The sequence below is a fragment of the Herpailurus yagouaroundi genome, unplaced genomic scaffold, assembly GCF_014898765.1.
Source record: "Herpailurus yagouaroundi ecotype Mexico unplaced genomic scaffold, PumYag 77, whole genome shotgun sequence".
In the NCBI taxonomy this organism is placed as follows: Eukaryota; Metazoa; Chordata; class Mammalia; order Carnivora; family Felidae; genus Herpailurus; species Herpailurus yagouaroundi.
Window position 1 is genome coordinate 89,116,918 of NW_024412388.1, and position 134,745 is coordinate 89,251,662.

At 35.7% G+C, this 134,745-nt stretch overlaps 1 protein-coding gene and 1 long non-coding RNA gene across 8 annotated transcripts; one reads left to right on the forward strand and one right to left on the reverse strand.

The window, feature by feature from the left end:
- Positions 1-18,058: 18,058 nt before the first annotated feature.
- Positions 18,059-82,269, reverse strand: LOC121027583 (uncharacterized). Of its 2 annotated transcripts, none has more exons than XR_005788807.1 (3): positions 82,159-82,269; positions 75,099-75,226; positions 18,059-18,121 (listed from the first exon to the last, which is right to left on the reverse strand). It is a non-coding gene; the product is annotated as an uncharacterized LOC121027583 (long non-coding RNA). The 2 variants fall into 2 exon arrangements; XR_005788808.1 differs by lacking the exon at positions 18,059-18,121 and adding an exon at positions 67,602-67,944.
- Positions 82,210-116,511, forward strand: RNPC3 (RNA binding region (RNP1, RRM) containing 3). Of its 6 annotated transcripts, none has more exons than XM_040471137.1 (17): positions 82,210-82,295; positions 82,408-82,616; positions 84,281-84,328; positions 88,076-88,194; positions 89,414-89,497; positions 90,151-90,262; positions 91,575-91,643; positions 93,324-93,466; positions 96,892-97,014; positions 98,041-98,192; positions 101,614-101,775; positions 103,072-103,166; positions 103,254-103,312; positions 105,447-105,579; positions 106,496-106,567; positions 107,593-108,385; positions 109,165-109,239. In XM_040471137.1, the coding sequence occupies exons 2-15, from the start codon at positions 82,422-82,424 to the stop codon at positions 106,553-106,555; spliced, it is 1,554 nt and encodes a 517-aa protein (XP_040327071.1). In that variant the 5' UTR covers positions 82,210-82,295; positions 82,408-82,421; the 3' UTR covers positions 106,556-106,567; positions 107,593-108,385; positions 109,165-109,239. The 6 variants fall into 6 exon arrangements, with proteins under 6 accessions (XP_040327071.1, XP_040327076.1, XP_040327072.1 ...); XM_040471138.1 differs by lacking the exon at positions 82,210-82,295 and having other exon boundaries at positions 82,336-82,616; positions 107,593-107,651; positions 108,307-108,385; XM_040471136.1 differs by lacking the exon at positions 82,210-82,295 and having other exon boundaries at positions 82,336-82,616; positions 107,593-107,636; positions 108,307-108,385.
- The last annotated feature ends 18,234 nt before the right edge of the window (positions 116,512-134,745 follow it).

Here is a 134,745-nt window from a genome sequence, read left to right on the forward strand (position 1 = left end):
TTTTAGTGTTTACTTTTTTTTTTTTTTTGAGGGAGAGAGAGAGAGCTCATAAGCAGAGGAAGGGGCAGAGATGGAGAGGGAGACAAAGAATCCCAAGCAGGCTCCAGGCTCCAAGCTGTCAGCACAGAGCCTGATTCAGGGCTTGAACTCACTAACTGTGAGATCATGACCTGTGCGGAAATCTGACGCTCAACCAACTGAACAACCCAGGCACCCCAGGAAAATTATTTCCTGTGCTTATGAATACATATCTTATATTCCATGCAATCTGGGTAATCAAGAGTAAGGTTCACTTCCATCGTTAGCTCTTGAACCTAATCCTAAGTATTAGTGTTTGAAACTCCCTGGGTAAAATCACCTGAGTCCAATTCAAAAAATAAGGATATTTTGTCTCCACCCACAGATATATGTCTCTTCCCAGAGACTGCTTTCTATACTTCTTGACCTCCTCTAAAACTACATTTCTTCTCTAACTTCACTGTGGCCTTGGCTAATGCTGCTGTGCATTTATCACTTCTTTCTACAATTCACAGCCTACCACCCTCACCTCCAAAGGTGACTCAAGAATCTAGTACTTCTCTGAGTGATAGATTTCTGCATCATGGGCATCCTAACATTATTAAATACATGAAACACATGGTGGGTTGTAAAAGTCCTGATGGTTGGACAACTCTGTAAATATACTAAAAACCACTGACTTATACCCATTAAACGGATGGATTTTGCAGCAAAATAAATAAATAAATAAATAAAATTAAAAATTAAAAAAAAAAACCTTAATGTGTGCAAATGAAAAAAATGATAGAGAGAATCTAGGGATCCCAGAATGGAAAGCAGAATGTTACAAAAGAATCTAAATATATTATAAATGTATGAGGCAACCATACTGAAGGAGGAGAGAAAAAAGCATTAATCTAAGATTTTTGAGAGTGAAGACTTAAAGGATAAAGGACTGTACATAAGCATTGTGTTCTACATTACATAGTTGTTGCTGATAAGGGTAAAAATTAACAATTCTGAAACCACACATGTATACTGCCATTGAACAACTAAGCAAATAAATGGCATATAATGGGAGCCAAATTTCTCACTATTGAAGTAGGAGATTATATAGATAGTCAAAGAAAGGAAACTACAGTGACCCATGTAATAATGGATTAAAATTGGAGACATCAATATAAACTTAATATACAGACATACAGTTATATATAGATTTATAGACATGTGACTATACAAACATATTCCTCACTCTGTCAGTTGAGAAGGTATAGAAGCATTGACACGCCAATAACAACAACCCCTCCTAGTGCCTAGATCCAGGGTTCCAATACCATTCTCCAATAAAAGTAACCTGAGATCCTTAAAGAAATGGCTACCTGGGACAGGAAATATATAAGATGGTCCTGGAGCATCTTGTAGTGACACTATACTGTAGTACAGAAAGTGTTTAAAAATCAAAACCTTACAGTGACAAGTGGTATGACAAAGAGATATAGAAGCCAACTAAAGATCTCCCAAAGGCCAAATCCTTGAAAAATTTGAGCATTAAAATTAAATAGTATTGGATTATAATCCAAAGTAAAAATAGAATGCATGAGTCCATGCTAATACAAATAAATAATTAAAGAAATTTAAAAAATGAAGAGAAACACTCTCCCATCGGGAATACTGTATACATATATTATGTAGTTTTTATATATAGTGATTATATATTACATATAAATATAAAAATACATAGTAACATATTTTATACTATATTATTACATGTTTATTTAAAAAACTTTTTGATATTCCACACTCAAAGAGGAGGTATACAACTCCCATTTTTAGGAATGGACTGTGCATAGTGACTGCTTCCAAAGAGTACAACAAAAACAATTCTAACTAAAGAAATTCCACAAAATACCAATATTTCTTAAAACTGTTAGGGTCATCAAAAATAAAGTCTGAGGGGAGCCTGGATGGCTCAGTCGGTTAAGCGTCCGACTTCACTTTGACTCAGGTCATGATCGCGCTGTTTGTAAGTTTGAGCCCTGCATCAGGCTCTGTGCTGACAGCTCAGAGCCTGGAGCCTGCTTCAGATTCTGTGTCTCCCTCTATCTCTCTGCCCCTCCCCAGCTTGTGCTCTGTCTCTCTCTGTCTCTCAAAAATGAATAAATGTAAAAAAAAATTTTTTTTAAGTGCATAAAAAATAAAAATTTAAAGAAAAAAAGTCTGAGAGGGGTGCCTGGGTGGCTCAGTCGGTTGAGCTTCCCACTTTGGCTCAGGTCCTGATCTCACAGTTCATGAGTTTGAGCCCATGTCAGGCTCTGTGCTGACAGCTCAGATCCTGGAGGCTGCTTCAAATTCTGTTTCCCTCTCTCTCTGCCCCTCTCCTGCTTGCACTCTGTCTCTCTTTCTCTCTCAAAAATAAACAAACATTAAATAAATAAATAAATAAATAAATAAATAAATAAATAAAGCTTGAGAAGCTATCATAGCCAAGAGGAGCCTATGGAGACATGGCAATTAAATGTAATGTAGTATCCCAGACAGGACTCTGGATCAGAAAAAGAACATTAGGGGAAAAGTGAGGAAATCTGAATAAAGTATGAAATTTGGATAATAATAATGTATCATTATTGATTAATTAATTATGATAAATGTACCATAGTAATATAAAATCTGAAATAGGGAAAAATGCGTTTAGGGTTGTATGGGAATTCTCTGTACTATCTTTGCAATAATTCTGTAAATCTAAAACTGTTCTAAAGTAAAAGCTTCTTGTACCTGGCTCACTCAGTTGGTAAACCATGAGACTCTTGATCCCAAGATCAAGAGAGGAGAGTTTGAGCCCCACATTTGGTGTAAATATTACTTAAAAGTAAAATCTTAAAAAAGCAAATAAAATGTATTAAATATGCATTTATATTATTACATCTTAAAATAATATTTTAAGGGGGTTAACTTATATGTAAGCATGTTGTGGTTGACATTTATTGTCACTTTAGCCCATCTATCATCATTGTTTCCTAGAATAAGACAAAAGAATATTTATAATACTTTAAATGAAAACAAACTATCCCCACAATAGCACTATAATATAAGTAGCATTATTATACTCCTTTTATAGAGACTAACATAGATAGTAAGTGGTATATATGAGTAAGACCCAAATCCAGGTACCTCTGACTCTAAATTGTGTATTTTAAACTATCCTATCATACCTCTTCCCCAAACCATACACATGTGGTTAAAAGAATGGAAGAAGAAAGAAAGAAAGAAAGAAAGAAAGAAAGAAAGAAAGAAAGAAAGAAAAGAAAAAAAGAAAAGAGAAGAAAAGAAAAGAAAAACTATCAAAGACATGTATTCAAAGAGAGTAATTTCTTCCTTGATGAATATATGCATAATATTTTACATGCCAAAAATTGATAGTATCTATTACGTTGTGTCACATTTGAGCATAATATTTATGAAGTTCAATAGCCTTTACTTACTCTTTTCAAGATTAAGAAATAAGTTTGCACTTCTTTTTTACAAAGAAATAATTTGTTTATTATATTCGAATGAAATTGTTCACTGTTTTTTGTATATACTTTATAATGCATAGATTGGTAGAAATAATTTTTTAAATTAAACATTTTTTAAAAATATGTATTATATAGAAGCTCAAGAATAATCTGTAATATTATTTTACTGATTTTACTGATATAAAGAGCTATTTAGCTTTTAGCTAATATTTGGAGTAGATAGGCTAGATATTTAATATTTTTTCCCTGAACTGTATAGAATACAGTGTACCTTGTATTTTATGTTTTCTAAATTTCTGTACTTATTTAAATAAAACGCTACCAAGCCAAGTAAAACATTAGTTTGGTAAAGTTGAGTTCCAGCAAATGAACAAGAACCAGTTCTACAAATGAAAGGGGTCTGGTAAGATTCTAAGCCTTATTTTTCTCTTTATACAACTACTAATTAGGGGCAGAGGCTGTAAAACAAAACCTAAAACTGTTCAGTAGAGAAATTTAATTAAGATTTCAACTTTATTCTTCTAAGAATAAATATGCTCAAAATACCTTATTTGATTCTTAATAAGCATGAAAAATCTGACTGACCCATTAACCCAGACTGACCCACTTTACAAATACAGTTGCAAATTTCAAATTTCTCCTGCTCACTTTATTATACTATGTTAAAATAAATGTTAAAATAAAATAAAATAAAATGTAATCTCTCTTTTTAGATTATAATCCATGTGAAGACACATCTATTAAACTTGCTGGAACTCAAAATCTGCACTAATGTAATAACCAGAAACGACAATGAAAATCCGTTCCTGAACTGTGGTGGTCATTCTCTAAATGGCCCCAGTTGTGTTCAAAATAACCTAATCAAATAACTGGGGACCAACTACTTCCTCTTTCTTTCAGAAAACAATTTGACCCAAGGTTAAATGAGGTTTTAATATGCTGTCATCCACAGAGAGAGGCTAAGATAATTTCTCTTTCAGTTATCAACAGTTCTAATCTCTCTATATTTCTCTAGAGTCATTGCCATGCCCCTAAAAAATAAGAAAAATAATTTGTAAATGGATCAAACTTTCAAAACTATTTCACAATTACCTATCAGGACCAATGGGATAGTAGGAAAAATCAGTACAAATAACAAGCACCGATGATCCACAGGGTCTCAGGGTCTTTCTAAGGCACATATAAGTACAAATTCCATGTGGCTATTTTTATCTGAGCTGTTACCTTCAAATATTTTTAACAAGGTCCAAACCTATTTTAGTGTCCCTATTAATTGTTTGTATAATGTTGAAAAGAAATATTTATTGTCATTTGTCAAATGAAGGCATTGAAACAACGTAAATCCAACTTTGTGTTTAAAGTTACATAGATCTACATCTTTCCTTATTCTTCGCCAAAACAGAATTTGTCATAATGGCAGAGAAGCAATATGATATTGCATGGTACATCGAATAACAAGGGTTGGTCTGGGTAATGACAGAATTTGACTCCAGCCATGGCTTTTTTACCTGTGCTTGCTAATTACTTAATCTCTGTGTTCCTCAGTATACTTATATTTAAAATAAAGGTACTGTGCTAAATGACTTCTAAAATGTCCAATAGGGTCACCTTGGTGGTTCAGGTCACGATCTCACAGTTTGTTAGTTCAAACCCTGCATTCTGGCTCACTGCTGTTAGTGCTGAGCCTGCTTGGGATCCTCTGTTGCCCTCTATGACCCTCCCCCGCGTGTGCATTCATTCTCTCTCTCTCTCTCTCTCTCTCTCTCTCTCTGTCTCTCAAAAATGAATAAACAAACGGGGTGCCTGTTTGTTAAGCTCAGTCGGTTAACCTTCTGACTTTGGACCAGGTCATGATCTTTTTGTGAGTTCAAGCCCCGTGGTCTCCATGCTGACAGCGCAGAGCCTGGAGCCGGCCCCCTCTTTCTGCCCCTCCCCTGCTCACACTCTGTCTCTTTCTCCCTCAAAAATAAATAAACATTATTTTTTAAATGAATAAACATTAAAACTTTCTATACCAGTGGGGTTTTTAAAAAAAAAATAAAAATAAAAGTAAATGTCCAATAGTTCTGGAGTTTTCAATGGAGTAGAAAGATCATAGTAAATGTAACTCCTAAGTAGGCTAAAAGAATTCCTAAAAAAAAGTCATCAAAGGCAAGATAAGAAAAAATGCTGTACTTCTTTTGTAAATATTATAAGGAAAAAAATCAATAAATAGAAAAGAATAAATCAGCAAATTTCAAAAACTTGAAATTTTTACTAATAAGGCAGTTTTTCTAGGATAGTGTATATTTAGTTAAGAAAATTCTTGTTTACAGGTGCCTGGATGCCTCACTCAGTTGTGTCCAACTTGGCTCAGGTCATGCTCTCATGGTTCATGAGTTCGAGCCCCATATGGGGCTCTGTGCTGACAGCTCAGAGCCTGGAACCTGCTTCAGATTCTGTGTCTCCCTCTCTCTCGCTGGCCCTCCTCCCTCTCTCTCTGGACCTCAAGCTTGGTCTCTCTCTCTCTCTCTCTCTCTCTCTCTCTCTCAATAAATAAAAACATTAAAATTTTTTTTAAAGAAAATTCTTGTTTCTCTAGTCTAAACTATAAGTTCCTAGAGGACAGGTACATTTTCTCTTCTTTTCATTTTTATCATTCAAGTCAACTTCATGGTATAAGGTTGTCCTCAGTCTGTTTCTCACCATTTACTCTGAAATATTGGCACAAGCACAAAGCCACCATGTCATTCTCCCCTGAAACCTAAAAAAGTGTAACAAGTTCCCTGCTTGATAACTCCTGTTGAATGTCTAATAGGCATTTTGAATCTAATATGCCCCAATTGGAAACCTTGCTTGCCAACTTCATTAGTTTTTTGTTGCTGTATAACAAATCACAATAAACTTAGTTACTTAAAACAACACCCATTTGGGGCTCCTGAGTTGCTCAGTTGGTTAAGCATCTGATTCTTGATTCTGGCTCAAGTCATGATTCCAGGGTTGTGAGATGGAGCCCAGGGCAGGGCTCCATGCTGAGTGTGAAGCCTGTTTGAAATTCAATCTCTCTCTCCCCCCCTGCCCGCCCTTCTTCCCTACCTGCATGACTCTCTCTCTAAAGTAAATAAAAAAATAAAATTAAAATAAAATAAAAAAACAATACCCATTTACCATCTCACAGTTTCTATAGGCTAGAAGCTTAAACTTCTCAGGAGTAGCTGAATTCTCTGTTCAGGATCATGTAGGGCCAAAATCAAGGTGTTGGCTGGAGCTATGGTCTCACATAAATCTTGGGGTACCCATCCAAGCTCATTTATATTGTTGACAGATTCAGTTCCTTGTAGATGTATTATTACTGAGGTCCCTATTTTCTTGGTGACTATCATCCAGGAACAACTATCAGCTAGTTGTTCAGCCTAGAGGCTCCCTCAGGTCTTTGCTATGAGATCTTTTCCTCTCTCAGTTATCTCAGTTTGCTGCTTCTTTGAGGTCAGCAGAAAAGCATCTCTCTGACATTCACTTTCCTTTAAAGGGCTCACCTGGTTAAGTTAGGCCCACATGCAATAATATCCCTTTTTATTAGTGGAATATGAACTGATTTGTAACTTAGTTATGGGAGGGATATTCTATCATATTTATGATCCCTGCTCACTCTCAAGGAAAAGAGTTTACACAAGACATGTATACAAGAAAGCAGGGATCTTGGGAGCCATCTTAGTATTCTGCTCACCATACCAACTTACATCCAAACTTCTCTTATGCAGGTCTTCTTCCAATGACTAAACTGTTCTAGCCAAAAGTCTAATAGTCTTATTTAATCCTTCTTTCCCTAACACCTATAATCAAGATATCATGAAATTCTGTGAGCTCTACCTCCAAAGCATATGTTTGACTCCTTCTCTCTATTAATTTCCTCTATAATCTTTTCTCCATGAAAAGTGGAATGACTTTTAAATTTTACTTTTTAAATTTTTAAAATGTTATTTATTTTTAAACATTTTTTAAACTTTAAATATTTTTTAAACTTTATTTTTTATTTTTTTTTTTAATGTTTACTTATTTTTGATAGAGAGAGACAGACAGATCAAGCGGATGAGGGGCAGAGAAAGAGGGAGACACAGAATCCAAGGCAGGCTCCAGGCTCTAAGATGTTCGCATAGAGCCTGATGTGGGGCTTGAACTCACGAACTGTGAGATCATGACCTGAGCCGAAGTTGGACACCTAACTGACTGAGCCACTCAGGAGCCCCTATTTTTTTTTTTCAACGTTTATTTATTTTTGGGACAGAGAGAGACAGAGCATGAACGGGGGAGGAGCAGAGAGAGAGGAAGACACAGAATCGGAAACAGGCTCCAGGCTCTGAGCCATCAGCCCAGAGCCTGACGCGGGCTCGAACTCACGGACCGCGAGATCGTGACCTGGCTGAAGTCGGACGCTTAACCGACTGCGCCACCCAGGCGCCCCCCTATTTTTTAAATTAAATGTTTATTTAGTTTTGAGAGAGAGGGACAGAGTATGAGTGGGGGAGAGACAGACAGAGACAGAAACACAGAATCTGAAGCAGGTTCCAGGCTCCCAGCTGTCAGCACGGAGCCTGACACCGGGGCTCATTGTCATGAAGCCTGAGACCATGACCTGAGCTGAAGTCAGTCACTCAACCAACTGGGCCATCCAGGAGCCCTGGAGTGACTTTTATTAAAAAATACTCCTCCTCTCTCTGTGCTGATGTTGCCTTCAAGCCCTCTCCCAGCCTGATCCTTCTCCAGAAGAGTGTATCTTAACTCTCCTATTGTGTCCTCCTAACCTTTAACCCCCTCCTCCATTTTGTGGGCTAAATTACCTATATTTTATAGAGAAAACTCTAAATTTATAGAGATGAAAGGCCCAGGATGGGTCTGTGTCTGTGTATAAATTGTGCAGACTGTGAAAGAAAAAGAATTAATCACACCATGTTATCCTTCTTTGACTTCATTTCCCATTTTGACTAAAAGTCAGAATCCTAAACAAGGCCTACTAGGCCCTATGTGAAGGCTTGTTTGAGGGGATTCTATTTAACATTTAAATGACTGACTAATGGAGAGAGCCTTGTGATCATCACAGGAAAGAATATGTCTGGCAGAGAAGGTGGTTAATCCAGAAATCCTGAGGCAGAGATAAACTTGACATGTTTGAGGAACTGAAAGAAGGGTAGTAGGACAGACCACTTGCAGTGGGAAGGAAGTAAGGTAACCATAGTTTCTGACTCTTCTGGGAAAAATAAGTGTCAGGAAAGATAATATGTAACTTGTACCAATGTAATTTAGCATTGGTTTCCTCTGTCCGTGTTTAAACTGCTGGTTACACGGGGGTGCTTTGTGGGTTCTTTGGAAATCTTTGATCACTGCGGTCTTACACCAATATCTCCCTTGATGAGAGTAAATACATTCCCATTGGGTGGTTGATTTTGATACCTCTCCTTATTATCTTTTTCTCTTACAGTAGTTCCCTTTTAGCCAGGACTCTTATAGTGAGTCTAAGGCAGCTCCAAGGCTCTTTATAAATGTCCCACATCTGGAGCAGAGGAAACATGCAATCCTAATACACTCTTGGTAGGAATGGAGTTACTTCCTACCTGCATCCTTTAATATGTTGCCTCAAGCTGCTTAAACCAGATTTTGTTGTTTAAATTTCTTGTGTCTCTGTCCCAAGTTGCAAAGGGCATTTATGCAGTTCTACTTGTATTCTATTCTTCTTAATGCCCCTCTCACTTGACTTGAGGTAAGTGAGAAGCAATCCACTACCATTCATGAGAGACTAACACTCTTACAATTATTTTCAATTTCCTACTTTCCGCTTAATTACTGATCTTCACTTATATAAACACTGACCTTTCCAAAGCTGATTTTTAATGATGTGCTTTGTAATTCTAACATGGGTTGTTCTGTAGTTCTCTTTAGATGCTGGCAATAGGAATATACTTAACAGAACATACACTGGTACTATTATGCTGGGGTGTAGCTCCTGGCTTTATTATTCACCATAAATGTGACCCTGGTTAAGTTATTTAAACTTTCTGTGCCTTAGTTCCTTCATCTGAAAAATACAGAAAATAATAGCATAAATCTCACAGGGTTATTAAGAAAATTAAAGTAACTATATACACAGGCTTATATACAGTCATATATATATCCAGCTATGTAAACACATTTACACACAAATATACACACAGCTGAGCATGTATATGCTTGTGTGTGTATATATATATGTATATATACACACACACATATATACATATATATTTATATACACATAGATACATATATATACATATATATACACATAGATACATATATATACATATATATATACACATAGATACATATATATATGTTTGTATATATTATTTATCAGCATATACTTGTATATATTTTATACCAGTATTTATGTACAAGTATATATATGTATTTATATTCACTAATAAATATTAGACGTGCTTGTCACCTATTATTTTATTGTCAATCTTTGTAAGCCTTAAAATTGAGACAAAAAATCTCATTTTGAGATTCTTTCAAAAAACAGGAAGAAATAAAATGATAAATTTTCATGATAAATCACAAGTAAAGGATGTGTGTCTACTACACACATTGTTTCAAAGTGTTTCACAGTGTTGCAAAAATGTCTGAAATGCATATGAACATAAACATTCAAATTTATTTATTTTTTTATTTTTATTTTTTTTTTACATTTATTTTTGAGAAACAGAGTGAGACAAAGTGTGAGTGGGGGAGGGGCAGAGAGAGAAGGAGACACAGAATCTGAAGCAGGCTCCAGGCTCTGAGCAAGCGGCAGCACAGAGCCTGATGCGGGGCTCGAGCCCACAAACTGTGAGATCATGACCTGAGCCGAAGTCAGATGCTCAACCGACTGAGCCACCCAGGTGCTCCAAACATTCAAATAAAAAAAAAAAAAAAAACTAAAAAACCAAAAAATCTTTCCTTTAACAAAATAGTTTGAGTTCATAAAATGCCCTAAGAGAGTGGCCATTATTATTTTTAACAATATAATACTATATATGTATTGCACTTAAGTGTTCAAAATGTATTGATTACATTATCACATTTGATTTATATTAGCTCATTTGAAGCAAAAGCCATTTTACGTAGCATTATTACATTTTTATTTATTCTTACATGAAAAAAACTGAAATTAAGAAACATTGTGATGTAAGGTGACCCAGTAAATAAAGGTAATAGAGCTAAATATAAAACAACGCTCCAGCAAGTCCTTGTTTATACTGCCGGACAATGCTCCCTATCCAAGTACAGGAGTAATTTACCCACTATTTCTGATTGCACAGTATTTTGTGCATTATTTGTAAGATATATAATTAGTTTACTGAAGATAAGACTTATAGAATAAATTAAAGTAACAATTCTGTTTTATCTTCAATACTTCCTTAAAATTTATTCAATGTGGGAAATCTTCCCCGCCCTTGGATGTAAAATTGGCTAGGTCTCATTACTTTCCAGCTTACTCTTAGGTAGTAAGCAGTCCTATGATCCCTTAAGACCCAAAACATTGTCTCACTTCAAAAATCATAATATATACAATCCAGATTATTAATCAATGTTTCAATAGCTATTCAAACTGAGACTTCTTCTCCTTCCCAAGGCCAAGGTCTATAGTTGGCTGCCTCAAAATAATTAGAATGCTTGATTGCCCTTTGCTCTTTTTCCTCATATGCCTTCCTCCTTCCTCACTAGCTAGCAGCTTTTTCAGATTCTTCCAGGGTCAAATAAAGCAGGAAATATAGAAGAACAAATGTTTTTTCCTTGGCTAATTGTGCCATATTCTCTGTGCTTGATATGTAGTTAAAGCCCTAATTTCTGATGGGATGATTGCATGGATACTTTGGAGGTTTCCATAGCTGTGGTGTTTCATTCTCCTGGCTGAATACTCTTTATCCAGTCTCTAATTTCCCTGGAGACTCCCTCCCACAATCTCACACTATTGGAGACCTTTCAACAATCCAGGCTGGTCCTCTTCAGCAGCCCTTAAATGGCTTCGACCCAGCTCTCTTTCCTAAGGGCCCATGTCTGGTCCATTCACATATCCTTTGTCATAGCAGGTTCTAGGAGAATATGCTAGTCTCAAAGCAATAGCAATAATCTCCTGCCTCTACACCAAGCAGCTAGTCAGCCTTTTTTCATCCTCTAGATAGATGAGGTGAGCATCTGCCTCCAGGCTTGGGGCACCACTAGATAGCTGGACGTTCTAATGTGAGTTCAAATAAGGTTGTAGGACAATAAGGATAAATGAAGCAATGAAAAATAAAAGCAGTGAACTTAGATGTCCTTCTTTGAATTTTGTTCTTTATAATAAGTACAAAGGGTCTGACTTCTAATCCTTAAAATTCAAGTGTGCAAAAGTACTAACTTTATTTTTCTATACATAAACAATTTCTATTCTGTGCCCCCCTCCCCCCTGTTTTGCTGGGTGGTAAAAATAATCTTGGTCAATTTAGAGTAATCTCAATCATTTTAGTTACTTGCCTTTGTACCTACAAACCCTTCACTGAGGTTATATCTAAGTTGCAAAGCTCTTAGTATCACATAATTAGAAAGTTTTATATGGTTCTTAATGGTCACTTCACACTAATTTCCATCATGGGGTACTTTTTTCCTCTTCTATATTTTCTGTCATTTGCCCTTGTGTATGACAGCTGCATCTTCCTCTTCCTCAAAATAACCCCTCCTACCATCTGTTGGTTCCTTGCTCCCTCCCTGTGCTGCTCTCAACTTAATGGAAAAACATACTTTTGCTCTCTAGGCTATATTAAAGGAGCAAGAGATTCTAAGAGGCTATCTTAGAGCTGTGTCTTGAATACCCCATCCATCTGTACTCTTTTGTTCCTATCCATGCAAGGGGGAGAGTGTATAGATGAGGGTAGAGGAAGAGTAGGGTAGATACAAAGTATACAGCTTGACACGTCTCTAAACTCCACTTGAGAAATATCAGGTCTCTTAGAATCCCAAATTTTTGAGATTGATCTATTGTTAATTCCCATTAACCCAATAGTTGGGGAAACAAGGTACATAGACTCTCTTATCAAGTGATCCACCAATATCAAAATGCTCTTTATCCTCTGCTTCTTGTCCTCTTCTCCAACAAAAAATTTTTCTTGGTGGGTTGGGAAAACTAGTTTTGATTGGTATAGTTAGTTTATTTTTGCACCTTGGCTTTTTTCTCCTATTATTTGCTTTGTGTGTGTGTTTTAAAAATTCCTTTTTATTTTTGCATTTGAAAGTCAAACACCAATACTTTCATTTTATTGTTGTTATTCTATTGTTTCATCCCTTTTCTAGGATATAAGCTCAGAACACCCTGGTTGCTGCTAGAATTGGGGCCAGGGTTGAGAGGGGAGCGTAGGGTGGGGGAGAATACACCATATAATAACCAAAATATCAGGAAAAATGTTTCAAAATATTATATTGTTACATAATGACCAGGTTAATTGGGTTTATTAGAAAAGAACTATATAATTTAGAGTGACAATTTCATAAAATGTTCTATTATTTATTCTTAAGTAAAAATCAATTATTTTCTGAGTCTTAAGTAATTTATGTCTAAAATAAGTCTTCTGTTAAATACTGGGTGCATTATCAATCTTGAGGCAGTTATTAAGGATTATTAAAACAAATACAAATGGAAAAATTCAGTTTCTTGCATAAAGGAGTGCCTAATAAAATGTATTTTATTAATGATAAATATCACAATCTGAACTTTTATTATTTTCTCACCCATGTAACTGAATACTAAAACCCTCAGTTTGGGGCGCCTGGGTGGCTCAGTCAGTTAAGCGTTGGACTTCAGCTCAGGTCATGATCCCATGGTTCATGGGTTCCAGCCCCATGTTGTGCTCTGTGCTGACAGCTCAGAGCCTGGAGCCTGCTTCTGATGGTGTCTCCTTCTCTCTCTGCCCCTTGCACACTTGCACTCGCTCTCTCTCTCACAAATAAATAAACATTAAAAAAAGATTTTTTTTAACCCTCAGTTTATCTCACGCAATCACTGAAAGGTCTAGTCAAATAAGTTTCCATAAAACCTATGAAATACATCTGATATTAATTGTACTTGTTAAGTGTGGTGATCAATATGCCCAAATTCTTTCAAATTGGATGTTGTATATACTTTCATATGGGATTCCAAAATTATCTGAACATTTCTGAATTTTTAAATTATTCAATTATAATATAATTAGGCCTAATTGAAAACCATTTTGGAAAGGATACAAGGTAAAATTATTACATATATACGTAATTATATATATTTCTGTAACTCTATGTAATATTTTTACCCTGCATGTTTTCCAAAATCACACAGACGCCCCAGCAATTTAATCTTTTTTTTTAAATAAATTCTAATGTTAGTTCCTAATTAAGGAAAAACTTGAATACTGCTCTTCCTTAACACATGCTACAAAATAAAACCCCATTTCAGTGATTCTGTAGTCTGCTCTTAAGAAAATCTAGAAAAAGAGTTGCAATGTGAGTCAAAGACAGAACACTGAAATTGATTCATATTTCACAGAGATCTGCAAAACTGTGGATCTAGATTGCAGCTCTTAGCCACTAGCCAGCTTTGCCTGCATTTCCATGATAGGCTCTGTCTTCACTTTTTAAAATACTAACAGGCTTCTTGTGGGTGGGATCAAATGACTGCCCCTCTCCCTTCACCTGTGAAATTTCAGAGCCTATTTGAAAAGGGCCATTGTTTCCCAGGAATGCCAGGCCTAGTCCAGGAAAGAAAGTCTTCATTTCAACAGGAATTTGGAGCCTGCCTGAGAAGGCCAGCCAGTTTACTTGGTGAAAACCAGCAACTCATTCAAGTTCTGAACAGTTACTATCCTGGCCTTACTCTCTTACTCTTAACTCCTAAGCTTTATGACAAATGTGGGTTTTTCCCCCTAAATTATAGGTGCGTGCGTGTGTGTGTGTGTGTGTGTGTGTGTGTGTGTGTGACAGCAGAAAGAAATAAGTGTGTACGCAGTGTAGCATGCGCATAGGCAGTGAGCTGATGAAGGAAACCTCTCTCATCAGTGAGCTGCAGCCATGAGTATGAGACATAGGTTCCTCTGTTCCAATTTCTGCCCCTACAGTTACAGCACTTGACTACATTAATGTGACTAAGCTCATATGTTTAACAAGCATTTTGAAATAGGTTCCCAATAAAATATATTTGCACAAGAATACAAAACAAAGATATAATACTTGCATTCAAGACCTGGACAGAAAGCTCCTGTCTGAAGCATATCAAAAATAATTTCTAAAGTAAAATTAGGACCAGAAGCCAAAATAATACATTGTTTTAAAACAAACAAACAAACAACAACAAAAACAAAACATCTCGTACAGAGATACAGAGTCACATCTTTCTTATTACAGTCTACAGGGGCTGACTATGAATTTACTACCTAAAATTCCTACTGTTTAGAGTTCTCTGACATTTTCTACAAAATGACTTGGACATTTTCCAAGATTTGTTCATTCTACTAATCAGATATTTAAGTTCACAGAATCCTTATTAATAAAATCTACTGCTGCCCCTCAATAATTTCAAAACATCACCCAAGCATTCAAATAGACTAAAATGTAAAAAAAAAAATTAAAAACAATAATAATGTCAATGAACTTGAAAGCAAAACACTCACCCTTATGTGTGTTTATTAGCAGAGAAGGAAGTAGTGATGCCAATACAGCCTCAGGATAGGATTTTGGAAATATTTTTTCAACGCGAGGGCAAGCAGTGTTAAATATGAACTTACATTAATTTCTTCATTCACAACCTTCATTATGGAAAGCTTTTTATTTTATTTTTATTTTATGATTCTTGACACAACCCAGGTTTAATCTCTCATTTAACAATAAAGTACCATTAGTTTGTGATAAATTACCATGTAATTATTTCCAAAAAGAATGTTCTAATATTAGAAAACAGAGTTAAACAAAGGCTAATCAAGTCAAACAATGACATTTTTTTCTTTGCTTCTCCTTCGTCAGATGTTTCCTGTGATCTTGTGAAAAACCTGATGTTGTAACATTATTAGTCATTGGACTTTAGGAAAGATGGGGCACAAAAGGAAGCTTGTCCTTTTGAGACCTGGTTTTGAATCGGTTACAGACGACAGAAAAATACTCTTTTGTGGCTGCTAAAGTTCAGGAATGAATTCTGGCAGTCTTACCCAATTCCCTAAAGCAGAGTCCACATTACCAACATCTAATTGGCAGGCTTCGCTTGTAACTCCCACTAGGGGCCAGGGTAATGAATGGATTTAGCGAAGGTGTCCTGAGTCATCTGTAGAGTGGCTGGTCTGGACACTGAGGCTCTTCCTTATAAACTCCCCAGACATGTCACTCAAGGAAAAGAGAGAGGCCTAGGAGTTTGTATAACAGTGACAGACTCGGCAGTTTTATTGAATTGTATTCCTAAAATGCTTATTTTCTTTATTTGATCTAGAAAAGCAAAGGAAATCTTAGGAAAGAAAACATTCTTGTTGGATCACTTCATTCCTATATTTCCATTCCAAAATCTTTTATATTTGACTTGAATATGACTATAGTTGAATGTGACTTCCCCTAGGCCTATGACAGGTTATTTTTTAGGTAGTCAGGGAAGAAATTTGGCCCATTTTTGCCTAGAAAGCAAAAGATTAAGGGTGACCCAAAAGTCAGATTCCTACTCTGACAAGGTGAGGTTCTAAGAATAACATTATGTAATTTCTTTTTTAGTCCTTAGGCTTGCTCTATGAGGATTTACTTTCATGCATTAAGTAACTTTTATTACTATATTATTTGTTTACTCCCTCTAGTTCTATATATATCAATAGCATTAAATATTTAATATTAATTCATTTTTATCTTGTTAAGTCTTTAAATCATTTATGCCAAATTCTATCTGAAATATTTTTATATCTGCCTCTTTAGCAAAGTTGCAACAGTCTCCCAAATCTGGCAATCAAGACTAAATACTGACTACACTTCAGTGGTAATACTACTGTCTAGTTGAAATTAGAGAAGTAGGGAGAGTTGAGAACAAAAACAAAATGGCAGTCATGCCAAAAATAATGACTGAATGTTGAAGAAAGCACTCTCACTTTCTATCAACAGACTTATGAAGAAGTAATATTATTTATTTTCTTAGCAAACATTTTCAACATTGATTCCTCTTGAACTAATTCATAAGGCATTGTAATCTAATAGTTGCACAGAATTATGTCATGAGATCATTTTCATCCTTTGTTATGTTAAGTCCCTTCTCTTTCTTGAAATAACCAATGAACATATACACTACATATACCACATTTTTTTAAATGAATAAAAATATAAAGAGAAGTTTCAATAACAAAATCCACATTGCAAAGTTAGGTGCTTTGAACTTTCTCATCACCTTACCAGGGTTTCCGCATGGGCAGCCTAAAAGACAACTCAGCAACTGAATGGAACTGCAAACAATGGCTCCTTCACAAGTGGGTCTTTAATTGATTACGGCTGTGTTTATGGAAGCAGAAGAGAATTTACACAAGATGACAGATTCCCTTCATTTTAAGGGGGTTTTACTGGCATTCGCGTGGTAAGGGTGGTTTCTCTATTGACTAGTCCTGCTCTTTCCCCACATATACCCACCTGATAACTACCCATATGAATGAACATTAAAAATGATTACTTTATACCACTTTTTATTAGAAATACCTCCTCAGGTTTTTGTTTTTAATAAAGTAAAATTTACACTTTATAAGATATAGCTTGTGTTTAGAGAATCCAAACAAGGTCCTGCTTTCATCTATCTTTTTGCTGTATATTCTTATAAATATTATACAAAATATTAGACAAAATAAACAACAGAAAATTCTTAAAACTAAATTTAAGGGGTCTTTCTTCTTTCAATTTGTTTAAGAAACTGCAGAGATGGGAAATTTTAAATCATATGATGTGACTCTCTCACCCAAGTAGTAATATTTACTTTCATCATTTAATTATCTAAAAATTTCTGATTTAAATTTTGGTTACATTTTTATAATGTCTTTATGCAAGGGAGTACTATGGTCTTTCTAGTAATTTGGGGCACACACAATTTCAGATTTAGCTATATTAACCTGTAATTCCAGTATGCTTTTCATTTGTCTGTTAATAGTGACCTCTACAGGTCTACTATAACAACAACATAGTATCTGTAGGTAGCTGCTCTGAGTCAAAGGTTTATCCAATGAAGAACAGTGGTATAATTGTAATATTAAGTTTAAAATATTAGACGCACTGTGCCAGTTTATATTTTAAATCTTTAAACCCCACACAAATCAATGGGTTCCATAAATATCTGTGTATTCCAATTTAAAAACAAAGTGATATCTGACAAGGTCTTAGCTGATTTATTCAAAAACATTAATAAATTTTGATAACTCCAAAGAAGATAAACCTAAAATGTATGTTAATGGCAATATTTTTGTTATGTAAAATTAAGGAAAAAAACATTATATTATGGGTATGACTTCTTTTTCTAAAAAACGTGTGAACATGAGTTGATATAAAAGAATAAATCTGTCTTATCTTAGAGCATTAACAGCATATTCTTCCTCATTCACCATGGACTTCTTTCCAAGCTAAAAGCACAAATGAGTACTTGTAAAACTTTCTTATTTTTAATAGATTGTATACATTTATTTTATTAATACAGTATTAATCCATTGATTTTAAATGACAATATACTTTGATAAATCCATAAAAGATAAAATTTCATTGTTTGCAGTATTAAATTTTGTAATTATATACAAGTAAACTGGGAAATATTTCAATATTGATTAAGTTACAGTTACCATTATGGATATTCAAGGTAAAACTTTCTGACTCAAGTCAGCCAAAAAAATTAATCAATCCAATGACTAGTTTTCAATCCAACTTCTTAGTTTTAGTTATTTTCCTCTATTTAAACTAGACATTCTAATGAACACTTGAAAAGTATAAATTAATATATTGTAATTTTCTGACTCCAACCTCTTATCTTTCCATTTATTCACTTATCTTTTACTTCACTGAGTGCTCAAGATTATTGATATATCTTTATTTTCCCCTTGCTATGGCCTAATACTTCAAACACTTTCTTGTCAACATCTTACACTCCTTGGCACTTTTCCATTACATGCCAGTAGGCTAACATAATCCTAACTTCAATGACACCTTTCTGTCTGATTTACGTAGGCCTATTCTCAGAGGAGCTTGGCAATTATAGAATATGTTTGAGCTATAATGTCCCCAGTAACAAACCTGCAGGTGGCAGTAGTGCAGGGAGACCCTCCCCCAGGGGATCAGTGAAGGACCAAACCCTTGGATCCCTAAAATTTGGAGTTATGGAGCCTAGCCACAGACTTGACATAAAGCACAGGAGTGCTGTGCTGCCTGGCAGGCGGGCAGTTCAGACGCAGGCAGGGTGAAGGCAGGGTGAGGCCAGGGACACACGGAAAAGTGAAAGTCTGCTCTTACGTGAAGGCTTCCTGAAGGGTGGTGGGCATGAGCTCCCCAATCAGGGGTCAAGCAAGCAGGGCAACGCCATTTTCACCCTGTCCATAGCACTGATCAAAGTCAGGGACAAAACAATGCCGCCTACTGGAGGCAGGAGCTACCTACACCAATCCCACTGCACCCTGCAGGCGTGTCTACACTGGGGCAAGTCCCTCTGAGAATCAGTGCAACAGGCTCTTCCCCGGAAGACCAACACAAACCCTCTGTATGCACCAAGTCTTCGGATCATAGAGTACTGCAAAAGCTTTAGCTCTAGGGGAAATAGTATACAGCTTCCTTTTTATTTTTATTTTACTATTATCATTTTTTAAAATTTTATTCTCAAACTATTCCAAAAAACAGAAAAGGAAGAAAAACTTCCAAATTTATTCTTTGAGGCCAGGAATACCCTGACACCAAAATGAGATACAGAATCCACTAAAAAAGAGAACCACAATATCACTGAACAAGGATGCAAAAATTCTCAATAAAATATTAGCAAATTGAATCTAATATTAAAAAACTCATTCACATGAGCACCATGATCAAGTGGGATATATTCCTGGGTTTTAAGAATGGTTCAATAATTCAAATCAATCAATGTACACACCACATTAATAAAGGAAAAGAACCATATGATCCTTCCAATAGATGCAGAAAAAGCATTTAACAAAGTTCATAATCCATTCATGATAAAAACTCTCAAAAAAGTAGGTTTAGCTAGAATATACCTCAACATAATAAAGACAATATACAAAAACCCACAGCTAACATCGTCCCCAATAGGGAAAAGCAGAGCTTTTTCTCTACCATCATAAAATTGATAAAGACAACTTATCAATTTATCAAGAAATCATAAAATTGATAAGACATGGATGTCCACTCTCATCTCAGGGATGTCTTATTTTACATAGTACCAGAAGTCCTAGCCACAGCAATCAGGCAACAAAAAGAAACAAAAGGTAGCCAAATGAGCAAGAAGAAGTCGAACTTCCAGTATTTGCAGATAACATGATACTCTATATAGAAAACCTGAAAAACTCCACAAAAAAACTGCTAGAACTGATAACACAAATTCAGTAAGTCGAGGGATACAAAATCAATGTAGAGAAATCTTGCATTTCTATAACCAATAATGAAGCAGCAGAAAGAGAACTCAAGGCACCAAATTGTGCCAAAAACTAAAAGAGATCTAGGAATAAACCTAACCGAAGAGGTAAAAGATCTGTACTCTGAAAAATATAAAACACTGATGAAAGAAAATGAAGATCACACAAAGAAATGGAAAGACATTCCATGCTCATGGATTGGAATAATAAACATTGTTAAAATGTCTATACTACCCAAAGCAATATACACATTTAATGTAATCTCTGTCAAAATACCACAAACATTTTTCAAAGAGGTAGAACAAACAACCCTACAATTTCTATGGAACCACAAAAGACCTCAAATAGCCAAAGTAACCTTGAAAAAGACAAGCAAAGCTGGAGGCATCATGATTCCAGACTTCAAGCTATATTACAAAGCTGTAGTCATCAAGAGAGTATGGTACTGGCACAAACACAGACACACAGATCAATGGAGCAGAACGGAAAACCCAGAAATGGGCCCACAACTATATGGTCAACTCATCTTTGGTAAAGCAGAAAAGGATATCCAATGGAAAAAAGACCATCTCTTCAACAAATGGTGTTGGGAAAACTGGACAAGTCATGCAAGAGAATAAAACTGGATCACTTTCTTACCTCATACACAAAGAAATAAATTCAAAATGGATGAAAAACCTAAATGTGAGATAGGTAACTGTTAAAATCCTAGAAGAGAACATAGGTAGTAAACTCTCTGACATCGGCCATAGCAGCTTCTTTCTAGATATGTTTCCTGAGGCAAGGGAAACAAAAGCAAAAATAAACTATTGGGATTTCAATAAAATAAAAAGCTTGTTCACAAAAAAAGGAATCAATCAGCAAAACTAAAAGGCAACTGACAGAATGGGAGAAGATCTTCACAGATGACATATCTGATAAAGGTTTAGTATTTAAAATATATAAAGAACTTATAAAACTCAACACTCAAAAAATGGATAATTCAATTTAAAAATGGGCAGAAGACATGAATATAGATTTTCCCAGAGAAGACATACAGATGGCCAACAGACACATGAAAAGATGCTCAACATCACTCATCATCAGTTAAATACCCATCAAAACTACAATGAGATATTACCTCACGCCTGTCATAATGTCTAAAATCAACAACACAGTTGTGCCTGGGTGGCTCAGTCAGTTAAGCATCCAACTCTTGATTTTGGCTCAGGTCATGATCTCACAGTTGGTAAGATCAAGCCCCACATCAGGCTCTGTGCTGAAAGTGTAGAGCCTGTTTGGGATTCTCTCCCTACACCTCTCTCTGCTCCTCCCCTGCTCACACATGCACATGCATGTACATGTATTCTCTCTCTCGAAATAAATAAATAAACTTAATAAAAAAACACACACAAGAAACAACAGATGTAGGCAAGGATGTGGGGAAAGGGGAATGCTCTTGCTCTGTTGCTGGGAATGCAAACTGGTACAGCCACTCTGGAAAACAGTATGGAGATTCCTCAAAAAGTTAAAAATAGAACTACCCTATGATCCAGCAATTGCACTACTAGGTAATTTCCCAAAGAATACAAAAATACTAATTCAAAGGGATACAAGCATCCTGATGTTTATAGCAGCATAATCAACAATGGCCAAATTATGAAATAGCCCAAGTTTTCACCAACTGATAAATGAATAAGAAGTGACATATATATTATAATATATATATAATGGAATATTACTTAACCACAAAGAAGACACACATTTGAGCTCATTTTAGAACTCTGTGTGTGTGTGCATGTGTGTGATAATCACCAGGTGTAGTACTGAAGGGATGAATAACTATATTGTACACGTGAAACTAATATTACACTGTTAACTAACTGGAATTTAAATAATAAAAACAAATAAAATGAACCATGTGACTAAAAAAAGATAAAATATTATAGTTCAATAATTATCATGTACTTTTCATATCAAGTTTGGGTCATATTAAAATTTTTGTGAAAGTTCAAAAACAAAGTGTCTTGTAGTCACTATTAAAAAAATAAAAATAAAAAAATGAAAAAACAAAATAAAAAAGGGATTCTGTCACAAAAAGAAAGGAAATAATAAGATTAAAAACAAAAACATGATGTTCAATAAAAAAAAAGTTGGTCTTGCAAAAATTTATAAAATCAAGAAAAGTCATAAAATTGATCAAGTAAAAAGAGGGAAGGCCCAAATAAAGAGGATTGGAAATGAAATGGGGACATAACTAATTGCACTTGCTGCTGGCATTAAAATTATAATAAAAGATATAACAATTATTTTTACAACAACTTTGAAAATAGGTGGACTAGAAAAATTCCTAGAAACATCCTACTGAATCCGAATCAAAAAAGTGAATGAAAATAGAAAAGTGCTACGTTTATTTTAAAAATTGGATCACAATTAAATCTTTCAATAAAGAAAACTTTAAGCACAAATAATTAGGCCAGCAAGTTCTATCAAACATTTAAGAAACAAATAATTATAGGGGCGCCTGGATGGCTCAATCAGTTAAGCATCTGACTTTGGCTCAAGTCATGATCTCACGGTCCGTGAATCTGGGCTCCGCATGGGGCTCTGCACTGACAGCTCAGAGCCTGGAGCCTGCTTCCCATTCTGTGTCTCTCTTTTTCTCTGCCCCTCCCCAGCTTGTGTTCTCTCTCTCTCTCTCTTTCTCAAAAATAAATAAATGTTTAAAAAAAGAATAAATAGGGGTGCCTGGGTGGCTCAGCCAGTTAAGCATCCGACTTCAGCTCAGGTCATGATTTCACAGTCTGTGGGTTTGAGCCCTGCATCAGGCATTGTGCTGACAGCTCAGAGCCTGGAGCCTGCTTCAGATTCTGTGTCTCCCTCTCCCTGCCCCTCCCCTGCTCATGCTCTGTCTCTCTCTGTCTCAAAATAAATAAAAAGCATTTAAATTTTTTTTTAAAAAATAATAAATAATTATAGTCTTTCACAAATATAATTTTAGGTATATAGAAAAGAAGCACACCCATTTTCCTTTATGAAGCTAATAAAAACTTGATAACAAACATTACAAAGACAGTTCTAGGAAGTAAACTGTGGCTTATTGAACTCACAAACATGCATTCCAAAATTATAAATAAAATATATCCAAACTGACTCCTACAATGAATTTTAAAAATAAAATATTGTAGGGTGCTTGGGTGGCTCAGTCAGTTGAATGTCTGATTTTGATTTTGGTTCAGTTCATGATCCCAGGGTAGTGGGATTGAGCCCCACAATAGACTCTGCACTGAGCGTGGAGCATGCTTGAGATTCTCCCTCTCCTCTCTCTGACCCTCTGCATCTTTTCCCTGATCATGTTCTCTCTATATAAAAAACAATTTAAATTAAATTATATTAAGTTAAATTAAAATAATTGTGATCGGTTAAGTTTATTCTAGAAGCACAGGGTAGTTTTAAAATTAGGACTAAAAGTTTCAGAAAGATCGTCACACTCAAGTTTTTAAGCTGGAAAACAATTTTCTGAAAATATAATGGTACTAGCAACAAATGTTTATCACGATAATAAAGATTATTACTGGCTAGGTCGGAAGATGGCAGCGTAGGAGGACACTGGGCTCACCCTGTCTTGCGGATCACTTAGATTCCACCCACACCTGCCTGAATAACCCAGAAAACCACCAGAAGACTAGCAGAACCGATTCTCCGGAGCTGGCGGGAGAGAGCCGGGGTGGAGGGGCAGCCCACCGGCAAAGCAGAGCCCCCATCTGGATTGCAAAAGCGGAGGGGCCAGACAGAGTGTGTTCTGAGAGCAAACAGGACTTAACATCTGGAAGGTTATTGGTTAACAGCTCTGCTTGGAGAGCAGGAGGGCTGGAGGACAACGGGAGGGAGAGTTGTTGAGCCCGGGACGACAGAGCTCAGCTTGGCAGGGAACAAAGGCGCTCACCAGCACCATCTCCCTCACTCATCCCCCAGCCAAATCCCGAAGGGAACAGTTCGTGTCGGAATTTGCTTGCACTGCGCAAACAGCCAACACCGTGCTTCTTCGGATCTATCCCTCCAGCGGCAGGTCTCACTCCCTCCCAGTGCCGCAGGGCCCTTCCTGAAGCAGATCACCAACGGAAAAGCGAGCAGAGCCTGCCGCTCCCGCCCCCTTGCACCTTGCTGATCCACCTCAGCTAATACGCCAGATCCCAAGCACCACAACTCTGGCAGTGTGCAAGTAGCCCAGATGGGCCACACCACCCCACAGTGAATCCTGTCCCTAGGAGACAGGAAGAGAAGGTACCCACCAGTCTGACTGTTGCCCCAGCAGTGGGCTGGGGGCAGACATCAGGTCTGACTGTGGCCCCACCCACCAATGCAAGCTATTCAAGACAGCACAGGTGAAGTGCCCTGCAGTTCCGCACCACTCCAGGGACTATCCAAAATGACGAAACGGAAGAATTCCCCTCAAAAAAACCTCCAGGAGGGGCGCCTGGGTGGCTCAGTCGGTTGAGCGGCCGACTTCGGCTCAGGTTATGATCTCGCGGTCCGTGAGTTCGAGCCCCGCGTTGGGCTCTGTGCTGACAGCTCAGAGACTGGAGCCCATTTCAGATTCTGTGTCTCCCTCTCTCTGACCCTCCCCCATTCATGCTCTGTCTCTCTCTGTCTCAAAAATAAACAAACATTAAAAAAAAAAAAACCCTCCAGGAAATAACGACAGCTAACGAACTGATCAAAAAGGATTTAAACAATATAGCAGAAAGTGAATTTAGAATAATAGTCATAAAATTACTCACTGGGGTTGAAAACAGTATAGAGGACAGCAGAGAATCTATTGCCAGAGATCAAGGGACTAAGGAACAGCCAGGAGGAGCTAAAAAATGCTATCAATGAGCTGCAAAATAAAATGGAGACGACCATGGCTCGGATTGAAGGGGCAGAGGAGAGAATAGGTGAACTAGAAGATAAAATTATGGAAAAAGAAGAAGCTGAGAAAAAGAGAGATAAAAAAATCCAGGAGTATGAGGGGAAAATTAGAGAACTAAGTGATGCACTAAAGAGAAATAATCTATGCATAATTGGTATTACAGAGGAGGAAGAGAGAGGGAAAGGTGCTGAAGTTGTACTTGAAGAAATAATAGCTGAGACCTTCCCCAATCTGGGGAAGGAAAAAGGCATTGAAAACCAAGAGGCACAGAGAACTCCCTTCAGACGTAACTTGAATTGATCTTCTGCACGACATATCATAGTGAAACTGGCAAAATACAAGGATAAAGAGAAAATTCTGAAAGCAGCTAGGGATAAACGTGCTCTAACATATAAAGGGAGACCTATAAGACTCGTGACCGATCTCTCTACTGAAACTTGGCAGGCCAGAAAGGAATGGTAGGAAATCTTCAATGTGATGAACAGAAAAAATATGCAGCCAAGAATCCTCTATCCAGCAAATCTGTCATTTAGAATAGAAGGAGAGATAAAGGTCTTCCCAAACAAACAAAACTAAAGGAATTCATCACCACTGAACCAGCCCTACAAGAGATCCTAAGGGGGAATCCTGGGAGACCAAGTACCAGAGACATCGCTACAAACACGAAACCTACAGACATCACAATTACTCTAAACCCATATCTTTCTATAATAACACTGAATGTAAATGGACTAAATGCACCAACCAAAAGACATAGGGTATCAGAATGGATAAAAAAACAAGACCCATCTATTTGCTGTCTACAAGAGACTCATTTTAGACCTGAGGACACTTTCAGATTGAAAGTGAGGGGATGGAGAACTACTTATCATGCTACTGGAAGTCACAAGAAAGCTGGGGTAGCCATACTTATATCAGACAAACTAGACTTTAAATTAAAAGCTGTAACAAGAGATGAAGAAGGGCATTATATAATAATCACAGGGTCTATCCATCAAGAAGAACTAACAATTCCAAATGTCTATGTGCTGAATACAGGAGCCCCCAAATATATAAAACAATTACTCACAAACATAAGCAACCTTATTGACAAGAATGTGGTAATTGCAGGGGACTTTAATACCCCACTTACAACAATGCATAGATCATCTAGACACACGGTCAATAAAGAAACAAGGGCCCTGAATGATACATTGGATCAGATGGACTTGACAGATATATTTAGAACTCTGCATCCCAAAGCAACAGAATATACTTTCTTCTCAAGTGCACATGGAACATTCTCCAAGATAGATCACATACTGGGTCACAAAACAGCCCTTCATAAGTAGAGAAGAATTGAGATCCTACCATGCATACTTTCAGACCACAACGCTATGAAGCTTGAAATCAACCACAGAAAAAAGTCTGGAAAACCTCCAAAAGCATGGACGTTAAAGAACACCCTATTAAAGAATGAATGGGTTAACCAGGCAATTAGAGAAGAAATTTAAAAATATAGGCAAACAAACGAAAATGAAAATACAACAATCCAAACACTTTGGGATGCAGCGAAGGCAGTCCTGAGAGGAAAATACATTGCAATCCAAGGCCTATCTCAAGAAACAAGAAAAACCCCAAATACAAAATCTAACAGCACACCTAAAGGAAATAGAAGCAGAGCAGCAAAGACACCCCAACCCAGCAGAAGAAGAGAAATAATAAAGATCAGAGCAGAAATAAACAATATACAATCTAAAAAAAAACTGTAGAGCAGATCAATGAAGCCAAGAGTTGGTTTTTTGAAAAAATAAACAAAATTGATAAACCTCTAGCCAGGCTTCTCAAAAAGAAAAGGGAGATGACACAAATAGATAAAATCATGAATGAAAATGGAATGATTACAACCAATCCCTCAGAGATACAAGCAATTATCAGGGAATACTATGAAAAATTATATACCAACAAACTGGACAACCTGGAAGAAATGGACAAATTCCTAAACACCCACACACCTCCAAAACTCAAACTGGAGGAAATAGAAAGCTTGAACAGACCCATAACCAGGGGAGAAATTGATCAGTTATCAAAAATCTCCCAACAAATGAGTCCAGGACCAGATGGCTTCCCAGGGGAATTCTACCAGACATTTAAAGCAGAGATAATACCTATCCTTCTCAAGCTATCCCAAAAAATAGAAAGGGAAAGAAAACTTCCAGACTCATTCTATGAAGACAGTATTACTTTGATTCCTAAACCAGACAGAGACCCAGTAAAAAAAGAGAACTACAGGCCAATATCCCTGATGAATATGGATGCAAAAATTCTCAATAAGATACTAGCAAATAGAATTCAACAGCTTATAAAAAGAATTATTCACCATGATCAAGTGGGATTCATTCCTGGGATGCAGGGCTGGTTCAACATTCCTAAATCATTCAACGTGATACATCACATTAATAAAAGAAAAGACAAGAACCATATGATCCTGTCGATCAATGCAGAAAAAGCATTTGACAAAATTCAACATCCTTTCTTAATAAAAACCCTCGAGAAAGTCAGGATAGAAGGAACATACTTAAACATCATAAAAGCCATTTTTGAAAAGCCCACAGCTATCATCATCCTCAAGGGGGGAAAAAATGAGAGCTTTTTCCCTGAGATCAGGAACACGACAAGGATGTCCACTCTCACCGCTGTTGTTTAACATAGTGTTGGAAATTCTAGTAGCATCAGCAATCAGACAACAAAAGGAAATCAAAGGCATCAAAATTGGCAAAGATGAAGTCAAGCTTTCGCTTTTTGCAGATGACATGATATTATACATGGAAAATCCGATAGACTCCACCAAAAGTCTGCTAGAACTGATACATGAATTCAGCAAAGTTGCTGAACACAAAATCCATGTACAGAAATCAGTTGCATTCTTATACACTAATAATGAAGCAACAGAAAGACAAATAAAGAAACTGATCCCATTCACAATTGCACCAAGAAGCATAAAATACCTAGGAATAAATCTAACCAAAGATGTAAAAGATTTGTATGCTGAAAACTATAGAAAGCTTATGAAGGAAATTGAAGAAAATATAAAGAAATGGAAAAACATTCCATGCTCATGGGTTGGAAGAATAAATATTGTTAAAATGTCAATACTACCCAAAGCTATCTACACATTCAATGCAATCCCAATCAAAATTGCACCAGCATTCTTCTCGAAACTAGAACAAGCAATCCTAAAATTCATATGGAACCACAAAAGGCCCCGAATAGCCAAAGTAATTTTGAAGAAGATGACCAAAGCAGGAGGCATCACAATCCCAGACTTTAGCCTCTACTACAAAGCTGTCATCATCAAGACAGCATGATATTGGCACAAAAACAGACACATAGACCAATGGAATAGAATAGAAACCCCAGAACTAGACCCACAAAAGTATGGCCAACTCATGTTTGACAAAGCAGGAAAGAATATCCAATGGAAAAAAGACAGTCTCTTTAACAAATGGTGCTGGGAGAACTGGACAGCAACATGCAGAAGATTGAAACTAGACCACTTTCTTACACCATTCAAAAAAATAAACTCAAAATGGATAAAGGACCTGAATGTGAGATAGGAAACCATCAAAACCCTAGAGGAGAAAACAGGAAAAGACCTCTCTGAGCTCAGCCGTAGCAATTTATTACTTGACACATCCCCAAAGGCAAGCGAATTAAAAGCAAAAATGAACTATTGGGACCTCATGAAGATAAAATGTTTCTGCATAGCAAAGGAAACAATAAACAAAACTAAAAGGCAACCAACGGAATGGGAAAAGATGTTTGCAAATGACATATCTGACAAAGGGCTAGTATCCAAAATCTATAAAGAGCTCACCAAACTCCACACCCAAAAAACAAATAACCCAGTGAAGAAATGGGCAAAAAACATGAATAGACACTTCTCTAAAGAAGACATCCGGATGGCCAACAGGCACATGAAAAGATGCTCAACGTCGCTCATCAGGGAAATACAAATCAAAACCACACTCAGATATCACCTCATGCCAGTCAGAGTGGCCAAAATGAACAAATCAGGAGACTATAGATGCTGGCGAGGATGTGAAGAAACGGGAACCCTCTTGCACTGTTTGTGGGAATGCAAATTGGTGCAGCTGCTCTGGAAAACAGTGTGGAAGTTCCTCAAAATATTAAAAATAGACCTACCCTATGACCCAGCAATAGCACTGCTAGGAATTTACCCAAGGGATACAGGAGTACTGATGCATAGGGGCACTTGTACCCCAATGTTTATAGCAGCACTCTCAACAATAGCCAAATTGTGGAAAAAGCCTAAATGTCCATCAACTGATGAATGGATAAAGAAATTGTGGTTTATATACACAATGGAGTACTACGTGGCAATGAGAAATAATGAAATATGGCCCTTTGTAACAACGTGGATGGGACTGGAGAGTGTGATGCTAAGTGAAATAAGCCATACAGAGAAAGACAGATACCATATGGTTTCACTCTTACGTGGATCCTGAGAAACTTAACAGAAAACCATGGGGGAGGGGAAGGAAAAAAAAAAAAAAGAGGTTAGAGTGGGAGAGAGCCAAAGCATAAGAGACTCTTAAAAACTGAGAGCAAACTGAGGGTTGATGGGGAGTGGGAGGGAGGGGAGGGTAGGTGATGGGTATTGAAGAGGGCATCTTTTGGGATGAACACTGGGTGCTGTATGGAAACCAATTTGACAATAAATTTCATATATTGAAAAAAAAGATTACTATTACTAAGATCATTTCACTTTTTGTGAGGTGACAAAATATTAACTTGAAATATGCTGTGATAAATTAAAGATGCATATTGTAATCTGTAGGGTGAGCACTTAAGAAAAACAAACAGGTACAAAGAGGAATATCTAAAAGCTATGGGAGGAATTAAAACAAAAGTCTGAAAAGTAGCTAACATGGTTAGTTACTGAGGGTTTAAAGGTGGGGATCATGAAACAGAATTGGAAGAACTATAGTGTATACTCAACTTAATTAGAGGTGAGTAATCAGCAAATGCATTGGATACTATATTGTCACTCTTCAATATATTGTATTATGTTTATTTTTAAAATCTTTGATTCTTTCAGTTCTCATTTAGAATTTATTGTAGTGACATGATGAATGAGATAAGGCTTGATATGTAATATTTACATTTGTCTAACATCAGAGACGCTATCCTTGGTGACAAGATGTTTGTCGAGAGCCAAGAATATATCTGTTAACAATTGTGTGCTGTAGGTCATAAAATGCTAAAAATATATTAGAAAGAAAAAAAAGATCAGTTGATAAAACCCTTAGGAAAAACACCTTTGAATATAGGGCAAAGCTTCCATTTGTAGGCCCACTCTTTCAAGTCTTCTGAGTACACTGATACTATTATGATTAATGGGGGAAGGCTAAAATTGGATGGGATCTGGGAAACATGCTAGATATAGACAGGATTTTAAATTTTTAAGAAAATTGACTTGTAACTTGGCATAAGATATCCTTTAATGACTAATTTGATTATGTCTTAGGGAATGGCTTATGTCAATAAGTTTACAGAAGATTCAGAAGTCAGACTAAGTAGTGATCCCTGCTATACAACTCAAGGATCTCAGAGAGACTAAAAGTCTTGTGAAGAATCAGTCCCATACATGGGATAGTAGGGCCATTGTTTGAGTCCCCACAACTGAAGCACTCCATAATTTAGAGTATCTTATTTGTCAAGGCCATTTGGGCAGGGCCTCTCAAGCCCAGCCCAGCACCCACAAAGAAGTTGATCCCTACTTTTCCCCTTTGGAGAACTCTCCAACTCTCTATCCTTGTTTTTGTTTTGTTTTGTTTTAAGTTTATTTATTTACTGAGAGAGAGAAAGAGAGGAGGAGGAGGAGGAGGAGGAGGAGGAGGAGGAGGAGGAGGAGAGATAGAGAGAGAAGAGATAGAATCTTAAGCAGGCTCTGTAGTGTCAGCACAGAGCCTGACATAGGGCTTGAACCCATGAACTGTGAGATCATGACCTGAACCTAAATCAAGAGTTGTACACTCAACTGGCTGAACCACCCAGGCACCCCTCCAACTCTCTACCCTAAGTGTGGTCTTGACTAGATGGCATGAGTAGTTTTGGGTTTATACTTATAGGAACCATAGTTGGTCTCTGTTTCCTGGAAGGTGGCTTAGCAAACCAATCATTTCTACTGGCTGGGGTAGTATTTCTTTAATGTAAGATTGGCCTCCAGAATCCTATTGATATAATTTTTGAGGGGATTTCAAATACAGGCCAAGTTCAAGGCTATGAGATATATTAGTCTTTCACAGAACATTGGTCTTGAGCTTTATGTATGGCCTTGTGCATGGATATCAATTGTATATAGTTTAACTGCTGTGCCAACTTTGGTCAACAACATCCAAGGGAGGTGGGACTGGCAGCAGACATTTTTTACTCTGAATATCCTGCCCCCGACATCCTGGGTGTTTACTCTCTTTGCCGACTCCACCCACGTGTTAAGCCATCTTATCCTCCAGGGGTGGCTATGCATATCTTCTTTGAGGGCTTTCAACACTATTGTTCTGTAATACCAATAGGTTCTTTCTTCTTCTTCTTCTTTTTTTTTTTTTTAATGTTTATTTATTTTTGAGAGAGAGACAGAGAGAGATAGCACAGAAGCTGAGGAGGGGTAGAGAGAGGGAGACACAGAATCTAAAACAGGCTCCAGGCTCTCAGCTGTCAGCACAGAGCCTGACGCAGGGCTCACACTCAAACTGGGAGATCATGATCTGAGCTGAAGGCGGATGATTAACTGACTGACTCACCGAGGCGCCCCCAATGGGTTCTTTCAATCAACGTCCTCTCTTGCCTTTAATTGATGTGATTTCATGCTCTTCCAGATAAGTTTTAAGCCTTTCTAGGTGAAGAACAGACAATCAATCATTGTACAACTAGGACCACTTTTCTTGCACTGCTCCTAATGTTCCTCATCCTTCCTCTCATCACTGCCAGTATATGTAGGTACAGGTGCAGTCTACATTAAATGAGATCACATTTTTAGGACTGCAATTATTGTGTCCTAGAGTTTAAGAGAAGACATTGTTATAAATGGGTTGCTCTATATTTATGCTATAAAATTCCACATGGTAAGCTTAACAAAACCAAAAAATAAATTATCATTATATTTCCTGCATGCTCTGAATAAGACTTGCATGAATGTCATCAAATAAAACACAGTTTGAGAGAAGAATTGGAAGTCACTATATAGAGCAACATTATGGATGAGAGAGCAACATCATTAAGTAGTGACAAATAAATGGCATTGGAAATAGAAAGGCAAAAAGACCTGGATTGTTTCAATAAAAATATGTTCCAAAGACCATAGCATTGTAAAAAATAAGTTGCTATCTTTGTCTTGTAGTGGAAATATGACACTGGACAGGAATCACACCTTTGACAATAAAGAATGAAAAGAAATAGCTCCTGAATTAAAAAGGAATGCATAATGCTTGAGCACCATAAAGAATTTTTATTCATACTATTGACAACAAACAAATATGATTGTGTATTTTTTCTATACACTGTTTTCAATCTTCATCAAAAAATCATAATACCTCCTATGGGCCCAGAAATTTTCTAGTTCTTAAAATCAGATTACTTATTTCTATAGTAAGTTATACCAAAAATATTTTCTTGGTGTCTCATTTATCCTAGGAGTGATCCTATTTTTTGAAAAAGGCTGGGGCAGAGGATGGGTGTAAAGGAGTAGGAGAATAGTAGAGTCAACTAATTTTAGTCTTTGTATTAGATGTTTTACATTAATTAGACATTTAATCTTCACAATTGGCCTATAAAATAGATATTTATGAAGTGCTTTCTAAAAGTTTACTTATTTTGAGAGAGAGAGAGGGCACAAGCAGAGAGAGGTGTAGCAAGAGAGTCCCAAGCAGGCTCCATGCTATTAGCATGAAGGTCGAGATCTCAGGCTGGATCTCACAAACTTTGAGATCATGACCTGAACCAAAACCAAGAGTCAGATGTAACTGACTGAACCACACAGCTGCCCCTATATTGGGTAATTTTTTTTTAAGAATACATCTCTTTTTTTTTTTAAGTTTATTTATTTATTTATTTATTTATTTATTTATTTTGAGAGAGAGAGAGCGCGCAAGCACAAACACGCACAAGGGAGGAGCAGAGAGAGACAGAGAGAGAGAATCCCAAGCAGGCTCAGTGCTGTCAGCACAGACCCCAATGCAGGGCTAAATCTCACAAACGGTTAAGATCATGACCTGAGCCAAAATCAAGAGTTGGATGCTCAACTGACTGAGCCACCCAGGTGCCCCTATATTGGGTAATTTTTAGAACCAAAACAAATAACTTAGTTCTATTAACAAGAGTTTATTTCATTGTGATATTTCTTCGAAAAATAATACAACATAAATACATTTTAACAATCTATATGACTACATTAAATCTGTCCTTGTGATTTTTCAGGTGTCCTTTAAAATTTTTTTTATATTTTATTTATTTTTTATAGACACAGAGAGACAGAGCACAAGTGGGGGAGGGGCAGAGAGAGAAGGAGACACAGAATCCGAAGCAGGCTCCAGGCTCCAAGCTGTCAGCACAGAGCCCGACGTGGGGCTCCGAATCACAAATTGAGAGATCATGACCTGAGCCCAAGTCGAACGCTCAACCAACTGAGCCACCTAGGCACCCCTCAGGTGTCCTTTTAAATGTTCTTTGAATTTTCATCTTTAGGGAAAACAAGTCTTTAACAACATGAAGCGAACTTTAGAGTATCCATTTCTAGTCCTGTAATAAGGGAATATAACAATGACTTTAAATTTGAATTTGCTATCATCAACAAGAAATTCAAAAGATCCACCAAACACCCAATTTAAAGAGAAGAGTTAATGTGGCTGTAGGAAAACTCATTAAAGATAATGCTGATCTTTAATCATAATTGTTCAATTAAATAGAACAATTGGAAAGGAGCCATCATACTTTGTTTTCTGGTAAAAAATAAATGTATGCAGCAGAGAAATAAAAAAATGCCTGATGGAATTTTCTGTGATCACCAGGTTGTTTCTTTCAGGGCAGATAATCCTCTTTCTGGTCAGTCATAATACAAAGGAGATGGTATAACAAAAGTCTAACATTTATATAATGTTAATCATACACTTGACACTATTCTAATGTTCTACATATATTAACTCATTTAATCCTTATAATGTCCTAATGGAGAAGATACTATCTCTATTATTCCTATCACCATTTTGCAGAGGGGACCATTGAGACAGAGAAATTAAATCACTTCTCTAGGTCCACACAACTGGTTAATGGCAGAGTGGAATTTGAACCCAACTGATCAGGCTTCTGTGTCTATGTTTTAATCACTATGCAGCATAGCTTTTCTATAGAGTACAGTGGTGGAGCATAAATGCTGCGGCCAGATTGCCTAAAATAAAATTACAGCTCCATTACATACTGAATATGTGACTCTCAGCATAATTTCTCTCAGCCTCAGTTTCCTCATTTGCACACTGGAATACCTGATGTAAATCTTTGTCAGGATTGTATGAGGTAGTCCACAAATAGCACTCGGTCTAGTGCTCAATAATTGGAGGCATTCAATCTTTATGAGCCAATTATGATAATGAAGCCATTCTTCCTTTTCCTATTATATAAGTAGAGTGATGTAGATTCATTGAGGAATAGCCTCAAACTTTGGCCTGATGGGCAAAAGGGATCAACCAATATATGGGTAGTTTAACATATAAATATTACATATCCTTAACTTTGTGCTTATATTTTTAATATGCTTGAAAATAATATTAGGTCATGGAACATATAATAAATTATGATATTTTATTTAATCTAAGATGCTATTGATTATGTCCCACAATCTTTTATGACACAATATTAGCAAAATGCTCCCAGTTACATGGAGATAAATTGTTTTTCACCTATAATTTTATTGAACATATTTTATATTTATTCAAACATAGATTTTTAAATATTTTTAAATTTTATTTTAAAGAGAGAGAAAGAGAGTGCAAGCAGGGGAGAGGGGCAAAGAGAAAGAGAGAATTCCAAGTAGGTTCCATGCTAGCATGAAACTTGACACAGGGCTCAATCCCATGACCCTATGATCATGACCTGAGCCAAAATCAAAAATCAGACACTCAACTGACTGAGCCACCCAGGCACCCCTAAACATATATTTTTAACATATATCACAGGAAGAAAAATGCTGGAAAAAGAAATTTGTTTGTTCCTAGAAACTTCATCATAAAACCTGACTCTACTATATCTGTTTTTAACTTGGAGTCATTTCTTTCCTTATTTTTTCAACACAGTATTGTTCTCTGTGCCATCAAAATTGCTGGTGATGCAGCATTTCTTAAAAGATTCTTGTCTACATGATTTTTCTTTTAAGTTGCTGATATACACTCTGAAAGTTGTGATGCTAGTGCTATTCTATCTGAATAAGCTCATAGTTTTACTTTTTTCCTCATTCAAATTACATTTTTCTGAAACTTAGGCACCTTTTGTTCAAACAGAAAGCTTTTAAACAAACATGTGTTTCAACACTCTAACAATAATCTTGCATGATTTGTGAAGTTGGTCATTCCATCCTCTGTAAGATTTGTTTTATCTATTTCAAGACTTCGTAATCTCTACAGTTACACTATGTAGTGTGTAGTAACAATACATGTAGTTCCAACAACACACATAACTCAAGGAGGTGAGTAAAATATGAATAGCTATGCCAAATTTGCATATGTGCAGGCATTAACTAGTACATCATGATCGACACTTAGTTGATAGCAGTTGTAAAATGCATCCCAATTTTAAATATGTTAGTTATTTGGAAAAAAATATACGTCTTCAATTTGGTGAAATGCCATGATTTACTACATTGTTCATCTGATTACATAAATGTATCTGTCATGCCTCCAGTGTCACGAATTCCACTATGCATAGCTTTTTCATCCTCTCTTTCTTTGCATATCCAAACAGGAAAATTTTTAACTTCTCCCAAACTTCAGTTTAGAATAGCGATAACAAGCCCTCTGGCACAGGGCTACCAGGAGAAATATTGTCTACTAACTAGTCTATGAAAACCAAGATAAAAGCTTGTAAGTTGTAGTTAATCAAAAGTCAACCTATTCTTCCAAATGTTTGTGTTCACACTTCCTCCCTACAACTTACACCCATTGTAAGACTTAATTACCTTACGTTTTGAAGGAATAGAATGTACTACAAGAATGTGCTCAGCTCTTTTTAGACCTGTAAGGCCCAGTTAGACTCATTGCAGAGGTTCAAGAGTATATTACAAATCTACAGAGCTGTGATAATTTTTTCACCAATTATTTGCTCTTTTCTGTCCAAAGCTTCTGAAAAAACTTACACAAAGTTTAGAATTAGAATGTAAACAAACCTTTGCATCTCCAGTGTAAAAGGCATTAACCCTATTCTTCTGGAGAGTGACCATTAAGATCTTGACATTTATCCTTTTTAAATATATACCTTTATATTTTTTCTGCTCCAAGTTTTAAAGTTCTACTTTAATACTATTTGTTCTCTGAAATAACCAAAAGGAAATATAATTTTTTAAGCAGAGAAACAACTTACAGATAATAGAGGCTAGAGATTAAAGAACAAACCATTCTGATTAAAACTTAAATCTCAAATTGAAATTTAACAATCTTTCATAACAACCTAAGTAATTCACTATTCTTAAATAAATTAGAAGAGAAAAATCTCTTAGGATTTGATATATAATTATATTTATAAATATAATTTTTTTAGTGAAGCTTTGTTTTCTCAGACATAAGACTCTTCCAAGTTTTTTATAAATCAGAGGAAATGTATGCAGCAAATTCCAGTTTATTTATTGACATATCCAAACATATTTCTGTGCAGAGCATTCTGCTATAGAATATGAGATTGAAAATATACATAATTCTAAAAATATGCAACAAGAAAAGACGAAAAAATGGAAAGTTGAATCATATGGGTACAAAATGTGATTAGGTGTCATTTTAGGAACACTGTATTCCTTTAAGAACTAAAAGACCTTATACATCTATTGAGTTATAACTATTCATAACTAGTTATAATTAGGTTTGACTTATATAAGAGAGATTTAATTTCAGTGATCCAAGACAGAAATGTTCTATTTTTAACATGCATCTGCTGAGGACATCGTAGGAAAACGTCTTTATTCCTATTAACAGAAAAAAACAAAAAGAACATGGAGGATCACCCGTGGGAATTTTGTGGGTCAGCCCTGGAAGGACTACAGATCACTTTTGTATTCCACTGGTTAGAACTCAACCACATGACCACTTCTAACTACAAAAGAAACTGGGAAAGAACTCCCAGCTGAAAAAGAAGAGGAGGCTATGGTTTGGGTGAGCACTTAGAAGTTGTGTCACTTCTCCTCAGAGGCTTTTTTTTTGGTATGTGTGTGACCATTAAATGAATTAATACATATGGATTACTTTAACAATTCCTAATTCGTGGTAAGTGCTCAATAAATGTCCACTTATTATTTTCAATTCTTTTCCCACAAATTTTTGTCCTTTAACTCAGAATAACTAAGTCTTACCAAAAGCATCTTTAAAAAAAAAAGAATATTTATTCTATTTCTTTATGTTTCTGCCAAATAGAGTCTAGTACTGTTGACCTATAGTGGTTAATTTAAAAGATTTAGTTGACCTAAATATAAATTTAATTTTGTATGAAACTTCCACACTTTCATTGAACATATTATTGTCCATATAAACTACTACTTATTTTAAACATAAAATAGATTGCCTCATATTGATGTTACATATAAATTTTACAACAAAGTAGGAGATAAACATAAACTGATCTTTGGTAGATTAAACAGTGCATTTGTAACAAGTGTGATAGGAGTAACACTTTTTCTTCTGCTCCCCGACATTCAATATAAGAATTTAGAAAAAAATTCCCTATACTAGTTTAATTAGTGTAGGTAAAATGGTGAAAAAGGAATTAATGAGAAACTTTTCCCTAGTAAATTAAATTTATAACTGATAAAGAGCACTAGAAGACTCCATTTACTTAAATGTGTATCCTGTTAAATATTAATTGTGATTAAACAATTATTCCAGGCAGTGGTTCAATATGGAAATTAGTGTAACTAACTACATCTTACTTTATCCTACTAAAAAGTACAGCATTATAAAGTTTTCACATTGTACTCTGAAATCACAAGTCATTAACTGTCTCAGCATGCTACTAAATGGTGCATTCCAATTCAGAATGTGGTTCTAATGAGCTTCTTAATTAGCTTATCTTAAATAAAGTAAATAGTATCTAACAGTATTTGTTTGAAAAACACATTATTTGAGAGATATTATTAAATAAAAAAAAGAACATGTGTAGCAATCATTAAGTGAAGAAACAGACTGAATTTAAAAACTTTTTTGTATTAAAATATAACTGACATTTAACATTAGTTTCAGGTGCACAACATAATGATTTATGTATGTAGTGTGAAAAAGTCACACAAGTCTAATTAACACACATTGCTACACATAGTTATTTTTCTTGTAATGAGAAATTTTAAAATCTATTCTCTTAGCAACTTTGAAATATACAATACAGTGTTTTAACTATAGTCACCATGTTATACATTACAATCCAGAACTTATTTATTTTATAACTTTTTACCAGTTTATTCCTTTTCACTTATGCCCACTCCCTCCTCTGGCAACCATCAATCTGCAGAACTGATTTTTGAAGGTATACAACTATATATAACTATATAAAATTTAGAAGATTTTAATATTAAAAGCCCATCTGTGACAATTTAAAAGTAACCTCAATATTCAACAAAATGGGTAACTGATGTTGAGTAAAAGTAAAGAATTTCTGGGTAGGTTAACAACTTTATATTCTGTCAATGCCTTCCAGTTAAAGACCACCAGGAACATACCTAGAATTAAATTAAGTTTATTACTTGCTACCATTAAGAGAAAATGCATACTAAGAAGAACTGTGGGACTTTTCAGGTAGGAGCAGTTAGAAAAGACTTATTGTAGGATTTGGGTTATGATTGATTTGGGTGAGGGTACGACAAATAATGCCCTGAATTGAGTTCTTTCAGAAAGCAGGACAATTTTATAATTGGGTTTCTCAATAAATCTCATTTATATAGGAAAGGTATACTAGAGTGAGGCTAAAGCAATAATTGGTTAAGAAGCAACAGCCGTTCATATTAACTAGGAAAGGGAGGTGTTTGCTTTCTTGTGGCTTCCATAATTATTCATGTTTTGTGTTCAGACAGGATTATAAGGTAAGCTTGTGTTTGTCTTGTTCTCTTATGGTCTCTCATGACCTTTGCCATCTACAAAATTATTCCATGCTCAAGAACACCAACACTTAGCTGTAAAAGGCTGGCTGACAGGACCACCAAAGTCTGATTGATAGTATCAGGCCACCCACAAATTTTTCCTTTCTCTTTCTTAGTATCAATTGATTGATTGATTGATTTTATTTTTAGGTTATCCCTACACCCAATGTGGGGCTCGAACTTAAACATCAAAATCAAGAGTCACGTGCTCTACTGACTGAGCCAGAGAGGAACCTCCTTAGCACTCTTTTATATAAACAAGTAATTGCTTTGAACTCAATAAATATGTGGCTTTGTTTTTACTAAATTCTGCTGCACTATACCATCATGTGTATTGACATAGATGTGCTGCTGAATAAGTGATATGGCTGGAGTGAATTCAGCATTAATTTTCCTAAGTTTAATTTTTTATTATAACTATGATGTGATCTTCAAAAAATATAAGTTTTAATAATATTTGATGGGCTTCCAATTTACATTATGGGTCACATAGAGAAAATTTTTCCATCAAAACTAATAATCCAGTAGGATTTGAAAAAATATATATGGAGAAGCCAGTTCTGTGGCATGTAGTGGAGTATATATAGAGAAAATAAAGCTGAAATAGGAACTGGGTTTTTAATTTATTTTAGAGAATCAAATTTAGATAAAGTAAAAATAATAAAGTAAATAGAGTACAAATAGCTAATGGTTAACATTTATTAACTTATTAAATCGATAATATTAACTGACATTTTGAGTGTTTACTATGGACTAAGTAACTGACATGCATTAACTCATTTACTCCTTGCAACAATGACATGAAACAAATTCTAGCATTATCCCTATTTCACAGATGAGGAAAATGTATTATACAACTTGCCTAACTTAGGCTAATATGTAATAGACATATATATGAAATCATGTCTGTCTGAATTTAGAGCCATGTCCTCAATTTTTATGCTATTACTTTACCTTCTAAGGAGGTTCTTCTAGGAAAATCATTAGTTATAGGGGTTAAGATTATGAGACATCAGAGTGCCCATTCAGTATGACAGGATAATATGATGCCAATTATTGACGATGAAATTAGTTTAGCCACATAATACAACAAAATATTAGTATAAAGTATGGGAAAGCTCATAAATAGTTTTCTACTGTGAAAAACACAAGAACATATCAATAGAGTCACGAATTTGAAATGATTTATCACATTATGTTCAGGCTATGTTGAGGCAATGAAATGAAGATAATTGTTCAAAACAAATGTAATTTCTAATGAATTTTTTTTTTTTTGGAATTTACTTTTTAAGCAATCTCTACACCCAACATGGGGCTTGAAATCACAACTTCGAGTTCATGCTCCACCGACTGAGTCAGCCAGGTGCCCTGAAACAAATGTAATTTTTAAATTATGGCTTTAACCCCAAAATAGATAATCCAGTAAAGAAATGGGCAAAAGAAATGAACAGACACTTTTCCAAAGAAGACATCCAGATGGCTAGCAGACATATGAAAAGATGCTCAATATCACTCATCATAAGGGAAATACCAATCAAAACCACAATGAGATATCACTACACATCTGTCAGAATGGCTAAAATTAACAACTCAGGAAATAACAGATGTTGGTGAGGATGCAGAGAAAGTGGAACACTTTTGAACTGCTGGTGGGAATGCAACATGATGCAGTCACTCTGGAAAATAGCATGGAGGTTCCTCAAAAAGTTAAAAACAGAGCTACCCTATGACCCAGTAATTGCACTTCTAGGTATTTGTCCAAAGGATACAGAAATGCTGATTTGAAGAGGCACATGCACCCCAATGTTTAGAGCAGCACTATCAACAATAGCCAAAGTATAGAAAGAGACCAAAATGTCCATCAACTGATGAATGGATAAAGAAGATTAACACAGGAGCATACCTGTGTTAATATATAGCATATATATTACTATTATGCTAAGCAATATATATATATATACATATATATATATTATGCTAAGCAAAATAAGTCAGAAAAGATAAATATCATATGATTTCACTCATATGTGGATTTAAAGAAACAAAACAGATGAACATAGGGGAAGGGAAGCAAAAATAAGATAAAAACAAGGAGGGAGGCAAACCATAAGAGACTCTTAAAGAGAGAACAAACTGAGGGTTTCTGGAGGGGTGTTGGGTGGGTGGATGGGATACATGGGTGATGGGCATTAAGGAGGGCACTTGTTGGAATGAGCACTGGGTGTTATATGTAAGTGCTGAATCACTAAATTCTACACCTGAAACCATTATTACACTACATGTTAACTAACTTGGATTTCAATAAAATAAAAAAAATAAAAATAAAAATATGGCTTCAATTAATAGATCTTTCAGAATAAAAGGGGGGTGAGTACTTTTCATAATGTGCCTCTATTTTGCTAAATAAAACTTTTTAGTTACAATGAAAGCACAAATCTAGATTTCTCTCTTTACATTTGGAATTAAATTTTAATTTAAGACTCATATTCTCAGGACTGCTATCTTCCCCTAGATCATCAATAGATGATAAGTAAAAAGGATTAACAAAAGCAATGTTGTAAAATGATATGATCCTTCCAGAAATTTGCCAATAACTTGGCAATTGAAAAATCTTAAAATTTTCATACCCTGCTTCCTTATTACTCACCAGAAATCTACCTCCAAAATGCAGACAAAAATTTACGAACAAAGAATTTAATCAACCTAAGTTTTATAATGTTGGAAACAAGCCAAATTTGCAATATTAGGGGAATAGCTAAGTGAGTTATACACTCAAATAATTTAACGTGAGGTGGCCATTTATAACTTGTCTTTTAGCATTTTTAATGATGTAAGGAAACTATGCTGTATCAAGAAATAACAAGAAAGCAAAATAAAAGTATATAAATGCATACATGATCATAACTATAAAAATGCATATTAAAAGACTGAAGAGAAATATAGTGTACTTTTAATATTGAATATTTAAGAGCAGTAATGATATATTATTTAAATATTCCTTAAAACTTGACTTTTAAAATTTTTAACAAGTATAGTAGACATGCCTGTCATTTCCTCTCCTAGACACTCATTTTCTAGAATCTACTATAACCACAGACCCTAGAGAGACAGATTTTTATGACCCTTTCACCCATCTCCTCATGTTCAATCATGAATAATCATCTAGCCCAAAGCCCGTCAAGATACTGGCAGTCCAATGATAAATCTGAGTCTTTCAAGAATTGAAATGAGACAGAGAGATAGTAATCAATTACTAATAAGAACAGATACCAAGTATTCATAATTTATAGCTGTTACTGGTGATTCTAATTGGCATCATACTAAATAGGTTACAAGGTGGTAACAGAGAAAGACACAGAATAGTTCAGCATCAAAGAGAAAGCTAGAAAAGCAGGATTTAGAGTCCATAGGGCTCCTGAGAATGTAACAAAGACTGGTCTCTGTTCCTGACATCCCAAATCCAGATCCCATGAGGTCCAACATTATTCATTTCCATTCTTTAAAATTATGAGACATCCATGGCTTTATAATAAACAACTTTTTACTTGACCCAGTTTAAGTTGGTTCCCATCCCTGAAAACAAAAGAATTTTACAGAATAAATGAAAGGAAATATGCCAGAACAACTTAATATACTCCCATTCTTATGAAAAAAAAATGGAATAGGAATCTGAGCTAGAAAAGCACAAGTTTCAATTGTGTCCCTACAATTTTTTTCATTTTGAGTTCTGAAGTTAACATGTTTTCTTTTATGTGACTAGTCGAAGTTTTACTTAAAAGCAGAAGAATGAGTCAGAGAGATTGGCAAAAGGAGAAGTCTGACAGAATCCAAGCATAAAAAGCACTCAACACACTGACACTGGCTCTGAGATGAAGAAGAAAGATTTCTTTCGAAGCCAGGGGCAATCCCTAGCTGAGAGCCAACAAGGAAGGAGGACCTCTGCCCTACAACCATAAGGAACTAGACTCTGCCAACAACCCAAATAAGCATGGAAGTGGATTCTTCCTAGAGCCTTCTCATAAGTGCTCAATTAGCCAACACTTTGATATTGGCCTTGTGAAATCTGGATCATAGAAACCAGCTAAACCAATACAGCCTTCTGACTTATGGAGTTATGAGATAATAAATTTGCACTGTTTTAAGCCACTAAGTCTGTGGTAATTTATTATGGCAGCAACAGGAAACTAATACACCACTTTAGACCATCAACCCCTTGTTGAGTGTTGAGATGACTACAGTCACATATGATACCAGCTGAGTCTAGACCAAATGCTGATCCAGAGAGCTGTTTGATGTCTTAAGCCACCAAATTTTGGGGTGATTTGTTAGGCAGTAATAAATAACCAATACAGAAATATGTACTGAGAACTAGAGTCTGCTGTATTCAAATTTGAAAGCCAACAGGTCAAAGGTAGAGCCTTGTAAAGTAGAGAGGAAATGATTAGTGAGGCAGAAAAAAAATGGTGATGAAATTGCCATAGGAAGCTAACCTAGAAACCATGTGCCTAGATATTATATTCCAGTAAGATATGTATAGTGAGAAGAGCACAGTCAAATCCTTGGGAAGCAGAAACATGTTAGGGGTCCAGAAAGAAAGAAGCTATCAGTAAAGGAGATTGACAAGCAGTGTTTGAGAAGATAGGCTGAGTCAGGAAAGAGCAATTCAAGTAAATCAACAATCAAGGTTGGCAGGGGTGTTCAGAAAGGTGTGTGTGAGAAATTTTACCATCTGTCTTCTGGACTTTAAAAATATGTGTATATTTTGATTTAGAGTTATGCTTTTGGCCAATTATCCTAAAGAAAATCACAGCATTATTTTAATAGCTAAGGAAAAATTCAAAAACAACTGAAACATCTGACAATAAATTATTGGTTAAATAAATGATATGGCCATTTTGTGCAACCATTAAACCATTAAAAATTATTTTGTTAGAAAGTGTTTATTGACATATAAGATAGTAACCTTTCACTGACCAGTGAAAAAAAGATTACAAAATTTCATAGACTTTGCATTTAAAAAATATGTATGAATATCTATGAATATTCATAAATATGAAAGTATGTGAATCAGAGTTATTCTGAAAGTATATACAGTGAAATAGTAATGTTAATCACCTCTGAATGGTAGGATTACTCTTGATTTTTTTCTTTATTAGTGTTTTCCAATTTTCTTATTACAAACATGTGTAAGTCAGGATTTTTTTCACTAACATTAAAGAAGACATCTTTCTCTAAAAAGAGTGCTCAGAAATACTAAATGCCACAAATAATTAAAAAGGAAAAAAATGCTAACTTAATCTGACATTCAATAGATTATTCACAATTTGAGAAAAGACATTTCATTTGAATTTGGAAGCTCCATGGAGGTTGAGGAATGAATGGGGGCATCCACTTCACAGAGATGTCATGAGAACAAACCAACAGGATGTGGCTTAAGATCTTAACCAATGCCTGATACATATTAACAGAGTAGGCAATCATTCAGTGAACAGCAGTTAATTTTAGGGAGGATGAAAATATCTATATTCTAGTGTACAGACTTTGGGTTTAGATTATGTTCAGCAAGTGCTTTAACCTGTCTCAACCTCAGTTTCCTCATCAGTAAATAGGGAGTAGGAGATATCTACATATATTTTGTCAGACAGTTAAGAATTAAATTTGACAGTCTGTGTAACACTCGAGCTTTACATGCTGGCTTAGAAATGTCTCTAATTACTAAATAAAGGAGTGGAAAGAGGAATCTTTTAAAAAGCCTTTGCAAGAAGCTTGGCTGTGAAATAAAGGAATAAGTGTGACTGGAGTACACAGGAGTAAGGGAGAGTATTTTGAGGACAAGAGAAATCAATTATACACATGTATTTTCTGGAGAAAAGGAAATAGTTAAAGAGAGATAAAAATGAAGCTTTGAAGAAGGAAATGGATTAATCTGTGAAAAAATATCCTTGAAGAAATGCAGGTAGGTGGGGTCTACAGCATAGGAGAGGCATTTATTTTAGTCATCTTTCCTGTGAGCCAGAAGGTAAGAACAGGTATCAATATCTTTAGGAAATCTTTAGGAAATTATTTTCTTGGTATGTCCCACCTTGAGTGGGCTTCTCCCTGAAGCTTGGGGAATATTCTTTTTTTTTTTTAAACGTTTATTTATTTTTGAGACAGAGAGACAGAGCATGAATGGGGGAGGGTCAGAGAGAGGGAGACACAGAATCTGAAACAGGCTCCAGGCTCTGAGCTGTCAGCACAGAGCCCGACGCGGGGCTCAAACTCACGGACCGCGAGATCATGACCTGAGCCGAAGTCGGCCGCTTAACCGACTGAGCCACCCAGGGGCCCCTGATTTTTGACCCACAAGTTTGAAAGCAGCTATTATTATTATTACTATTATTATCATAATTTTTTGTCTTCCTTCATGTATTAAAAAAGCATCCCTTCCCTCACAAAAAAAAAAAAAGGAGGGGGAGAAACTTTGAAAGGTATTTTACTGAATTAAGATAAAAAACACTGAGAGAAAGACACTTACTTACTTGAGTAGTGCCTTATCCAAACACCTTACCCAAAAATTATTGCTAGTCCCTAGATATCTTTATACAATTAAGCCTCAGTAATGTGAATTCCCACTCCATATAAACACTGGTTAACACAAGGTATGCGTTTGTTCCCTTAGTACTTTGAATTAACATTTTGAACACTTTTCACTTTTTGGGCTCTGGAAAAGGAACATTTTTAAGGTATTTTTGGCAGGTGCTTTGGCTAGCTTCACTGAATCTATTCATTAGTACAAGAGAGCATTTTCCACTGGTTGCAGACCAAACCTAAGGTAAAACTTACTGGGTAAACATTCCTGTTTACCTGTCATGGTAAATTATTTGATTTATGGTTGAATTAGTTCACTATACACAATAGTTTTGTTTGACAAAGAAATTAAGAAATAACATATGGGGCCAATATAGATGGTTGGTAATATGTTGAGGACCATATAACACTGAGGTTTAAATAAAGTGGATCATAATATAATCTGTATAGCTATATTCCAATTATCATCATCATTTTATTTTCATTTGAAATAGAAGTTTCCCCTGCAAAATGAATACGAACATACTTCATATTTAGTAACTGTTTTGGTTGTGCCCTTGAATTAGGATTATCCAGAAAAATAGAACCAATAGTATGTATGTATATAAAGATATTTATTTTGAGAAACTGGCTTACTGGATTATGGAGGCTGGCAAATTCAAAATCCACAAGGTAGGCTGGCAGGTTGGAGATCCACTGCTATAGTTCAAGTCTGAAAGCCTTTTCCTGTGAATTCTCTCTTACTCAGAGGAACTCAATCTTTTGTTCTATTCAGGTCTTCAACTGATTGGATGAGGCACAACCACCTTGCAGAAGGTAATCCACTTTACTGAAAGTTTACCTGTTTAAACATTAATCTCACCCCCCCCCCCCCAAAAAAAAGTCTCGGAAACATGGAGAATAATGTTTGACCACATATCTGGGCACCATAGCCCAGCCAAGTTAATGCATAAAATTAGCCATCATACGCTTCCTTAATTGTAATCAAGTTTAATGCAACTTTTAAAATTAGGCTAGAAGGATACATACCTGTGAGAGATAGAGTTGGTACAATAAGTCAATACCAGAGAGAAAACTGTCAGTGTCTTTCCTCACCTCAGTCACTTCTGTTATGCTGGTAAATAGGCTGCGTGCAATACATGCCACCCTGCCTGTCTTGGATCCCACTCCCACTCTCTAATCGTTACCCCTATCTGGAGGAGCCACCAATATTTGTCTGCCTTTGGCCTTACTCAAAAATATAGGCAGACAGTATCCCGTACTGTATTTCTCTTCTCTCATTCTACTTCTCTCCTCTGCTTCCCTCCTTTCCCCCTTTCTCTTTGGAGGTCTCCAAACCCAGGGACTCCCCTCATTTAGCCTATGCCTGAGTGGGTAATACACCTTTAAATTACTTTTAATCATTGGCTCTGGCGAGGACTGTTTGTCATCTAATATTTTGCACAGGAGGTAATGCAGACATGACAACTGGCCCAGTCGTGCAAAAGCAATAACACCAAACTGTTAAAATGATCATTCCTAGACAGAAGTGCAGAGGTTAAAATTTCTAGTTTCTAATCAATGTATATGTGTATTAACAAATAAATATTTCATATTAAAAAAATTCATTTTAAAAGTAGGCCATCTAATTAGAGTAGCTCTGATGAATACTATATAGACCATGCATTTTTATTGTATACATTTCAAATATAGTATTACCAACTGCATAAACAAGAATGAAGTCTATTTGCACACAAGTTAAAGGCCCTTGCAGGTATGGCAGTTGTACTATACGAAGTAATCAGAAGGTTAACTTCCTTCTGTCTTGTGGTTTGTCCATCTCTGGAGTCTCAGACGGCTCATTACCACTTGTACAAATTCTAGCTAGCAGTAAAAAGGAAAGAAGGAAGGAAAGGTATTTTCCTTTCTTTTAAGGGTATTACTTGTGGGTGGCAGAGATTATGTCTGCTCATATGCCATTGTCCAGTACACAAGCACATCTAGCTTGAAGGGAGACTGGGAATATTTAGTCTGCATGATCTAGTGCCTAGTATTATAAGAAGAGGGAAAATGGATGACAGGGAATAAATAACCAGCAGAGTTGACCACATATGTAAGCTTTAGCTTAATAATTAGATGGATATGTAATTTGTATGTACGTGTGTGTGTGTGTGTGTGTGCGTGTGTGTGTGTGTGTGTGTGTGTGTAGGGAGAGGGGAAGAGAGAGAAGTGGGGAAGGAAGTGAATAGTGTGACTCATAGCTTGAAATTAACTAAAATTGTAACTATCCATCTGCTATGATGGTAATATAATTCAACTCTGTCAATAGGATTTGCTTTATGTCATAAGGCATACTAGATTCATTTTGATTGATTATGAAAATATGTATGCACTAGAAAATTTTTCTGTGGATATAAAATAAACTGTGTGGTTTATTCATGAATTAGTCATATGAAAAAAAATCTCTTCGTAGATAAGTTTCAGCTATTGCCACAACTGTGCTTGTAACAAACTACCCTATGACTCTGAGGCATAAAACATTTATTCTTGCTTACACATTTGTGTCCCATAGAGGTCGGATGATTTAGGCTGACCTTGGTTCCAAACTATAGGTTAGGTTCAGGTCTGCTCTATCTTTCTTGGATCAGTGCAACTAGTGGGTTACCCAGGACATGTTCTTCACATGACAATAACAGAAGCACAACAGGGCAGACTCAACTACTTTATATAAGTTCTGTCATGGCTGCTAACAGTTCATACCCCACTGCTAGTCAAATGTGCAAGCCTTGAATTAAAGGCTGATGAAGTACTTCGTGCCTACCTGGAGACATGGCAATGGTGTGGATATATATTACTATTATAAGGAAGTGAAAATTGGGATGACTACATGTAATTTCACATGGCATATCAGACTTATTCCTTTAAATTACTTTATTGATCCGATACTTACTTGGCTCCAATTATGTGCAAGGTACATTTTTTTTTGAAAAAAAAATACACTTCCTACTCTAAAGAAAATTAGCCTGGTGGAAGATTACAACAAACTAAAAAACAATTATAGTATAATGTGGTAAATTCAGTGATAAAGATATGGAGAGGGCAATTTACAGACACAAAGGCATCTGTTCCAGCCTAAGAAAAAGGAAGAATATTGGGAAGATTTCCTGGAAGAAATGTCTTGAAAAGCTATGTAAAAGAGAATTAAATTCTATCAGTTATCTTTTGATGCATTAAAACTGCCCAGAAAACCTCTCAGAAGTTTTATTCACATGTATACTCTTTCATGTTTGGGAAGGAGGGTAAAGTTGTAAAGTTACAGGGCAAATGATTACAGGGAGCAGGCAAAAGAACTGAAGCAAATAACTCAGTCTACCATAGAAGTAAAACAAACCTCCAAAAACCCCATTTCCTACAAACACTGATCTGTCTACATTAATATATATTCATATATGTCTAATATTATAATAAAAACAAATACATAATATGAATAAATGCAATTAAAAATACATACTCAGTTTATATTGTGATTAGTTCATATTAGATGTGATTTGGTCCATATCAAATGTTGGGCACTATGGTATGTGTTTGGATATGTTAATAAATATACAACATACTAATTCCTACAGCATTGGGAATGCTCCCTGATACCATGGTCCACAATGATAACATTTATATAGTATTTAGTTATCCACTCTTTACATAAATGTTTATTTATTTATTTTTAGAGAGAGAGAGAAATCATGAAAGCGGAAGGGGCAGAGAGAGAGGGAGAGAGAATCCCAAGCTGGCTCCACGTTCGGCACAGAGCCTGGTGTGGGGCTTGGCTCCATCTCACAACTGTGAGGTCAGGACCTGAGCCAAAATCAAGAGTTGGATGCTTAACCAATTGAGCCACTCAGATGCCCCTTATACTTTTTATGCCACTTTTCTATATTTTCACAGAATTAATTTGTGATATAACTATATAGATACATTAATTAAGCCCTTTATTAAATTCTCAGTACCAATTTTGGTGTTTTTTTGTTGTTGTTATTAAACATAATAATATTAGGCCATTAATAGGACATTAACAGTAACTAACAGGTTTATGTATGTGTGTTTTAAGTTCCATGGAAAACAGGACTTTGCCTCTGCATTACAAGGGGAGTTTAACAAAGTAGTTTCTCAGGTGTCATTCAAGAGAGTCTGGTGGTGTAGGCTTTTTTATGGATTCAAAAACACCTAATAGAAATTGATTAAATCATTTAATACATGTTATAAAAAAGCAGTCAGTTGATACAGGTAGTCCTAGAATCCCCTTTGGGAACAGGTTTTGGGTTTAGGAACTCTGGAGAAAAGATACGAAGACAGATAATAATGGACAAAAATAGTTCTCAATTCTTGGCTATTTATTTTTTCTGATATGTACTTTGAACATAAAATAAGAAATGCAGTAACTCCTGGAATCATTATTGCACCATAGCCTAACTAACTTGGATGTAAATTTAACAATAAATAAATAAATAAATAAATAAATAAAAAGACATGCACTAGGTGAGTGTGTTTAAAGCACACTGGAACTGGTAAATGAAGATGCATGCTATTTTGTATATCATTAGTATTTGCAATGAATCTGTGGATATTTAGTAGAATTGCCTAACTGTAAAAGTCATAATAAGATGCTTTTCAGACTCTCCTTGATTATTAATTAGAAGTAAAGACTTTGAATAATTTGCTTTTTTGCTCTGTTATTAAGATGTCCTCAAGTCTCATGACTGATAGCCCTAACTCATATTATTTTCTAATATATCTAATCTGCTATAAGAATAGTATAGTTGGATAAGCCAGGCAGGATTTTCAGCTTCCTTGCTGTCAACATTCTATACAAATGAATGCCACCAATATTCTTAAATTGAGACATCTGATGTGAGAATCTGGTAAGTGATTACTTAATGGAATATATAAATCCAACCTTGACTGGATACGCTTAGTGTCAAATTTAACTACAAAATTTAGCTTTCAACAAAATTTGAAAGTTATAACAATGCAGTAAAAACCAAACATTATTAAATTATGCCAAAGTTCATCATTCATTCATTACAATAAGAGTAGCTAACAGTTATTGAGCTCTTATAGGCACTTTACATACTTTATTTCATTAAATCCTCAAAGAAATTCTTAAGCTTGATATTATAATTATTTTACAGATGAGGCTCAGAAAAGTACTTTCTCATGATTATACAATTAATAATATGAGTTTTTCCTTACCTATTTATGTCTATCTATGGCTTAATAGCATAAACATAAATATGCTTTTCTTCAATCATCTAATATTTCAGGAAAAATAACCCAGATTTTTTTTTATACTAAGTTATAGTGCTCTTAATTATTTTGTTCATTTTTACCTTAGGTAATAATTGAACAATTACAATGTGTAAGAAGTTGCCCTAGAAATTGTTGACAGAGACTTAAAAAGGAAGATATGGTCCACTACCTTCATGAGTTTCTTAGTCTGATGATGGTTTAATAAATATTCACTGACTGATTGAATGGCTGACTGATGGCAGTGAGCCTATCCATTTTTTTCCTTCAAATTTTTGTCAACTGTTTGCTTGAAAACCACAAAATGGAGGTTTTTAGAATCATTCATAAACTAAAGATATGTATCTGAATAAGAAACTAAAGACATAGCCCAAATAAACTAAATCAATAAGTTAGAATTCTTTTGGTTGCAAGTGACAGAATATGCAACAAAGCTAGATGTTACAAAAAAGGAGGGATACTGGCTAACATAAAGGAACACTGTAGGGGTAAATCTATCTCTAGTTCAGAAACAAAACTGCACCAGGATCAATTTTCAGTCTCTACTCCCCTTGAGGCTCTGATCTCAAGCCATGGTCCTCCAATTAACAGAATCCAAGCCACTCACATCAAGTCCAGTGTTGAAGAGAAGATCTGCCCTGGTATTCATAGCAACAGTCCTGAAGTTTACTTCAGTTGGACTGGCTCTTCTACTCATGTATGAAATAAACTCAGTGGCCAGATGGCTTCAAGTCAATGAGTCTAGCCCTGAAGTACCTAGGGGTAACTCAATTCAAACATGAAGTCTGAGGAATGGCTGAGCGGAGAGCAAGTTCCCCAGATAACTATCAAGAGACTCTTGCAAGTATTTTTCTGATGGGGGCTATGCTTTATTTTACATAGAATAGGTTGCCAGGCTGCTTAATTCTAGAAAATTAGAGTATTTTCTAGAATTACTGAGCAATTCTCACCAAAATCATTTATTTAGCAACTATTGACTTCCACGCTTTGATTGGTTAGCTATACTATAAAAATTATCCAGAAGAGAATAAGATATCATTTTTAATCTTAAGAAATAGCTATTTTCTCTGACTTTATAAACTTGGTTTATCTAAAATTATCTAAAAATAGTTAAAACTGTTTAAAACATGATAGAAGCAAAAAAACCCTTTAAGCAAAAAAAAAAAAAATCCTTTTTTCTAGAAGTAGAGAAAATTTACTTTAAATGAGGCTTTTGATTAAGAAAAGGTAAAGCAAAGATCCTATTCTGGAATGAAAAGTTTAAAAAGATACAAGTTAGGGATGCCTGGGTGGCTCATTAGGTTAAGCATTGGATTCTTGGTTTCAGCTCAGAGAGCCCCGTGTGTGTTGAGCTCTGTGCCGACAGCATGAGTTTGGGATTTTCTCTGTCCCTCTCTGCTTTGCCCCTGCTCATGCTTTTTCTCTCTCAAAATAAATAAATTTTTAAATATATAACAAGGTAGTTGTTTCATATAATATTGTAAGTGCTTTCTTTACTGTGAAAGGAGCTGCATTGATATAGGTGGTCTCCGTTATGAAAATGAATCTTTGCTAAATTTGGATGAAGATGATGTTTTTGAAAACTATTTATTTGGGGGAGATGTGATACCTACATGCCTGCCTATCCTTATCCAAATTGTTACTCATAAGTGTTACAGATCAAAACAAGACACTAGATAAAGGCAAAAAGGAAAAAACTGACCTCAGGTAGATGGAAAAAATTCTACACAGGCAGAACTGTGAGTGCTGGAACCCAACCTACATTGTTCCGCTGTACTTGCTCACATGGTATTATATACACTGAGGAATTTGTCAATATATAGTAATCGTTGTTAGGCAATGTTTTAATTTAGAAGTGAGGTAGCAGATTCATGGATGTCCTTTTTATTATTATTAGGCTCTATAACATTTATATTAGATATGTTATTTTATATCTAATAGTATATTCGATATATATTAAGGGAAAATAATAAAGGGATTGGTTGAATTCATGCATTGGGATACTATAAAACATGATTTGAAGAACAGTATATAATTATATAAGATGTTTGTAATACACTACTAAGAATTACAAAGTAATATGAATGATAAAATTCAATTTTTACAAATACATGTATATAAAATAGGTAAACAAGTAAAAGGAATATACAAACTGTTAACAGACTTTATCAATAGTTGATGGGGTTATATTTTATCATTCTTTCATTTGCTAATCAGCACAGTTCAATATAAATATATATTACTTTTAGAAAATATTAACTTATTAATTTCCAGGATGGTATAGTTGTTTCTTAAATATGTGAGTTGTTAAGGTGACTTAATCTGGGATATTTGTGGGACAGTCATATATTTGAAAAATTTACTTGGGGGAAGCCTTCTTAGTATAATAGCTCAACTCATAAATCCTCTCTCAAGTTGAATATAAAATAATTTTATGAGTCAGGTTTGAAAGACAATAGAGTAGAGAGATTAGAGAGAGGCAGAAATCAATGCAAGACTCAGAATTCATGCTACAAGTCTTCCCATGATGTAAGAAATCACTGTACTGAATGTGTTTTTCCACTTTGAATCGTTTAAACTGAGACTTTTAATATGTCTGAATTCCTTCCAGCATTGCTAATGGTAGCAAGGTGTAAAAAATTAATATTAATAATTAAGTAATTTATATTCCTTTCATTCTAAGCCACTGTAATTGAGACAGTTGAGTAATAATCACCCTTCTTACTAAGCATAGAAAAGGAAGAAAAAAAATCATTTCTTCAGCAGTTGAAAGAAAGTTAATCAAGTTTCTTTCTTATAGCCAACAACATTTCACATCACATTACAAAGGGAAAAATAATAAGACCACTCTCTTAAAGTACTATTATTCATGTTACATGTCCACATTTTGAATATATTTTAGTAAATTTATTTTACCAGAGCATCTGCATATATTTAACCAATTTTAATTAATGGATATTTATAAAATTAATTTTCAGAATCAAAAAATTTGATCATTTATTTGTAGGCTCTTCAACACTTTCTTTTCTTTCTTTTATACCAGGTGCCTGTTAATAATTTTGTTAAACAAAAGTAAAGTTGAACAAACACAATGGCATTGAACCCCACAATTTCTTTTCCCAAGATGATACATTAGTAGCTAGAAGAAAACAAAAATTACACATGGTTCACATCAGTGTGAGTGACCAATAATCAAAATAAAAGTTAAAGTTCTTGTATAAGAATGAGAAATGGAGGGTATAAGATATAGAGTAACTCATGTCTCAGCCAAAATCATAATGGATTTTTAGAACCAGCAGGCATAGGTTTGAAAGAAAACTTTTGTTAACAATAAATATTATAATAAAACTTTCTAAACACTGTTTTTTAATAGAAAATTATGAATAATGCAACAAGGAGCTAGTAGAATGACAGAAATGCTAAAAATCATCACTGCAAAAGAAGCTGGTCAGAAGGGTAGAACATACAATGGAATAAAGCAGAATAAAATATAGGCGACTATTCTTATTTTATTATTAAACTTTCATCTTCCTATCATCCTGCCAACCTAAAAAACATACATATGACATTTCCCCCTCTCTTGCACTTTCACTCGGTTTCATGAGGCCTGATGCCAGCAACATTTGCCTTGCCTAAAACAAGTTTGCCATCTGCTGTCAATTACTAGTAACTACAGAATATGAGAATGCATTCAGTGCATACAAATATGCATTCATTACCTCAAAACTTATACCATTGCTTTTTCTTTTTTCAACAGAATTTATAGAGTTTCTATTATGAACTGGAATCTTGGGATACGGCGGTGAGAAAAAAAAAGACAATATGGTTCCTAAAAGTCTCATGAGGAAGACAGATGTTACTCAATCACCAATTAACGTAAAAAAAATGCATCAAATATAACAATGAAGCACTGACTCTGTGCCAGATTAATTCATATAATACTCATAAAAAGCCTATGGGGAAGATATTTTCTACATTTTACTGATCAGAAAACTGAGGCAGAAAGTCACATTACTTCCCCTAGGTCACACAGAACAGGAATATAAACCCAGACTGTTTCACTCTCAAATCTGTGTGTTTAAACACTTCTGAACGTGGTGGTTAAAACTGAAACTTTGATATATGCAAGAAAGACAAATATATGATTGGAAAGCACTCCTTAATTCACTATTTTGGGGGCATCTGGGGGCTCAGTCGGTTAAGTGTCTGGCTTTGGCTCAGGTCATGATCTCACAGTATACATGAGTTTGAGCCCCACATTGGGCTCTCTGCTCTAAGCACAAAACCTGCTTTGGATCCTCTGTCCCCCTCTCTCTCTGCTCCTGCCCTGGATGCTCTTTCTTTCTCAAAAATAAGTAAACATTTTTAAAGATTCATTATTTTTGGCCTGTGAAGAAGCAAATATAAAAAAGACAAGACAAACACACAACTTCTTAAAACTTATATCATAAACACACACACGCATGAACACACTCATATACATAAGCACTAATGTATAATGCGTAGGCTGTTATATGCCCAAAATATAATACATCAGGATAAGTGATTAGTGATGGGAAGGTGAGGAGGTACACTATTTCCAGGAAAATCCTCTCTGAGGAAAGGACATCTGAATAGACATTGAATCAATGTGAGGGATATGAGCATCTAGAAGAATGCTAGAGAGGTAGAAAACACAAACGCCATTAGGAAGGATTCTATTTTTCATTCTTTGTCTCCACCCTCCCACTCCCCTCCCCATATGAAACAAGGATGACTAAAGGGGAGTGCATAAGAAACATACTAGGATTATATGAGATTACAGAAGTACCTTAAAAAGCTTTAGAGGACATGGTAAGGACTTTATATTCCAAGTGTGATGGGAAACCAATTGAAAGGTTCCAACAGGGAAATAACATAATCAAATTTATGTCTTTTTTTTAACGTTTATTTATTTTTGAGAGAGAGGCAGAGAGAGAGAGAGAGAGAGAGTAGGGGAGGGTCAGAAAGACAGGGAAACAGAATCCAAAGTAGGCTCCGGGTTCTGTACTGTTAGCACAGAGCCTGACACGGGGCTCGAACTCAGGAACCGGAAGATAATGGCCTGAGCTGAAGTCAGATGCTTAACTGACTGAGCCACCCAGGTGCCCCTCAAATTTATGTCTTTTAAAGATCACACTAATTACTGTGAACAGAGTAGCTTGTATGATGTATAGAGTGAAAACAAAAGAAATTGATCAGAAGGTTATTGCAACTTTCCAGGTAAGTCACAATTATGAATCTAAAAATCAGGTGTGCTGGCTGGCTCAGAAGGGAAAGGATGCAACTCTTGGTCTCAGGGTTCTGAGTTCAAGCCCTACGTTGGGTGTAGAGATTACTTAAAAATAAAAATCTTTAAAAAAATTTTTTTAATCTAATAATCAAACTTACAAATAACTGTAATACAAAGGAAACTATAGGTGTCATAGTAGAAGTTACAAAGTATATAGGGCATCAAAGTTTGTATTTGTATGAAGACCAAGAAACTCATCACTAGGGGCCAGCATACACAAGCATACTTAAGTACACAGAGAATACGTGAATGTGTTCAAGAAAGAGTAAATACACTTTACTATGTAATAAGGTGCATGGAAGGGTGAAACATAAATTAGAGTCAAATAATGGAGCAACTAAAAGGACTAGGGACATTAAAATTAGTCTATTTTTTTCTTCTCTGCTTTCTTACACAGCTTCCTGTAACAACTCAGTTACATGCTAGTTTCCATCTGTCATTGTGGTTGGTCTATGTCTTTTTAAATGTCCTTGAGACTGTTGGGGAGAGAAAATGTTGTTCAAAAATGGTTAATAAATCTGTTCAAAGACCACCAAACTGTACCACATCTCTAGTCTGACAAACGTAGGGGTATTTGCTGCCAAGAAATTATACATTAGCAAGAAATGCGAGGATTTCACCAAAACAAAGGTAGAGCCAGTGGTCTTATCAATTTGGGGTTAAGGTAGAGTTTAACTAAAATTTACTTTTTCATTTATTTTAATTCCAGTGTAATTAACACACACTGTTATATTAGTTTCAGGTGTACAATGTAGTGGCTTCAACAATTCTGTATATTACTCTGTGCTCATCACCATAAGTATACTCTTAATCGTCTTCATCTATTTTACCCATCCCCCTACTTACCTTCCCTTTGGTAACCATCAGTTTGTTCTCTATACTTAAGAATCTGTTTTTTTGTGTCTTTTTTCCTTTCTTCATTTGTTTTGTTTCTTAAATTCTAAGTATGAATGAAATCATATGGTATTTGTCTTTCTCTGACGTTTCACTTATCATTATACCTTATAGATCCACCCACACTGTTACAAATGGAAGATTTCATTTTTAATGATTAATAGTCCATTGCATATATATAAAACACCTCATCTTTATCCATTAATCTACTGATGGAAACTTGGATTCCTCCCATATTTTTGACCATTATAAATAATGCTGCAATAAACATATGGGTGCCTATATCTTTTCACCTTAGTGTTTTTATATTCTTTGGGTAAATGCCCAGTAGTGTGATTACTGAATTGTAGGGCAGTTTTATTTTTAATTTTTTGAGGAACCTCCATACCATTTTCCAGAGTGGTTGCACCAGTTTGCATTCCCACCAACAGTGTACAGGGGTTCCTTTTTTGTCATATTCTTGTTGATACCTGTTGTTTCTTGTGTTTTTTATTTTAGCCATTTGGACCGGTGTGGGGTAATATCTCACTGTGGTTTTGATTTGCATTCCCTGATGATTAGTGATATTGAGCATCTTTTCATGTGTCTGTTGGCCATGTGGATGTCTTCTTTGGAAAAATATCTGTTCTTCTCTTCTGCCTATTTTTAAATTGGATTATTTGTGCTTTTTGGGTGTTGAGTTATGGAAGTTTTTTTATATATTTTGGATTAGCCATTATCAGATAGGTCATTTGCAAATATCTTCTCCCATTCAGTAGGTTGTCTTTTAGTTTTGTTGATTGTTTCCTTCACTGTGCAGAAGCTTTTTATTTTGATGCAGTCCCAATAGTTTATTTTTGCTTTGTTTCCATTGTCTCAGGAGACATTATCTGGAAACATGTTTCTATGGCCAGTGTCAGGGAAATTACCACCTCTCTTCTAGGATTTTTATGGTTTCACCTCTCACATTTATGTCTTTCTTCCATTTTGAATTTATTTTTGTTCACAGTGTAAGAAAGTGGTCCAGTTTCAGTCTTTTGCATGTACTTGTTCAGTTTTCCTAACACCATTTGTTGAAGAGACTTTTTCCCATTGCATATTCTTGCCTGCTTTGTTGAAAACTAATTGACCATTGGTTCATGGGTTGATTTCTAGGTTCACTATTCTGTTCCATTGATCTATGTATCTTTTTTTTTTTTGTGCCAGTACCATAATATTTTGATCACTTTATAATATAATGAGAAGTCTGGAATTGTGATGCCTCCAGTTTTGCTTGTCTTTCTCAAGATTTCTTGGGCTATTTGGGGTCTTTTGTGGTTCCATACAAACTTTAGGATTGTTTGTTCTAGTTCTGTGAAAAATGCTGGTGGTATTTTGATAGGGATTGGATTAAGTGTGTAGATTGCTTTGGGCAGTATAGACATTTTAACAATATTTGTTCTTCTAATCCATGAGCATGAACTCTTTCCATTTCTTTATGCTGCCTTCAATTTTTTTCTTCAGTATTTTATAGTTTTCAGACTGTAGGTCTTTTACCTCTTTGGTTAGGTTTATTACTAGGTATCTTATTGTTTTTGGTGCAATTGTAAATGGGATGGATTCCTTAATTTCTCTTTCTGCTGCTTCATTATTGATGTATAGAAATGTGACAGATTTCTATAGATTGATTTTATATCCTGTGACTTTACTAAATTCATGTATTAGTTCTAGTAGTTGTGTGTGTGTGTGTGTGTGTGTGTGTGTGTGTGTGTGTGTGGAGTCTTTTGGGTTTTCTATATAGAGTATCATGTCATCTGCAAATAATAAAAGTTTGATTTCACTATTCCTTACTATTGGATACTATTGGATACTATTCACTACTTCCTTACCTATTTGGATACCTTTCATTTCTTTTTGTTGTCTGATTGCTATGGCTAGGACCTTTAGTATCACATTGAATAAAAGTGGTAAGAGTGGACATCCTTGTCTTGCTCCTGGCCTAAGGGGAAAGGCTCTCTGTTTTTCCCCATTGAGGATGATGTTAGCTAGGGGGTTTTCATATATGGATTTTATTATATTGAGGTATGTTCCCTTTAAACCTACTTTGTTGAAAATTTTTATCATGAATGGCTGCTGTACTTTGTCAAATGCTTTTATGCTTCTTTTGAAATTATCATATCATTCTTATATTTTCTCTTATTGATATGATGTATCACATTGATTGATTTACAAATATTAAAACACTCTCACAACACAGAAATAAATCCCACTTGATCATGGTGAATGTTTTTGTTAATGTATTGTTGGATTTGGTTTGCTATTATTTTGTTGAGGATTTTTGCATGCATGTTCATCAGAGATGTTGCCCTGTAGTTCTCTCTCTCTCTCTCTCTCTTTCTCTCTCTCTCTCTCTCTCTCTGTGTGTGTGTGTGTGTGTGTGTGTGTGTGTGTGTGTGTGTGGTATCATTATCTGGTTTTGGCATCAGGACAATGCTGGCATCATAGAATGAATTTGGAAGTTTTCCTTCCGTGTCTATTTTTTGGAGTAGTTGAGAAGAATAGGTATCGACTCTTCAAATATGTGGTAAAATTCGCCTGTGAAGACATTTGATCCTGGACTTTTGTTTGTTGGGAGTTTTTTGATTACTGATTCAATTTCTTTGCTGGGAAATAGTCTGTTAAAAATTTATATTTGAAAATCTCTTGTTTCAGGTTTGGTAGTTTATATGTTTCTAGAAATTTATCCATTTCTTCCAGGTTGTCCAATTTGTTGGCATATATTTTTTCATAATATTCTCTTAATATTGTTAGTATTTCAATGGTGTTTGTTGTTATTTATCCTTTTTCATTTGTGATTTTATTTATTTTGGTTATTCCTCATTTTTTTTCTTGATGAGTCTGGCAAGATGTTTACCAATTTTCTTGATTTTTTTCAAAGAACCAGCTCCTAGTTTCATTGATCTGTTCTATTTTTTTTAGTTTCTGTATCACTTATTTCTGCTGTAATCTTCATTATTTCCTTCCTTCTGTTGTTTTTAGGTTTTATTTATTGTTCTTTTTCTGGCTCCTGTAGGTATAAGGTTAGGTTGTTTGAGACTTTTCCTGCTGATTGAAGTAGAACTGTAATACTATAAACTTCCCTCTTAGAGCCTCCCAAAGATTTTGAAACACTGTGTTTTCATTTTCATTTTTTTCCAGGTACTTTTTTATTTCTTCTTTTACTTCCTGGTTAATCCATTCATTGTTTAATAGCATGTTATTTAACCTCCATATATTTGTGGTCTTTTCAGATTTTTTCTTGTATTCGACTTTTGGTTTCATACTGTGGTGGTCAGAAAAGATGCATGTATGACTTTCATCTTTTAAAATTTGTTGAGGCATCTTTTGAGGCCTAATATGTAATCTATTCTGGAGAATATTACATGTGCACTTGAAAAGAATGTGTATTCCACTGTTTTAGGATGGAAAGTTCTGAATATACCTGTTAAATTTATATGGTCCAGTGTGTTATATAAAGCCATTATTTCCTTGTTGATTTTCGGTTTAGAGAATCTGTCCATTGATATGAGTGGGGTTAAGGTCCCCTACTATTATATTATTGTTGATTAATTCCTTTATCTTAATTCCCCTGTTAGGTGTATAAATATTTACAATTGTTATCTTCTTGTTGGATTGTCCCTTTTATTATATAGTATCCTCTGTATCTCTACAGTCTTTGTTTTAAAGTTTATTTTGTTCAATATATGTATTGCTACTTTTTCTTTTGACATCCATTTACATGATAAATGTTTTTCCATCCCCTATCTTTTTTTATTATTTTAATTTTTTTAACATTTATTCATTTTTGAAAGACAGAGAGAGACAGAGCATGAATGGGGGAGGGACAGAGAGAGAGGGAGACACAGAAACAGAAGCAGGCTCTAGGCTCCGAGCTATGAGCACAAAGCCCGATGCAGGGCTTGAACTCACAGACCGTGAGATCATGCCCTGAGCCCAAGTCAGCCACTTAACTGACTGAGCCACACAGGTGCCCCTATATCCCCTTACTTTCAATCTGCATGTGTGTTTAGGTAGAAAATGAGTTTCTCGTAGGGAGCAATAGATGGGTGTTGTTATTTTATCCATTCTGTCACCCCTATGTCTTTGATTGAAACATTTAGTCTTTAGTCCATTTACATTCAAAGTAACTATTGATAAATATATATTTATTGCCTGCCATTTTATTACTTGTTTGTGGTTGTTTCCAAAGATTTTCTCTGGTCCTTTCTTGTCCTTTTCTCTTTCATAGTTTGTTGGTTCCCTTCAGTAATATATTTGAATATTTTTTCTCTTTATTTTTGTGTATTTGTTAGTGGTTTTTGACTTGTGGTTACAATTAGGTTTGTAATAACATCTTCCACATATAGCAGTCTATACATTTTTTAAATTTTCTTAATGTTTATTCATTTTGGGGAGCATGAGTCACGTAGGGGCAGAGAGAGAGGGAGACACAAAACCCAAAGTAGGCTCCAAGCTCCCAGCTGTCAGCACAGAGCCTGATGCAAAGCCTGCACCCAAAACCCAGAGAACATGACCTGAGCCAAAGTCAGACACTTGACCAACTCAGCCACCCAGGTGCCCCATAGTAGTCTATATTATGTTGATAGTTGCTTAAGTTTGAACCCATTCTTTACTCCTCTCCTCCCCATATTTTAGGTATATGGTGTCAGATTTGCATCCTTTTGTGAGTTCCATGATGGAGTTTTTAACCGAAATACTCATTTTTCACTCCTTTGTGTTTCCTACCTTCATACTGTCATTTTTGTTCTTTCCTTTCCACTCTAACAGTCCTCTTTAATATTTCTTGCAGGGCTGGTTTAATGATCAAGAATTCTTTTAACTTTTGTTTGAGAAACTCTTTATCTCTCCTTCTCTTCTGAATGATAGCCTTGCTGCATAAAGTACTCTTGGCTGCAGGTTTTTCCCATTCAGTACTTTGAATACATCTTGTTGCTCCTTTCTGGCTTCCAAAGTTTCTGCTGAAAAATCTGCTGATAGCCTTATGGGATTTCCTTTGTGTGTAACTGTCTTCTTTTGTCTTCTTCTTTTTTTTAATGTTTTTTTTTTTTGGGGGGGGGGGAGGGCAGAGAGAGGGAGACAGAGGTCTAAAGTGGGCTTTGTGCTGATAGCAGAAAGCCTGATGTAGGGCTCAAATTCATGAACTGTGAAGTTGGACGCTTAACCAACTGAACCACCCAGGTGCCCGTGTCTTGCTTCTTTTAATATTTCTTTCTTTATCACTATATTTTTCCAATTTACTCACAATATGTCTTGGTGTGGGTCTGCTTTTGTTGGGAGTTCTCTGTGTCACTTGGATCTGGATATCTGTTTCCTTCCTCAGATTAGGGACGTTTTATTTCTTCAAATAAACTCTCTGGTCCTCTTTTCTTTCTCTTCTTCTTCTGGACATTCGATTGAGTCATTGAATTCCCTAACTATTCTCATTTTGCAAAATTATTTTTCTCTCTTTTGTTCAGCTTGATTACTTTCTATTACTGTCTTCCAATCATTAATTCATTCCTCTGCTTCTTCCAGTCTGCTGTTCCCTCCATCAAGTGTGTTTCTCATTTAGTTTATTGAGTCCTTTATTTCTATTTCCTTCCTTATCTTTGTGTTAATGGTCTCACTGATGTCCTCCACTGTTTTTTAAAGTCCAGTGAGGACATTTAGGATCATGTACTTTAAATTCCCCATCAGGCATGTTACTAATATCGATATCCTTTGGTTAGATCTCCAGCCATGGCCTTATTTTGTTATTTCATTTGGGACAAATTCCTCTGTCTTCTCATTTTGTCTAAGTCACTGTGCCTGTTTCTGTGTGTTAGAGAAGTCAGCTATACCTCCTGTTCTTGAGGGTAATGGATTTATGAAGAAGAGGTCTTAGAGTGCCCTGCAGTATAGTGTTCCTTGTTCCCCAAGGACTGGTGCTTCCAGAAGTATATCCAGTTGTGCTGTGTGCACTCTGCTGTTGTGTCATGGCTGCTTTATCCTTCAGGTCAGTCACCAACAGAGGTTCTTTGACTGTTGTGGGCAGTATTTGGTCCCTGGCCTAAATGTGGCATATTTTAACTAGGTGGGCCCTGGTCTGCTTGTGAAATGAGACCTGCTGCTGGAACCAAGATCTGAAAAACTCTAAGGTCAGGATATGCAGTGTTGGCAGGGGTATGGGCCAATCTTCTGGGGATGGGGGTCCGCAGTAAAGGGACTGAGGCATGCATGACTAAGAAGGGTGTTTCTTACAGAACATGGTGTGGGGTGGGGGTGTATGCAAGTTAGGTAGGGAGAGCCAGCACTGCACTGGTTCCTGCAGGTGATTCTGTGTTTATGCTGAAGGGCAGATAGAGGGAAAAGGCCTGTCAATTCCTTTATTCCTGGAGTGTTCTCTCTGTGAATGCTGCCTCTCTGGGAAACACTCCAAGATGAGCAAGATGGGCCACTCTGTGCCCCAAGCATAGAACATAGAACAGATGACTGTTTCTATGTTGTATGTCTATGTGCTGTTTGCCTGCCTTCTTTCTAAGAGCAGTCCCAATGTCCTCCAAGCTCTCTTAGAGCCAAGCACACTGACCTTTAAAACTCCAGGCTTTAAGCCCTGCAGGTTGCAGGAACTTACAAAATTCAAGGTCTCTCACTTTCCAAGCCAATTTGCTATGGAGATTCATTTTCCCCATGCACTCTCTTGTGTGTTAGTCTATCTCTCAAGCTTCTCCATAACCATGGATTCCTCCTCACCACAGTGACCACAATCCATTTCTCTCCCAAGCCCATCTCTGCACTTCCTACCTTCTTCAATGTGGCCTCTTTTCTACCTGTGATTGTGGTGTTTGTTCTTCCAGTCTTCAGATCAATTTCTGGGATAGATAGTATGCTTTGATAGTTACATAATTGCATTTGTGGGATGAGGCCAACCTAGGGTCCTCCTATTCCTCTGCTATCTTCCCCTCCCCAAATATACTCTTATTATGAAACTAATATATAATATAACATATATTCTTCAATATGCATATAAAGCAAATTTAAAATCTTATAAATAAAAGCTATATATTCACATAGAGAAAAATACTTATTTTGAGGAATTGGCTCAGGTGAGTATGGAGGCTGTAAAGTCCCATGATTTTCCTCTGTCAGCTAGAGATCCAGGAACGCTGGGTATATAAATCACTCCAAATTTGAGTGTCTGAGAACCAGAGAGGTAATGGTATAATTCTCAGTAAAGGCCAGAGGTGAGATATTCCAGCTCAATAGTAAGGCAGGAAAAAAAGGGACAGACTCTTTCACCATATACTTCATGTTCCATTCAAGCTCTCAAGGGATTGTATGATGCTCACCAATATTAGACTAGGCAAACCACTTTACTGAGTCCACCACATCTAATACTAATCACATCTAAAACCACCCTCAGAGACAAACCAAGAAATAATGTTTAACCTGGGCATCCTGTGGCCAGTCAAGTTGACTCATAAAATCAACCATCAGAGTGTATTTTTATTCATAATAGAATTTGCTTTGCTATGGTTAAAAAAAATAATAACCCTAAACTATCAGTGCATTAACATAATAAAAGATATTTCTTAATTATGGAAAGTTTGGTGGGAGTCAAGTAATTTTGTAAGGCAGTTGTCATTTAAATGGTGACTGTGTATTCTGTTATGTTTACCTGTCTACTTATGTTTACCTTATCTCTATAATCTCAATGTGTGGTCCCCATGATCACTGCTTTCACATCTACTCTTCCATGCTATGGTCTGGAATTGACACATGTTGCTTTCACTAACAGCCCATTGACCAGAATGAACTGCATAGTCATACCTAAGAACAAGGGAGTTGGGAAATGAAGAACACATGGAATAATTGTTGAGCCTTTTTGTATCTGCTGAAGGGGCAAGGACAAAAGTAGAATGGCCATAAGGCCACTGCAATTTCAGAAAGTTCATGGTGGCTTTAACAAGGGTGGTAACAGTGGGGATGGAGAAAAATGGTCCAATTTTTGATACATTTTGAAGGTACAATAAGGGTTTGTTGAATGGAAAGTCATGGGGTATAAAAGATAAAGAGAAATCAAAAGTAACTGAGATGGAAAAAACTTGAGAGTTTTAAAGAATATCAAGAGCTCAGTTTTATTTATTTATTTATTTTACTTATTTTTGAGAGAGAGAGAGAGAGAGAGAGAGGGAGGGAGCAAGTATGGGAGGGGCAGAGAGAGGGAGAGAGAGAATCCCAAGCAGGCTCAGTGCTCTCAACATGGAGCCCGATGTGGAGCTTGAACCCATGAACTGTGAGATCATGACCTAAGCTGGAATCAAGAGTCAGACATTTAACCGACTGAGTCACCCAGGAGCCCCAAGAGCTCAGTTTTAAACAAGTTATGTTTTTGATGATTATTATATAACATGGAGGAGGTATCAAAGCAAGCGGTTAGATATAGGAAAGAGGTATAGGCTGGAGATATTAAATTAGGAGGCATCAATAAATGGATGGTTTTAAAAGCCATGAAACTTGATAAATTACCTGTAGGATGGGTAGAGTAAAAAGAAACTCCAACATTTGGAGGTCAGGGAGATAAGGAGGAAGCAGCAAAAGAAACAAAGAGAGTGATCAGAATGACTGAGGGAAAAAATTGCAAGTGTGGTACCCAGTAAGTCAAATGAAGGGAGCTTAGTTTGGGAGTTGTGCTTTGTTTTGGTTGTTTTTACAGCAGAGAGTAAATAATTGTGTTTAGTGATATTGATAGATCAAGTAGCATAAGATCTGAGAAATTACCATTGGATTTAGCAATGTGTTGGTCATTAGTGACCTTGAAAAGGGCAATTTCAGTAGAATAGTGGGGTTGCTCACTTGATTAGAATAAACTGCTAATGAAAAAATTCAACTGAGTAAATTTGAAGATCTAATTGGCTTTATTAAGTGATTCATGAATCACTTAATAATTAGGCAGCATCGGATCTAACAAGCAGGTTTTTATAGGTAGGGGGCTGGAGCAAGAAGTTATTAGCAAAAGAAAAGAAAGGATTGTTCCAGACAAGTTTACCTTCCCTTAAGGGAGCTTAGGCAGATTACCTCATCTTCTTTTCCGGGGCTGAGAGGGTGCATGTGACAGACTACCTAATTGATGCTTAAGAGAAAACTCTTGATTACTTAAGACTAAATTTCTGGGGGAGGTTAAAACTCCAAGTAGGTTATACATTAAGCTTTGATTTGGTGACAGCCTAAGTGAAACTATTTTGGGCCTGTGGTTTTCTTTTTAACAATTCCCCCCCTCCCCCCACCATTGATCAGACTCAGTTTAACTAAGAGATGTGATAAAAATGTAAGGCATCAGCACCGCTCTTAGCTACTGCTCTAAAAGTCTTGCAATTTGTGTTTTTCCTTCAGTGTGGTAGCCATATGTCATGCGTAACCTCCATGATATTCACAAGTCATGGTTTCATTTAAGTCAGTCATTTTCTTGGCTTCTCCTCCAAGGTTTCACTCTCAGGAAGATCATCTGCTTGGTAGTTAGCAGTTACAAACATGCATTTCAAGTTTTTGAGAGGATACAATATGCCAAGGAGATTATAAGAATAGTTCCCAATGTTCAGAGTGCACTTCAAAGCCATAGTCCCCAAGACATAAATATAATCATGAATTCATAAACCTAAATCAAAAGTAAAAGAAAGACTTCCTTGAAGAAGTGAACTTTTTAAGCCAAGTGGCTTGCTCCATGATTTAATATAATGAAGTTTTAACTTCCCCAGAAGTGTTAATCCAGATACAGCAAGTGGTGTTGGCCACAGCTCAAACACCTCCTTGCTCAGCGGAAAGATAATTATGGGCTATCCTATTATCAAGAACCTTGGCCAGAGAGTCTAAAGACCTTTTTTGGGGCCACCATTACTTCAGCAGATGATTCTGCAATAATTAAGAATTAAGGAGAGGTTGTTGGTCATAGCCTCCTTTACATTTAGCCCTAACCAGGGAAATAGAGACCTGACAAACAGAAAGAATCCTAAATCATGAAAACCTCCTTAAGAGGTCCTTTCTAACTCAACAATGTAAATTCAGGGGAGTCAACCAATGAGAGATCTTATTTTGCTTGTGAAAAGTTAGGGCACAATTAGATTTTCTCCTAGCCTGAAATAAATTCTAGATTACCCCCTCTTAGCAATGGACTGGGAGATATAGATGATGGCATTATCTTTCCAGGCAAATGCCAAAGTACAGGAAAAGAAAACAAGGGGAAAGGGTTTCATCTTTAAAGTCTGCAGTTGATCCATTGTCATGGGCAGAATCAGTTTACCTTGATGTCACCTACTTCTCCTCCCTGTCAATGTGATTCAGAGGTCTCCACTGTCTTATAGTTTCACAACAGTATCAGTGGTTAGGAGAACTTGGTAAGGTCCCTTTTAGCTGAGCTCAAGAACTGTCTTCCTTTGATAATGTTTCCAGAATACCCAGTCACCAGGCTTTAGACTGTGCCCAACAGGTTCCTCTGAGTTGGGATCCAGAAAGTCTTCTATAACCTGTTGACAGGTTTCAGCATAAGACATGGAAGATTTACTGTAGTTGGTCATACTAGCATGAGAAAACAAGGGATCTACAGAAGGCTGTATGCCAACAGACATTGGTCTGCCTGTGACTATATAATGTGGTATGAGTTTATGCTTCCCAAAGGAAAGCTTCTAATAGTAAGACCAAGGGCAATCAATACCTTAGGACAGAGAAGTCCAGTAGTTTTGGCAAGTTTAGAAATGTTCAGTTTGAGGATCCCATTAGTTCTCTCAACCTTGTCTGATGATGGAAATGATATGAACAGTGATAATTCCAAAAAGTTTTCAAGATTTCCATTAAGGCTCATGTGATTTTTCTCCGTGAAGTAGGTGCCTTGGTCATCAGAGATCATGGAAGGTATATTAAGTAGGAAACACATTTTCTAGCAGTTTTTTTTAGCTACCATGAGGATATCAGCCTTATAGGAAAAGAAAGCTTCAATCTATGTGGAAAACACACAAAAAAGAACAGGAGCATATTGGTAAACTATACTAAGAGACAGCTGAATGAAGTCCAGCTTCAGGTATCCTAAGTGTCCAAAGGGAGGAAGTGTGAATCTTCTTGGAAAAAAAACAGTTTCTCCAGGATTATGAACATGACAGGTCAGACATCATTGGTAGACTATTTTTGCAATTTTATAAAAGTCTTCCCTTCAATGTCTATTAATAATTTGAGACATCTTGAATGCATGAGAGTGGTTAAAAAAATGTAAACACAAAAAAAAATGGGGCATGCCAGGGAGCCAGAAAGAACTGTGCAGTCATCTTGGGTTTCCCATAGCCTTAATTTAATTTTGCTATGTTTATTTTTGAGAGAGAGAGAGAGAGACAATGTGAGCAGTGGAGGGGCAGTGAGAGAGAGGGAGACACAAGATCTGAAGCAAGCTCCAGGCTCTGAGCTGTCAGCATACAGCCTGACACAGGGTTCAAACTCATGGACCGCAAGATCATGACCTGAGCTGAAGTCAGACTCCCAACCAACTGAGCCACCCAGGCACCCCAACCCCCCATAGCCTTAATTGTTCATTTAATTTACAACTATTGTTTACCCATCTTAATTTCTTTGTTTTAGAAGTAGGCTGTTGCCATGGGCAAGGACATCAGCATGGTAAAAGTCTGGCATCAAAGGGTCATTTTCTGCAGAGGCAGAATAGACTTCATCCACATATGCCACAATCTTTATAGATTCTGTTGCTGCTGCCTCTGCATGAAAGTCAGCTAAAGCATTTCCTTGATACTCAAGTTTAGTCCTTTTAATATGAGTCTCATTTTTGATGACACACTTCAGAAGGTAAAAGAATATTTTCAAGTGGTAACATACCAGGACACGTATTTCTAGGAATTTCACATAATTTCTAGAACTCTTATATATTTATACAAAAACAACATAAAAAAAGAATAGTATTAGTTCTTATTTGACAATGCTTCCCATATAGTTTAAAATATGAAATAAGCCTAGTTTATTAACAAATCCCTTGGAATGTTCCAGGGAAATTTCTAGAAAAATTCCAGTTTCTTCTAGGACTAAAAGACTTCACTTAGAATTTGATTTGGGGAAGTTTGTAAAAATAGCACACAAAAAACTTTTTTAGGTGCTGACCTGAGTAGTATCACAGATCATTATAAAACTTAATTACCTATTAGCAAAATTTAGTTTTTTTTTTTTAATATCCATTTATTTTTAAAAGAGAGAGAGAGAGACAGAGCACAAGTGGGAGAGGGGCAAAGAGAGAGGGAGACACAGAATCCCAAGCAGGCTCCAGGCTCTGAGCCATCAGCACAGAGCCCGACACAGGGCATGAACTCATGAACTGTGAGATCATGACCTGAGGTGAAGTTGGATGCTCAACCAACTGAGCCACCCAAGATCCCCCAAATTTAGCTCTTTTAATATTAAGAAGACTCAGGGGTACCTGGCTGTATCAGTTGGTAGTGCATGCAACTATTGATCTTGGGGTCATGAGTTTTAGCCTCATATTGGGGACAGAGATTACTTTAAAAAGAAAAAAGATATATACATACATACACACACACACACACACACACACACACACACACACACGGAAAACTCAGTTTTCCTAGGTAATCAAAGACCTGATAAAGACAGTAGACACAGGAAATTATTTTTTATAAAACACAGAATATTTGTTTTCTAGGCAAATCACTCAAAAGGTAAAGAAATGTTCATAATCTATTAACAAAAGCAGACCAAAAATCCAGCAACTTTGTCCTTTTAATGGAGAAAACCAAATTCCAATTTTGTAAGTTTACTTTTGATATTAAAACTTACTCATTCCAACCTCCTGACTGATGGGGTTTTAGAATGGTGGGGGTCTGTAGCCCATGGCCAGGAACGAATTCTTGAGACATCTTTGGTACAAAAAAGGTGATTTTATTAAAGCACAAGGACAGAGGACAGGCTCCTGGGCAGAAAGAGCTGCACTGGGGTTATGAAGAGTGACTGGTTATATACTATGTAATTTGGGGAAAGTAAAGGCAAGAGGGAGGCCTCCAGAAGGACTTTCATATGTTAAAGAGAAAAAAAATATATGCTAAAGAGGACTCCTAAGATACCTGAGTCCTTGCTTTTGTGAGGCTAAGGTTGTTTTCCCCCTAATAAGGGATTAACATTATGACAGTAGGGGGTTCCTGGAGAAATGTTATACTCTATTTGCCTCAAGTATTTATTTGTCAATGGGCTGCAGGTTATAAAGAAATTTAACTTTACCTGCCATTTCCTTCTTGCCTTTGTTCCCCACATCACTATGGAGGGGAGGGTGATATTGGGGGTACACATTTCTAGACATTAGGCTATTGATAAGATTGCCTTTTTCTTGTAATTTCTAAGATATTTGAAAATTGTCCTGTATGACTGTGATCTCTATCAGTTAACTGTTTGTTTTCTTTCCTTTCCTTTGTTCTTGGGCAGCCAGGAGTACCTGAGGAATATCACACATATACCATGGGTGGGGGTGGCTATAGGGTGTCAGCTTGCCTTATGGTCCCTTATCACTGACCACATATAAAATTATTTTCCAAAGTTTCCTTTTTCACAAACTTTCTACAATTTTCTTTTTTATATTCAGATTTTGTCTATTTTCTCTTTAAACAACCAGTCTCATTTTAGGACAAAATTACTTTCTTTTTCCTCAACAAAAATTGCATCTCAATTTCTCATATCTTTTAATATCAAAAATACATCCTACTTTCTTGGTATGATAGGAAAAGATAGGATAAAATAAGCAGAGAGGGAAACTTCCTGAGGTCCCTTGGTGGGGAAAAACACGTATTTTGGAATAATGCTGGGAGTATCTGACCACAGTATGCCCTGGGGCATAAGGTTCCTCTTAAGAATGTAACAGACACCACCCCCATAGGTTTTTCTCAGGAATTTGACAAAAGACCTCACTAAAAATAAGTAGATCATAAAACCTATGATTCACAAGGAACAGGTATGGCCTTAGACCACCCCTTATACAATGGAAATGAGTCAATCAGGAATGGACAACCCAACACCTAGCTATCCAGTCAATAAGAGTAGAACCTGAGAAGGAATAAGGAGGAAGGGTGTGGGGGTGGGGGGTGGTGGTGACCAGAACCTTATAAAACAAGGACCCCTGCCTATTGTCCATAGGTATGATGACTGAGCATGAGGCAGGCTGAGGGCAAAACACAAGCCAGAACCAACCTTCCCTCAAGGTGGGACATGTGTGATACTCCTTGGACACTCCTGGCTACCCAAGAACAAAGGAAAGGGGTTTAAGTGCTTGCCATGATAATGTGGGAAACTAAGGCAAATGAGAAATTAAATTCCCTTACTGCCTACAGCCCATTAACAAGTTCTTGAAACCAGCAGAGTGACCTCCCTCTAGAAGCTCAGTGATGACACTTGCTGGGGGCAAAAGAGAACCTTGGCTTAACATTGTCCCAACCTCACAGATCCTGTAAGTCTACCTCCTTTATCTCAACTGCCCCAAGATATATGCTGGCAATCATACTCCAAATTTATAGCCCCCCAATATGCATCTGAAGGGTCTTACGACTGAGGTTTTATTAAAATGGTGATGAATGGTGTTTTGCTAGCAACAGCTAGCCCCTCAAGGTCCTGGAAACCTTGTTTCCAAAATTCTTTAGAGACTTACTCTATCTCTGATCTCCTCCCAACTTGAGGGTATATAATGAGTTTCCCATCATGACTCCAGTGCAGCTCTTCCTGCTCATGGATCCTGTCCCCATGCTTTAATAAAATCACTCTTTTGCACCAAAGACATCTTAAAGAATTCTTTCTTGGCCATCGGCTCCAGACCCCACAAACCCCCCATCATCCCAAAACTTCATCAAGTATTCACCTTCGAATGCCCCTCTCTGTAAAGAGAGCTTTCCTACTATTCTTCCTTTCTAATCTTATATTCTAATAAACCTCTGCCTGCTGCTCATTCTGTGCCCACCTCTTCAGTTTTCAAAGCAGTGAAACAACGAATCCCAGGTAATGAGGTAAAAAATCCTACAACATAAGGAGATATTTCCCTTATTATTTCTAGTTGTTTTAATCACATATTAATTAGAATTCTTAACTCTTAGAAACCTTAATTTCTAGTGAAAACTAGAAGTAGGCAATTGTGAACCTTTATACCAGCATTCTTTACATTGGCAAATTTATGAATACATTTCATAATTTCCAGAAGCATGTGCCTTTTCCAATGTAGCATTAACACATCTGAATATCTTAGTTTCTCTGTTATAAAAAGCCAAAAGTAGAGAAATCTATGTTTAGTAATTAACACTTTATTATTTTATTAGAAAATGATCCCAATATTCAACAAATTTAATTCATCCCGTAGCAAAACTTTAACGTTTTGAGTTACCAAGAAGATTTGGGGAAATAATTTTTAAAGTCTACCCAAAACGTTATCTGTTCAATCTACTCGTTTTTAACAATTATGTTTAGATTATGTATAAAAACTTTATAAGACACCAGATAAAATCAACTACAATTCTAAATTATTTTTGCTAACAAATTGCAAATGATATTACATGAATTGAACTAGTAAATAAATTTAACTAGTAGAATAAAATTTGTTTATCAGAATTATATTCAATGTTGATAACTCTAAAGACATGCCTCTTTTAATTAAACCAGTGAATTTATTGAGCTAACTTTAATTTACTGAAGATTATCCCAGAATACAATGATGTAGAGAATAAAGGTAAAAGAAATATAGATAAAATTAAATCTCCTTAGGACTTATAGCCCATTGACAAGTACTTGGGACAGCCAGAGTGACCTTCCTCAAGGAGCTTAGCTGCCTCAATAATGATAAAACTTTGCTAGAGGCAAAAGACAACCTAATCTTAATATTAACCAGACCGCCAAGATCCTGTAAGTCTTCTTTAACAAATGAAAATCCTTTTGGAAACTTCCTTTGTCTGTACTTCCCCCAACTCCAAAGTATAAAATCAGCCATTTCTCACAAGTCCAGTGCAGCTCTTTCTGCCCAGGGGTCTTGTCCCAGTGTTACAATAAAAACACCCTTTTGCACTTTTCAAGAATTCTTTCTTGGCCATTGACTCATGGACCCTAGTTCAAACCATACCAACAAGAACCTGAAAAACATTTGGGTTAGTTTCTATTACATTTCTGAGAACTTTTATGTACACTAATTTACGTAAGTGCTAGTTTGTTTAAGCCAGTTAAACAGAGCTTTAGCAAATTAATTTTGGCAATACCATCTGGAGGTAGAAAATATCACACATCTACAAGACAGATATAGACACATATGAACTGTATGTTCAGATATACAGAGACCTTATAGCTTCCGTTTTAAAATTACTGCCATGAGGTGTGCCTGGTGGCTCAGTCCATTAAGCATCCAACTCTTGATTTAGACTCAGGTCATGATTTCATGGTTTGTGGGTTCAAGCCCCATGTTAGACTCTGAGCAAACAGCATGGGATCACCTTGGGATTTTCTCTTTCTCTTTCTCTCTTTCTTTCTCTCTCTCTCTCTCTCCCCCCCTTCCCTGTTCACATTCTCTCTCAAAATAAATAAATAAACTTTTAAAAAAGAGATAGCTGTTTAATAGCCTCTTCAGAGTAGATATAAGTCTTATAATCTTTGTTTTAGGTACATTTTCTCTATTTTTTTATTAGACATTTGCAATGAATCTTCCATTGAAACTACTTTAGAAGTTTGAAAACTTTTGGAGACTTCTGCATGCAAATTAAAATAAGTATCCCATTCTATTTAATTTGGGGACTATTAATTTCAAGTATTCTTCTTAAGTGATCTTATCTAATTATAATGTTTCCCATAATGGCCATTGTAATTTTAGGTTGTTTTTAGTAAAAGTGTTCATCTTGCTAGATATCTGCAACTTTCAGGACTATAGCTCTTAGATATAGAATAAGCAGGTGTGTGCTCAACTCTCTAATCTAAAGAATCCTATTTCTTTAAGCTAGGCCTTTTAGTTAGGATTCTTGGAGGCAAATGCACACCTAAGAGGGATGTGCCATGGGGTTGGTTTTGGGGAGGTATTTTACAGTGTACCTCATTGTACAGATATTTTCTTGAAGCTGGCAAGTAACCGAGTGTCAGTCTAACTTATTCCATAACCAAGTTATCCTACCATGGGAGTCTTCTTGAGATGGCAAATACTCCAAAAGCCTTTAAATGCTCAACCCATGTCTATCAATGTTTGCAGCTTTATTTTTGGCTTCCAATATTCCCATTAGCTACTAATTTCTATTTAAAACACCAAGTCTCACACTAAATGCAATCCAGCTTAAATCAGACCCAGTCCAATCCCAGACTCATTCTAGTTCTTAAATCAGACCCTGATTCTGAACTCAGTCTGGTTCTTAAGTCCAACCCAGTCCAACTCTAGCTGGTAACTACCAATAATTCCAATACAGACCAAACTAGAAAACTCCAGTAAACAGGGACTACAGACTGGAACTGGGGAATGGATTCATATATCGCATTGTGGACTGAACCAAGGGTTGACTGACGATCTGTTACAGCTACTTTTAAGTCTAGAATGACTTATTAACTCTGGACAAAAAAAAAAGGCCAATTAGGTCAGAGTTCAAACGTAAAGAGAGCAGAGCTCAAACTGAGAGGAACTCACCAACGGCATTTGGAAACAGCGAGAAAGACAGTGAATTCAACAAGGTTCATAGAGCACCATGCTTCTGTTTCTCATTATCCCTGAATTTTGATGGAGGTTTGCTTCGGATCCCACTGCTGCCACCAAATCTGTTAAAGAACAAAATTCAACTGAATAAATTTGAAGATCTAATTGGCTTTAGTAATTCATGAATCAGACAGCATCCCATCTAGAAGGTGGAGGGGAGCTCCAAGGAATTGCACAAAATAAAAGGTTTTTATAGGAAGGAGGATGGAACAAGAAATTATTAGCAAAAGAAAAGAAAGAACTGTTCCAGGAAAGGTTGCTTTCCCTTATAGGGAATGGTAGAAAGTCTTTACTAAGTAGACCACCTCATCTTCCTTTGGGGGCTGGAGAGGGCCCATTTGACAGATGCTTAACAGAAAACTCCTGATGGACCAGTTAAGATTATATTTCTTGGGGAGGTTGAAACTATAATTACGTTATATATTAATCCTTATTTCAATGACTTGGCCTAAGTGATGCCATTTTGGGCCTGCAGTTTTCTTTGTTAACAAAACTGAAGAAAATATAGGAGAAAAAAAGTGGAGACAACAAATATAAATCCTATTTCTAGAAGTTTTGCTATAAACAGAAAGAGATGGCAGCTGGAGAGGGAAGTGGAAAAAAAAATTGTTTTTTTTTTTTTAATTTGTATATTTGCTGATATGAAATGTTGGGGTTCAGTAGTGAATGTTCAAGAAAGAATTCTTGAAATGTCTTTGGTACAAAAATAAAGATGGTTTTATTAAAGCACAGGGACAGATTCCTGAAAGAGTTGCACTACAATTGTGAGGAGTGACTAATTATACACTTTCAAGTTGGGAGGGGGTTAGGGATAGCATAAGTCTCCGAGGAATTTGCAAGCAAGGTTTCTAGGACCTTGAGGGGTCATTTACTACTGTCTAGTAAAACCTTAGTCATGAGATCCTTCAGATGTATTTCAGTGAGCCATATGTTTGGAGGGCTATTCTAACATATATCCTCTGCAGGAGGAGGAGGTGAGGGTAAGAGATAAAGGAAGTTTCCAAAGGGATTTTTATATGTTAAAGAAGACTTATAGGATCCTGGAGGTCAAGCTAATGTCAAGCTAAGGTTGCTTTTGCTTTTTGCCTCTAGCAAAGTATTAAAGGTAAGGCACTTGAGTTAATAAAGAAAGATCACCCTACCTGTCCCAAGTACTTGTTAATGGGCTGTAAGTTGTAAGAAATTTTAATTTTTTTTCTATATTTCTTTAGCCTTTGTTCTCCAAATCATTTACTTTGCTTTTTTTTTAATTTTTTTTTATTTTATTTTTTGAGAGACAAAGAGAAACAGAGCATGAGCACAAGAGGGGCAGAGAAAGAGGGAGACACAGAATCCAAAGCAGGCTACAGGCTCTGAGATATAAGCACAGAGCCTGATGTGGGGCTTGAACCCATGAACCATGTGATCACAACCTGAGTTGAAGTTGGATGCTCAACTGACTCAACCACCCAGGTGCCCCTGCTTTGCTTTTTCAAAAAGCAAAATGATAATAGCATACATACTGAATGAGACTGGTTCAGAGTACCCAAGAAGGCAGGGGATCCACTTCTGAGGTGAGAGTTTGGCTTAACCAAAGAGAACAAATATAAGTATGATTGATGGGTATGGGAGTCCTCAATTTTTTTCAATGAGATTAACAAACAAGGTTGTAATATAACACTAAAAGTGGAAAGAAAGTTCAAAGTTAGGTGACAGAGGGAAAAATAAGGAATTGAAAATTTATTAGAATCAGGTTAGAGAAAAAGTGAGCTAGAACAATAAGAGAAATGGTATGTTTTAAAAACCAAGGGAGGCTGATGCTTCAAAAAGAAAGTTGTCAAATGTTTCAAGTGCTGTGAAAAGTTAAAATGACACTGAAAAAGTCCACTAGATTTAGAGATTTGGAGGTATCTGTTGACCCTAGTGAGAATTACTCTAAGGACTAATGGAATCAGAAGTCAGATAGAAATGCATTTTTGAGTGAGTAGAAGGTAAATGAATAAGGATAATTTATGTTTCTCTCTAGATGTTTGGCTATGAAGGAAGAGGAGACTGTTTTTAACAAAAAATTTGGGAAAGAATTCATGAAACTCAATAGCAAAAGAATATACAATAATTCAATTAAACATGAGCAGAAAATCTAAGTAGACGTATCTCCAAAGAAGACATACTGATGGCTAATGGATACACAAATGGATGCTCAACATCAGTAATCCTCAGGGAAATGCAAATCAAAACCACAATGAAATACCAACTCATGCCTATTAGAATGGCTATTATCAAAAGAAAGAAAGAAAGAAAGAAAGAAAGAAAGAAAGAAAGAAAGAAAGGAAGGAAGAAAGGAAGAAAGAAAGAAAGAAAGAAAGAAAGAAAGAAAGAAAGAAAGAAAGAAATAACAAATGTTGGCAAGGATGTGGAGAAAAAGGGAATCCCTGTGCACTATAGGCAGAAATGTAAACTGGTATAGCCATTATGTAAAACAGTATGGGGCCTCCTCAAAAAATAAAAGTAGAACTACCATATGATCCAGCAATTCCACTTGTGGATCTTAGCTGAATAAAACTAACTCAAAAAGATATATGTATCCCCACATTTACCACAGCATTATTTACAATAGTCAAGATATAGGCTAAACAACCTACACATCCCTTAATGAGTGAATGAAGAAAATGTGACATGTAATGAAATATTATATTTTTCAGAAATAAAAATGAAGGAAATCTTGACTTTTGTGGCGAAGTAGATGGATCTCAAGGTCATTTTGCTAAGTGAAATAAGTCAGACAAAAATGACATCTGATCTCACTTACATGGGACTCAAAAACAAGACAAAACAAAACCAAGCTCAGAGATACAAAAAGTGGTTGTCATAGGCCGGGGGGCAGCGGGGGGGGGGGGAGATAGGAGAAATGGGTGAAGGATGTCAAAAGATATAAAGTTCTAGTTATAAAATAAATACTGGAGATGTAATGTACAGCATGGTAACTAGAGTTAATAATATTGTATTGTATATTTGAAAGTTGCTAAGAGTAGATCTCAAAAGTTCTTGATCATAAGAAAAAATATTTGTAACTATGTAAGATGATGGATGTAAACTAGACTTACTGTGGTGACCATTTTGTAATGTATACAGACATCATATCATTATGTTGTATACCTAAAACTAATATAATATTCTATGTCAATTATATTTTAATTTTAAAAAAAAGTCTGAAAAAAAAGAGTAAATTCCTTTCTCAGGTTAGTTCTCCACAGCCTTCCAAAAATAGCAGAAATAGGCCCCAGCAGTGCTCCTAGCTTCATGGGAAAAAATAGGGAGCTTGAAAATGGAAAGGAATGCAGATAAACTAGGGACGGAATCCAAAGTAATGGCCAAGGAGCAGGGAAAGCTATTCTTATCTCAGAAGGTACTCAGTGATAGAGGGGGAATTGATGAATATGAGCCCCTAAAAACCACATTAGCAGAGGCTTCCATCCACAGAAAGATAGAACCAGAGAGAATCAGAGTGAGATAAAGAACCAACATTTGGTCAATGAGGTAAGATACTCCCAACCTCTAACATTCCCTCCTTCCTTGCAATGAGGAAAATCAAAACCAAAAAGAAGTTAGAGCCACAATTCTCAAACTGTATGCTGAGGTGCCCCAGGTGCCCCAGTCACCTCACAGGAGTGCTATGGAATAATTTATTTTGATTTTTAATTAATTAATTAATTATTGTTTTAAGCAATCTCCACATGCAACGTGGGGTTTGAACTAATGACCCCAAATCAAGACTGAGCCAGCCAGATGCCCCTGCTATGGAATATTTTAAATATTTGAGGGAAACAGCAACACTCAATATCTGCCAGACACTACATGAATCACCAGCTTGAAATATTTTTGAATTTAAAAATGTTTGGTGGGGTGCCCATTGTCTCAGTCAGTCAATTCAAGCCCCATGTTGGGTGTGGAGCCTACTTAAAAATAAATAAAAAAATAAATAAATAAATAAATAAACGAATAAATGAATAAAAAATCTTTGCAAAGCTGGGTTTTTGGGTTTTTTTTACCCCTGTTGCTTTGAGAAAAAACAAGTGCCTCTTGAAAGTCAAGGTGGAACAGGAAGCAAGGAGGCACCAAAGGATGTTATGAAAAAATTATTGAGACAATAAAAGCAACATGAGTTGAGAAAATTTGGGAACCTCTGCAGTATAACAAGAAAAGAAAATGAGAAATGTGCAACTCAGAACAGAGCACATCCACTTCTACTCAAACATGGGAGAAATAAAAGCAAATTATATCTTCCTCCTATCTCTCAGGTTAAGGCTAATATGAAAAGAGGGTAAAAAGTGAGGCCTGAATGTAATTTAGAGTTGACATTTCAAGACCACTGGGACTATTAACTGAAAGTGACTAAGAAATTATGAAATCTGTCTGAGCTATTGGCAAGAGAAGGGTAAGACAGATTTAAGTGAGTGCAGATAAAAGTAATTAAATTAAATGGTAAACTATCCCAATGAGTTGTGATAATTATAATATATAAGGACCATTAAATTTATGCTGATGGCCGATGGAGCAATTTTTGACCATAAGAAACAGTTATAAATATTAAGGTTAATCCATTCCTGAATTCATTCCTTGAACAGATATTAATACATTATATGCTCATCATTTAACTAATGGTAAGAGACACAGCAAAAGTTTGCAAAAGACAGTGTTTAAAGCAGCATGCCTTCTCTAATAAGTTTATCCCTCTACCCTGTCTCTATTTTTTTTTTTTTTCCTCCAAAGCACATATAACTCTCCAAAGGAACTTATTTACTTACCTACATGTTGTGGTCTATCTTTACTACTAGAATATAAGTGCCAAAAGAAAAAGAATTATCTTGTTCTTTCTCCTCTCCTCCATTTCCCAACATTAGCATGCTCCATAGATCAATACTGGGCCCCCTTCCCCTGGCCTACACTATCTCTCATCCCTTGGATAGAAATATTATGTGTGTTGATGCTATATGTGCATCCCCAGTTGATATTTCTCTAGAATACCATATTTACACATCCAATTTCCTACTTGAAACATGGATACTGAATAGGTACTTGAAATTTAACATGTATTCCTCCACTTCCCACCCTTCCCTGCAGTCCCTAATCTAGTTAACATTTTAGTCGCTCTTCTCATGTTCAGTAAATGGCACCATCATCCACCTAGATGGTGAACAGTTTAGCGCTCAAGCTGAAAACTCAGAACTATCCTTAATCACTCTTCTTCATCTAAAAGTCTATCAATTCTACTTCCAAAATATGTCTCAATTCCAATTTCTTCTCTCTATATCTACTGTTACCAAACTATTTCAAGCAATGTCTTGTGCCTGGGCTACTATAGTAGCTTCTACTGGCTTCTACTATATTTTTCACACTGCAACCAAAGAGAAATTTTTATATCCAAAATTTAATCATTATACATAGACACACACACCCATACTAGAAAAATCAGTCAGTTTACAATTAGTCTCCATATAATCAAGACTCCAAAGAAACATACTGGAGCATCAAGGTCTGACTCTACATAACTGACATTTGGGGGTTTTCCCATGTTTTTCTAGTTTTTATTAAAATCTGTCCCTTCCTGGGAAAAAATATTTACAAACAGAGAGGGATGGAGACAAACCACAAGAAACTCTTAAATACAGAGAACAAACTGAGGGTGGATCGGGGGGGGGGGGGCCGGCGCGCCCCACCGGTCTGGGGCGCCCTGCGGGCGGCCCCTTTGTTGGGATGAGCACTGGGTGTTGTATGTAAGCCAGTTTGACAATAAATTATGTTTAAAAAAATCAGAAAATCGTCGAGTACTACCAAATACTAATACTAAATTAGAGCCTCCTGAATTGCTCATAGTGCTTAATACAACTATAGAATTTAGACGTCCAAGCTTTCTTATGATAATAAACATCAGGGATTTCATGTTAAAAAAAAAAAAAAGGTCCCTTCCCTGCTTCTCCAACAATGCTCCATGAAAGCAGAAGTTTAGTATATTGCTTGCTGTTATATCTTTAATACCTAATTAAGTAGGAAATAAAAAGTAGGCTCCATAGGCCCCTAGACTATAGCAGCACCTGTACAGAATGTAGCCGACTGTAACCAATACCTCTCTCTAGAATCCTCAAGGGATTCTAGAAATTTTCATATCCAAAATTTAATCATTATACACACACACACACACACACACACACACACACACACACACACACACACACATGCCCCTACTAGAAAAATCAGTGAGGAAGATTTCTGATTGACTTCTTGGGATGATCTTTCCCTCACTACATTCAGAAACTAGGCAGGATAGTGGATCAAAGTGTAACGCCAGTCACGCTAACAGGGTCGAATCTCAGCTTTGCCATTTACTAGCTGTGCAACTTAAACATCAATGCTCTCATTGTATATCAATGCCCCCTGTACATCAACGTCCTCACTTATAAAATCGAAATGAGTACCTACCCCCTTAGGGTTGTTATGAGGATTAAACGTGAAGATATATCGCTTTATCTATATAATCATTTATTTACATTTATTAGAGTATATCTCCCTAGAGGCCACTAATTCCGTGAAATAAACAGTGGCCAGAGCCTATGAATGCACGATGATTCAAGAAAACAAAACACATTTCTTTGTTAACTTTTTGTTCCTTAAACTGAGTTCTAAATGCACTTACTGAAGGAAGAGCATGCTATCTTTAGGTTTTACTCTTCCAAGACTGTAAGCAACCCCCACCCCCACCCCCCCACCCCCGCCGCCAGCCAGTCAATACGCTTTCGCGATTGGCCAGGAAACAGGAATCCAGTGAGCTCAGCTCCCGCCCAGGCCAGCGCCGCGTCCCGTCTTGCTCCCCGCCTGCTCTGTCGCGGCGGTGGCTCTTTCATTCCCTGGGTTTACGTTCTTTCCCCTTCACGCGACTGGGGCCCCTCATTCCTTATTTGATACATTTTTAAATCCTCACGCTTCTCTAGGGCAAAGGTTTTTTTTTTTTTTTTAATACCTTCAGCAGCTACCTGTAATTTAAAACCACTTTGCTTTCCCTTCGTTTGGAACCTAGTTCTTCATTTTTAGAAACCGGTTTCCGAAGAGACATCCGTCGCGGATGCAAGTCTCGCGAGAAAGTGACCCTCTATCGCGGTATTTCTCTGTTTCCAGAATCCTTAGCGCGAGGCGGAAAAATACTCATTTATCCCCAGCTTCTGTTGATTAGCTCATTTACACTGCGGCCTCTTCGCTTTCCGTGTTGCAGTTTCTCTGTGGGAAATGGCGGCTCCCGAGCAGCCTCTACCGCCGATGGCAAGAGGATGTCAGAGCTCTGCTTCACTCTCTCCGTCACGGGGCGACCGAACCCTTCTTGTGAGGCACCTGCCAGCCGAGCTGACTGCTGAGGAGAAAGAGGATTTGCTGAAATATTTCGGGGCGCAGTCGGTGCGCGTCCTGTCAGATAAGGGACGACTGGTAAGGGCGCTCCTGTCCCAAGCCGCCGGGGAAGGCCCTTGACTCGGGGAGGGGGAAGCTTTGACAGAAGGAAGACAGAAAAGAGTGGGAAAATGCGCTTGTGTAGTGAGGGCGCGTCTATCTTTCCTCTTTAATGTCCAGACGTCTTGCGTACCATGTGAAGTTTTAATTGGCTTCAGCCTGCATTAGTCACAGCGCCGCCGAGAAGGGCAAGGCAGAAGAGTGGCTTATGTTCCCTTTTCTGATCCATCCGGGAAATCTCAAAACTCCTCTGAATTTGAGAGCATTTCTTTTAGACTCAGTACTCAAATATAAAGTACAAAGGACTTTGCAAAAATGTTGGTTCACGTATATGCCACTGTGAAGATATTCATTAAAATAGAGGAGAAACTACAATAGTAACTTCAGTAAGCCAGTTATAGAATTTCTACTAGATTTTTTACGAAGAAATTATTCATAAAATCTTTTTCTAAAGTAAAGTGAAAAAAATAAAAAGGGGCACCTGGGTGGGTCAGTGGTTGAGGCTTCATTTCTTGATTTCGGTCAGATCGTGTTCCGTGGGAGGTGAGATGGAGTTCCTCTCCGGCTACCCGCAGAGCTTGGACCCCGCTTAGGATTCTCTCTCTCTCCCTCGCCCCTCTGCCCCGCTCATGCTCGCTTGCTCGCTCTCTCTCTCTCTCTCTCAAATAAAATGAAAATAAAATAAAAATTTATTTCTGACGGAATCTTTGGGGAACAATATTTTGAGACTGCAGGAATTTACTCAATAACTTAATTTGCTTTTATGCCTGAAGATGTTTTAGATGGGTTTCTCTCCATTAAAATAGTACGGCGATGTTAAGTTTCGGCAAGATGGTCTATGATGCAGCGAAATCAGTGGTTTTAGTCTCCTCTGGTGATTCTAATATGCAGCCAGGGTTAAGAAGTACTGAGAAGAACGACCAGTTTTGATCAAAGTGTCATGTATACCAGCAAGTACAAGTATTCTGTGTTACTCAGTTTAAATACACTCTGATTAGGTCATGTTGGATCAGATCTGACAAAATTAGAATGTGTGATATAATATAAGCAACTCTTGACAACAACTCTTTCACAGCATAAGGATTCATTTACTTTTGACTTATGTTTTTTTCTGATGGTTTTTAAACTATTTACAGTTTATATTGAAAAATAGACTTCTCCCATTGAACCCTTATTACAAGGATAAATTACAAAGGAAACATGCACTTAATGATTTTTCTGTTGGTAAACATTTTTAAACTTCGCATTTATCTTATAGAGGAAAGTTTTTAAGATCTTCATATATATTATAAATTGCAGATATTTGTATATTGAGATAGTTTAAGAGTTGTCCTGTGTATAGTAGGGGTTTTTAAACTTCTGGTCTATTGAACTATTTAAAAGCATGTGTAAAACATACTGTATATGTGTGTACACCTTCATATTTAAAAGGCTACATAGCTGTCATCTCAAGGAACTCTGAAGCAAAAAAGATTCAGAACCACTGTACTGAAATTAATTATCAGTTAAAACAATCTCGATTTTCCATCCTTTTCCATGACTTTATTAATTTTTGAAATCACTGTCAACTGGTGAAGTATCAGACTTCCTTATGGAAGACTGAAATTATGTTACAAATAATTTGTACCTTAATTATTTTTCAGAAACATACAGCTTTTGCTACTTTTCCTAGTGAAAAAGCAGCTATAAAGGTATGACTTTTTTATTTATTTATTTTTTACTATTAAAGTTGTCAGCAATTTCCTATTAATTTATCTTTGTTCAAAAATGAAATGTGATGTTAAACCACAGTTTTCAAAAGCAAAAGGGTCTGTATTTCAAGAGTTTTCCTCATAGACTGCATTTGGTTTATCAGTTGGCAAATCTTCTCCAATGTTTAGGTATTTGGAAATTAGAATAGATTGACTGGAGGGGCGCCTGAGTAGCTCAGTCAGTTAAGCATTGGACTCAGGTCATGATCTTGCAGTTCGGGGGTTTGAGCCCTGTCAGGCTGACAGCTTGGAGCCGGGAGTCTGCTTCAGATTTTGTGTCTCCCTCTCTCTCTCACAATAAATAAACAAACAAACAAACAAACATAGATTAACTGGAAAGCAAATTAAGATTGAATTGTAATTTCATATGTAATTAAAAATAAATTCTAAAGGATGCAAAGATTGATAACTCTTTAACTGCAAGGTAAGATGTTTTAAGTATTAAAGGGAAAATACATGTATTTTAAAAATCCTAGGGATTCATTCACAAAGAAGTTGACCTTTGAGGTAGACCTTTAAATGATTAGTTGGATTTTGAGAAGAAAACAAAGGGGAGATGGGCCCTTTCAGGTTGGGTGAACACTAAGTGAAGCTGTCAAACATGGAAAGTTGTAAGTAGAGCAAGAATTAAGGGTTGAAATGGAAATAGGACTTGGAAAATAGGTTGAGATCTAAATTTGGGTGGGAGGGAGGGACTGAATTTTGTTTAGTAGATATTAAGGCACTGATAGTTTTGAGCTGGCCAATAATATAGTCAGATCTGTGAAAATATCTGGTAGAGTTCATGTAATGGATTAGATGGGGAAAAACTAAAGGTAGGAAGACCAAATGGAAAGCCAAGACAAGAGAAGTGTTATAATGGGCAAGGCAAGATAAAAGGTCTGAGTAAATCAATAAGAAGACAAAGGAAGAAGTAGGTATACACTTGGTAGAGATTGAGTTTGTAGGTCTTGTGATTCCTATACATAATTAGGTTTGAGATTTTTGGGCTGAGGTATTAGGTTATTACATTAGCTGACATTAAGGGCAGGATTTAAAAGATACTTGCAAAGGTAGATAATGAGTTCAAATGCTATCTGTTAACTTTGAGGAGTCAGTGAGCTACTTCTGTGGAAATATTTTTAATACAGTTAAAAATACGGCTTTAGAGCTGAGACAAGCTCGAAATGGAGTTTTTTGAATCAGGTGAATGGGTATGGTTGCCCAAGGAAGACAGACCAGCAAAGGAGAATGAGAAGAAGAAGTTGAAAAGGAAGTAGAACTACAAAGTAAGTAGCTGAGAGAGGTGGGGGAAATTAGCTAACATTAAAAATGAAAAACCATATATCCTTAAAGAGAATATGTATGACATCCATTTTGCGAGGAAGAAAATAATAATGAAGATTTATGTTCTCATTGAGGCTCACATTCTCTAAAGGGGAGGCAGATTATAAATAATAAACATAATTGTTTAATATTTTAGAAAAAGATAAATGCTATGGAATACAAAGGAAAAGGAAATAGGATCAAGAGTGCTAGATGGGAATGGTTAAGTTGCTGTTGAGGTGATAAGGGTCATATTTGAGTAACGATTTGAAGGAGGTGAAGGACGTTAGCTAAGAGAGTACCTGGGGAAAGTACATTCCAGTCAGAATAATGGCTGGAACGAGGGCTGTAGTATGGGAGAATGTCATGTTTAAGTAAGCCAAAGTGGCTGAAGCAGACAAAATGAGGGAGAACTAATTGGATTTGAGGTTAGAGAAGTAATAGAGGCCATATCATGTAGGTATTCTTTTTTTTTTTTTTTTTTTTTATTAAGTTTATTTAGAGAGTGAGCAAGAATAAGCAGGGAGGTACAGGGTGAGAGGGAGACAGAATCCCAAGCAGACTCTGTGCTGACAAAACTCACGAACCCTGAGATCATGACCTGAGCTGAAATCAAGAGTTGGACACCTAACCAACTAAACCACCCAGGCGACCCTCATTTAGGTATTCTACGGATCCTAGATTTTACTCTGAGTAAATGGGGAGCAATTGGAATATTTTGAGCAAAGCAGTAACATAATCTAACATATCTTTAAAAGGATCACCTTGGGTGTTGTGTTGAGAAGAGATGTAAAGCAGGGAAGAGTAGAAACAAGGAAATCTGCAAAAAGGTTATGGTGGCAATTTAGTTCAGAGATGATAGCTGTTTGGAATGAGGTGATAGAAGTGGTTAGATGCTGGATATATTTTGAAGATAGAAACAAACAATTTCTTGATGTGGGAAGAAGTCTTACAGATGATTCCAATATTTTTGACATAAGTGAGTAGAAGAATGGAGTTATACCAGCAACTGAAATGTGAAAAGTTCCAGATAGAAAATATTTGAGGGGATGAGGAGAGAGCATTAGTGGCTCAGTTTCTGAAGTGTGAGAAGTTTGAGATGTTTGTTTGACACCTAACAGGAGCCATCCTGTAGTTTGGATATGTTTTCTTGGACTTCAGGACAGGTTTGCGCTGAGGTTATGAATTGGGGAATTATAAGTATAGTGATGGAACTTAAATTTAGGATGCTGATTAGATCACCAAGATAGTAGCTGGAAAGAGGGCCCATAATAGAATTCTGGCGTATGCCAACATTTAGAATTTGAGAAGGCACAAGCCAAGAGATTAAGCAGTAGAAACCAGTGAGCTAGGAAGCAAACAGCAGGAAAGTATGATGTTTTGACACCAAGTGAAGAACATGTATCAAGGAGGGAGTGATCAACTGTGTTAAATGCAATAAGATGATGATTGAAAGTAGACCATTGGCTTGGCAGTACAGAATTTGTTGTCTTTGCTAAGCAGTGCCAGTGGACTGAGTTGGCGACTGGATGGGAGCAAAGGAATTCTAGGTAAAGGGCTTAGGTAATTCTTAAGGAGTTTTACTGCAACAGCAATTAAAGGAGGGGAGAAGAGCAAAGTGGGATCAATGGATGAAGAAAAACAAATTAGGATGGGAGAAATAGAAGCATATTTGTGTGCTAATATGGACGATTTAGTAGAGGACAGAAAATTAAAGAAGACTTCCCATACAGTTTCAGGGAGCAGAAGAGAGACTCTTGAGTAGATGAGAGGGTGGGATTTAGTATACAAGTCCAGCAACTGGATTGAGATTAAAAACATGACTAGTTAATACATTATAGCAGAAGGTAGAATATGTAGATGCATATGCTGGTAGATGGGAGTTATAGTGGGAATCTGAAGTTCTCATATAGTTGTTTCAGTTTTCCCAAAGTAGGAAGCAAAGTCCTAGGGTAAAGAATGGGAAAGGAATGTTGTGAGGGTTGAGGAGCCAGGAGAAAGTACAAAATAGTCTTAGAAATTAGTAGAAAAAATGAACTAAAAATGAGATATGGCATCATTAAGTTCCACTCCAGATTTGTGGTTGTGGTCATGAATTTAAAGTGAGTCCAGGCTGATTGTGTTTGTTTTTTAACCTTTTCAGTTGCCTAGGTATAGGCAGATTTGGATTTCAGCAGATTTTAGTTTTGGTAAGTGATAGGAAGCAGTCCCTTAATAAACAACAAAGGCTAACCAGCCTGACATTAGAAATGGGTAAGAAATAGCCAAGGAAATATTAACAGCATTAACAAAGAACATGTGTAAGTTATCATATAGATGTTCTCTAACAAATAATTTTTGGTGGAATTATAAAATATTTTACTCTTGCTTTTCCAACTGAAGGCATTGACAAGACTTCATCAGCTGAAACTTTTGGGTCATACTTTAGTTGTTGAATTTGCAAAAGAACAAGATCGAGTTCATTCCCCATGTCCCTCTTCAGACACTGAAAAAAAGAAAAGGTATGTAGATAGGTTTTCCTAAAATTTTAAAGTGTTTTTAATCAATTGTGTTTCTATCGGGTTGTCTTCAGACCAGCAAGTAAATGATTTCAGATAATAAATGATACATCTCTTGAATCTAGTGTATTATATTTATGTTTGTTCTTAATTGTGCATTAGGAATCTTGAGTGTTGATTTAATATTAAGAATTTAATCAGTGTGAAGTGAGAAGAGGGCAGGGTGAAAAGTAATCAATTTTAAGTGGAGGAAAAGTAATCAATTTTAAGTGGAGGAATATAACTAGACTTCAATTTTAAGTGGAGGAATAAAACTAGTATAAGTCCTTGTATTACAGATAGCAGGGTGTCATGAAAAGGCATGGCCTTTGAAATCAAAGACTTGTATTTAGTTCCCAAATGTAACTCTTTGTAGTTATAAAACTTATAAATTTGCTTTGCACTAGTGGTTCTCAGAGTACTCCCTGGACCGGCTGCATCATCTGCACCCCAGATTCTTGGGGTACCTGGGTGGCTCAATTGGTTAAGCATCCATCCAGCTCTTGATTTCAGATCAGGTCATGATCTCACTATTCCTGAAATTGAGCCCTGTGTTTATTATCTGTCAACACAGAGCCTGGCTGTGATTCTCTGTCTCCCTCTCTCTGCCACTCCTCTGCTCACTCTCGCTCTCTCTCTCCCTCTCTCAAAATAAATAAATAAACATTAATGAAAAAAGAAATACAGATTCTTGGGCCTTACCCTAGTCCTACTGAATTTGAAATTTGGTGGGGAGAAGGGTAGGAAGGGGAAGATAAAGCCCAGCAGTCTGAATTGTAACAAACTCTTTAAGTGATATTGATACATGTTAAGAAATTTGAGTACCACTATTGTATACCGTGTGAACTCCAGGGGTATTTTTTTTGCTTTTTGTTGTTTTTTTGTCTGTTTTGTCAATGAGATTTGTCATACCATCTTCATAGGGTTTCATTGAAGAGTAAAAAGACTAAATGAAAATGTGTGCCTTGTATAATGTCTAGGATAGAGAAGGACGTTTACTAATGTTGATTACTATTTACCTTTCTTTTGCTATTTGTTTGAGAAATGTTTGGAAGTTTTATTTATTATGGAACTATTTTCGTAATACAGTACCATGTTTGAAAAGGTAATATGTCTTTTCTGTATGCAGTTTTTTTTACTCTATTTCTAAAGATAAGATCAACTTTGATTCTGTATTTTTTAGATCTGATGATCCTGTGGAAGATGATAAAGAAAAGAAAGAACTTGGTTGTTTAACCATAGAAAATGGGATTGCACCAAACCATGGGTTAGTATTTTTTGTTAGTGTCTTGTTGTTTTTTCAGTTTTGTCATTCAGAGTGTGTGTGTGTGTGTGTGTGTGTGTGTGTGTGTGCACGTGTGCATGCCTGTATTGCAAATAAGATGTTCTACAGGATATTTTATTATCTGTCATGTATATTTTTAACATGTTGATTGAACATTTTCAGCAGCTAGAGTTTGTCACTGAATTTGGGACCATTAAAATGTTAAGAGCTATAAGGGCACCTGGGTGGCTCAGTTAAGCCTCCGACTTTGGCTTAGGTCATGATCTCACAGCTCGTGAGTTAGAGCCTCGCGTCAGCTCTGTGCTGATAGCTCAGAGCCTGGAGCCTTCTTCAGATTCTGTGTCTCCCTCTCTTTCTCTCTGCCCATCCCCTTCTCACACTCTTTCTCTCTCTCTTAAAAATAAATGAACATAAAAAAAAATGTTCAAAGCTATAAGATAAGCTCTGGTAAGAAATACCTTTTTTTAGTGCAGTCAGAAAGCAAGTTTCTTTTTAAATGTACTTATTTGGAATTATTAGGAACAAGGTAAATCTAAAAGTACTGAATTATGTGAGCAATTTTGTATGTTACCTAAAAGTGAGTTATTGATAAGAAATTTACTAAAACATGATAAACATTTTAAATATTTTTTTAGGCTGACTTTTCCTCTGAATTCATGTCTCAAGTATATGTACCCACCACCTTCAAGCACAATCCTAGCAAACATAGTAAATGCTTTGGCAAGTGTGCCTAAGTTCTATGTACAGGTAAGTAGAATGAAACATAACTTTCCTCAAAGTAAATGCTTAAATGACTTGATAAGTTATTCTCCATGCTAATTTTTATACTTTTCATAATAGTGTTAATCAGACTAATTCCAACATGCAATGATATTATAGTAATTAAAGGTGTCTTAGTTTGGGTTGCTATAACTAAGTACTGTAGACTCACTGGCTTATGAACAGAAAATTATTTCTCACAGTGCTGGGGATTGGAACTCTGAGATTAGGGTGCCCGCAAGGTTGAGTTCTGGTAAGGGCCCTTTCCTGGGATGCAGGTGGCTGTTTTCTCTTTGGATCCTCACCTTGCTGAAAAAAGGTGAGAGAGCTCTCTTGGGTCCGTTTTATAAGGGATACTAATCCCATTCATGGGAGTCTACCCTTATGACCTAATTACTTCCCAAAGGCCCTACCTTCTAAGACCATCCATCACACTGAGTGTTAGGATTCAGTATATGTATATGGGTGGAGGTTCAGTCTGTTGCAAAAGGTAATGAAGTGTTACTGGATTCAAGTAGAAGTTTTTCTAAACTGTGGTATAAACATAGTAATATGCTTACTATTAATAATACTAATAAACACAATGTAATTTGGCAAATATAATTTCTGGTAATTTTTGTTACTTAAGCATACACCTTTAACATAGAGATTCTTTCTTAAAGAAAAAGGCATAGTAGACCCTTAAGCAAATGCTTGAAAGTATTGATAGTAGTAAGATACTTTGAGGTACAAAATGTACATGATATTTATTTTCTTTATTGTACCTTCCGTTTCATAATTCTACAGTAATTAAGGGGAAAGACATAACATTTTGATAGCATTCACATTGCAAGAACATGACATTTTTAATAATGAGAATAATAGTATTTGTAGAATTGACAAACATTTCAGGAAGGCTAATCTTCTGAGATATACCAGCACCTGGTATTATCCCTGTTCTGGGATAAGGCAAGAGGTGGCCAGCCTTTGCACTAAATCAGGAGTGTTATTGCACAGTTTTAAATTACATAAAATATAAGATGTGAGTTGAATTGGGTGCCTAGGTGGCCCAGTTGGTTAAGCATCCAACTTCGGCTCAGGTCATGATCTCACGGTTTGTGGGTTCGAGCCCCGCGTCGGGCTCTGTGCTGACAGCTCAGAGCCTGGAACCTGCTTTGGATTCTGTGTCTGCTTCTCTCTCTGCCTCTCCCCCACTTGTGCTCTGTCTCTCTCTATCAAAAATAAATAAATGTAAAAAAAAAAAAGATGTGAGTTGAATCGTCATTTTATTATATGATTTTAAATGTGTTTCTGCTTTAAGGTTCTTCATCTTATGAATAAAATGAATTTGCCCACACCTTTTGGACCAATTACTGCGCGACCTCCCATGGTAAGAAATCTCTTAGAATTTTAAAGATTTACAACATCTCTTCTGAGGTGGGATTATTTAGGATAAAGTTCACAAATATTGTGCCAGTAACCTCTAATGTGCATTGAAAATAAGGGACAAATACAAAGTTAATAGAACATTAGTCAAATGAACAATTAAAAGTGGAAAAAAGCCGGAACATGAAAGAGATGCATTTGGTAATAGAGGCCATCATTTCTGTGATATCTTTTTTTTTTTTTTTTTTTAACATTTTTTTAAATTAAGTAAGCTCTACATCGTGGGGCTTGGACTCATGCCCTTGAGATCTAGTTGCATGCTTGGGTGCTTGGGTGTCTTAGTTAAGTGTCTGACTCTTCATCTCAGCTCAGGTCTTGATCTCTAAGACCATGAGTGTAAGCCCTGTGTTGGGCCCCATGCTAGGAGTGAAGCCTACTAACGAAAAAAAACAAAAAAACAAAAAGAGTGGCATGCCTTACCTACTGAGCCAGCCATTGGCTTCCTAGAGGCCATCGTCTGCTGCCAGTGTGGTTGTTCAGTCCTCTGATCCAGAACGTTCTGCCATTTTATAAAATAATTACATTCAACAATTATGGAAATTTCTATTGTTTCTGGTTTTACTGCATATAGAACTTCATTTGCAAAAGACAAGAAATGTTGCTAATAATTTTTATTAGAATTTACTGTGCAAACCTATCAGTAATTTAGATCATCTGTGTCTGCTGTTGAATAATTCTAGTTTCTATTTTGGTGTTGTACTCTTAGTATTTGTTTAGACAGTAGCATAGAGAAATTATTTTGAGTCCTAACATTTAAGTAGAACATTTGCTTTTCTACTATGTATTGCATATTGGCTACTTTTCTAATGTCTATACTATTAACCTTGATAATATTTTGTAATCCCAACATCTCAATGCCTGGCACATTACAGGATTATTAGTTAAGATTAGGCTAACTGTTGGGTGCATGGGGGCTCAGCTCAGTTGGTTAGTTGTCCAACTCTTGATTTTGGCTCAGGTCATGATCTCATTGTTTGTGGGATTGAGCCCTGTATCAGGCTCTGTGCTGAGAGCGTGGAGCCTGCTTGGGATTCTCTCTCTCCCTCTGCCTCTCAGCCCCACAAGCTCACATGCACACTCTTTCTCTCTCTCAAAATAAAAAACAAACAAAAAAAGATTAGGCTAACTACTGTTAACATAAAACTCAAATCTTAGTCACTTAACACAGTATAATTTATTTCTTATGCATGTTAAGTCCATCCCAAAATGGACAGAATGGTGTTGTACTCTACTGAATCATTCAAAAGACATAACTTCATTACGTGCATTCCCATATCAGTGAGGGTATTACCATACATCTTGCAGATCAAGAAGGAAGAGAGGATTATGGGTGGATTTTTTTTTTTTTTTTTTTTATGCTAGCATTTTGTTGGCTAAAACTGTTGTATGGTGAAATCTAACTGTAGGAGGTTTGGAAATTTAGTCCAGCTAGGTGCGAAGGAGGAAGAAACAAGTTTTGTGATCAATTAGCCATCTTCTGTAGCAGGTGTTACTCAATGTTGCATGTGTAAAAGAATATCGTGAGGGAAAGAGATCTGAGAATAATGTGTCTGGATGGAAATAGTTTTTCTGTTCTATAAATATCATAGATTGCTGTAGTCTTTTTGTTTTTTCTTTTAATTAGTATGAAGACTATATGCCATTACATGCACCTCTTCCACCTGCATCTCCTCAGCCACCAGAGGAACCTCCTTTGCCAGATGAGGAGGAGGAATTATCAAGTAAAGAATCAGAATATGAAAGCAGTGATGATGAAGACCGACAGAGGTTTGTAATATCAAGTAAGATTTGTTTAGATTTGAAGAAACAGAATGATTCACTTGCTCTTATTAAATTTTGCCTGTAATTGTTCGTAATTTGGGGTGATTAGAATTTGTCCCCAACCCTCCAACTCTTGACCATGCATATTAGGTACAGATTAAGACCTGGGACTATATATTAAGACCTAAGGAAAAATTTTTGGATTATGAGTGATTTTTTAGATTGACGATTATGATACTATAAAGTACAATTGATCCTCATTATTTGTGGATTGCTTATTTGTGAATGTGCCTACCTGCTAAAATTTATTTGTAACCCCAAAATCATTACTTATAGATAGGGCTTTTATGGTCTTTTGCCAATGTGGGCATGGTGCAATGATGAAAAATTTGAGTTGCTTGACATGTGTATTCCCAGATGAGGTATAACAGGGTGACATTCTGCTCCCATACTGTTAACAGGTATCCTTTTCGTGGTCTATTTAATACTAATCTTTTCACATTTTTATGCTGTTTGTTGGTGATTTTGCTGTTTAAAGCGGTTTCCAACCATAGTGTTGTAGTTCTGTCTAATGTTTACAAGATCAAGGAGGCTGTGATGTGCCTGATGGAGAAAACACATTAGATAAACCTTGTTCAGGTTGGAGCTGTAGTGCTGTTGACTGTGAGTTCAGTGTTAATGAATCAACCATATTTAAAATAAGGTGCCCTTAAACCAGGAACACATAAAACAAGGTGTTTATAGATCAGTTGGTGAAATGTTAGAGAATAGGCATGCAGGAAACTAATCCTGACTTTCCCCTAGGGGCATTGATTCATTCATTATTCACTAATTCTTTGTGGACACTTTTTTTGGCGGAGGGGACACTTTATAAAACATAACTCTCTCGAATAACAAGAATAAGAATAGATTGTATTCATATTTTTTCAGCTTATTCTGTGAATTTTATTCACCTCTGACTATTTCCAGAGCATTTCTGAGGGATTTTATGCAAAGCCATTCATAGTTACTAATGCAGGTGAATTTATTGGTTGTTCTTGACAGCCTACATATATTTTATTTAAAGATTCTGGTGAAAAGCAGTAAGTTGTTAATAATGTCCAGGTGTATAACCCATAGCATAGCCTAGAATAGGAATTGCTAAACATTTTCTGTATAGGGCTAGAGAGTTCTGTTATAGTAGGAAAGTAGCCGTAGACAAACCTAAATGAGCAGATTTGGTTGTGTTCCAGCACAACTTTCTGTTTACAAAAACAGGTAGCTGGCTGAATTTGGTCCTAAGGCTGTTAATTGGCCAATCCCTCCTCCAGCAGACTAGTATGTGCACATGATGGGAATCTTTTTTTTTTTTTCTTGTTTTTTAAGATTATTTATTTTTAAGATTATTTATTTATTTTTAAAGTTTAATTGTTTTGAGAGAGAAAGACCAAGTGTGGGAGGGGCAGAGAGAGAGAGAGAGAGGGAAAGAGAGAATCCCAGGCATGCTCCACACTTGAATGTGGATCCTGACACGGGGCTTGAACTCAGGAACCGTGAGATCATGACTTGAGCCAAAATCAAGAGTTGGATGGTCAATCAACTGAACCATCCAGGCGCCCCTAAGATTTTTTATATTTAGGTAATCTCTACACCAAACGTGGAGCACACCAACTGAGCCAGCCAGGTACCCCATAGGTTGGGAATCTTAGGTAACTGTACAGAAGTCAGATACAGGAATGGTTGACAGGAGTCAAAACCCAAGCAGAGAATCTAGGCAATAGTTACAAATAATCAGTAAGAATTTCACTATTAATTGAGTCAGTGTTCACTTAAGTAGTGGCTCAATATATATATTCTTTCAAGAGCAATAGTTAAAATCAAAGTGTAGGTGGAGCCAAAACTACATAAATGGGGTGACCAGAGTGTCTTCAATAGAGACATTTTAGGAAAGCTGACAGCTCTTGATAGACTATAACTTTAACTTGTTACTGAATAAAGAACAGCATAGAGTGTTGCCTTGTGTTAATTCCATAACCTCTGTAAATTTTACTTTCTTTGTAAAAATTATGCAAACTGGTGAAAACTCTGTTGTTTTATTTAGGTTTTCATTTAGGGATATAGTGAGGAATTCTCTAAGTAATTCATCTTGAGTATTGAGAATAAAGTCTTTGCATGAAACAGTCTCTGGTTTCTACTTTTCCAGTATCTTCTGGAAATTAAAAAAAAAAAAAAAGGAAAAACAAAAACCTGTACTGTTCATTCAGCAAATATTTGTTGATTACCTACCTAACTTATGCCTGGCAGTGTTGTAGAGGCTTAGTGTACTTTGAGCAGTTTGTGAACAGAGGCATATTTTTGTATTACTAGATTTATTCATAAAATTTTGGGTAAACTATGATTGTTAAGAGGCTTTATGTTTACATAGCATAAGCTTACATTTTTCCTCACTTAGATTTAAAGCTTATGTTAACGACTTAATTCTCTTTTCTTGAATTTTGTGTGCATGTTTATTTTGCTTCCAAATTTCACAAATGTAACTATAGATATAGAGCTATCTATGACTAGTGGTTTTTGAGCTTGTGCTCTGTGGAAACACCATGTCCGATCCTGTGGAAGATACAAAAAAGCCTAGACAAGATCTTTTCTAAATATTATTCACACTCACAATGAAGATAAACTACATACAATGTATCAATTGTTACACCTTGATAGTTATTTATAAACTACTTCAGAGTATAGTACTGTATTTGAAAACATTGTTCTCAAGTAACTTATCTTGTTTGTGTAATGATTCATGTGCAACAATTATACACAAAATGCTTTAAAATAAAAATACTTCAGTTTAGGCTATCTTTAATTAGAAGAAAAGTCAGTCAATGAAAGAGAAAAGTTACATAAGTTGTATTACTGTATCCTGTTTTAACTTTTTGGCATCAGGTGTAGTCATTTTATTTGAATAACTAATAATTTTTATACTAAAACGTATCTTTTAGAGATAAATTGAAACTAAGTAAATTTCCAATTCCTTTAAAGTAAGATGAAAGTTGACCAAGGAAATTTAGAATATGAGCTTATTTTAAATTATTATCTTAATTGATGGCTTAGAAACTATACTTAATGGAGCCCTGGGTGGCTCAGTTTGTTGAGCGTCCGACTTCAGCTCAGGTCACGATCTCGCGGTTCATGAGTTTGAGCCCCACATTGAGTTCTGTGCTGACAGCATGGAGCCTGGAGCCTGCTTCAGATTCTGTGTCGCTCTCTCTCTGCCCTTCCCCCACTCGCACTCTGTCTCTTTCAAAAATAAACATTAAAAAAATTTAAAAAAACAGACTATACTTATGCTACATAAATCCTAATTTACTAGAATATGTCATTTATACTTATAGCTTAATTTATATTATATGCGCCTGCATGAGGAATTTTTTGTTTTTATTTTTCTTTCCCTAATGTAGAATGACCAAACTAATGGAACTAGCAAATCTTCAGCCCAAAAGACCAAAAACAATAAAGCAGCACCATGTTAGAAAAAAGCAAAAAATAAAGGATATGTTGAAAACACCATCTACTGCACACAGGTAATTTTGTTTTGGGTTATGAAATAAGCATTTTCTGTGTACTTTGTCTACTTGCTTAACTCATGTCACTTAAAAACAATTATGGCAGATATTTTACTTGCCTGTTTGCCATGGAATTCTATGCATTTTAATATCTTAGATAAAATTATCATTAATTGCAATTTTAGTTTTTGGTTTTTTTTAGCTATTCTACAATATAATTTCCCTTGAACTTGTAAGTAACTTCATAGAGAGTTTGCTAAAAATCTTTTTTCCATTTGAAAGGAATGAGTCTTATTTTTTTAAAGTTTCATATTAAGTATAAATATGATGTGTTTCTTACCTATGTATGTCTTGATACCACAGTCCCATGCTTTTAATCTCTATAGCAGCACAAATAACTAAAGATCAGTCATGTGAACCAAATTCAGTTTTCCAATAGCCACATTAAAGGAGTAAAAAGATGCAGATGAAATTAATTTTGATAGTATATTTTATTTATCCCATAATATCCAAAATATTATTTTAGCTTATAATTAATATAAACAATTATTGACATTCAACATTTTTTTGTACAAAGTTGTTATATTCTTGTGTGTATTTTATATGCTTATATTTTAATTTGGAAAGCAATATTTCAAGTGCTCATTAGCCACATGTTTGGCTAGTGGCAATTCTGTTGGACAGTACAGCTTTATTATACAGCATATAGAATACAGTACATAAACATACATATATTAAACATAGAATGAACTTCTTTGTGTATTGGTAAATATCCTCAAGTTTGGAATCAGTAGTCCCCAAGTACTGTCTCTGTCATCTAATGAGTGATATCCCTTAATCTCAATCTCCTTGTCTAACTAGGAATTTAATAATACTCATATTAGAAAATTTGTTAGGATTTATTGAAGTATTAAATGGAAGTTACTTTGTGTAATGCTTATAGTATTATGAGCACTTTATCATTGTTATGGTAAATATGAAATGAAGTTTTACTCAGGATTTTATTTGCAATTACAAAGTAATGCTGTCACTGTTTATAAACAGCAGTTTACATCCAGTGCTGTTACCTTCGGATGTATTTGACCAACCACAACCTGTAGGTAATAAGAAAATTGAATTTCATATATCTACTGACATGCCATCTGCATTTAAGAAAGATCTAGAAAAAGAACAAAATTGTGAAGAACAAAATTATGGTAAGCATATTCTAGTTCTTTATTTAATATGCTATGTAAAAGTTCTTAATCTGCTTTTTGTGTTAGAATTAAATATTTGAAATATGCAGACTTCCTTAATATCATGAAATACTATCCATTTTGAACTTTTTCCTGTAATCAAAATTAGTGCTTACTGATGAGACCATCACTGTTGCCTTTTGCTAGTAATGAACTATGGGGTGAAATTTAGTCTGGTTTTTGCTGATGTTTACACTAAAAATACAATAGAAAAGTTTCTTCTGTTGACTTATGTTTTCATTGTTAGATGTGATGTTGTATTATTGATTAGGACACAAGCTATGTGACTCTTGTGTCTGTTGTAGATTTCATGTAAATTTTTTTTTTTTTTATCCAAAAGACATGGAAGATTGTTTACTAAGATGGTATTAAGTGTAAAGATTATTAACATTATAGATACTTTTTCTGCTTACTTTAGGCATTAATTTGATATTATAATAACATTCCTTTTTTTTAATCTTGTTTTTTAATTTTGGAAATAATACGAGCTTATAGAAAATAAACATATAAAGTAACATTTTAAGAGTTAACACCTCAAACCCCACTGTGCCCTATCTTACTCCATAGAGACAGCCATTGTTAATAATGTAGAATATAGTTATTCTTCAGACCTTATCCTACACATGTGTAAACACGTTTTCTTTTTTTTTTAAATGGGCATCATGTTTTATGTATTTGCCATTCACTTAATATTGACTTATTGAAAGTGTAGAGCATAGCAGACTTTGTGCTCGGCACTAAAAGACAAGTTAAGCATCGTCTCTGACCTCTTGGAGTTTAAAATCTAGTGGGAGTGGCTTACTGTATTAGAACATAAAATATATACCTTATTTTGTTTTATGGCTGCATAATACTACATAGTCTAGTTGCATTAATCTTTATTTTTATTTTTTTTTAATGTTTATATATTTTTGAGACAGGGAGAGAGAGAGAGATAGCATTGAGTGAGGGAGGGGCAGAGAGAGACACACACAGAATCCAAAGCAGGCTCCAGGCTCTGAGCTGTCAGCACAGAGCCTGATGCAGGGCTTGAGCCCACGAACTGTGAGATCATGACCTGAGCCAAAGTTGGATGCTCAACTGACCGAGCCACCCAAGTGCCCTTCATCAATCTTTATTTAACCATGCTCTGTTGGGAGAAGTTGAGGTTGTTTCTGTTTACTATTTGAGAAACCACTGGAACATAAATTTTTGCACATGTGTTTTTGAGCACTTATGTGAATATATGATCAGAGTTCCAATAACTGTTAGAAAGTGAGTGGAAAAACTGCTTTTAAGTCCTTTCTCATGGTTAGTGAGAAGGCATTACCTTTTTTTTCGTCATCTTTTTTTTTTTTTTTTTAAGAGAATGGTATGATGCCTCCATCTGTACTCTTTTCCTGGCCCTGCTGGCATTAGGGTTGGGCTTGTGTCAGCCATCTGACCATAATCTCCACCAGAGAGGCAGCATGTGCAGTACCCTGGCCCCAGAGCACAGTGCCCATCACAGAAGAGGAGATAATAAATATTGTGAGAAACAACCAAGATGATCCAAGTAAACTGCTTGGCCTGGTCTAAATGTCTAAATATTAGCTATTGTTGTTTAATAAATGAACAGTAGGTAGAGCACAGATAGCGCCTTTTTTGTTTATATATATATATATATATATACACACATATATATACAGATATATATACACACATATATACATATATGTATATACATATATATGTTTATTTATTTATTTAGAGAGAGTGAGCCCAACCAGGGGAGGGACACAGAGAGAGAGGGAGAAAGAGAATCCCAAGCAGGTTCTTATGCCATCAGCGTAGAGCCCGATTCAAGACTCAAACCCACAAACTGAGATCATGATCTGAACCAAGATCAAGAGCCCAATGCTTAACTGACTGAGCCACCCAGACACCCCTATATTTTTCTTTTTGTATATTTTTCTTTCTTGTTTCATGTTAGTCACCCTTACATGCAATATTTTTAGTTTTTAAGTTTAATTTTCTCAAAGGTTTAGACCTGTATGAGAGGGTAATAGTCTTCCCATTCTACATCAGTGCAAGTAGTAATGTTGAAGTAATAGTAGAAGCAGTCTTAAAGTTTTTTTTCTTATTGATGCTTTCAGGCCACAGGAGATCTGTTTGTACAATTTTTCAACATTACATACAAACTTTTGTAATTCTAAATATGGCATATTCTTTGCACTATTTTCATAGCTTTTTAGTTTTTTGGTAGTATGACTAGAATTTTTCTAGTGAATGTTTAACCCTAACCCTATCCTTCCCATACCAGTTTAATTTTTGCTGAAGGTAAAATTCATGTTTTGTAAATGAAATCTTTAATGTTGCTATATAAAATTTAAAATTTGCCATGTTGGGGCACCTGGATAGGTCAGTTTGTTAAGTGTTAGACTTCAACAGTTGAGGTCATGACCTTGCAGTTTGTGAGTCCAAGCCCCACATTGGGCTTTGTGCTGATAGCTTAGAGCCTGGAGCCTGCTTCAGATTTCGTGTCTCCCTCTCTCTCTGCCCCTCCCTGCTTGTTTGTTCTTTCTGTCTCAAAAATAAATAAACATTCAAAAAATTTTTAAATATTGCAGTGTTTTTGAATTTTCCTAGTCAGTAATCTCTTAAGTATGAGTACTTGTTTTTCTGTACTTCTTGCAGGATCCAAGAGTAGGATTGACTTTTTTTTTGGTGGGAGAGTGGGGAGAGGTTTAATGAAGTTTTTTTGGTAACTTCGAATGAAAGTGTCTTATGATTTCAGCAAATGTTCTGATCTTAATCTTTTAATAATCTTTGATGGTTGTTTTCTAATATTCTGATGTAGCATTATGAAGTCATCAAATGCATTGTATAATCTTGAATGACCACATGCCATTACAAAATGCCTTTGATAGTTATGTAATTTATTTAATGAGTTGCAGATTTCTTTCATGTAATTATTCATAGTTCAGAGTGGGTAGGTTAAACAAAATACTGTTGACACCCCCTCCCCTCCAACACACATTTCTGCTTATCTTGCTCACCACATTTAATCAGATATCCCCTCTGGCACCTCGAACTAAATTCCTTGAAAATAAATTCATTTTCTTTCCACTTTGCAGGCTCTTACAGGTAGCAACACAAAGCATCCATTTGGCTGTTTAGCTTTTGTCTGTCTGTTTCATGTTATAGTGACAGAGTTTAATAGCCATGATAAAAACCATATGGTCTGCAAAGCCTAAAATATTTGCTATTTGAACATTTACAGAAAAAGTTTGCCTACAGAAAAGTTCTAAAGCATTGAGAAAAACACTACAGAGTTTTAGTGCCAGAAGATACCTTAAAATGGAAAACAAAACCTGTTTTGAAGAGAGGGAATTTTTAATTGCTGATGTTAATTAACTTTTAGATTTACCTGCTACTGAAGGTGATGCACCCAATGTAGGATTTGGAAAAATCTTCCCCAAACCTAATTTGAACATCACAGAGGAGATTAAAGAAGACTGTGATGAAATGCCATCAGAGTGTATTTCTAGAAGGGAGTTGGAAAAAGGCAGAATTTCTAGAGAAGGTAATTTTGTGAAATAAACCAGTGCTGATTCCATTTCTTTGATGCTTCAGAAACAACAAAACTTTTCATGTTCTTTACCATATTTAAGGCATATCCTTCAAAACATCTTTCCAGTTAATGTTTTTAATCACTTTTTTTTATTTTTAATACCCATATTCGGTAGGGAGGAAAGTGTCTCTCAATACAGTGTTTTCAGTCTATATATAATTGGAAAAAATTTTTGTTTTCATTCCTAAAACTTTCATATGACATTTAAAAAAATCAAGTGGCCCATAATTTGTAGTTCTATATTCCAAATGCAGTAGATATATCATCACAATATTGTGTCTGAGATGCATGCAAAGCAGTTGTTTGTTTTAAAAAAAAAGTTTCAATTTTGTAGTGATTAAAGTCTGTGTTTATGGATTTTATTTCCTAACATGATAGTTTTTTATTTCTAAAGAATTTTTCCTGTTTTACTACATTTTAGGAAATTAGGGGTTTTAATTGACGTGTAGCATGTTATAATTTTTTCCATAATAATGGGAAATAACCCTCCAACTAGCATTTTTGCATAGAACGTCAGTTGTTAGGAACTGATAATTGACACTTAATAGGAGTAACTGTATAGGGATTCAGAAGCCACAGTTTGTATGAAATACTTGATTATCAGGTTTGACTAAATTAATACTTACATTTGACTGTGTTTGTGCCTGGTGGTTTGGGAAATTGACTTTAAGCAAAACAGTGACACAAATGGTTGATAACATTAAATTGCTTCAGTCTTTTTAATGAAGTAACATCATAAAGGAGCCTCAATAATAGATATTTTATTGGATAAGTTTTGGTTATTCTAGATGCCTAGAATAAATTTAAAAAAAAATTTTTTTTTTTTTAATGTTGATTTATTTTTGAGAGACAGAGAGAGATAGAGCATAAGTGGGGGAGCATAAGAGAGGGAGGAAGACCCAGAATCTGAAGCAGGCTCCAGGCTCAAAACTGTCAGCACAGAGCCCCACGTGGGGCTCGAACTCACAAACTGTGAGATCATGACCTGAGCCAAAGTCACATGCTTAACTGACTGAGCCACCCAGTGCCCCTAGATGCCTTAAGTCCTTAAATTTATTTTCATATTATCAACTCACATTTTTAGTGGGTATTTTTGTTAATAATACTGCTATTAATGGCTGTAGTTTTGACAATTTCATATGCTTTTTTCATCTATTTAACATTTGTATTTGTTATTATGGTTTTTCTTTGAAAAAAATTAATGAAAAAATACTAATTTTATATTGTTTTGTTTTCCTTTTAAATAAGAAATGGAAACACTTTCAGTTTTCAGAAGTTATGAACCTGGTGAACCAAACTGTAGAATTTACGTAAAGAATTTAGCTAAACATGTTCAAGAAAAGGTAAGTTGAAATTTATAAATTGGCTTTTATTTTACCTTTTTTTTCCCCTGAACCTTCTTATTTTTCTTTTTCTTATTAAAATTCTAGGACCTTAAGTTTATTTTTGGGAGATACGTTGACTTTTCTTCAGAAACACAACGGATAATGTAAGTGGAAGCATATTCTTAAATTTTTTTATTTTATCTGTTACAGATTAACCCCTTTTTATCCCAGCATTTTCCCTGTTGCATAAGTTTTAGATATCTAAAGCAGTAGTCAGCAAACTTCTTTGTAATGGGCAGGTAGCAGACATTTTCTATTTTTAATTTATTACAGGCCATAAAGTGTCTGTTGGAGCTACTCAGTTCTACTTTTGTAGTATGAAAGCAGGCATAAACAATACATAAACTATTATTTATGGCTGAGTTCCAATAAAACTTTTATACAAGTAGCATAAATTCCAGTGTTAGTCCCCAGTTGTAAAGCAGTGGTTCTCAAACTTTACCCTGAGTAAAAATCACCTGGAGAGCTTGGTAAAAACAGTTTCTTCAGTCCATCTGGGTTGAGGTAAGACCCATGAATTTGTATTTCTAAAAAGCTCATGGATGATGCCAAAGCTGCTGGTCCAAAGACTACACTTTGGAAACTACTGCTTTAATAACTCATGCAGGAATATATAGCAGTCAGGCCTAATTTTCAGATTCTTAACATTGGTAGTAACTTCCCTTCTTTTAATTAGTCTGCATTAAGCAAGTCTCCCACTTTTTGTGAGAGCAAAAGAAATGGATGTGATTTGTAAATGAGTTAAAAGCTAATGTTTAGAGTTAGAATATCATTCTTTAAAATGCCATCATTAGTTAACTCAAGTATTTAAGACCCTCAACCATATAAATTAGAAGTAGGGAAAAGTAGAAAAGGAAAAGAAAGAGACTTGAGTAGAGGTAAAAGAGTGGAGATAAAAGAGTAACTGGAACTAGTTAGTCTTGTTTTAATCTTTTAAAGTCTGTCTGGCTTGTTTATACTTGTCAGTGGCAAATATCTCTTCTTATACTATACCAATAGTTTCTGTTGCTAGGCATGCAAAATACTGGTCCTTTTTCTTGTTTCTACTTTTGAATCATTATAAGAAACAGAAGAATATATGTATGAAATGTCTAGTGTACATAAATACATATGTGTGTGTGTGTCTATCCATTTCCTCTGTTTTTTTTTGTATTGCTGCATTTAGAATTTGAGAGGAAAGATAATTCTATATGGAGAAAGCTGTATACGTCAAAATGATCAATTAATTGTTTTCCATGGGACTCGTCATGTGAATTAAAAAAAAATTACTGCATTTTTAAAATGCTTTGTATGGACTATCACAGTTGTAGGCAGTACTTTAGTTGTAAATTACAGTTTGGTTTTTCCGATTTTCTAATATAGTTTTCCAAAAAATGTTGAAAAATGAATATGCTATAAAATAATAGGACACTATACTTAGAATAAAAAAAATCTGGTATCTGTTTCACTCTAACTTTATCTGTATGACCTTGAAGAAGTCACTCATTCTCTGTAGGCGTCACTTGTAAAAATGATTTTGACTAGATAATAAAGTCCGTTTCTACTTTGAAATTCTATGTTACTTTTCTGTGGTACCTCTCAGCCTTTCTGTTCTTGATTATGTAGTTGTTTTTTGTCACTTGGGTAGATAGTATTGAGTTGGCTATATGAAATTTTTTAAAAATAGAGCTACAAAATAAAAATTTAAATTTGTTTTCATAGTTTCTAGCAATATAATTTTTAAACTATGTAAATACAGCATGGCAGAGTATCTCTTTGACAAGCACATGTTGGGAAACAGTGATAATGAGAGCTAAGCCTTAGGCTGTCTTCCCATCGCCACATGGGTGACTTCCCTGGTCACTGAGGCAGTGCATGTATGTTGGGGTGACATTTTCCCTTTTCTATAAGTTGTACCAAAACATCTACTTAACTTCCTTCATTTGTAACATTCCTTCAAACAAAGTAATTTGGTACCCCCCCAAAAATAAATAAAAATAAACTACCTAAATACATTTAACATAGCTTTAAAAAGCTAGATATAAGCACATTATCAAACTTATATTACGTAGAATCAATTTTAGAACAGAATACAAAACATAATTTTAAGAAGTCTTGAGTAATGTTCTAATCAGACACTGTAGTCATTTATACACTGAAATAGAAAAAATTTTAGATGTTTGACACGTTTCTATTCCCCTCATCAAAATTGTTTGACATTCTTTAAATCAAAACCTCTTTTTCTTCCTTGACTTCTAGGTTTGATATACGTTTGATGAAAGAAGGTCGCATGAAAGGACAAGCTTTCATTGGACTTCCAAATGAAAAAGCAGCAGCAAAAGCCTTAAAGGAAGCTAATGGATATGTTCTTTTTGGAAAACCTATGGTGGTTGTATCCTTTAAACAGTCTTTTCCAAAGACAATGTGTCTTTTAAGCAGAAGGGTATACTTGCAACTAATTTTTATGTTATTGTTATGAAGTCTCAACACTTGGCATTCTAGCTCCAGATGCTCAGTTACAAACATACTTAGCTGAATCAGGTGGTTGTTTAGATTTTTATTGGAGAATAGAGGAACCTCAGCAGCATGGGGTTATTAAAATTTAGCCATGTTTAAACATTTCATTTCTACAGCTCAGTAGTACATTTTTATGCTAAGCCTAAAAGACTAGAGTATTCACAAATCCACTAGGAGTCATTTAAAAAAGATATGATTCACTGCAGTTTTACTGTTTTATTTTGTAATTCATATTTCTATTTGAAAATTTACCAAAATATATTATTGATTAAACATTCTGCTTTTAGTAGTTAATGCAGTTTGCAAGATAGAAATCAGAGGGATATATGTAGTAAAGGTCCAGGTGTAAAAAAAATGACTATAAAGAAAAGGTAAATTTTTTACTTTTGCAAATCATGAGCAGTAGGTAGGCACTCAAAAAAACATTTGACAAATGTCTGAGAGTAGGAGGACAAGTATAAGAGATACATTTTAAAAACTGTACTTCTGGAGCGCCTGGGTGGCTCAGTCGGTTGAACATCCGACTTCGGCTCAGATCATGGTCTTAAGGTTCATGGGTTCAAGCCCCACATCAGGCTCTGTGCTGACAGCTCAGAGCCTGGAACGTGCTTCGGATTCTGTGTCTCCTATCTCTGCTCCTCCCCTGCTCACGCTCTGCGTCTCTCAAAAATAAACAAACATTAAAAAAATTTAAAAACTGTACTTCTACCCTATATTAGAATGTTCTTAATAATTATTTAGAGAGGATTACTGTCATGTTTGTGAAGGAAACCTTAATTTTTAAATATTAGCAATTTGCTCGATCTGCTAGACCAAAACAAGATTCTAAAGAAGGAAAAAGAAAGTGTTAAAAATTAATAAAGGTAAGTGTGGACATAACATAATAAAAGAACAAACTGTCTTGAGATAAAATTAAGGAAAGATAAAAGCCTGATAGTGATAAATTCAGGTATCTCCTAAGGTTTTTAAAGGATGTGAATCAATTGATCGATTCACCCATGTCTCTATCTCTCTGTGTCACTGTGCAGTTAATTCTCAGTGAATTTCAAAATTATAACTACCTTATGAATAAAGCCCATACGTATGTAAAAATTTAGTTTGGAGAATGAATTTATGAGAGGAATGAGTCTTTGTCTTAAATCTTTTTCTAGCTAGAGGAAAGCAGTGCTTCTTAAACTTTAATATGTACTATGGTATTCTGAAGGTCTGATAAAACAGTTTTCTAGGCTTCCCCTCACCCTCACCCATTTTCTAACTCAGTAGGTCTGGAGTAGGGGTCTTGGGTAGTCAGTCATCCCAGTTTTCCTGTGCTGAGACTGGGAAAGTGTCTACCAAGCCAAGACAAATTGGTCACTCTTAATGGGCCTAAGAATTTGCATTACTAATTATATATGTCACAGAACTATTTACATATTTTTTGAGGCAAGAAATTTTTTGCCTTTCCAATAAGTAATTTTAATGCGTACTTAAGTAATTTAATGATTAGAAGTGGTAGAATTAACCATTTTAAGCTTCAAAGTTTGTGTTACATTGTTTGATTTTAGGAAATCAAATGAGTAGAAATACATTCATTTTGTTTTATTTTAAATCTTCCTGCCTTTATAAACTGGAGGAACATGAACTAACTTGGTCAACTTCACTGGTGTTAAGCTGAAAAAAATATAATTAGGGAAAATTTTGCAAAATGTTTATTTTTTTTGTGAAATGCCATGATAATTTGAATTTTGTGAAGTATATATCCTGATGTAGTCAGAATTCTTACAAATACCTTAATGGACCAGTTAAAAATAAACAGTTTTCAAGTGTGTGTTTAAAAAAGTAATTTATTTGTAAATATAATGTGAAAACTGAGAAAAAAATTAAACTGCATTCTGCTGTTCTTCTTTAGAAGCATTCCTGCGTAAATACTGCTGTAATACTGTCATACAAAGTGTATCCTTTCTTGTTGTATCCTTTTTGGGGCAGTGTTTTTTGTTCTTCCTAGAAATGTTTTGTCACTTTCCCACTCATGGATTCAGAATAAGCAATAGTTTTTTATAATTTTATTCAAATGAGTTATTTTTAAAATTATCAACATTGATTGGACAAATCATTTATGTGGTTTTTTTTTGTTTTTTGGGGAGTTTTTTTATTGTTTGTTTTTTGTTTTGTTTTTTTTTGTTGTTTCTGTTTTTTTGGTTTTTTTGCTTTGTTGCTGAATTTTGTATGCCGTTCTTGAGGTTATGTAATTTTTCCAGGGAAAGTTAGTGAATCAGGTCAACGTATTTACTTGGAGAATGTATGCATTTGCTTTAACACAGAAATTAGTCTTGTTTCTTATATTTATGTATTTCCTAAACCTAATTCAGTAACATGCCTTCTGTTTTATGATGTATCTGGTTTAGGTGTTCTATATAATGTGTTGTAAATTTTGTTTGGGGAAAGGATTTTTTTCATTTAAAAAAGTACACATAATGAAAATTAAAATAACTGGATTTCCTTGTCAGTTCCAAATAAGAGGAGCAGACCTCACATCTCAGGTTTTAATATTGATATGTCTTTTGAGATAGATAGCAAGCAGAAGTATCTTTTTTCCTCTTTCTTTTTCTAAACAAAACAAAAGGAATAAGAAAAGAGGAACAGAGAGGAGAAGACATAATGTTGACTCAGGGTAGCACATTAAGTGAAAAGAAACAATACTGGTAGGTATACATAATAACAATGGTTTCCAGACTAGTTGATGACTGGTATTACCCAAAACAGTGGTTTTTAATCCTGGCCACATTTTGGAATCACCTGAGAAACTTTTCAAAAATACTGATAAAGAAAAAAGAAAAAAAACCCTGAAAAATAACACTATTGCTTAGGTTTCTCTCCATTTTGATTTAATTGGTCTGGCGTACAACATAGATACTGGAATTTTTCAACCCTCCTAATGTGTGACCAAGGTGGAGAACCACTGAGGAAGGATTTTTACATATAAAGATTCCTGGGCTTTCTCCTAAAACTAATAAATCAGAATTTCTGTGAATGAGACCAAGAATCTAATTCGAAAAGGTTCCTTCAGTAGTTACAAGGGCTGACCAGTTTAGATACTACTTAGATTAAAATAGTTAGATGCCTAGCCATCCAACCTTCTACAAGTAGGAAAATCAAGAATTAGAGCCTCTACATTTGTTGCAAATTCTATTACTAGTACTATGAAAATAATTCAAAATTCTGTTAATAAATTATCACTCTAAGAGTACGAAAATTTGCAGGCGTTGAAATTGCTATTTTTTAATAGAGACAGTTAAAATGTTTTATTTTCTAATGTTATAAATCCGTTTCCATATAAGCTGTTTATGTTGACAATGAAAAATTTGTAGTACTGACATGATTCACTAATTTTCTAAATATAAATGTTTTAGCTTTTAGTTATTTTAAAACAATTGAAATGTTTTATAATCATTATTTTTAATGAATTCTTACGGTGTTTTAGGTTCCTTTTGCTTCCATGTCTTCCAACTGCTTTCCAACTTTGAGGAGAAGAAATTGACACCTGGACTATGGAACTGTGCGTAACAGCTTTTAAAGTATATTTAAAAATTAAATCTATATGCATTTAAATCTGTTTATTGGGGATATATTACATGTATTTTAATCATCTTCATATATAATAAATTATTTTCTTTCCAATAAATGTTCTTAATTTTTCTTTATGTTTAATACATTTGGAAAGTGTAACTTGATAATCACATAAAAAATTTTCCAGGTAAAAAAACATTTTTTTCAGGTAATTTTACAATACTAAATAGAAATTTTCTTTTATGATTATGGATACAGCTCTTTTTTCATTCTTACCTGGATACCACTGCACTCACATACTTTTTTTTTTTTTTTTTAATAATGTTACTGCTTATTTCTTGTAATTAATTTAGGAGTGGTTTGTTTGGCTATGAGTTTTGCTGTTTTTTGTTGTTGCTTGTTTTGTTTTAGTAGTGGGAGATTTTTCCCACTTCAGGGGATTTGTATTCTTGTTCTTAATTGTCTTTTATTTTGGTGCCCCCAAACCTTAAAGGTGTAAATGTTTCCCATACAAAAGTATCCTGTTGTCTTAGTGAAATTAGTTTCCGCTATGTGTTAATATAAAACTTTGATATATTTAATTTGTTTATTAAAAGTGTCCTGTGAATATGTAATAGTAGCTTCATCTTAGAATCACTGCCCAAAGACTTGGGTCTTTGTTAGAAAGCTGTTGTGAATCACAGTTTATTCTTTTTTTTTTTTTTTAATTTTTTTTTTGAACGTTTATTTATTTTTGGGACAGAGAGAGACAGAGCATGAACGGGGGAGGGGCAGAGAGAGAGGGAGACACAGAATCGGAAACAGGCTCCAGGCTCCGAGCCATCAGCCCAGAGCCCGACGCGGGGCTCGAACTCGCGGACCGCGAGATCGTGACCTGGCTGAAGTCGGACGCTTAACCGACTGCGCCACCCAGGCGCCCCGACAGTTTATTCTTCATAGCATTGTGAAATAAAGAAAATAGAAATTTTAAAGGTAAGCATTAGAAGTATGGTGAAGTGAATCCGGGAACATGCTCGTGTTTAGATGTCAAATATGTAAAGAAGACTAAGGAATAGGCAGAAGCCAAATGAAGAAGGTATCTCAAGTAGGAAGGGGTGGTCAACTACATCAGATCTGTTCTTAACACACCTCTCTCCTGACAAACTGATTTGATGGATGGAAGAAATGAGAGGAGGTAAATTTAATATAGTGAGAAATGAAGATGACTGTTAGAAGAGTCTTGCTCTCAAGGGGAATAGAAAAATGTACTCTTAATCTAGGGAGATACAGTATTAAAAAGGTTTTTGATTTTGTTTTGTTTTATAAAGATAGAGGATATAGCATGTTTGTATGGATTAATCCAGTAGAGGAAAAAGCAAAACCAAGTATGATATAGGAGGGAAAGGGATATTGCTGGAGGTACAGATATGGTGTACAAATAGAAGAGTTAGTTTTAAAGATGGGCATGAAACATCTCATTAATAGCAACAGAAGGGACAGATTGTGTAAATCTAAATGGTTATAGTTTGGTAGATACGTAGTAGGAGCAAGTAGAAGTTGTGTTCTATTTTTTTCAGTGAAATAGGAAGGAAGCAAGATCATGAAGAGGAAAAGAGTGTTGGATCCAGGGGCAAAAAGGAAGGTGTAAAATAGACACTTGAATGGCAGAGTGAATAGACTTAGAAGGATGGCTAGAAGGTACTTAAGTGGTGTTTTGAAGTCTGTTGTTAATTTAAGTGACACTAGTCAAATAGTTCTGTGTTCATTTCCAAGTATTCTAGAATTGGTGCTATCACTAAGTAGACAGAATTGAATTTAATTAGAATTGAAATATTACTAGGTGAATACAGCCAAGTGGGAGAAATGAAAAAGTGTTGATACACTCAAGGGAATGAGTATAAAGAGGTAGTGTAGAAAGAGATCTGGGTAAAGAGCAAAGTGAGAAAATGAAGGTTAAGACACAATGGAGAAATGGTATGATCAATTACAGATTGCAGTATGATTAAAGATATGTTGGAGTTATATACTAGAGTAAGAAGTACAAATTTGGGAGGTTGAAATAAGAGAATAAGGTGACGGCAATTGACAATAGTAGAGAGAATACGGTAATTAGTGACTGCAAGTTCCAGGATGTGGACATGGTAGTTGAGTGAAAGCAGAGTCATGGAAAGAGATTAATTAAAGATATTGATCTCCCTCTCTCTCTGCCCCTCCCCCGTTCATGCTCTGTCTCTCTCTGTCCGAAAAATAAATAAATGTTGAAAAAAAAAAAAATGGGGCGCCTGGGTGGCACAGTCGGTTAAGCGTCCGACTTCAGCCAGGTCACGATCTCGCGGTCCGGGAGTTCGAGCCCCGCGTCAGGCTCTGGGCTGATGGCTCAGAGCCTGGAGCCTGTTTCCGATTCTGTGTCTCCCTCTCTCTCTGCCCCTCCCCCGTTCATGCTCTGTCTCTCTCTCTGTCCGAAAAATAAATAAACGTTGGAAAAAAAAAAATTTAAAAAAATAAAAGATATTGAGAAACTTGGGTATTAAAAGAAATATCTAAGTGGATTTTGAGATTATTAAGATTTATGACAGGAGCAGTGAGCTAAGAGCTAAATAAAATTATTCCTTAGAACATGTAATTGTATTAGGTATGCAAAAAACAGTTTTTAAAAATTAATCCTAAAACTTTTCTACAGTGACAGGAAGTTCAGGTTAATTTACTGAAAAGTGGTATACTGCAGTGGTTTTATAGATGTATATTCTAACATCACATCTTGTTTCTAAGGCTTAATTGCTTTATGGCCTTGGTCAAATTATTACCTTCTCTATCAGTTTCCCTGGGCATAATCATAATACTTAGGGTTGTTGTAAAGATGTGTGATGAATATAAAATACTGAATGAGTCTGATATATGTATATCTATATAATATTCAAATTCTCCATAAATATTAACTCTTGTAGTAGTAGTTGTGGTGGTTCTCAAAGGTGACATAAATATTCTGAGATCTTAGACAGACAGTCATTTCTCCACTGTTATGACCAGAACTTCTATTGCCTCTGTTCAGCAGGAAAATTTCCTCTATTATTCAGGTTTCTTCTAGCTGATCTAAGAATTAAATTGACATGAGACATAATTCATAATTTCAAGAAATGTGCTTCTTCAAAATATAATCTTTCAGTAAAACATAAGAAAATGTTCAGTATCAGACTCAAGCTTATCTTTTCTCTGTAATAAGGAAGCCAAAAGTAGATAAATCTGTGTTCAGTAATTGTTTCATTATTTTATCATATTTGGAAATGATTTATTAGATATTCCTTAAATTTACCTTAACTCCTCAGTTAGCAAAACTTTTAGGTTTCAGATTACCAAAAAGATTTGGGGACAATATTTTAAAAGTTTACCTAAAACCTTTTTATCTTACCTATATCTGTCTAACTTACTTGTTCTTAACAATTATGTGTAGGTTGCCCACAAATCAACTCTGTCTGCAGAATCTGACATTATTCTCAGTTTATATTGCTTTGGGCTGACAAGTTTTGCAGTAGAGATTACATGAACTTATTTGACTTTCAGTAAACCCAGGTGGAATAAAAGTATTATTCTAATGCTTATAACTCTAAAGACATGTCTATTTTAATTAAACCAAAACCTTCAGTTAGTTTTAATACCAAATACTTTCCCAGATCACGTGAAGTTGAAATTCATTTGGATTTTCTTTTTTATTTTGAGAAATTTTAGGAATTCAAAATTATTATGTGCTTAATTTTCTTTAAGCAAATTAAACAGAGGTCTTTTACAAATTAATTTTAGCAATACCAACTGGAGGTAGAAAAAGCCATATTTCTACAATAGATACATATACTGACAAAGGCAGAAGCCTTACAGTTAGCAATATTTGAAGAGAAAAAGGGGCAAGAGAGCCCTTTTGCAGTGTACTTTTTAAAAAGAGCTGCTTTCAGGGGGTGCCCAGGTGGCTCATTTGGTTAAGCGTCCAACTTTGACTCAGGTCATGATCTCCTGATTCATGAGTTCGAGTTCCACATAGGGCTCTGTACTGACAGCTCAGAGCCTGGAGCCTGCTTCGGATTCTTTGTCTCCCTCTCTGCATCTCCCCAACTTGTGCTCTGTTTCTCTCTCGAAAATAAATAAGAATTAAAAAAAAAAAAAAAAAGACCTGCTTCCTTCTTTTTTTCCTTTGCCTTGGTAGTTGTGGGCTGTATTTACACTTCAGAGATACAAGATTTATGACTTTAAGGGACGGAAAAAGAATGTAAATTGTGTGTGTGTGTGTTTTCTAGGAGTTACAGGATAATTGCTGTTTAGAATTTACCTTTTTTAAAATACAGCACAATTTTGCTTCAATATCCTGATCTTTATAGTATCTATAAACGTGTCAAGAGGAATAGGTGAGGTTTTGGAATTGGTAGAGACTGCGGTGGGGGGGGGGGGGGTTGATTTGCTTCTAGAGTTGCATTTTTCGTTTTGTAGAAATTTGGCAGGCAAACTTGTTTCTAATTCCCACAAAGAACTGAATTACAGCTAGAATATCAGGATTGATCAGCCATCTAAAACTTGCCTCTTTAGATCAGGGAGATTTCAACTAAAGTGGGAATCAGAAGATTTATATCTTTGTAAAAAATTCTGTAAAAATTATTTTAACAGAAGCCTTCACAATTCAATGTTGGCTTCTGTTAGCCCCTGAATATCAGCCTTCTGCTGTTCATTTGTAGGAAGGCCAGAAGAAATTATGGTCATCTGTTTATTCTGTAGTGGGGAGGTTGTGAGTGGCTACTAATCTTCTAATTTCTTTCTAAATTTGGTGGGATCTTCTGAAAGTGGAGGTAAAAACGGGCTTTGTAATTTTTAAGATTTACTGCTCTCCTAGGGACATGAAATTTTTTTCCCCCTGGGTGGGGTGGTTCAGGATATATCTACAAATGATATTGCATAGGAATGCCTACAGCTGGCAGAGCCTGATTACAGAGCTCTGGAAAGTAGGAGTTGTTATGAAACAGGAAAGTGAGCTGTATCACTTGCTTCAGTGCTTTTGTTAAATTCCACTTCATGGGTTTTATTTAGCATTGACATAAGTAACCTATATACTTTGAATCTAGAGTTTAGGCTGGAGTACTTTTTGTAGGGAAAGGGAAGTTAAAATAGGCAGATGGGGCCAGATTTTAAGAAGGGGAATTTACTTTGAATGTAGACATCAGTATTTGTCTTAGGTCTAATTTCTCTTTCATTTTGTCAAGGGAATCCCTAAGGCTCGCAATTATTATACTATTAAGACAATTGAGAGCTCTACATAAAGAAATTTTTTTTTAAACAGCCAATGTGAAGGATTTATTGTCTCACCATTGATGAGTAAGATTTTATTAATTTTATTTATTTATTTAAAAAAACTTATTTTTTAATGTTTATTTTTTGAGAGAGAGACAGAGCATGAGTGGGTGAGGGGCAGAAAGGGCAGGAGACGTAGAATCTGAAGCAAGCTCCAGGCTCCAAACTGTCGGCACTGAGCCCAATGCAGGACTCGAACTCATGAACTGCAAAATGATGACCTGAGCCAAAGTCAGATGCAAAACCGCTGAGCCACCCAGGCACCCCAAGATCTTACTGATTTTAATAGCAACTCAAACCGATAAGCCTTTTTATGGAAAGACTCCTAGGTGACTTTCTAGGCTTAGGCCATGAATGTGAGAGGCATATTTGGAGGGCATAGATGATAGATACAGTTCTCATGATCCCAAAGTTAACTCCCAGAAATAGTCTAAGGAAGCAAAAACCTTTGTTACATAGGCAGTGTGGATGAGTTTAGTGAAAACAGTGTCTTTGATAGCACACAGAAACCCGAGATACCTCCAGTCATAGACCCACTAATCTGTGATACCAGGCAGATGCTACTGGAATGGGACTTTTCGGCAGTAATCAGCAAACCACAAAAGTCCCTTCTGGACTGGGACCTTTTATGACTTACCTTTCTGAGAGCTGGCTTGGCTGGACAAAGAGAGTGCTGCTTTCAACTTCGTATCTCACAACCCCACTCTCTGTGGCTACCAAGGTGCACCCCAGTAAGAACACCCTCCAGAGTGGTGGAGACCAGAGAGAATATATTCACAGATCACAAATCCAAGTTCTCAAGACATAAAGCAAGACAAAAGGAAAAACCTCATCCAGTTTTTACGTGGGAGACCCACACAGCAAAGTTTGTCAAAACATATGCCAGCCTGATGAGAATTGTGAACTCAGAAGTCTGTAATACTAGTTTGAACAGCAGACTTGTAAGGGCCTTTGCTGATATTCTTAACCTGTAGTAATTCCTTTTTATAACAATGGAGCGACGATCTCTGGGAGGAAATCAGTCAGTAAAAACCAAGAGTACTCTCTACCAAATTAATTCGAATTGCTAAGCCCAAGCAACTATTTCCAAAAATATTTTCTCTCGCTCCTCTAAATTTAGAAAGAAAAAGGACTCATGCTGCTTGTTCCACCGGACCTTGCAGACAGATTGCAGGAGGTTGACATGGTAAGAAATCTTACCTTTTGCCAGCTGTCTCAGATGTGCCAGGATTTCTCAACTACAACAATCTCAGGGTGAGCAATATTTAGCCAGTTAAAGTTTATCCTGCCAACTAGCCAACTGTTGGGGAGGAAAAAATTTCCTTCAAGATTCTTCTAACGGGTCTAAGAATTAAGCTGACATGAAACAAATTCATAGTAGGAAAAAAACAAATTTTAATTAATGGAGGCCCAATAATAACATGAAGTCTTAAATATTCAAGTTATATGCTTCTGTACATTTTATGCAGATGTTGCCAGGTGAACTGGGGAGACTCAGGGAGGTTCCAGGCCAGGGGGCCTCGACCTAGCTGAAGGAGTTGTCAAGAGCTCTCTGTCTTGTCTTGAAAAAACTCAAGGACAGGCACACAACACAGTGGATGAGCGACATAAGCAGGAAAGTTTATTAAACTGAAGAGTATATTCTGGAGATATGAGAGCAAGTGAGCTCAAGAGAGAGCTGTGTGCCTTAGGGGTTGGGTTTCTAACTTTTATTGACAGTTGTTAACTAGGGGGTGGAATATTTATTACTTGGGGCAGGAAGCAGGCTTTCATACTTTTTCTTACTAATTTGGTCAGGGGTTTCCTGTCATGGCATCTGCCATCTTGGGCCTGTCTGGTTTGATCCAGATTCTTGTGGACTGCTACCAGGACAGGCCTCTCTCTGACGTTTCTGATAGCTGGCCATGACTTCCTTGCTGCTGGCCTCCAGGTATCCTGTTAGAACCTAACTGCTTACTCCAACACAGACATAAATCAATGAGGAATTGACAAGATAAAGAAAACTTAATTTGGGAGCTTCAAATAGTGAAGGATTCTAAACAGAATTTAGGCAATGGTTGTAAATTACTAAAACTAACAAGACATGTTCACACAACCTTCATAGCTCTGAATTTCCTATCTCTGGTGATAAAGATACCTCAGGGAGAGTGCCTTTCATTTATTTCCTGCTTTCTGGAGACAAGGTGGGGAGGGGGAGAGCATTCTTAATAATTAGTATGCCAAGGTGGCACATTTTGGGGACAGCCTGTCCTTGGCCTTCACACTTCCTTGCCACACTTGGACGATGAGACTTCTTGGCAAGTTTAAGAACTTTGGTGTCCAGGAATTATTAACCTGTTTATGGATAATGCACAACCATCCCACCACTGTGTCTATTTCATAAATTGAGCATATGACCCGAATAGGTCCAATTAGAAGGATTTCCAGGGCTTGTACAGACCTTCCTTCCTTCCTTCCTTCCTTCCTTCCTTCCTTTCCTTCTTTCTTTTCTTTCTTTCTTTCCTTCTTGCTTGCTTGCTATCTTTTTCTTTCTTTCTTTTCTTTCTTTTCTTTCTTTTTTTCTTTTCTTTCTTTCCTTCCTTCCTTCCTTCCTTCCTTCCTTCCTTCCTTCCTTCCTTCTTTTCTTTCTTTTCTTTCTTTTCTTTCTTTTCTTTCTTTTCTTTCTTTTCTTTCAACTGGATAGAGCTATACCTGGAGCTGCTAAGCATTATCCTGGTAATTGTGATAATTGTTTGTTATCAGTGAGTTTTTAAAAAAAATCATCATGGAGATGTACTAATAATTTAAGCCTATACTAAAAACCCTAACAGCTAGTCTGTCATTGAATTTTTTACTATAAACAAAGCAAACTTTAAATAAGTACTTTTTCCTTTTGCTGGAGGGATTTGGTACCCTTATGGGCTGACTATGGGTCATATATGTTACCCTTAAAGCATAAGGAGTGAAGTTTCATATAAACCACATAAAGTGAGAGTTAGAAAGGGTTTGTTCTTCAGAGGAAAAGCACAGTGCTGTGAAGTTAAGAAAGTAGGTACTTGACAGCCAAAATCAAATGTTTTACTACAATATACAATATATACTTTTATTTCCATGTGATTTTCCATTTATGCCTTCTACAAAGGCTGGGATTAGTATGAGGGAAGTGAGACCTATAGGGTATAAAACTTAAGTAGTCAGGCACAGAATAATGCAGGTGCTCCTCATCCCAACCTAGCATGGCTCTGCCTCCTACTATAGTAACATAAATGGAATCAGCATAATCCTGATTAGGTAAATCAAAAGGCAGTAGCATTCAGGTTTCTGCTTTAGATGATTTGGAAAGTATATGCTATACAAATAAGACTCCTTTCAAATCAATATCAAGATATATCAAGGCTTTTAAAAGAAGTAAGGGAAAATAATATTTATTGAGCACCTGTACTTACAGTAATTATTTGATCTTCATCACCCTATAAGAAGAGAACATTTCCCATTGTGAGCAATGGAGGAGTTTTTTTTTTTTTTTTTAATAAACTTTAGCTGTAAGTTAATAAGATATTTGCTTTATTTATACCTCACTAATACATATAAAACAAAGAATATTGACCTCAGTATGATTGCTCAGGAGAGGTGATAGCCAACCACATATGTTAGGTACATAAGAGAACTGATGATCTCAGGAGGAATAGTGTTCTCACTCTATTCAGTTCTTTCCAAGAACTGAAGTTACTATATATCCTACTCTGACATTTTCTGAAAGGAAGCTGTTATAGAGGTATTGGATTCACATAAAGGCCAGTAAGAAATCTAAAGTAAATGGCTCAAACTCACTAAATATTGAAAAAATACTGGGAAAGGGAGAACCTGTATGCAACAAGCATAAGGTCTAATGCCTTGGGGTGAAATTAGGAGATGAATCAACATGTTAGAACATCTGTGATTAAAAGGGGTTACATCTATTAGAAATACATCAACTGAAAATGAGAAAAGGGGTATTTGACTATACAAGAAATGTTAATTTTTTTAAATTATGATATAGTACTGATACACTAGGATATTTGAAAATCTTAAGAATTCAAGAAGCAAGTCTGAGCAAGAGGTAATTTATTGTATGAAACTTCAGAGCTTAGAAAAAGATGCATAAAATACCATTAAATAATATTTATGGAGGCATTTAATATCTTGCTGTGGGAGAAAAGGGTGGAAGGAAAGATTGAGGTTTGGATAGCTCTATATATTGTACATTTCTTTTAAAAAGTTATTTGAAGAATATTTTGGTAAAATATTAACATCTGTTAAATCTGGGTCTTGGGACATGGGGTCTAATTTTTTGTTGTTGTTGTTTTGCATCTTTCTGTATGACCTATATCACAACTTAAAATAAAATAGTGGAACACCTCTAATCCAGTGTTTTGCAGCTATGTTTTCATATGCCCTCCCCAAAGGAACATTTTTAGAATTTTTTTCACTAATCACTCTACATGAAATTTTAATATCACAGTATACTTTTTGTTTTTGAACTGTATGTTTATCTGTTATGGATAAATAGTAAGATTTTTCTTCCTTTCCATCCCAAGAACTAAACAACAGTGATTGATTTGGAAGACACATGATTTGGTACTGATAAAACAATAAGTTCAAAACCTTAACAGATCATATAAAGTATATTGTCTGACCTTAGTTGAACTAAATTAGGTATCAGTAACAGAAAAAAATGTGAAAAATGTTCAAATTTCTGGATATTAATATTTCTAAATAACGTGGATCAAGACAATTCTTGATGGAAATTAAAAACTATTTGAACTGAATGAAAGTGAAAATTCATAAAAAATTTGTGGAATATACCAAAAGAGTGTTTAGTGAGAATTTGCTTATATTAGAAAAGAAGAAAAATCAGATTTATGATTCAGTTTTCCACCTTAAGTAACTAGAAAAAGAAGAGCAAGTAAAACCCAGAACAATCAGAAAGAGGAAATAATAAATCAGTGAAATTGTAAGCAGAACAGTGGAAAGTATTGTAAACAAAACTAATGCCTAAAAGATCAATAACACTGAGAACAAGTTCTAGCCAAATTGCAAAGAAAAAATACCCCCAAAGTTGTAAGAAAATATTTAGAATATTTTGAAAATGTGTTTCCATAAATTTACAACTTTGATGAAATAGGCCAATGTCATAAAAGTGACAAAATATCAAAGCTTGTTCAAGAAGTAGGTAACCTGAACAATCCTATAGCTACTTAATAAATTTACTTTGTAGTTAAAAATCTTTCTGCAAAGAAAACTAAAGGCCTAGATAGGTAGCTTCACTGGTGAAATTTGCTAAATATTAATGAGGAAACCAACAATTCTATACAAGAGAATACTTCCAAATTCGTTTTATGAGTCCTGTATAACACTGATGCTAAAACAAGACAGGATACAAGAAAACTACATATCAATATTTCACATGAGTGTAGATGGAAAATATTAAGTTGAATCAAGCAATGTGTAAAGAGTTTTATAAATCATGACCAAATGCAGTTTTTCTTGGGAAATACAGGCTAGCCCAACCTTTGAAAATCAGTAAAAGTAATCCATATCAAGAGGCTAAGGGGGAAAAAAACCAAAACATGATTATCTTAATAAATGAAAGGAAAGCATTTGATAGACATTCATTCTTAATAAAATCTCAGTAATAATTGGACTAGAAAAGAGCTTCCTAAATCTGGTAAATAGTGTTTACAAAACCTACAGATGTCCTAATGGTAGTTAAAAACTAGTTTTTCCCCCCAAGATTGAGAACAAAATGAGAAAGTGCACACTAATCTCCCCACTTCAATATCTACTGATAGCCAGTGCATAAAACAAAAACCATACAAATTGGAAATATATAAAGTCCCCATTCAGAGATGACTTGATTGTAGAAAATCCCAAAGACTTAAAAAGCCTACAACTAAGTGAGGTAAGCAAGGTTGCAAGGTTAAAAGTCAATGAACAACTGGATATTGAATTTTTTTTCTAAAAATACCATTTGCAATAGTATCAAATAATCAGTCTACATAATATGTACTAAACCTACAACCCTTCACCAACTTTGATATTGAAAAGTGACTATCTAAATAAATGGGGAGAGATAGATACTGTGTACATGAGTGAAAAGACTCATGATTCTTAAGATTATCAACTCTTCCCCAGTTGATTCATTACTACTCAAATCCTAGCAGTATATTTTGTGATATTTCCAACCTGATTTAAATTTCTTTAGAAAAGGAATAGAACTAGAATAGCCAGTGCAATTTTGAAAAAAAAAAATCTTTTAAATTGCATAACTTAGACTACCTAATTCTAAGACTTATTACAAACAAATTAGTGTGGTATTGGCAAAAAGATGGACACACATATCATTGGAACAGAAAAGTCCAGAAATAGACTCACATGTACAGTAATTTTTTACAAAGGTGAGAAAACAATTCAGTGGAGAAAGTATGGTCATTTCAACATGATGCTAGAATAATTGCACATCCATAAGCTAAAAAATAACCTCTGTATGTTGCTTTCACTTTACACAAAAATCTCTTCAAAAATGAATCATAGCCCTAAACATAAAGTGTAAAACTATAGAACTCCTAGGGGGAAAACAATAGGATGAAGTCTGTATGACCTTGCTTAGACAAGTTCTTAAGTACAACACGCTAAGAAGGAAGGAAGGAAAGGAAGAAAGAATTGGTTTTTGTTAAATAAAAATCTTGTATTTTTCAGAAGACACTGCTAAGAAAATGAAAAGGCAAGCCACAGACTGAAAAAGTTTTGCAAAACATATATTTGAGTTTTATCCAGAATATATAAAGGACTTTCAAAACTAAGAAAAAAATAGCCCCCCCCAAAGGATAATAAATCTGAAGATCCTTTACCAAAGATAGATGGCAAATAAGCACGTGAAAAGATGCACATCATTAGTCCTTAGATAAATGTAAAACAGCCACAGTAATACAGCACTGTACACCTCTTAGAATGGCTTAAAACGAATTCCAACAGTAGCAACAATTGCCAAAAATGGAGCACTATAGCTTTCATACATTGCTGATGGAAGTACAAGATGGTACAGCTGCTTTGCCACAGTTTGAAGAAGTTTGTTATAAAGTTAAATGTACACTTATATGTGATCTAGCTTTCACACTTCAGAGTATTTAAAAGGAACAAAAAACTGCGTTCTCACACAAAAAAACTTGTATGTGAAAGGATTCTGGAAACATGGTAGAGTAGGAAGCACCAGGAATCCATCTCCCCAACTAGATGACAATTGCACTGGTAGTATTTATTTGATGTAACTATTTTGGAACTAGAGTCTATTGAAGCCTTGCAAGGGAAAGCTCTCACGTAAATAACAAGTTAATTTCATTCAAATTTAGCTCTTAACAGAGTAGCAGTTACCTATTAACCAACCCCAGCCATACAGCCGGCAGCTCTGCATGTATTCCTGGAGCAGCTTGTGCACAGCTAGTGGGAGCCAGAGTAGACAAAAAGAACCTTCACCTCCAAATATTGGGTATCAGTGCTGATGGCTGATTTCTGTTTTTGATCATGGAGGTAAAGAATTGAGAAACCATGTTTGTTCTACCTCTGTCCATTGTAAGCAACCCCCCAATCCCTTATGAAGTGACTTCCAAGGGTATAAAAGGACTGATCCTCCTATATTCCCCCTGTTTTTCTTTGTTTTCCTTTCTGTTTCTTTTCCTTTCTTTTTTCTTTTTCTTTCTGTTTGTCTTTTTTTTTTTTCCCTTTAGAGAGCTAGACATTAAAGACTAGATATTCAAAAACCGCGTATATCGGGGCGCCTGAATGGCTCAGTTGGTTAAGTGTCTGACTTCAGGTCATGATCTTGTGGTTTGTGAGTTTGAGCCCGCCTCAGGCTCTGTGCTAACAGCTCAGAGCCTGGAGCCTGTTTTGGATTCTGTGTCTCCCACTCTCTCTGCCCCTCCCCTGCTGACACTCTGTCTCTGTCTCTCAAAAATGAATAAATGTTAAAAAAAAATTAAGAAAAAAAATGCATATATGGGAAAAATTAGAAATTGACCACAAATACCCAAGGGAAGACTCAAACAAGATCTGAGAAGACCTTAGGTTTTATACCTCAGGCTGATCCTTAGCACAGAGACAGCAAAAAACAATAAAAAACTAAAACAGTAACAACAACAACAACCAAAAAACCCCTCAGTAAATCCTAGGGAAAGAAAAGAATCTGATTTTCAGAATTAAGATATTGTTAGGTTAAAATGTCATTTTCAACAGAAAACCAGAAGACAGAATAAAAATCAGGAAAGTATGACCTATTCAAAAGGGAAACAAAAAACAGAAACGGTCCCTGAAGTAGACCTGATGGCATTTACAAGAGAAAGACTTTAAAACAACCTATAACGATGCTCAAAAGATTAAAGGAAGATGCACAGAGCTAGGAAAAAAACAAACAAACCTGACTGAAAAGGACAATAAATGAAATGAAAAAGTCTCTAGAGGAATTCCAAGGAAGATGTGAGTAGGCAGAAGGAAGAATCAACAACCCAGATGAGAGCACAATGATTAAGTCTGAAGAACAGAAGCAAAAAAGATTGAAGAAAAATGAACGGAGCATAAGGGATCTGTGGAACAGCAGCAAACAGATGTATATACACTATGGGAGTCCCAGAAAAGGAGAGAAAATGACAGAATATTTGAAAAATAATGGCTGAAAACTTCCTAAATCCGATGAAAATTATGAATATAGAGATCCAAGAGCTCAACAAATTTCCAGTAAGATGAACTCAGAGACCCATATCAAGACACACCATAATCAGACTTTCAAGACAAAGACAGAGTGTTGAAAACAGCAAGAAAGAAGTGAATTGTTAAATGCAGGGGATCCTCAATGAGATTATCAGATTTTTTTCTCTCAGAAACTTTGGAAAACAGAAGGCAATAGGCTGATAGATACAAAGTGCTAAAAAAAGAAAAAAAAAAACTCTCAACCAGATATCCTATATCTAGCAACACCATTCTTCAAAAGTGAGGGAGAGGTCTCCTGGGTCGCTCGGTTGGTTAAGCATCCCAACTTCGGCTCAGATCATGCATGATCTTGTGGTTTGTGGTTCATGTCCGTGCTGACAGCTCAGAACCTGCTATGGATTCTGTGTCTGTCTCTCTCTGCCACTCCTGTCTACTCATGCTCTGTCTCTCAAGAATAAATACATGTTTAACAAATTTGAAAAAGAGAAATTAAGACAATCCCAAATAAACAAAGTTGAGAGAATTTGTTACCATTGGACCTGTCCTGCAAGAAATACTCAAGGGAGTCTTGCAGAGTCAACTTAAAAGACACTAGACAGTAATTCAAAGCTGTTTGGAGAAATACAGATCTCAATAAAGGAAAATATATGGGCAATTATAAAAGCCAATATTATAATAGTGGTCTATAACTACACCTGTTTTCTACATAATTTAAGAGACGAATACATTTTTTAAACAATTATTAATTTATAAACCAGCATTGTAACTGTGGTTAGTAACCACAGTTTGTTTTCTACATACTTTGAAACGAATGATATTTAAAATAATTATGTTTTGGGGTACACATGTATGAAAATGTAATTTGGAGGACTTCAACAATGAAAAGTGATGACAGAACTGTAAAGGCAGAGGTTTTGTATGTTATTGAATTTAGTAAGTGTTAAAACTTTAGAATGTTAAATGTAAACTCCATGGTAATTACAAAAGCTACAGAATAAACTCAAAAGGAAATAAGAAAGTAAACATGTCACTACAAAAAGTCAACGTAAGACATTGATAAGGCAGGAAATGACACCAAAAAAGCCATAGCGCATATAGAAAATAGGCAAAATGACAGAAGTCCCTCTTTTTAGTAAGTACCTTAAGTATAAATGAATTCAACTCTTCAAAACTCAACAGTTGCAAGAATATGTGAAAACACAATTCAACTATATTATGTCTACAAGAGACACACTTTAGATCCAAAGACACAAAAATATTTAAAATGAAAGGATGGGAAAAGATACTGCATGCAAATAGTAATCAAAAGAGCAGGGCTGGCTTTACTAAATCAGACAAGATAGACTTTAAATCAGAAAGATTGCAAGAGACAAGAACATTAAATTTTAATAAAAGAGCAAAAGGATATAGCAACTGTAAACTTTTATGCACCTAATGACAATCAAAAAATATATGAAGTAAAACTGACAGAATTGAAGGGTAAAATATTCAATTTTACACTAATAGTTCAAAACTTTAGTACTCCCCTTATGACAATGGATAGAATGTGACAGAAGATAAGGATATAGAGGACTCACACAATAAACTAACTAGAACTAACATACGGAACACTCTACCTAACAACAACAGCATACACATTCTTCTCAAATGCACATGGGACATTTTCTAGGGTAGACCATGTATCAAGCTACAAATTAAGTTTCAATAGATTTATAAAAAGAGACGTACAAAGTATGTTGTCTGACTACAGCAGGATTAAGTTAGAAATCAATAATGGAAGAAAAGTTGGAAAATTCACTTTACCACTGACATTAAATGAAATTCTTGAACAACCAGTGGGTCAAAGAAGAAGTCACATGGGAAATTAGAAACTAGTTGAGACAATTGAAAACCCAAATAATGTACCAAAACTAGGAGATGCAGCAAAAGTGGTGCTAAAGGAAGAATTTATTGTTATAAATCACACTAAAAAAGAAATATCTCAAATCAACAAGCTAACTTTACAACTTAAGGAACTAGAAAAAAAATCCAAAGCTAGTAGAAGGAAGGAAATAATAGAGATAAATGAAATAGAGGATAAAAAAGTAATAGAAATCAATGAAACCAAAGTTAATTGTTGAAAAACATCAACAAACTTGACACACTTACAATGGGTAGACTAATAAAGACTTACTAAAATCAGAAATGAAAGTGGGTACATCACTCCAGATTCTACAAAAATAAAAAGGATTATAAGAGTATGATGAACAATTCTACTCAAACTGGATAACTAGACAAAATTGACAAACTCCTAGAAATACAAAACTTACTAAGACTAAATTGTGCACAAAAATAGACCTATAGCTAGTAAGGAGATTGCACTGGTAACCAAAATCTGACAATGAAACACTGTGGAACTGATGGCTTTACTTTTGAGTTCTAGCAAACATGAAGGAGAGAGAATGCCAGTCCTTCCTGACCTTTTCCCAAAAATTGAAGAGGAGAGAACACTTCTTGCCTCATGCTATGAGACTAAATTACCCTAATAGCAAAGCTTACTCACTACAAGAGAAAAAACACAAACCACTATCCCTTATGTACATTGATGTGAAAAAAAAATTTTTTTCATCAAAATACTAGCAAACTAAATTCAGCAGCATATTAAAAGAATTACACATCATGACCAAGTGGGATCTATTCCTGGAGTGCAAGGATGGTTCCACATATGAAAATGTATCAATGTTCATTAAATACAGCTCATTAAAAAAATGAAGGACTAGGGTGCCTGAGTGGTTCGCTAGTCTAAGCATTTAACTCTTGATTTCTGCTCAGGCCATTATCTCGTAGTTCATGAGTTCAAGCCCCACGTCAGGCTCCATGCAGTCAGGGTGGAGCCTTTTTGGGATTTTCTCTCACCCTTTCTTTCTGCCCCTCCCCTGCTTGCAGGCATGTGTGTACTCTCCCAATCAATCAATCAATCAATCAATCAAGGACAGAAACCACATGGTCATCTCAAATTATATAGAAAAAGCATTTCACAAACTTTAATACTTTCTCATGATAAAAACATTCAACAAACTGGGAATAGAAGGAAACTGCCTCAGCATAATGAAAGCCATATATGAAAAACCCACAGTGAACATCATACTCCATGCTGAAAAGCAGGGAAAAATTTTCCTCTACAATCAGGAACAAGTTAAGGATTCTCACTTTCACCATTTCTCTTCAACATAGTGCTGGAAATTCTAGCCAGGGGTGTGGGGATGGAGGCGGGGAAAGCATTCAAATTGAAAAGGAAGAAGAGAAATTATCTCTGTTCACAGATGATATGGTCTTCAGCATGATTGAGTTATAATTGAGAAATAAATTTTTAAGATAGTTAAAGTATACAGTGTGATGATTTAATATACATATACATTGTGGAAAGAATCTGCCCCCCCCCCCCCATTGAGTTAATTAATACATCCATCATCTGACGTATTTACCTTTAAGTTCTGTCCACAAATTTCAATTACAGAGTGTGTTACCAAGTATAGTCACCATGTTATACATTAGGTCCTCAGACTTTATTTATTCATTTTATAACTGCAAGTTTATACTCTACCAACCATTTTTGTATTTCTCCCATCCTCCAGTTCCTGTTAACCACTTTTCTACACTCTGACTATAGTTTTGACTTTTTTTTTTCCCCTTTTTTTTAGATTCCACTTACAAGTGATACTGTGCCGTATTTTTCTTTCTGTGTCTGGCTTATTTCACTTAGCATAATGCCCTTCACGTTCATCCATGTTGTCACAAATTACTGGGATTGGTGGATCATATAGTAATTCTATTTTTAGTTTTTTGAGGAACCTCCACACTGTTTTCCATAGTGGTTGTACTCCTTTACACTGTCATCTACAATGTAGAGGGGTTCTCTTTTTTTCACATCCTTGCCAGTATTTATTATCTCTTATCTTTTTTATGATAATAATTCTAACAGGTGTGAGGTATTAGTTCTCTGTGGTTTTGATTTGCATTTTCCTGATGATTAATGATGTTGAGCATCTTTTCATGTACCAGTTTCCTTTTTGTATGTCTTCTTCGGAAAAATGTCTATTTAGGCCCTATTTCTACTTTTTGTTTTATTGAGTTTTATTTTATCAAGTTGTAAATATCTTATATTAGAAAATCATAAAGATTCCATTACAAAACTTGTCAGAATTAATAAATTCAGTAAAGTAGTAGGATACAAAATCAACATGCAAAAAGCAGTTGCATTTTGGGGTGCCTGGATGGCTCAGTCAAACATCTGACTCTTAATTTTAACTCATGTCATGATCCCACAGTTCATTAGTTTGAGCCCTGTATTGGGATTTTTTCCAAGCCCAATCCAAGCCCTGCTTGGGATATTTTCTCTCGGGGGGGGGGGGGGCGCGCGCCCCCCCCCCCCCCCCCAGGGGCCCGCAAAGAGAAAAGAAATAAATAAATAATAGGTAAACAAATAAATAGGCAAATAAACAACTAAACTTAAAAAAAAATCAGTTGCATTTCTGTATACTAATGAACAATCTGAAAAGGAAATTATGGAAAAAATTACATTTGTAATAGCATGAAAAAGAATAAAATACTTAGGAATTAACCAAAGAGGTGAAAACTCATATGATGGAAACTATAAAACATTGCTGAAAAAAGTTAAAGAAGACATAAATTGAAACACTTCCTATTTTCATGGAATGGAATACTTAATAGTATTAAAATGTCAATACACCCAAATGTGATCTACAGATTCAATACAATCTCTATAAAAATCCCACTGGCTTTTCATTTTTCATAGAAAATCCTATCCTAAAATTCATATCTTAAGGGACCCTGAGTAGCCAAAACAATCTTGAGAAAGTAGAACAAAACTGGAGGACTCACTTCTGGTTTCAAAACCTACAACAAGGAGTACCTGAGTGGCTCCGTCAGTTAAGTTTCCAACTCTTGATTTCGGCTCAGGTCATGATCTTACAGTTCATGGGATTGAGCCCACATCAGGCTCTGTGCTGACAGCACGGGGCCTCCTTGGGATTCTGTCTGTCTCTCTGTGCCTCCTCACTTGTGTGTTCATGCTCTCTCTCTCTCAAAATAAATAAACATTTTTTAAAAAGCTACTACAAGCCTATAGTAATCAAAACATTGTGGTATTGGCATAAAGGCAGACGTATAAACCCATGGAATAGAATAAAATCCAGAAATGTATCCTTACATACATGTTCAAATGGTTTTGACAAGGGTGATGCCAAGACCATTCAGTGGGAAAGGTCTGTCTTTTCAACAAATGGTGGTGAGAGAACTGGGTACCCACATGCGAAAGATTGAATATGGACCTTTACCTAAGACTGTATATAAAAATTAAATCAAAATCGATCAAAATACATAAATTTAAGAACTAAAAAACCTCCTAAAATAAAGCAAAAGCTCACAACATTTGATGTGACAGTGATGCATTAGATACAATGCCAAAGGCATAGGTAACAAGAAAAAATAGACAAATTGGACTTCACAAAATTTTTAAAAATGTGTATATCAAAAGATGTACACACAATGAGAAAATATTTGCAAATCATAAATCTGATATAGGATTCATATCCAGAAAACATAGAGAACACCTAAAATTCAACAACAAAAAAGTCAACCTAATTTTTAAATGGGCAAAGAATTTGGGGTGCCTGGGTGGCTCAGTCGGTTAAGCATCTGACTACAGCTCAGGTCATGATCTTGTGGTTCATGACTTAGAGCCCCACGTCAGGCTCTGTGCTGACAGCTCAGAGCCTGGAGCCTACTTCAGATTCTGTGTCTCCCTCTCTCTGTGTTCTTCCCCTACTCATGCTCTGTCTCTCTCTCAAAAATTAAATAAACACATTTAAAAAATTATTTAAAAAATGGACAAATAATTTGAATAGAGTTTTCTCCAAAGAATATGTATAAATGTTTAATATGCACATAGGTACCACCTCACATTCAGGATGTCTATCAAAACAAAAACAGGAAACAAATGTTTATGAGGATGTGGCAAAATTGAACCATGTGCATTGTTGGTGGGAATGTAAAATGGTATAGCTGCTGTGGAAAATAGTGTGGCAGTTTTTAGTAAATTTAAAATAGAATTACCATATGATTCAGCCGTTCCACTTCTGGAATATATACCCAAGAGAATTGAAAGCAAGTTCTCAAAGTGATATTTGTGCACCCATGTTCATAACAGCATTATTTATAATAGCCAAAAAGGTGGAAGCAACACAACAGTACATCAGTAGATGAATGGATAAGTTGCATGTGGTCTATCCATACAAGGGAATATTATTCAGTCTTTAATAAGAATGAAATTTTGCCATATGCTATAGTGGAGATAAACTTTGGTGAAATTATAATAAATAAACTAAGCCACTCACAAAAAGACAAATGTTGTATGATTTCACAATATGGGGTACTTGGAGTAGTCAAAATCACAGAGAGAAAGCTGAATAGAAGTTGCCAGGGGCCGGAGAGAAGGAGCAATGGAGAGTTTCTAGCAGCTTGTTTGTTTGTTTGTTTGTGTGTTTCTTTTTTTTTTTCAACATTTTTTTTTTATTTATTTATTTTTTTTTTTTTTTATTTTTGGGACAGAGAGAGACAGAGCATGAACGGGGGAGGGGCAGAGAGAGAGGGAGACACAGAATCGGAAACAGGCTCCAGGCTCTGAGCCATCAGCCCAGAGCCTGATGCGGGGCTCGAACTCACGGACAGCGAGATCGTGACCTGGCTGAAGTCGGACGCTTAACCGACTGCGCCACCCAGGCGCCCCTGTTTGTGTGTTTCAAGTGTTTATTTATTTTGAGAGAGCATGAGCCAAGGAGGGGCAGAGAAAGAGAATCCCAAGCAGGCTCTGCACTGACAATGCAGGGCTTGATCTCACAAAGCATGAGATCATGACCTGAGCTAAAATCAAGAGGTGGACCCTTAACAGCCTGAGCCACCCAAGTGCCCCTCAAGTTTCTGTTTAATGGGTAAAGGGTTTCAGTTCTTCAAAATGAAAAGAGCTATAGAGATTGATGGTGGTGATGGTTGCACAACATTGTGAATATACTACACTGAACTGTACATTTAACAAAAATTAAGATGGTAAACTTTTTATGTGTATTTTACCACAATACAAAAATTTTAATAAAAAAAAAAATAACCTGTATGTGAACATTTAGAGTGGCCTTATTCATCATTCTCCAAAGTGAAAACAACCCAAAATGTTCTTCAAGTATCGTACCTCTATATGAAATACTAATGACTGATACATGTGACGGTATGGATATATCTCAAGTGCATCATGTTCAGTAAAAGAAGCCAGACTCAGAAAGTCACACAGTGCGTGGCTCCATTTTCATGAAATCATATAAAGATAAAACTATAGTACAGAGACCTGATGAGCCAGAGGCTAGGTGTGGGTGGATGAATTGACTACAAAGGGATGAAGGTATTTTGGGGTATGATGGAATATTGCATATTGTGGTTGAGATGGGTATATGTACACATTTATTAAAACTCAGATTTATACATTAGAAAAAAAAGAACTTTACTGGATTACTTATAGGTTGCTAGTGGGAGTATAAAGTGATACAATCATTTTGGAATAATTTGACTATCTTTATAAACTTTACATATACTTAGTTTTTAAATTTTTTTAGATGTTTTTATTTTTGAAGGAGACAGAGAGAGAGACAGAGCATGAGTGGGGGAGGAGCAGGGAGAGAGGGAGACACAGAATTCGAAGCAGGCTCCAGGCTCTGAGCTGTCAGCACAGAGCCCAATGTGGGGCTCGAACCCACAAACTGAGATCATGACCTGAACTGAAGCCGGATGCTCAACTGACTGAGCCACCCAGGTGCCCCCACTTTACATATACTTATAATAAGAATGAATACTTTTACATCTAGGTATTAATCCATGTGATATGAAAATACATGTCTATATAAAGTCTTGTTTATCCTTGTTCACAGCAGCTTTATACATCATTGCCAAAACATGTAAATCTAAATGGCCATCAACACATTAGATAAACAAATGATGGTACATGTATATAATAGACTACCACCCAGCAATATAAAGAAACGGACTACTGTAATATATTTTTTATAAATGCTGTCTGATCCAATTTTGAGGCCCTGACTACAGGTCAATCAGACTTTCTTGGGCATCTGATTAAGTCCACATCCCAAACAACTTCCCTTATCAGACTTTCACACTCTGGGTCACGTCACTGTATACATTCCCTAATCACCCAAGGGCCAGGTACTAGACAACCAGGAGTATCTTTCTACCCTGGAACCCACTGAAATTATTAAAAGTAGACATCCTAAGCTTGCCTACCCTCCTTCACCCATTTCTTTCTGTAGAAACCATAAAAAAGGAACTTGCTCATAGTTTCCTGTCCTTCTTCTGCTTGGTGACCAACTCTGGTGCTTCCCCTGAGTGGCCCTGTGTGATGTCCTGTTTCTCCTCAGGGTACTGTAAGCATAACAAACTGTAAAACCTCCTGGTTTCTCTCTCTTGATCTGAGTCGGACCTCACTATACCAAATCTACAATAATATGATATAAACAACTACTGATACACAAAAGAGCACATACTTGTATTCATTTCCTATGGCTATTATAACAAATTACCATAATCTTCATGGCTTAAAACAACAGAAATTTACACTTTTACAGTTCTGGCGGCCAGAAATCCAAAATCTTTTCACTGATCAAGGTGTTGGCAGGGCCATGCAACCTCTAGAGGCTCTAAGGAAAAAGCGAGCCTTCTTTCTTCCAGCTTTGGTGGCTGCCAGCATTCCCTGACTTGTGACTGCATCACTGCAATCTGTGCCTCCGGAGTATTGACTCTCTTTCTTCCTCTTTCTTTTTTTTAAATTTTTGTTTTTTCAACGTTTATTTATTTTTGGGACAGAGAGAGACAGAGCATGAACGGGCGAGGGGCAGAGAGAGAGGGAGACAAGAATCGGAAACAGGCTCCAGGCTCTGAGCCATCAGCCCAGAGCCTGACGCGGGGCTCGAGCTCACGGACCGCGAGATTGTGACCCGGCTGAAGTCGGACGCTTAACCGACTGTGCCACCCAGGCGCCCCTCTTTCTTCCTCTTTCTTATAAGATACATATGGTTTTCAGAACCCACTGGGATAATTCAGGTTACTCTATTCATCTCAAGATCCTTAACTTAATTACATCTGCAAAGACTTTTTCCAAACAAGGAAACATTTATAGGTTCTAGGGAATAGGGCCTGGTACCTTTTTTAAAAAGTGTTTATTTATTTAAAAAGTTTTAATAGTCTTTATTTTTTTAAAAGCAGTTTTAGCTTCAAAGCAAAATTGAGAGAAACTACAGAGTTCACATATAATCCCTGCCCTCACACATGTAAAACTTCCCCTACTATCAACATCCTGCATTAGAATGGTACATTAATTATAATTAATGTACCTACATTGACACATTATTATCACTCAAAGTTTACATTAAGGGTTATTCTTGGCATTGTACATTTTATGTGGTTTTACAAATGCATAATCTATATCCGCCATTATACAGAATAAATCCACTGCTCTGAAAATTCTCTGAGTTCCACCTATTTATTCTTCCTTCCCCCTAACTTCTGACAACTACTAATCTTTTTACTGTTTCCAAACTGTTGCCTTTTCCAGAATGTCAAGTTATATTTGTCAAATGTAGTTTTTTCATATTGTTTTTTTTTTTTTCACTTTGTGATATGCATACAGGCTCCTCCATATCTTTTCATGGCTTGATAGCTCATTTCTTTTTAGCACAGAATAAATTTGCCTTGTCTGGATGTAACATGGTTTATTTATCCACTCACCTACTGAAGGACATGTTGTTGCTTTGAAGTTTTGGCAATTATAAATAAAGCTGCTATAAGCATCTGTATGGATGTTTTTTTGTGGATATAAGTTTTCCACTCATTTGGGTAAATACCAAGGAGCATGATTGCTGGATTATATGGTGAGAGTGTGTTTAGTTTTGTTAGAAACTGCCAAATTGCCTCCCAAGGTGTTTATACCATTTTGCATTTGCTCCAGCAATGAATGAGAATTCCTGTTGCTGTACATCCTCCTTCACATTTGTTGTTGTAGGTGTTCTGGATTTTTGTCACTCTAATCAGTGTGTAATGATATCTTATTGTTTTAATATGCAATTCCCTAATGACATGATATTGAGCATCTTTTCATATGCTTGCCTGCCATCTGTATATCTTCTTTAGTGTTTGTTTAGATATTTTGCTCATTCTTTAATTGCATTGTTCATTTTTTTGTTGATTTTTGAAAGTTCTTTGTATATTTTGTGTAATAATCCTCATCAGATATGTCTCATGTATATATTTTCTCCCAGTCTGTGGCTTTTCTTCTGATCCTCTTGACATAGAAGTTTTAAATTTTAATGAAATCAAGCTTATCAATTATTTCATCCATGCATTGTGCCTTTGGTGTTGTATCTAAAAAGTGATCATCAAATCCAAGACTATCTAGATTTTCTCCTATATTATCTTCTGGAAGTTTTATAGTATGCATTTTAAATGTATGTCTATAGTTAATTTTGAGTTAATTTTTGTAGAAGTATGTAAAGTCTGTGTCCAGAAACCCGCCCCTGCCCCCTTTATTGTTGAAAAGATGGTCTTTTATCCATTGTATTGCCTTTCCTATTTTGTTAAAGATCAGTTGACTATAGCTGTGGCTCTATTTTTAGGATCTTTATTCTGTTCCATTGATTTGTCTTTTTTTTTTTTTTGCCAATACCGTTCTCCTGAATACTATAGATTTATAGTGTCTTAAAGTCAGGTAATGTCAATCTTCTGACTGTTGTTCTTAAATATTGTGTTTTTCTGTCTCTTTAATCTCCATATAAGTGTTAGAATCTGTAGATATCCACAAAATAACTTGTTAGTATTTTTAGTGGGATTGTATTGAATCTATAATCAAATTGGGAAGAACTAGTATCTTGACAATATTGAGTCTTTTTACCTATGGATATGGAATATCTCTTCATTTATGTAGTTCTTCCTTGATTTTGTTCATCAGAGTTTTGTAATTTTCTTCATATAGATATTGCATATATCTTGTTAGATTTTTACCTAAGTATTTCATTTTGGGGGGCTGCTAATTATAAGATATGAACAATATAGGAGACTAAGAGACAGAATGGATAGAGTGAAAACTATCATATATTCACTTGTAGTCCAAAAGAAGCAAAATAAATAAATGGATTGTGGAGAGCATGGCTATATAAAGTATGCCCTTAGAATTTTCTAGATCTGGTAAGATACACACACACACACACACACACACACACACACACACACACACATTTCCAAGAATACAGGATAAATTTTTTAAAACCCATATTTAGACATAACACAGAGACAATATTTTTAAAGCAGAAAAATTTTTAAGAAGGAGAAAAAAAGGATTTCCTCCATGGAATATCAATTAGAC

What these genes read in the sequence shown, in the direction of transcription:
- RNPC3 (XM_040471137.1), top strand. Translation starts at nt 82,422, where the DNA reads ATGGCGGCTCCCGAGCAGCCTCTACCGCCGATGGCAAGAGGATGTCAG. An exon ending in TTACTGCGCGACCTCCCATG is followed by an intron (nt 91,644 to 93,323) that starts GTAAGAAATCTC and finishes TCTTTTAATTAG; the next exon opens with TATGAAGACTATATGCCATT. An exon ending in ACACCATCTACTGCACACAG is followed by an intron (nt 97,015 to 98,040) that starts GTAATTTTGTTT and finishes GTTTATAAACAG; the next exon opens with CAGTTTACATCCAGTGCTGT.